Source organism: Callithrix jacchus, chromosome 5 (assembly GCF_049354715.1).
Source record: "Callithrix jacchus isolate 240 chromosome 5, calJac240_pri, whole genome shotgun sequence".
NCBI lineage: Eukaryota > Metazoa > Chordata > Mammalia > Primates > Cebidae > Callithrix > Callithrix jacchus.
In genome coordinates, this window is record NC_133506.1 from 138,016,947 (window position 1) to 138,152,932 (window position 135,986).

The following is a 135,986-nucleotide window of genomic DNA, read 5'->3' on the forward strand; positions in this document are numbered from 1 at the left end:
TGATCAATGCAACAATAAGAGATCTTAATACCCAGATACATAAGACCCATAACGAGATTTAGACTCAACGAGACAGAAAATTAATAAGGATATCCAGGACTTCAACTTAGATCCAGAACAAGTAAACTCAATAAATATTTATAGAGTTCTCCATTTTAAATACACAAAATATTGATCGGCCATTATTAATACCCATTTTTAGAATGAAGCAATATTCCTGTTCTCTCTCCCTCTTTTTCTTCCTCTTTCTTCCTCTCCTTCTCTTTTTTACTTTTCAACATCCTAGTTCCTCACCTCTACTTGATACATTCCTCTGAACACCTGATTCCTTGTGATTCTCCTGTCCCACTGAAACCTCCAATCCATTAAAAAATTACCTCAAAACGGATCAAAGACCTAAATGTAAGAGTTATAACTATAAAAGTCCTAGAAGAAAACATAAGGAAAAGTTTCACAATCCTGAATTTGGCAATGTATTCTAGGATGTAATACCAAAAGCACAGGCAATAACAGAAGAAAAAAAACGGATCACAGAGTGTTTGGAACAGAAGCAGCAAATCAGCCAACACAGTGAAGCCCTGGATCACTGACCCCAGGACGAGAGGCTGAGAGCAGTGACCACTGTGGGCTTGTCGAGACCTAAGCTTTGGGCAGAGCTGTGGCAGGGTTTTCCTCTCTGTTGGGTGACAAAGGCCTCCCTGTACTTGTACTGATTGTTTTTGATTGTGAAAATTTCTAAGGTGACTCCAAGTCTCCAAACAATAATAACGAGGCAGGGAGACAGGTGAGGGAGGTGTGGTCACGGAAAGGTGAGAGTTCCCAAGGCAATTTTCATGTTCAGATGGGGAACAGTGACATGGAATATCTGTAGTTGGTTGGAAATTTTCTTTTCTTTCTTTTTTGAGATGGAGTCTCGAGTGCAGTGGTGCAATCTTGGCTCACTGCAACCTCTGCCTCCTGGGTTCAAATGATTCTACTGTCTCAGCCTACGGAGTAGCTGGTATTGATTATAGACACACGCCACCATGCCCGGCTAATTTTGTATTTTTAGTTTCACCATATTGGCCAGGTTGGTCTTGAACTCCTGACCTCAGGTGACCCACCCATCTGGGCCTCGAAAAGTACTGGGATTACAGGCATGAGCCACCACACTCAGGTGGAAAATTTCAAATTAAGTGTCTTAAAAAGTTAGAAATCAACTGAGCACAGTAGTTCACACCTGTCATCCCAGCACTTTGGGAGGCCGAGGTAGGCAGATCATGAGGTCAGGAGTTTGAGACCAGCCTGGCCAATATGGTGAAACCCTGTCTCTACTAAAAATAGAAAAATTAGCCAGGCATGGTGGTGCGTGCCTGTAGTCCCAGCTACTTGGGAGCCTGAGGCAGAATTGCTTGAACCTGGGAGGCAGAGGATTGCAGTGAACCAGGATTGCACCACTGCACTCCAGCCTGGGCAACACATCAAGACTCTGTCTCAAAAAAAAAAATCACAAAAACAATATAAATACTATTTACAGCTTCCACATATCAAGGTGAAAACAGTGGAATATTGACATTTTTATCAATATAGCAGAAGAAAAGAAAAATGTAAATAAATAAGATGAAAAATCTGAGAATAAAAAAATAAGACGATAGAAATGAATCTAAATTTATACACCATCATAAAAACAAGAAATTATGAAAAATATGACCAAGTAGGGTCTAATTCACAAATGCATAGATGGGCCAATGCCAAATAATTTATCAATGTACTAACACATTCACAGATTAGAAAGGAAAAATCACATGATCATCTCAGCAGAGGTAGAAATAGTGTTTGATAAAAATCACCTTTTACTCATTTAAAAAAACTCTTTGAAAAAACCAAAACCTCTTATTAACAGAGAATAGAAAGAAATTTCCTTACCCTGACAAAGGTATCTACCCAATATCATGCTTCCTTGTGAAACTTCTGGGAGAATTTTCCTTCTTGAGAGTAAAAGATGGGGGCGCTTGTCATCACTCCAGCTACTCAACATTACATCCAGGGTTGAGCAGAGAAAACTAAATGAGGTGTACAAGATTTGGAAAGAAAAAGGCAAAATGTTGTAGTTGATCTTATCGTTTACACAGAAATCAGAAAGGTTTGGAAATCCTGAGGGGAGATTAAGGAGTTAAACCAGGTTTCTACAAGATCAGGACGTGGAGTTCTCTAAAGCAGGCCTAGGAGAAGTCATCCTAAACTGAAATGGCCACAGTCACAGCAGGCCCATGGCTGCCTGTCCTACAAGCACTCCTCTAGCTCTGAAACAAAACACAGGGGCAGTGCATGCTCTCCTCCTATGGAACATCCAGAAGCACTGGCTGGGAACAACATATGTTGAGGTCCTGTGGAGCTGAGCTGGGTGAAAAAGAGACTCCCAGGGAGCTGAAGGAGGAGGTGCTGCAGGCCTGCCAGTCCACAGAGCTCCCAGCAGACCCAAGAGTCACCTGCGTCAGGACCTCGAAGCCTCCTGTTAGGAGCCACAAGGTGGGTGGCGCCTGCAAGGCTGTGTCTGCACTCTGACCATCCAGACCTCAGTCCCCCTCGAGGGCTGCCCCTCAGAGCAGGCCACAGCAGGTGGACACAGAACTAGAAAGTTGCAGCCACAAGCCCAGGACATCTCTCCCCGAGGTGCAAAGAGGCCTGGAGCCAAATCTTCATGCTCAGAAGGAACCACCCTACTGATATCTTGACTTTAGACTTCTGGCCTGTAGAGCAAGGGAAGACATTTCTGTGGTCTGAGCCACCTAATTTGTGGTAATTTGTTCTCGAAGTGCTAGGAAACCTGTGCACCCAGGGGCCCTGCTTGGTTGTGTAAAATAAGGAGGCGTCTGGCTGTGCCTCTGTGTCTATTTTGGTAAACTGTGTTTTTCAAGGGATTCATGCTTTCATCTAAGTTTTAAGGTGTAAAGTTGTTAATGTCCTCTCATTGCACATCTGTGCAATCCACAGTGATACTCTATTTTATTCTTACGTTAGTAATTTGTTGTTTTCTCTAATTTTTCTTGCTAGAAAATTATTGAGTTTGTTAATCTTGTCAAAGAACCAACATTTGGCTTTGTTGATGTTTTATCTATAGTGTTTCTGTTTTATATCTATTCTTCATTATTTCATCTTTCTACTCTCTTTAAGCTTAATTTGTTCTATGTTCTTCTTTACTAACATAGGCATTTAAAACTACATATTCTCTGGCTGGGTGCGGTGGCTCACACCTGTAAATCCCAGCACTTTGGGAGGTTGAGGTGGGCAGATCACTTGAGGCCAGGAGTTCATGATCAGCCTGGCCTACACAGTGAGACCCCATCTCCACTAAAAATACAAAAATTAGCCTGGCATGGTGGTGGGCACCTGTAATCCCAGCTACTCGGGAGGCTGAGGCAAGAGAATTGCTTGAACCGGGGAGGTGGAGGCTATAGTGAGCAGAGATCACTCCATTGCCCTCCAGCCTGGATGACAGAGCAAGACTCCATCTCAAAAATAAATAAATAAATAGCAAGCTACACATTCTCTCTAGGCACTGTGTTAGCCACAGTCAACAAAAGCTGTATTTTAATCATTGTTTAGGTCAAAATATTTTAAATTTTCCATGTTTTTTCTTTGATTCATGGATTATATAGAAGAGCACTGCTGGATTTCCAAGCATTTGGTAGTTTGAGTTATTTTTAAATTGATTTCTAATTTTATTCTCTTGTGGCCAGAGAGTATATTATGAATGATGTTAATTCTTTGAAATGTGAATTCTTACGCAACAACAAAGAACTGTCCAAATGTGTAATTTCACTCACCCTTCTACACCTGGTGCTCTTATTGTCATGGATACTAGTCTATGTGTGTTATCACCACACGTCAGTGTGCTGTTCCTGCACACAGTCTTCATCTTTTCTATTTACAAACATAATTACCTTTCTGGTGCACTTCATTTTCCCATGCACTTCCGAATTTCTCTCTGGGGTCATTTTCTCTCAGCAGAAGGAAAGCTTGGAGAGCTCTTTTAGTATTTTTTGTGCTGCAACAAATGTTACTGCTTTGTCTGAAAATATCTTTATTTTACTATACATAAATTGTTGGTTAAAACTCCTTTCTTTTGGTGTTTTCAAGATGTCATTCTCTTCTGGTTTCCATGGTTTCTTTTTCTTTTTTTTTTTTTTTTTGAGATGGAGTCTTGCTTTGTCACTCAGGTTGGAGTACAGTGGCGTGATCTCAGCTCACTGCAACCTCTGTCTCTTAGGTTCAAGTGATCCTCCTGTCTCAGCCTCCCAAGTAGCTGGAATCACAGGTACCTGCCACCATGCCTGGATAATTTTTGTATTTTTATTAGAGACAGAATTTCACCAGGTTGGTCAGGCTGGTCTTGAACTCCTGACCTCAGATGATCTGCCCGCCTCAGCCTCCCATAGTGCTGGGATCATAGGCGTGTGCCACTGCGCCCAGCAGGGTTTCCATGGTTTTCTGAGAAGAATCTAGATATCTTTCCTATTGTTGTTCCCTGAATGTGTTATCTTTTTTTTTTTTTATCTCAGTAATTTTTTCAGTTTCTGTTTACCTTTGGTTTCTGGAATGCTTTACTATAATGTGCTTTAGCTGTTTGCTTTTAATTTTTTCCTGTTTGTGATTTACTAAGATTCTAAAGTCTGTAAGTTGACACTGCTCATCAGTTTTGAAAATTTCTCAGCCACTACCTTTTCACATATTGCTCCTGCCCCATTTTCCTCTGTCGTTCTGGGTACTCCAGTGACACATAGATCAGATCATTTGATGGTGTGGTTCCACATGCTTTTCTGTTTTTTCATTCTTTTCTCTTTCTGTGTCTAGATAATTTCTATTGACCGATTTTCAAGTTAACTGATTTTTTATTTTGCTGTGATTTATTTTCCTTTCTTTCCTTTTTTTTTTTTTTTTTTTTCCCCGAGACAGAGTCTTGCTCTGTCGCCAGGCTGTAATGCAGTGGCTCAATCTTGGCTCACTGCAACCTCCGCCTCCTGGGTTAAGTGATTCTCCTGCCTCAGCCTCCTGAGTAGCTGGGACTACAGGCATGCACCACCACGCCCAGCTAATTTTTGTATTTTTAGTAGCGGCGGGGTTTCACCATGTTGACCAGGATGGTCTCGATCTCTTGCCCTTGTGATCTGTCTACCTCAGCCTCCCAATGTGCTGGGATTACAGGAGTGTGTCATCACACCCGGCCTTTTGCCTTGATTTCTGAATTTTCGATACTGCACTTTTAAAGTTGTAAAATGTCCATTGACCCTTGTGAGAAACACATTTATCCGTCCAAATCCAATGAATGGACTCAGAGACCTGGAGAATAGAGAAAGTGAGACTTTTAATGACGGTCTTGCAAGATCAGGCATCTGATGGGCAGGAACATCCAGCACAGTTTCAGCAAGCAATTTATCCCGTGGTACGCAGGCCCCTCCACCTGTTCCACACAGGCTGAATACTATGGGGGCGGGGGGGGGGTCACACTCTTCCTGGACGGCGCCTATTGGTTGTTGAGCAAGGGCTTTTTCTTTAGCGTTGTCTTGCTGCATTTTGTTGCAGTCCACAGTGCATGGCAGTCCCAGTCAGCTCAGGGGCTCTTCAAGTATTTGATTTATGACCTAAGTAGCTGAGCAGGCTAGTAAGAACAGAAAAAACAAGCTACTTTGTAGGCTAGTACACTTTCATCTTAGACTACTTTGATTGGGTGAGGATTTTTCTCAGCTCACGGAGTGTGAACTGTCTTATTGTGTGACCCTCCACTCTGTCCATCGGAGACTCTGAGACCAAAGGGGGCTTTCCCTGCCGTCTCCAGCCCAGCCTCGTCTCCCCAGCACATGGTAAACGTTCCATGGAGGGGACTGGTGGGCATTTGGGGCTCCCCCAGATCCAGCTCATTGCAGAACCTCACGGCCATTCACACTTGGCTGCCTCCTCTCCCCCAACTGAACCCCTTCAGCTTCAGGGGCCAGGTTTATGGCCTCGGGCTGCAGATGAGACTGGGCGTAGTGGAGCGGGCGAGGCCTGCTCCTCGCTGGAGGCCCCTTAGACCCCCTGCGTTCACAGCTCTCCAGCATCCACTAGTCTACATTTTATTAATGTTCTGTGTCTTTTTCTTTCAGCGGCTCAGCATGAATGAGGCCCACATCCTACTTGCTAGCAGCAAGTGAAACCGAGTGGGGGCCTGGGGGTCAGCACCCAGCTCAGGAACTTGAGGGCAAGGCCGTGGGGTCCTTCTTCCCACCCCGCAGGACCCTGCAGTCTCCAGCGTCACTTCCGCGGATGTGGCCACCAGAGTCCCTGCCTGAGCCTGGAGAGTGTGCATGGGCTTCTAAGAGCATGAGGGAGACCTGAAGATGGGGGCGAAGATCCTCGAGGCCCCCAAGGAGCTCGTCCCGAACCCTTCTGGGTGGGTGACTCCATCCCTCCCCTACCTCTTTTCTAGGATCCTGTCGGGGGTTTAGGGGCGCTCCCGCCCCCAACCTGCGCACAGGCGGGTCCAGCGCTTGGTGGACGCAGAGAATCCCCGGCTCCGTGCCTTTAAAACACGGGCGTGGGGGCCGCAGGGGCGAAGGCTGGAGGCTGAGAACCGGAGAGGGGCTGCGGGGTCCGCCTCAGGGCAGCGGGGCTGGAGGTAGCGTCGCTCTGCAGACGCCAGACCCGCCCGGAACCCTCTGAGGGCGGCGCCCGCCGACCCCCCTGCGGCCCCGCGCGGGCAGCGCCGCCTCCCAGGGCCCCCAGCGCCGTCCTCCTTGAGCGTCCGCTGCCCTCTGGGGCCGCTGTGGCCCGGGGTTATTTTAATACCGGACGCTGGCGCGGGGCCGCGGCACATTCCCGGTTGGCGGCGGGCAGGTGGCGGCGGCGCGCAGGTGGCGGCGGCGCAGGGACCCTGCGCGGGGGGCGGCTTTGGTGGCGGGACCGGTGGACGGGCACCCCCGCCCCATGCGCTCTAGGAGCCGAGGCCGCGGCTGAGTCCCTGGCGCCCCTTCTGCTCCCCGATAGGGGAGCGCGCTTCGGAAAGTTCCCCGCGGCTCCTTTGCGAGAGGAGTTTGGAGCGGGGCTCAGCGGGCAGGTCTGGAGGCTCCGTGACCGGAGGCAGGTGGGTCCCCCGCGGGGAATGCGGGACGGAGGAGCGCCAGTGAAGCCTGTGCCCTTCGGGGCCCTCCGCAGGGCTGGCCGAGGGCTTCGGGGCCTGACCCCACCCTGGGGGCTGGTAGCCGGGTCCAGCGAGGCGGTGGAACTTTCGGCTTCTCGCCTTCCCTCCTGGCGACCCTGAAGCCCGGCATGGCGGTTACTACCCCCTGCCCATGACTCGGGCTCCCACGTGTCTGGGGAGCCCAGTGGTTCCTCGGCTTCTGCGCCGTCCCATGGGTGAGGGCTCTGGAAATGCCCTGGGTGGAGGCAGCAACAGGGTGAGGGTCCTCTGGACAGATGGAGCTGGGAGCTGTTGGGCTTGGTGGGAAAGGGCGGGCAGGGCACACTTCCAGGCCACCAGAAGGCCCCCAGCGCCCCGACTCATTGATGCCGCCCCATCCCAGCCAAGACTGCTCCCTGCGCGGCCATGAGTGTTCTGCCTAAATTCAACGTGGCTCATGGGATCAGGCAGGCTCCTGTGTCTGCTGCTTCTGCTCAGCACCGCCCTGTGAGTTTCATCTGGGCTGTTGACCCCAGCGGTGATTCCTTCTTCACTGGCTTGATGTCACAATTTTTTTGCCCCCTCTACTGGGGGCATTCGAGCTGTTTCCAGCTTCTTGGGAGTAAAGCTGCCCCAAACTTTGCACGCTTGTCTTTTTTTGGACATTGGCAGTCCTTTGTGTAGGGTACAAACCTAACAGTGGAATTGCCGGGTGAGAAGGTATAGACTCAGTCAACTCTGCACATATGTCAGCAGCTTTCCAAAGCCGGGGCACAGTCCACTTCCCAGCAACAGGGAACAGCGAGGCCAGCTCCTCTGCAGCCCCCACGCCTGCTGACAAGGATGTCTGCCTTTTCACAGGTTCATCCTTGTCAGCACTCAGGGGCTCCTGTGGCCGTGGTTGGCATTTCCCTGCTTGTTGGCCACGTCAGTGTCCTTTTATGCAGAGTCCCTGGGCAGGGTTTTGGTCTCTTTTTTCCAAATGGGCTGTTTGTCTTTTCCTTACTAATTTGCAGTTCTTCTCTATATTTTTGTTGCTAGCTCTTGGTCTGATATATGGTTCACCCTCCACCCCTTTTTTTAAAGATGAAGTCTCACTTTGTCTCCCAGGCTGGAGTGCAGTGGCACAATCTTGATCTTGGCTCACCACAGCCTCCGTCTCCCAGGTTCAAACAATTCTCCTGCCCCAGGCTTCTAAGTAGCTGGGATTACAGGCATGCACTACCATGTCTAGCTAATTTTTGTATTTTTAGTAAAGACAGAGGGGTTTCGGGATGTTGGCCAGGCTGGTCTCGAATTCCCGACCTCAGGTGATCCACTCGCCTTGGTCTCCCAAAGTGCTGGAATTATAGGTGTGAGCCACCATGCCCGGCCTCATATGTTTTCTGACGACCTCCTAGCCTGTGGCTTATAATTTGGCTTTCTTGGTAAAGTTACCAATTTTAATGAAACCCATTTGCTCAGTCATTTATTGCAAGTATTTTTTGTCCATTTTTAAAGAAATCTTTTCCTACCCAGGGTAATGCCAGTATTCCCGTTTTCTTCCAGAACTTTGACTGAATGATTGATTTAACCTTTCACACTTAGGCCTGCAATCCATCTTGAATTCATTTCCCTGTATGAGACATGGAGATGGCAGAGCCCTTCCATTCCTTACCTTACATGTTTTTCTATTTGAACTTTTAGAGTCAGCAGCTACAATCTGAAGAAAACATTTGTTAAAATGTACACGTGAAATAAGAGAAAGGACACAGGGGTAAGTGTTCCCCGCCTGTGCACAGACAAGAAAGTGAGGTCTGAGGGGTGCAGTGGGTAGGCAGAGCAGAGCCCAGGTGTTGCCCTCCTGTGTTCTGGTTTTCAGAAAGCCCAGTAGATCCCAGAGGCCATGGAACCTATAGTGAGGTGGGGGAGGGGGTCCTGCTGGGGCATGCATGGGAGTGGGGGTGGGGTCAACTTGTCTGGTGAGTCTTGAGTCCTACCCCAGAGCTGGTGGCTTTGAGTCCTCAGCAGTCGGAGAGCACCGGGGAGCACCTTCCCTCTGCAGCCCATGTGACTCTGTGGGAACGGGGCTGTCACAGTGGCCTCGTGGGAGTGGAAGTGGGTGACTGACTTGCATCTTTAACAGGCCTCTTTCCCCACAGGCCAAGCTGGTTGCCCACAGGTGCCCCCACCCTGTCTCAAGGAGTGGACACCCAGTCCTGAGCCCATCCTAAGGGGTCAGAGATGGCCCTGACCCCCCAGTCCCCGAGCAGTTTCCCTGGGCTGGCTGACACTGGCAGCTCTGTGCCTGAGCCGCCTGGTGGCTTCAATGCAACCCTCAACAGCTCCTGGGCCAGCCCCACGGAGCCCAGCTCCCTGGAGGACCTGGTGGCCACGAGCACCATTGGGGCGCTATTATCAGCCATAGGTGTGGTGGGCGTGGTGGGCAATGCCTACACGTTGGTGGTCACCTGCCGCTCCCTGCACGCTGTGGCCTCCATGTACATCTACGTGGTCAACCTGGCACTAGCCGACCTGCTCTATCTGCTCAGTATCCCCTTCATCGTGGCCACCTACGTCACCAAGGAGTGGCACTTTGGGGACGTGGGCTGCCGTGTGCTCTTCAGCCTGGACTTCCTTACCATGCACGCCAGCATCTTCACGCTGACCGTCATGAGCAGCGAGCGCTACGCCGCGGTGCTGCGGCCGCTGGACACAGTGCAGCGCTCCAAGGGCTATCGCAAGCTACTGGCGCTGGGCACCTGGCTGCTGGCGCTGCTGCTGACGCTGCCCGTGACGCTGGCCATGAGGCTGGTGCGCCGGGGCCCCAAGAGCCTGTGCCTGCCGGCCTGGGGCCCACGTGCCCACCGTGCCTACCTGACGCTGCTCTTCGCCACCAGCATCGCGGGGCCGGGGCTGCTCATCGGGCTGCTCTACGCGCGCCTGGCCCGCGCCTACCGACGCTCGCAGCGTGCCTCCTTCAAGCGGGCCCGGCGGCCGGGAGCGCGCGCGCTGCGGCTGGTGCTGAGCATCGTGCTGCTCTTCTGGGCCTGCTTCCTGCCCTTCTGGCTGTGGCAGCTGCTCGCCCAGTACCGCGAGGCCCCGCTGGCGCCGCGGACTGCGCGCATCGTCAACTACCTGACCACCTGCCTCACCTACGGCAACAGCTGCGCCAACCCCTTCCTCTACACACTGCTCACCAGGAACTACCGCGACCACCTGCGCGGCCGCCCGCGGGGCCCGGGGAGCGGGGGAGGCCGGGGGCCGGTTCCCTTCCTGCAGCCCCGAGCCCGCCTCCAGCGCGGTTCGGGCCGTTCCCTGTCCTCCTGCAGCCCGCAGCCCACCGAGAGCCTCGTGCTGGGCCCAGTGGCCCCAGCCAGGTCTGCACCCAAGGGTCCCAGGGCTTCTACATGAGCACCAGGAGGGGCGGCTGGAGTCCAGGCGGGTACGCGCCCCAAAGCCGGGGGCACTCCCAAGAGTCCCCCACTCCCAATTCAGGCTCCGCCCCACTGCCTCAGTCCCCCTGCAGAAATATCCCGCTGGCTTCTGCTCAGCACCCTCCCCTTAATGCCCGGAAGCACCCACCACCTCCCTGGGAATCTCCTGGAGGCTCCACCCAGTCCCGGCTTCTGGAGTTCATGGCTTCCTCACGGAGGGCAGCAGGCGCCAGTGCCAGTTATGTGGAGACCGTGGCTGCTGCCGGCCCCTACTCTCCTCTCAGCCAGTGGCCCTGCAGCTCCTGTCCCTGCCTGTGCGGCTCCATCCCTTGTGGCTTTGGCACGGGAACAATAAACCCTGACCTGGCATCCATGCCCTGCCTCAACGCAGGGATGCCACGTCTGAGGAGTGGGAGAATCTGCCGGCAGGATCTCTAGGACGACCTGCAGCTCATGGAGAAGCCTGCGGGTTTGGCTGGGGTGCAGGTGCACCTGCCTTTGAGGCCTGTGCAGGCAGCTGGTCTGGCACCTGATGTGAAGGGGGAAGGTGGCCAGGAGGGAGGCTCTGGCAGCATAGGCTGAAGGGTGGAGCAGGAAGGCACTGCTCAGAAAAGGCCTGAGGCTTCAGGTGCAAAAAGCAAGTGTCCAGCCAAGGCCGTTGGCCGGACCTGCAGGCCCCCAGCCTCCCACCCACATTGGGCTCAGGTCTTATCCGGAATGGAATCCAGACCCCCCCCCCTCCACAGCACCCTTGGCAGTCTCTGCCCCACTCACCCCTCACTGCCTCCTGGACAGACTCTTGCCCCTGCTCCCAGCTTGGCCAACCATCCTCTGTCTGGCAGCTGCTCCTCTCCAGCCCCCAACCAAGCCCTGGACCCTGCACAGCCTCTCCCAGCCTGGCCTCCCCTCCCCACCCCATGGCCATGCCCAGGCTCCCAGCCCCTTGGGGCTCCATCTGAACACTAGGGTGGGGTCATGCCCGCTTAGTCCCTCCAGTGCCCACCCCTCCGTGGGGTAAGCATAGCTCACAGGCTTTGGGAAGGAGTGTGCAGCTGCTGTCCCCAGGGCCTCCTGGAAGAGGTACTATGCCTACAGGTCTCCCCTGGAGTTAAGAGAGTGCTCTGGAACTAGATGCTGGTGACTGGGCAATGCTGTGATGAACCAGTGCCACAGAACTGTGCACTGAATGTGGTTAAAATGTGGCGACTTCTGCCATGAGTGTTTTACCTTAAAAACAAAAAGATCCCACTCCCAACCTTGCTCCTCTGTGAAAATCAAAATAGAGATTGATGTATGTCCCACTCCTGAATACATGTAAAATTTGTGCTAAAGTAGCTTCTTTGAAAATGGTTTATAACCTGTAGATTGTAATTATTTGGGAGATGGCTTACATGTAAAATCCCATCTATCTGTGCTAAAGTATCTTCTATGAAAATGGTTTATAACCTGTAGATTGTAATTATCCGGGAGATGGCTTACATGTAAAATCCCATCTTTGGGTTGTGTGATTTTTGCTTTCTCCAAATAAATCTGATTATTAAAGTTCAGGAAAAAAAAAAAAAACAAGAAACAGCAAGTTGCTGTTAAAATCACTCCAGGAGCAGGCAGCTCTGTGGACGGTGGGGCAGGGCTGGGGAAGCCTCTTCCAGAGGCTCCCAGGAGCCACCCCGGCCTCACGTCCTCACAGCCTCTCTGATGCAGAAGGAGAGCTTCAGGGATTGGAAGTGCTTTCTCTTTCACAACCAAAGCCTGATTCCTAAAGCTGCTGTCTTTGTAGAGAAGCAAAATCAAAAACATCAGACAGCCAGAGCTGGTTCCTGGCTTCGAAGTTCCAAGGGGCACGGTCCTTGCCTGACAGACAGACTCGGCTGCAGCCTGGACAGCGGGGCAGCAGGACATGGGGAGACCCCACGCTTCTCTGGAAGGCCCCCCATGTCTCCAGAGCCAAGAAGCTCCAACTCAGGAGGGGCCCTGCAGCCCCCACACTCCAAAGACCACCCCAGTGCCACCCTCCACCCTTCCATCTGGGTTTGGAGGAGAGGGCGGATGGCCCCCACGATGTGGGGCACCATTGCTGGAGTTGACCAGGCATGTGTCTACAACCACATGTATCCTCCACCATGGATGTCAGCACAGGGTGATGCAGACAGAGTTCCCCTGCAGAAAAGGATTGCATGTGCACACATGTGCATGTGAGTGTGGGCTGAGGGAAACTGCTGGATAAAAGAGAAAACAAAACAAGGGGCGAATGACTCAGGGACAGGAGAGGAATTTAAATGAAACAAAGTCACGGACTCTGAGAAACCAGAGCGGTGAGGCCTTCAGGAAGCCAGGAAAAGCCACCCTAAAACAAGGAGCAGGCTGAGGCCGGGAAGGGAGACCTGGAGACCTGGCCGCTAAAACAAAGCCCTCCCTAGAAGGCTGGCAGATGGAACTGCAGTCCCTCCGGGAGGAGCACCTGGTTCCAGGAGGGAGTCCCCCAGCCCTGACCCCCACTCTCCCTTGCAACGCCTCTTATTAGAGAAGTGAGAAAGACTCAGAGGCGGGCACACACAGCACAGTGTGCCCCAGAGCACAGCGGGACATTCTCTTCGGAGCCCACTTCTCCTGCCTGGGTGTGAATGAGGCAGCGGTGGGTGCCCCTGTACAGCCCCCAGACCTCCACCCCCTGTTCATCAACACGTCATCAAGTCACCATGTGCCATGCCCACGCATGACCCCTGCCGGCTAGCACCCAGCATCACAACTGCCTTCTATCCTGGGGGCCTCCATAAGCAATGACGTCAGTGACAAGTAGTTCTGTAAGCAACAGCACTGGCCCCCTCGGAACATCCATGCTCCCACACATCACTGCAGACTCACACCTACACCCACTCACACACCACTGCAGATTCACACCTACACCCACTCACACACCACTGCAGACTCACACCTACACCCACTCACTCACACCACTGCAGATTCACACCCACACCCATACACACCGCTGCAGATTCACACCTACACCCGCTCACACTCATACCACTGCAGATTCACACCTACACCTGCTCACACACCACTACAGACTCACACCCACTCACATACTACTGCAGATTCACACCTATACCTACCTGCTCACACACTGCTGCAGATTCACACCCACTCACACCACTGCAGACTCGCACCCACACCCACTCACACTCACACCACTGCACTCACACCCACTTACACACACACCACTGCAGACTCACACCCACTCATACTATTGCAGACTCACCGGCTCAGGCATGGACACCACCACGTGGACACGCCTGTGGCTCAGCCGGCCTCCCTGTGCCCACCCCCTGCCCCACAGCCCAGCACAGGGCAGCGGAGAGGCCGTCAGGGCCTGCGGGTGGTCTGTGGGGTCTTTACTCAGGAGCCCCAGTCCTAAGCTCCCGCGCACCTCACCTGGTCTGCTGACCGCCCTCCTGGCCCCGGCCGCCCTCCCCGCCCAGAGGCCAGGCTGGACCCTTGGGGGGAACCCGCCAGGCCCTCGGACACGCTGTGGCCCCGCAAGGCTATGGGGCTGCCGAGGGTCCTTTGGGTCCAGCCTGGCTGCGACAGCGTGAAAGAAAGTCCGAGGGGCAGCCCCGGCGAGAGGGACCCCGGGGTGCGGGCAGGGGCGGGCAGCGGCGGGCAGCAGCGAGCGCGCGGGGACAGGACCTGACGGCGACCGTGGCTTCAGCGCGTGGGGGCTGCGGTTCCGCGGTGACAGCGTTACAGAGGCGCAGCCGCCCCGCCACCCGGGCGGAGCCACCGTGGAAAGCCCATCAGCGGCTTGGAAGAGCCGCCGGCCTCGCCCAAGGGGCTGGCGCGGCGGGGGTGAGGCTGGAACCCCAAACCCACAGGGAGGCCCTGGCGGCAGGCCGCGTTTGCTCCTGAGGCTTCGCTGGCAGGACCAGGCCCCGCCCCACCCCGGAGCCACCTCTGTCACCCGGAGGTGCGCGGGGCCGAGGTTCGCCTGGTGCGCGCGGGACAGCCGGTCCCGGCCAAGCCTCCATCGCACGGGGTTCCGCCGGGCCTGGCAACCGCCTGCGCTCCCCGCGTTCCCGCTTCTGCGCATTTCACGGGCGTCTCGGCTCTGCCGGGAGCCTCTGGCCTCGGGCTGCAGGGGTGAGGCCTGTCCCGACCCGGGGACTCAGGGCAACGGTTGTTTTCCTTTCCCGCTCCTGGTGCTGCGAGGAATTTGGGGGTTCCTCACGCATTTGAAGAGCAGCTGCGGTGTGAAGGAGACGACGCAGGGGGCGGTCCCAGGACACGGGCGGGGCACCCCGTGAGGCGGAATGCGGGGAGCTGGGCCTGGACCCAGAGCCCAGGGGGCCACGGTGGAAGCAGCTCGGCTCCGACCTCCACACTAGTCAGCTCTGGGGCAGCCTCAAGCACCTCTGGGTGCCTGTGCCTGATCTGGGGCCACAAGCCGAGGGAGAGAACTGGAAAGACGTCCTGCAACTCATCTAGAAAAACGATTAAGGCAACAGAAAAGCAAAGGGACGAAGGCCCAGCCTCACAGCCGGGTGGGCGCACTCAGGAATGAGACCGAAACCAGAGGAGTCGGGCACCCGGAGACCAGGCTCAGTCCCGGAGAGAGGTCACTGAAGACAGCACCATAAAACCCAGATGGAATTTTATATGTAAGTGCCAGCTGTAAAATCACAACGAGTGAAGGGGAAATAGCAGTGAATATATTCTGAAATGAGAAGCAGGGGCCGGGCATCGGGGCTCACTCCTGCTTCTGTAATCCCAGTGCTTTGGGAGCCTGAGGTGGGTGGATCACCTGAGGTCAGGCGTTCCAGACCAGCCTGGCCAACATGGTGAAACCCCGTCTCTACCAAAAATACACAAATTAGCCAGGTGTGGTGGCCGGCGCCTGTAATCCCAGCTACTCCGGAGGCTGAGGCAGGAGAATCGCATGAACCCAGGAGGCGGAAATTGCAGTGAGGACAGATCACGCCTGGGCGTACACTCCAGCCTGGGCGACAGAGCCAGACTCCATCTCAAAACAGAAAAATAAAAGCGAAACAGAAAGTTTATTGAAAGTATGACCTGGCACCTAGAACCCTCAGGGACAGAGTGAGAAATGTGATTTCAGGAGTCAGAATTCCGAGGCAGAAAGGTCGTGGTTTCACACCAAAGCTGAAACCACGCCCTACAGAGCGCCCTGCTCTGCTGTGACTCTCCCCAGCAATTTCACTTCTAGGATTTTATCTGAAATTTAAAAATCAGACGTGGATCAAGATGTATGCACAAAGGTGCTCACTTGAGCATGACGTTATAAACCAAAGGCACCATGGAATCTTCCGCAGTTGCTAAACAGATAATGGTGTGAGCAGTGGAGGATTTTGTGTGTCTTCAAAGAACAGCAAAGCTCAGTTCTGAAGTGTCCTTTATGGGACAGATCCAAGGGGTGACGGCCAATGAGGGAAACTGTAAAGCGAAACCCAAACAAGAACATGTGTGTGGCAGTGTGGTGAGAGTGGTGTTTCGCGTGAGGCTATGTGTGACTGTGACTCTGTCATGTGTGCACACATGGGTGTGTAGGCGTGTGTGGACGCATGTGTGTGCGTGTATGCATCAAAGCTTGACAAGGACACTTTAAAACAGCAACAATGTTAGCCCTTGGTGGGAGATTTTAGGCAGTTTTTTTGGTCTGCTTTTTTACTTTTTTTTTTTTTTTGAGATGGAGTTTCGCTCTTGCTACCCAGGCTGGAGTGCAATGGCTCGATCTTGGCTCACCGCAACCTCCACCTCCTGAGTTCAAGCAATTCTCCTACCTCAGCCTCCGGAGTAGCTGGGACTACAGGCGCGCACCACCATGCCCAGCTAATTTTTGTATTTTTAGTAGAGATGGGGTTTCACCTTGTTGACCAGGATGGTCTCGATCTCTTGACCTCGTGATCCACCCGCCTTGGCCTCCCAAAGTACTGGGATTATAGGCGTGAGCCACCGCACCCGGCCTTTTTTACTTTTTTTACTTTCTTTTCCAGATTTCTCCTAAAGGGTATGTACACAGCTTTAAAATCAGGATTGTTACTAAATCCTTTTTTGGAGATGGAGTCTTGCTCTGTCACCCAGACTGGAGTGCAATGGTGCAATCTATCAGCTCACTGCAGCCTCTGCCTCCCAGGTTCTGGTGATCCTCCCATTTCAGCCTCCTAAGTAGCTGGAAGTACAGGCACATGCCACCACACCCAGCTAATTTTTGTGTTTTTTGTAGAGACAGGGTCTCCCTGTCTCCCTATGTTCCCCAGGCTGATCTCAAACTCCTGGCTCAAGTGATCCGCCCACCTCAGCTCTGCGTGTGCCCATGGCCCCAGCCATAGCCAGGCTCCTCTGGACCTTCTCTGCAATGTCCCTCCACCCCTGTAATGTCTTCCAGACCCTCCCTGCAATCCCAATATCCCCTACCCCCACAATGCTCCTGAATCCTTCCCACAGTGTCCCCTAGACCCTCCCTGCGATGTCCCTCCACCCCATGTAATGCCCTTTGGACCCTCCCCACAATCCCCGCAATGCCCCCCACCCCCTACAAGGCCCCTTGGACTGCTCCCCACAATGCTCCCAACCCCCCCCAATGCCGCCAACCCCCACAATGCCCCCAGACCCTCCCCACAAAGCCCCCACACCCCCCATAGGCCCCTCGGACCCTCTTCGCAAGGCCACATCCCTGCTGCAAGCCACTGGTTGGTGTTGCTGGTTCCAGAACGCAGCCTGCAGCCTGCGATCTTGGTCTCATGTGTCTGGACTCCAGTGGTTTGCAGCTTGCACCCTGCAGACAGCAGCACAGCTCCCTCCCTTTGCTGCTGGGGCCTGGCTGAGGGATCACTGTCCACAGGTGCAAGGGGCCACTGTTGGGTCCAGCTCTGGGTGGGCAGTCACTAAGGAAGTTGCTGTGAACGCTGCTGTGAACACTGCTGCCTCAATCTCTGCTTTCGTTTGCCCTGGGCAGAACCTAGGGGTGGAATCGCCCAGTAGGTAGAAGCTGTCTCTCTGTCTCCCTGTCTCCCTGTTCCTGAAAGCAGCCACGGCCTTGTCACTCACCAGCAAGCTCACCAGCAAGGGGCAGGCCCCCCTTTGCCCCCCTGCAGGCACCTGGAATTTACTGTAATTTGGATGAACTTGGGGAAGAAATTTCTTTTCATATAAGGCTACTGAAAATCCCTTTGTTAGTAACTGTGAGGAGATCGAAGGTTTTGTACATTTGTGTTTGGGCTATGGGCTTAATGACGGTGAAGAGGCCTTTGCTGTGTGGGGTGTGCAGCTCCCGTGGAAGGCCCTGGGGAGTGGAGCAGCCGGGATGGAGCCAGGCTGGGACTGGGTGCCCACCTGCGTGGAGAGGGGCTGGGCTCCAGCACTGGCACATACCAGTTGCCCCTCACCCACACCCCCAGCTGTTTCAGCCCAGAGCAAAAATGGCGAGGGAGAAGGTGTGCTGGGCAGGCCTCACCCGAGAACAAGGCAGGGGCGGCATGTGCCCAGGGGTGAAGGAACTCGTGAATGAACTGTGTCCTCGGCTGCGGCAGGACGGCGGGCAGTAGATGCCCAGTGACAGGTGATTGGTTTGCCGGTCGCCCTCACAGACTGCCCTGTGGCTGGTCTGCGTCCAGGCAGCTCTGGCGTGGCTGGAGTTTGGTTTCTGTTGCCCGCTGCCTGGCCTGGGCTGCTGCAGGGTGTGGGGGACACACCACATCCCCCAGACTGGCCCCCAGGCCAACAGGGCTTTTTCAGACAACCCAGGTTCCACCCTCCCGCCTTCCCAATAGTGAGCTGGAGGACAGTCTTCTGGGGTCCACATTGGGGAGGGTGCAGTGCACTGGCGTGTGGATCAGGGGTCTCCGGGCCCCAAGCTGCACTTCACATGAGTTATTTGCCAACAAAGAAGCGCTTGCCATCCAGAGCTGCTGAACACCCAGGCGTTCCAGGAACGGTGCTTCAGGAAGCAGGTCACACCTCCAGCCAGCAGGCCACTGTTTACCTGCCCAGGACCTCTCTGCTCTGGGAGGCTGTCCCACAGAAGGGACCTCAAGGCGGCCCACCACTGAGAGTGGCAGCAGTGACTGTGTGTGTGGGTGAGGCCATCCTGGCCAGGGAGGATGGCCGGAGCTGCCCGGCAAAGACCTGTGCTTTCCTGCTCTGAACCTGCACAGCGTCATGGGTGTGCTCCTGGCCAACTGGAGGGTCAGCCCCGGCAGGGCACATGTCCCCTTTCTGCCCCTCGGAAAGCACTCAGGGCATCCCACGCTGTCTGGCACTTCCCTCACCACTTGCAAGGGCAGGTTTTTCCATCTGAATTCCAGACAGATGACAGTCCTGGCCGGAAGCAAAGCTGCCGAGGCTGCTCCAGACTCCGGCTTTTCCCAGGCCAAGTGTCCAGCCCCATGCAGGGGTCAGGGAAGGCCAGTTCTCTTGGGACTGACCCAGGCCCCAGAGGAGTCATATGCCCAGAGCCACTGGGACAGGTGCACTGGCTGGCACTGGCCCAAGGCTAGGTAGCTCTGGCCTGTCACTTTTGCCTGCCTGGAGCCAAGGAGACCCAGGCTGGGAGGACCTCGTGGTGAGTGAGGTCAGAGCAGGACGCAGCCTCGGTGGTCAGCAGCCTGGAGACTCCAGTCCAAGCCCCGGCCCCCTCTGACCTCCCCGTGGGGCCCCTGCAGATCTCACTACCTGCTAGCCCTGGGATCTTCCCATCTCTTCTGGCCAGCCCAAGGGGACCTCCTGGCAAGGCCCTCCGCCCCCTGCTTCCCTGAAGCCCACAGCAACCCACAGGCCATGCAACCTGGGCTGGGCCGTCGTGTATGTTATGGCCCCAACAGCAGCACCCCGTGGCAGAGCCCACCACTGGGCTGCTTTCTGACTGAGTCCTCTCCTCTTTCACAGCTGAGGGACCTCGGCTCGAGGGACCACCCAGGCTGTGCCTGGGACCTAGTGCTGGAAATCACGGGAGTGAACACATGGAGATGCCTGGAACTTACAGGTCCTCACAAGACATTAGGCCAGATCCGTCCACCCAGGTGGCCTCCAGCACCCCTCAGTGTGACTGAAAACAAAGAATTGTCTCAGCCCAGAACCAGGAGTTGGCAGGAAACAGAGGCACCACCCCCTGCACTTTGGCCAGAGCTGGCCACCCTGAGCCAAAATTCCTCCAGGGGCTTGGAGCCAGGCGGGGGCTGGACCTGGGGCTGGATGAGGCGGGACTGACTCTGTCTTCAGGCTCTCCTGCCCCATTCCCCCTCCCCTTCCCCTGGCCTCTGGTGCCAGCCGTCTGCATGTCAGGCTGAGCAGCTGGGGGCCAGGAGCCTTCTCCTCCCTGGGAGGCCACTAAGAGGCAGTCCTGGGTGGGGGGGTCTGGATTTAGGGGTGGAGGGAGGGGCCCAAGGAGAGGTGGGAGCCAGCGTGCCCACCTCACCACAGGCAGGACTCCAGGGCCAAGTGCGTGAGCACAGGAAACAGCCTGGGCTGACAGTGAGGTGGGAACGCCAGCAAGTTCTGACCCGGGCAGAGGGGTCTAGGCTCCCCTCTGAGGTGTCACATGCCCCGAAGCCCTGAACACAGCATGGCCACCCCAGGGAGGGCCCAGCGCAGGGAGGCGGGGGTGCACACATCAGCTAAAATGAAGACACAGGGCAGGACTGGCCAGCAGGAAGCCCTGGGTGGGGGTCTCAGGGCTTAAGGGCATTCGGGGAAAGTGAGCCCGGCCTGGCCTCACAAGAGGCTATGGGGAAAGGAAAGCCCAGGCGGGGCCTCAGTCAGGGGCTTGAGCACCCGCCCTGGTCTCTGGCCACAGACCCTCCCCTGCCCTCTAGTCATGGCGTGCTGGCAGGGGGGTGGGGCAGGCCCCCGAAGGTGGGCTGCTCGGAGGGGCTGCTGGGACCCTGGGGTCCTCGAGGGGACGGCTGCTGCCTGGCATTGCCCCAAGCTCGCCCGGACCTGATCCCCACCCTGCACTGGGGCTAGGAGCAGACAGGAAGGGTAGAGTCACACAGAGAAGGGCCCAGACCACGCAAAGACCAGGAGGGAGTGCATGTCGGCGGGGTGTAGCCGGCTCCCGGGCTACTCAACAGGAGGAAGGTACAGCTATGTATGGTGAGTCAGGGGACAGCAAGGGGCCGGCGTCCCCATCAGGAGAGAAGGTGGAGGGAGCGGGGGCCACCATGCTCCAAACCAGGGCTGTGACCCAGGAGGGGCAAGCAGTGGCTGCCACGTGGGTCCTGGCAGTGACCCACACACCACACAGGGTCAGCTCCAAGCTGGCGGTGGTGAGGAGTCTTCTGGGATGAAGCTGACGAGGGGAGGGCCACACCCGTTTTCTTTGCTTTGAAAACGAGTCTACCATGCATAGAAAAGGGCGGCTTTCCTTGCTCACCCAGAAGCCTCACAGGCCCTGGTGAACACCCACATAGCACCACGGCCCTCCTGGCCCTGCGGAAAGCTGGAGCCTGCCTCAAGCCCTCCCTGCTCACTTCACTGCTGTGGCCTCTGTTTTCGTGGCTTCTTCCCCTTTGTGAGAACTCGGGGCATGTACGTGAACTTTTTGCAACTCAAGAAAGCCAGCCTTGGGGCCCTCCGTTCTCCCCAGACTTGACACCCAGGGACCTCATGTTTTGGCTTTGCTTTTGCAATGCACGGCTGTGTGTGCTCGGGCCTGGCTGGCTCTGGTGGCTGACGTGTCTTGGAGACCCTGTCCGCGCAGGCAGCAGGGACAGGACCACTGCCAGGTGGGAGCACAAATGGAAGCAGGAAACTGCTGAGCCCTCGAGCCCTCCCTTTCCTGACAACAGGACTCACACTCCTCAGATTCTTTATTTTAAAAGGAATAATTGTCTTTGACTTTAATGAGACACTTTTACTTAAAAATAGATCACTCATCAGAGGACACGCCTGAGACTCCAGATCCTCCCTGGAACCTTCTAGTAAAAGCAATGACCCCATGTGGCTCCTGCAACAATCTCATGTTGGGCCACACCTGGGACTTTCATCAGGTTCACAAGCACTTCTGGGGCGAAGACAGGGTGTGAGGATTCACTGCTGCAGCCACACATTTTCCCACTTTTTTATTTTTAAAAAATACCCAGACTTCAATGGTAATTTTTTTTTATTTTAAGAGTCAGGGTCTTGGTCTGTCTCCCAGGTTGGAGCGCAGTGGTGCAATCACAGCTCACTGCTGCATTGACCTCCTGAGCTCCAGCAGTCCTGCCTCAGCTCCAAGTAGCTGGGGTCACAGGAGCAGCTGCCACACCCAGCTAAATTTAAATTTCTTGTACAGAGAGTGTCTTGCTGTGTTGCACAGACTTGTCTCCAACTCCTGGCTCAAGTAATTGAGCCTTGGCCTCCCAAAGTGCTGGGATTACTGGAGTGAGCCACCACACCTGGCCATGTTTTCCCACTTTAGAAAAAGGAAATTCTTGCTTTTGCCCAAATGTATTAGTTTCTTTGTCCGAGTACCTCTGTGATTATCATGAATGGTATAAGTAGCAACGAATGAAAGTCAAACTAAAAATTTACTTATTTCAAAAGCACTTTAACCCATGACCAACCCAATACCCACTTTTTTTTTTTTTTTTTTTTTGAGATGGAGTTTCTCTCTTGTTACCCAGGCTGGAGTGCAATGGCGCGATCTCGGCTCACTGCAACCTCCACCTCCTGGGTTCAGGCAATTCTCCTGCCTCAGCCTCCTGAGTAGCTGGGATTACAGGCACATGCCACCATGCCCAGCTAATTTTTTGTATCTTTAGAAAATATGGGGTTTCACCATTTTGACCAGGATGATCTCGATCTCTTGACCTCGTGATCCACCCGCCTCAGCCTCCCAAAAGTGCTGGGATTACAGGCTTGAGCCACCGCGCCTGGCCAACACCCGCTTTCTTAAAACGCATTTATCCTTCAGATGTGGCAAGATGCCTGCGACCTTGTCATCTACTCCAGGGTGACAGATGGGATCAGGTTTACACACAGCATTCTCCACCGACCACAACCATGACCACAGCCGTGGACCCTCCGGAAAGTCAAGACTGGGAGCAACCCAAGGGTGGCCCAGGCCAGGGCGACTTCCCACCCCGAAGGGTGACCATTGGCCTGACCCAGAGAGCATCCATGAAGCAGCCGGCCCCGCAAGGACGTCCTTGTCCTCCAGCCAGAGCTGGGCCTCATCCTCCCAGATCCACAGAGTCCTTCAGAATTGTGCCTCACTCCAGTGTCCCAGGTAGGAGGCCATGGGAGGGGGTGGGGGCCTCAGGGTTCCTGCCCCACCTGCCCAGAGCCTGTAGCCCTGACTCAGGAGGGCCACCCCATACACCGGTGGAAGCTGTGGACCCAGGGAGCCCATCCCATGCCATCATCTACATGCGGCTTGTGGCCCCAACAGCCCTGAGCCGGTCTCTGGTGCAGGAGGGGCCCTGGGCAAACCGAGGTGCTGCCCCCAAGTCCCCAGTGCCCAGGGATCACCACTCTTCAGCTGGCCTCACCGCCACTTATTCCTAGGGCCCAGGAATGCTGTCCCTTTATCAACCCCCAAGGCCGCTCCCGGGCCTCAGGTGGGGCCTCCTCCAATCAGAGGCTCCGGTGCCAGGGACTCCTAACACGGATCTGTGACAGATGGGCCCAGGGAGGAGGGGCTGAGAGAGGAGGGGCTTGAGGAAGGAGGGGACAAGGAAAGAGAAGTCCAAGGAGGAGGAGCCAAAGGAGGAGGGGCCATGGAGGAGGGTTTGAGGGAAGAGGGGCCCAGGGCTTCCTCCAGGCAGCTGGGTCAGGGCATCCAGGAGAGCCTGGCTTGGACACCACTCAGGGTGAGCGACTGGCCCTCTCCCGGGAAGGTGCCCAAACCCCTGGACAGTCACTTAGGGGTGGCTATGGGCAGAAACTGGGCTTCTGTTCAGGGCTGGTCACCACGGCTGGTCTGTTCAGGGTTCCTCTGACCATCACTTTAATTTTATATTTTTAAGACGGAATGTTGCTCTGTCACCCAGGCTGGAGTGCACTGGCGTGATATCGGCTGACTGCAACCTATGCCTCCTGGGTTCAAGCGATTCTCCTGTCTCAAGCCTCCCGAGTAGCTGGGACTACAGGTGTGTGCCACCACAACTGGTTAACTTGTTTTTGTATTTTTAGTAGAGACGGGGTTTCGCCACGTTGGCCAGGCTTGTTGAACTCCTGACCTCATGTGGTCTGCCCGACTCGAACTCCCAAAGTGCTGGGATGACAGGCCTGAGTCACTGCGCCCGGCCTGACCATCACTTTAATGGCAGGGCAGAATCGGGGGAGCAGACCTAGCTTGGCTCGGCAGAAGGCCCACAGGAGCCAGCACAGCAACACCAAGAGTCTCCTCGGTGAGGGTGCTCTGGGCCTCGGGATGCTGACTGGTGACAGGGCCAGGCACAGCGTGGTGGGGCTGCACCACTGGGGGAACCGTGGGAACGGCAGATGTTCACCTCCACCCTGAGTCCAGCAGAACCCCACCCACCCCAAAGGACCTCACTGCCACCAGCAGAGTCACCAGTTGGACCCGTCTCCAAAGCTGCCGTGGTTCACTGATGCTGAGACCCCAAGCGGAAGCTGCTGGCCCCACATCTGTCCCCATTTGAACGACGGCTGATGCTTTAGCCAGTCTCTGATGGGCCAGAGTGGTTGCTGAACTTGGACGAGGCCTGGGTGGACGAGTCCTGTCTGTTCAGATGGGGACTTGTGCCCCGTCCTGCTGGGTCCCTTTCCTGAGGGAGGGGCTGCCCCCAGCCGAGGATCCCACATCTGCATCCAAAGCATACACACGATGCTGGAGAAGTAAAAAGCTGGTTCCCTCCATTTACTCACAGATGAAAAGATTAAAACATCAGCAAATCAAAATCAGAGAATTCTTAAGGCACTCTGTGCAACGGGAACACGGCTGGACATGGGGGTGGGTACACGTCTGGCGTGGCTGCCTCCACACGGGGCTGGGCAGGCCAGGCCCTCCTCAAGTCATCTCAGCCGGCTACGGGAACGCTGGGTCCTGGATGCCATGGTCAGGGTTGCAGCTAAAGGCGATGGTGATGGCATAGCGGGTGCCCCAGTAGACCTTCTCCACCCGGTGCAGGTTCTCAGACCCCGAGGTGAAGAAGGAGACTCGACCTGGGGGAGAAGAGAGAGAGGTGACCCCAGGGCCACACCCACAGCCAGGGCCTTCAGAGGGCCTGCGGTCCCTGAAAGAGCAACTGTGACCAATGAACACAACAAACTAGGCAGGCTGGGAAATCGCCCCCCTGGAACTGCTTCTGCAGGAGTAGGAGGAGCTGGGGAAACAAGCCAGCAGTGCTTGGGGGACCTGTGGCTGGGGAGGGGCCCCTGGGGCCAGCGGGGACTCTCTGTGGTGGGCAGGACAGAGGAAGGAGCTGCAAATGCAGCCAAGGCCACCACTGGCTCCAGGTGTCCCAGGCCATTTGACCTCTGGAGCTCTCACGAAGAACCCCAGGCCATTTGACCTCCGAGCTCTCACGGGTACCCCAGGCCATTTGACCTCGGAGCTCTCACGGGCACCCCAGGCCATTGTCTGACACTTTAGTATCTTGTTTCTAATCACAGGCTGAGAACAAAAACCAAGCCCTGGAGGTATTCTCACAAAGAATCAGGAAAAACAAGTCAATATAAAACATCCAACCGGCAAACACTTCCCCAGCTCCCTTCAAGGAGAGACAGAGATGAAGCCTGAACAGGCAGCTGCAGCAACCAGGGCCGGGAGCCTGGGAATTCCTGGAGCAGGGCCCCCAAATGCCTGTCTCAAGGGATTCCAGTTCACGTGCTGTAATGCTGAAGTGGCTCTGCCCACCCCACTGTGGAGTTTCTTCGGTAGGCGTTCACCGCTGGACTGGGAAACAAGGGCCATCGAGACTCAGAGGACACCACGCTCCCCCACTCGCCCTGACTCCAAATGTCCTGCGACAATTTTGTTCCCCTTCAAAGGTTACCGCTGGAAACTCAATCCCTGCTTTTCATATTTGTAAACTTGACTCCATCTTTGAAAGGGGAGAGAAGTACATCCCGGATGTGCAGGGCATTCTAGCTGGTCAAGAGAGAATTGTACTCTGCCTGGAAATAGCAGAGCAAAAGAAATCAGGCGGATGCAGTGGACCCTCTTAATGGAGGCTGGGAAGCACCCTGGAACACAGGCAAGGCAGCCCATCCTTCCTGGAACGGGGCGGGGGCACCTCCGAATATGAAGGAAGTGCCTGTTCCAGGATAATCCAGAGTTGCAGCACCTCACTCTGGGATGGCAAGGTCCATCATGATGGGCTCTGAAGCCAGCACCACAGAGCCCTCAGTGAGGAAGAAACCTGGTCACCAACACTGGGCTGGGGCATCATCTAATCTCAGGTTTCGAGTCCCTTTGAGAAGGGCCCAGCAGTGAGCGTCCCCCAGAGGGGAGGGAGGGGGACCCTGACCGCCAAGGTGACACACTCCAGGGAGGGAAAGGGATGGCACCTGCCAAGGTGACAGACACGTGCCAGGGGAGGGAAGGAGACCTTGACTGCCAAGGTGACATGCATCAGGGCCCGGAGGCGGGCTCTGGGCCAGCGGCAGCTCAGGGACCTGCCTCTGCCCCTGACAGTGACCTCAGACATGTGGCCCCGTAGACACCAGCCTCCTGACACACAGCAGGTGCTCCGTGAATGCAGCCTGGCTCCCAGGGACGCCCCCTGACACCCATGGTGCCTGCCGAGCCAGGACCCCACGCCCAGCCCCCGGCCCCCGGCCTCCTACCGGCTCTCGGCTCCACCGTCTTGTTGGCGCCCTCCTCCATGAACACGAACCGCCCTCCACCAAAGTCCTGCAGGTAGTCCGAGAGGTACAGCAGTGAGGTGTAGTCGAAGGAGCCGTAGGTCACCTGAGAGCAGAGCAGGGAGGAGGGGGTAGAACGGGCTCTCAGTACTCAGCCGGGACAATATCTTCTTCTCTCTTTTTTTTAATGGACAGGATCTCCAATTTTTTTATAGACAGTGTCACCCAGGGAGTGCAGTCAGCACTGTCATCGCTTACCGTAACCTTGAACTCCTGGCTTTAAACAATCCTCCTGCCTCCACATCCTTGTAGCTAGGACCACAGGTGCGCACCACTACACCCAGCTAAGGTTTTTTTTGTAGATAGGGTGTCAGTTCACCCACCTTGGCCCCAAGTGATCCTCCCACCTTGGCCGCCTGGGTGCTAGGATTACAGGCGTGAGCCACCGATGCTCTGTGCCTCTTACTTTCCAGAAAGTAAATTAACTACACGTGTCGGCCCCATTCATGAGGCCAGTTGTTCCTTCCCAACTTTAAAAACCCTCTGCCCAGTCTCCAGCCTTACGCATTCTTGACCAGGATTTCCCATAAGCTGAAATGTCCAAGCAGCTGTGTTCCAGCAAAGGCTGCGGACAGCAGGGGTGCACTCTAGGCTGGTCCCCTGGCTCCGGCCTCTCTGTCCACATGTGGGAACCAGAGGCTGCAGGCAGCAGGGGTGCACCCTGGGCTGGTCCCCCGGCTCCAGCCTCTCTGTCCACACGCAGGAACCAGAGGCAGGAGTGGGCGTGCTCTTGCTCCTTTCTTCAGATGTGGAGCAATCCTAAACTTTTTAAAACTTGTAATAAAATACAGAACCTGATGTACCAGCTTAACTGTTGCTTAACTGTTTTTAGGCACACGATTCAGTGACCAGCACATTCCCAAAGTTGTGTAGCCACCAGACCGTCCTCAGCAGAACATCCCATCCTCCCAGGCCAAGCTCCATCCCCAGGAAGCACTGACTCCCCAGGCCCCCCAGCCCCACCCTCTCCATTCCACTTTCTGTCTCTGTGAACCTGGCGACTCCAGGGGCCCCATGGACATGAGATCAGGCAGGATCTGTCCCTCCATGACTGGCTCACTTCACTCAGGGGTTGCAGCACTCAGCTTCTGTTCCAGAACCCAACCGGGACCGAATCTCAGGTGTGAAGGGTGCTGGAGGCCAAACCCTGAAGGTCAAGTGTACAGCCATTAGGAGACCACTGCAAAGGGGAGGGCGGGTCTCACCCAGCTCAGCTGTCTTGAGCACATCCAGAGTGTGGAGGGAAAGAGACACTCTGGGGAGGGAAAGGGCACAGGGCTGCACCGGCCCTGAACTGGGCACCCTCAGTACAGGCACTGAGCTGGGCACATCACACATGACAGAGCCTCGTGTGCAGCAGAGAGAGCCCAGGCTTGAAGGTGGACTCTGGGCCCTCTCCTGGGCAAGGTGGCCTCCTCTGAGTTCTCCCGGGAAGGAAAGCAGGATTATCCTGAGGCCTGGCCCCCAGTCCTACCCACCAGCATCCACCTTAGGTCTAATCCGCAGCAAGGAAGCCCAGTTTCAAGTGGTGCCCCCTAGGGAGGTAGGTCCAGCTCCCTCTCCCGCCACCTGCAGCTCCCTCCCCACCACCCCGGCCCCTGCCTGCCAGCGGGCCCTCAGCCCAGCTCCCTCCCCAGCTACCCCCACCTGCCAGGAGGCCATTTGGGCTCAGCTCCCATGGGCTTCACCTCCCCTTGGCCTCGTGGCTGCCCCCCGAGGCTCCCTGCTCAAAAGCTTCCCAAGCACAAGTCCTTGCCAGGCTCTGATTCTGGGGAGACCAGAGTAAGACAGACATCAAGTGAGCAAAGCCACGTGCAGACCACACTGCCTTCTGTAAAAAGGAACCCACACCATGTTTCATGATCTAACAGCCACTGGCTGCCTTATGTTATACAATGGGAGGAAAGAACAAATTTAGAACTGTTCTAAATGTGATTCTTTACAACTGACAGAATGTGGTATTTTATGCATTCCTTTTTATACACACAGAGACATTTAAGAAGGAACTCAAGATCTCATGACTGAGGTTACTTGTAGCTACGTGAGAGGGTTACCGGGGAAAGGTGGAAGATGGACTTTTTACTGTTTGCCTTTATATATATATATATATATATTTTTTTTTTTAACTTTTAAAGCTTGTAAGATGCATTACTTATTCAAATATTCACATTTTGATCCATTACTTACTCAAAATTAAATTTAAAATACACTGGCTGGAAGTCATAGCAAAATAACTCCCCACAGAACTGTGTTCGAAAATCACAGGTTTCTGAACAGTGCAAAGCGTCTCCTCAGTAGAAAAAACTAATCTTCAGACACTACTTTGGTTTCCTGATAAGCAGACAGAATTCAGTTGCAGGCCATGTAGGGAGCTGGGAGCAAGGGACGGGGCGAATCCACTGTCTGTGGCGGTGGAAGGCCAGTGAGTGCCACGCAGTCGTGAAAAGAGAAGTGGTTACAGGAAAGCGGTGGTGCCGGCTGCCTGCTGCCCACACTGCAGCGCCCACCTGAGGGTGAGAGATGAGGACTGAAAGCAATTCTAGGCCTTTAGATTCCTTCCTTGTTCTTGTTCCCTTGGGTTTACCATTTTAATGCCAAGCAGCAGAGTGCCAAGATGGCAGATGCTGACTGCAGATTACAACTGCGATCTCTCTCTCCCACTGATTACAACTGAAACTGCACAGGGTACACTTTGGGAGGCCCTGGCAGGCAGATCACTTGAGGTGAGGAGTTCGAGACCAGCCTGGCCAACATGGTGAAACTCTGTCTCTACTAAAAATAAAAAAATTAGCCACATATGGTGTCAGGTGCCTGTAATTCCAGCTACTCAGGAGGCTGAGGCTGGAGAAACACTTGAACTCAGGAGACAGAGATTGTGGTGAGCTGTGATCACACCACTGCACTCCAGTCTGGGCGACAAAGCAAGACTCCAGCCCAAAAAACAAAATAAAAATTGCACAGGGTGCCAGAGATGACCTGAAGACTCAGAAAAGCACACAGCGCAGCACAGCACAGCAGTTGCTTCCCGCAGCTCCTCCATTTCCCGAGGCTCCTCCTCCGGTTCCCGCGTCTCCTCCTATGACAGGAGGTCAGGCGCAGTGGGCGAACTGCACCGAGCAGGGGCAGCAAAACTGTGGAGAGAAACTCTCTCTGCTTTTTTCTTTTTTGTTTTACGACAGGATTTCACTCTGTCACCCAGGCTGGAGTGCAGTGGCACAACCTCACCTCAACTGCAGCCTCAAATTCCCTAGCTCAAGCAATCCTCTCACCATAGCCTCCCAAGTAGCTGAGAGAGACCACAGGAGCAGGCCACCATGCCCAACTAAAATTTTTTTTTTTTTTTTGGTAGAGATGGGGTTCTCACTATGTTAACCAGGCTGGTCTTGAACTCCTGGGCTCAAGCAATCCTCCGACCTCAACCTCCTAAAGTGCTGAGATTACAGGTGTGAGCTCCTGGCCGTCTGACTTTTCTAAATGAATTCCATAAAGCCTGTATTCTTTGGCATGAAAATGTGGCCGCTGATGTCTGTGATTGCAGCTGTTAGTTTTCGAAGCTATTATGGAGCTGGGGTGGGGGGTGGGGAGAAGTTAAGCCACTGTGAAGCTCATTGCTCTCAATGAGAACCAGGGGTTTTCTTGAATAAATGCTCCCTGAATAGCTGCAAGCCTTTGGCTAATTTCCAGAGTTCTGAGAAAGTCGATTCTGACCATTTTTGCCAGTTTTCCCGTTGCTTTTTATGGAAGGGAAAATTTTCAGAGGTTCTTACTCTACCACTTCACTGATGTCCCAGACAAAGACTTTAAAGTAGATATATAACCATGCTCTATGAAGCAAAGGTGAATAGGCTTGAAATGAACAGTTTAACACAGTAAAGCCATTTAACACAGCAGTTTAACACACACTGTAAGAAAGGAATCAAATGGAAATTTTAGAGCTGAAAAATATGCTGGATAGGCACAATAGCAGATTAGAGGGAAGAAGGGAAGAGGCTGAATTGAGGACAGACTAGTGAATTACACAACCTAAAGAACAGAAGGAAGAGAGCCTCAGGGACCTCTGGAACAACAGCAAAAGCTCTAATGTATGTGTCATCTATCTCCCAGAAGAATAAGAGAGAGAAATTGGTGCAGAAAAACATATTTGAGGAAATGATGGCACCAAAGTGTTTCCAAATTTGGTAAGGACAAATTGCATAAACGTCAGAGAAATCATTGTAAAGTTCTCAAAAAGTATTTAAAAACCAGCCAGACACGGTGGCTCATGCCTGTAATCCCAGCACTTTGGGAGGCTGAGGTGGGTGGATCACCTGAGGTCAGGAGTTCGAGACCAACCTGACCAACATGGAGAAACCCCATCCCTAGTAAAAAACACAAAATTAGCTGGGCGTTGTGGCGGATGCCTGTAATCCCAGCTACTCAGGAGGCTGAGGCAGGAGAACTGCTTGAACCCAGGAGGTGGAGGTTGCAGTGAGCCAAGATCACACCATTGCACTCCAGCCTGGGCAACAAGAGCGAAACTCCATCTCAAAAAACAAAAGAAAACAAAAACCAATACACAAGCCATACTCCATGAATGGCTCCAGCCTCCACGCATGGTGTGCACACCTGTAATCCCAGCTATTTGTGAGGCTGAGCCAGGAGGATTTCTCGAACCCAGGACTGTGAGGCTACAGCAAGCCATGATTGTGTCACTGCATTCTAGCCTGGGTGACAGGGCAAGACCCTGTCCCCAAACAAACAAAAACTCAGTACACAAAGAAACCTTGTTACAAAAACTACTCACCACAGAGGGAGTTTCCCTCCACAGCGGAGCCGTCTTCCACACTGTGTGGTATTAGGGGAATGGCTTAACTTCTCTGTGCCTCACTTTGCTCACGTATAAAATGAGGATGGCAGTGTACATACTTCATGAGGGCTGTTATGAAACTGAATTCACTAATAAAAGAAAAACAGTTACAACAGTGCCCAGGAACCTGACAGAGCTCGGTAAACACAGCATACACCGGTGATTTCAGGCTGTCAGGAGCTGTTCTTCTCTACCCTTTCTTCATGAACAGCTCCAGCCTCCATGCAGCTGCTTATCCCAGAAACCTGGGAGTCTCTCCTCCCACATCCCCCCTAGGGTTCACCCTGTGCTGTAACCTTTCCATTTCCCTCCAAACACGTGTCAGCACCATCCACTTTCTGCCCGCACAGTCTCCCATCGTTCCCAATGGTACCTCAGTGGGAGTCCTAACCCCAGGGACCTGGGACTGTGCCCTTATTTGCAAGCTGAGTCTTTGCAGATGTCATTTAAGTGAAAGATCATCTCAGATTATCCTGGATGTAGGGTGGGCCCTACACCCAATGCCTGGTGGCCTTCAAGAGAAAGAGAGGGAGATAAGACATGAGATGGAGGCAGGGGCTGGAGCAATGCACCATAGGCTGAAGGGTGCGGAGGACTGAGGCAGCCCCAGAGCCCGGGAGGGGCCTACGGCAGGTTCTTCTTCAGATCCTCCAGGAGGGGCCAGCCCTGCTGGCATCTTGATTTCAGACTTCCGACCTCCAGAGCTACAAGAGCACAAGCATGCGTGGTTTCAAGCTGCCCAGCGTGGGAACTGGTCCCAGCAGCCCTGGCACTGATGCGCAGCCCGATGTCCCTCTTCCAGCCTCCAGCGTCACATGTGATCCACTGTGAATGCCCAAAGCCCAAGCAGGTGTGGTGCCTTCATCAGCCAGTCACATCTGGGCTCACAAAGGGTCCTGTGTTCAGGCTTTCAGGAGAGGCTGATGGGGCCAAGGGCGGTCTTCACAATTTTTAAACTCTGTGAGGCCTTCTGGGCAAAGTGAGCCTGAGGCCCTGGTATGTGGTGGAAAATGGGGTTTCAAGTGTTGTGGGTGCCCCCTGATGTGCTGCTGAGCCGAGTCAAGCAACAGGTGTGGGGAGCCCCAGGCTCTGCCTCTTCCAGGCAGCCTTCTTTCCTGCCCCCTGCTACCTCCTCCCTAGCTCCCCCAAGAACCAGCCCTGCACACAGCCCCAGTTATCATGTCCCCGTCAAAGCAGGTGGTCCTGTTACCAAGAATGGGACCCACTCTCTCCTCCAGCCTCAGCTCCTACGTGCTGCCCCGGAGCTGAAGGACCAGCCCTCTCCTCCCTGGCTATTGACTTTAGAGAGGTGACCGAAGCTGCAGGCCCACCAGCCTGCTGGGTGAGTTCACCTCTTCACGAAAGACTGAGACAGCACAAGGCCATTAAGTTAGCTTCTTAGGAAAACGGAAATGGCTTCTAGCTGCAACCCTGCCGAGCCACGCCTTCGATGGAAGACTAGCCTCTGCCACACCTTCCAGAGCCCTGGAGTCAGGGACACGCCTCAAGGCTGCAGGATGCAGGCGGGGCCTTCGCTAGAATCCGCCATGTCTGAGAGGGTTACTTTTTCCACAAGTTAAACTACAGTAAAATGTGGCTTAACATGAAACTCCTCCCAAGGTTATATCTTCAACAAATGTCTCCAAAACAGCTGGCAATTTAAACAGTGTGCAGAGCAAAGCAAAGGGCACCCGTGCATCTGTGACCGCAGCAGGCCGTTTATGGCTCAGCATCGGCATATTCACAGGGTATTTTCTTCCAGTGCCTGCCTTTTCTCCACACAGCAAGCAGCTCAAGGCCGCACTCTCCATGTGAAAAAAAAGGAACCCAGGGCACAGAAGTGGACAGCCAGGGATCAGGGCAGCTCCATATCTGCATGCCTTCTGGCCCTTCCGTCCCACAGGCAGAAAGGCATCTGTCATCGCTGTGGGGGTAAAGCAGGTGAGGCCAGACATTGCGGAGGTGAACTGGAGGGAGCTGCACCTGGACCTCCTCGGCGGCCCAGTGGCCACTGCTATCGCAACGCTGGGAGCACACGGGCCAGGAGGAGAGGCACGATTCACGATTCTGCAGCTGAGAGCCTGGGGGACAGACTCCATCGCCATGGCGCCAGAATGTCCCCATAAAGAAACGGGAAGCTACGCCACTGTGAGGAGCGGCAGTGACAGGTGTGGGACGAGCTCAAGGGCCAGGCTTGTCTGAGCGTCAGACAGCCGGCCCCTCTGGGCCTGAGCACAGGAGCCTCGCAGTGGCCACCGTGCTTCCTACGACCCCTGAGGTCACAGCATGAAGGTCGTCTCTAAACACTGCTTCAGGTGAGGCCACATGAAGGGGCTGTTCTCAAAGTGACGTTTTAAGTTTGGCTTAAAACCCAGCAGAGGCTGCTGAAGAAGAGTTGGGCGCCTACAGCTTGCAAAGAAAGGTGGTGCCTCTGGGGTGCCGAAAGAACATGCAAGTCCCGGGTGCTGGGGACGCTGACCTGGGACACCAACCTGGGGACGGACTTGGGGACACCATCCCAGGTGCTGCAGATGCCAGCGTGGGTGCTGGGGACACCATCCCAGGTCTCCTGGCTCCAAGCATGACTCCAGGACATTGGGGCTGTCGGCACAGCCCCTCACAGCCAATTAGTTCTTTCTGCCTGAAGAACTTCTCTCTCTCCCCTCTCCCTGGAGCTCAGTGACTTAGCCAGCCTGCCTCTCAGCGTGGCTTGTCCTGAGCCACACTCTCTGCAGGAGGCAGGCGCCTGGCCTGCATGTCGGGAGATTCTGGACCCTCTCCTATGGGAGGGTTTCCTTCCCCAAGGACAAACCATCTTCAGGTCAGACACACCTGCCTGACCCCACATGTCACCTTTGCCCTACGTGTCACAGCACCTTGTTTTCCCTCTGCAGGTGACTATGACCATCTCAGACCAAGAGTCTCAGCCCCGGTCCCCTGAGGCAGCCATAGGTCCAGGCAGTTGCAACTGACGGTTGTTAAAGACCCTGGGGAAGACAGACGGGAGCCCAGTGCAGATCAGGTGGATGAATAAAGCCATGGGTCCCCCTTAATGCACAGAGAAAAACAGGCAACATCTCCTGCTTCCTGGAAGGCTGCTCAGAAGCACCCACACTCCAGCCCAAATCTGATCGGGTGCTATGCTGGCCACACAGGAGCCCTCGCCATGTTTGGCTGATTCACTTAAATTATCGAGCTCCTGAGTCTAGCAACCACATCCATGCTGCAGTTCAGATGGCACCGGGGGGCGGGGGTCGAGGGGAATGTTCTCATTGTAGAATGGAACATTCCACTGAATGGCACGTCCCAGGTGGAGGAGGTAGAGGTTCAGAGTCCAGAACACAGGAAGCCCCATGGAGCAGACAGCCACTATCTGCAACACATGGTTTCAACAGGGAGAAGAGGGCAGAGGGTCCCTGGCACCTATGAGCCCACTAACCTGACAAGCCAATGCCAAACAGACACAGACACGCCTGTGAACCCCAGGGAGATCTGAGCATGCAACAGAATACCTGTGGACAGTGAGGCCTTCCTGCTGATGCCTGGATGTGACCGTGGAGTATGTGTGTGTCATTTAGGGAAGGGGGTGCCTTTTATTTTAGAGGGGGATACTCAAGCTTCATGGAGGTGATAATATGATGTCCAGAAAGCCCATAGAACAGAGGGTGGAAGCAGGGCAGGTGGGAGTGGGTGAAACAGGACTGCAGTTGTGGCTAGACGAGGTGGCTCATGCCTGTAATCCCAACACTTTGGGAGACCAAGGTGGGCGGATCATCTGAGGTCAGGAGTTCCAGACCAGCCCGGCCAACATGGCGAAACCCCATCTCTACTAAAAATACAAAAATTAGCTGGGCGTGGTGATGCATGCCTATAATCCCAGCTACTCAGGAGCCTGAGGCTGGAGAATGGCTTGAACCCAGGAAGCAGAGGTTGCAGTGAGCCAAGATTACACCACTACACTCCAGCCTGGGTGACAGAAGGAGACTCTGTCTAAAAAAAAAAAAGACTGTGCTTGAAAAAAATGTAGTAACAAATGTCTCATGGCACAGAAAGCTGGCCATCCAACCGCTACTCCTTCCTCTGTCACAGCCGGCGTGGCAGGGCCGCAACACTCCTAATCTTCCCAGCCACAGGCTTCCGGGCTTTAACCTTGTATTTGAACTTCAGCTCCGGTGCTGTTGACAGTGCCACCCAACCACTTCCATCCAGGCTGACTACGAAGGGAACTCATGGCTTCTACATGAGGAAAATCAACCTTAAACAATGGCTATGATGCCATTCTGCGCATTAGCTGTGCTTTACTTTCATCTTCTAAAATCTTTTATTAAGGGCCAGGTGTGGTGGCTCACACCTATAATCCCAGCACTTTGAGAGGCCCGGGCCGGTGGATCCCTTGAGGTCAGGAGTTCGAGACCAGCCTGGCCAACATGGTGAAACCCTATCTAATAAAAATGCAAAAATTAGCTGGGTGTGGTGGCACATGCCTGTAATCCCAGTTACTTGGGAAGCTGAGGCAGGAGAATCCCTTGAACCGGGGAGGAAGAGGTTGTAGTGAGCCAAGATCGCGCCACCGTACTCCAGCCTGGGTGACAGAACAAGACTCTGTCTCAAAATAAAAAAAAAAAAAAGAAAGAAAGAAAGAAAAGATAAAGAAAGAAAATGGGTTGGGCAGTGGCTCTCACCTGTAATCCCAGCACCTTGGGCAACCAGAGCAGGAGGATTGCTTTAGCCCAGGAAGTCAAGACCAGCCTGGGCAGCATAGTGAGACCCTGTGTCTATAAAAAAATACAAAAATGAACCAGGCATCGGGGCATGCACCTGTGATCCCAGCTATAGTCTTAGTCCAGGCTGAGGCAACAGGATCTCTTGAGCCTGGGAGGTCAAAGTTGCAATGGGCCATGACTGCACACCTGCACTCCAGCCTGAGCAAAAGTGAAACCCTGTCTCAGAAAGAAAGGAAGGTAGAAAGCGGTAGAAGATAGCTCCCACAGACAACACAGAGACCTGGGCCAGGGAGAGCATGCGGGTCAGAGAGGAGGCCAGATGCTGGAAGAGGTCGAGCATAAACCTGTGAATGAATAACAGTGGGGCCACCACAGGACGTGTGGGGCAGGTCCCTCCACCTCTTGTCACCATCAAATGAGAAATTTTATCTCCCCAGCTCCGTCAGTGAGATTGAGGGTGTGCCCTGAAACCTCAGGGAGGAAGACATCTAACTGCTAACACCCACTGGGCATGGCGGCGCGTGCCTGTAATCCCAGCACTGTAGGAGGCTGAGGCAGGCAGATCACAAGGTCAGGAGTTTGAGACCAGCCTGGCTAACCTGGTGAAACCGTCTCTATTAAAAATACAAAAATTAGCCAGGCATGGTGCGGCCTGCCTGTAATTCCAGCTACCCGGGAGGTTGAGGCCAGAGAATCGCTTGAATCCAGGAAGCAGAGGTTCCAGTGAACTGAGATCGTGCCACTGCACTCCAGCCTGGGTGACAGAGCGACACTCTTTCTCAATCAGTCAATACATACATACTGACGCCGTCAACACAGCAGGCAGATGTTCTAACAGGCAGCCTGTGGTAGTCCCTGACCACGGAGAACGGGAACACATGGCCCTGCCAGGCACTCCCACAGGTAGCCGGTGCAAAGCAGCCTCACCCAGTCCGCGCGCAGGCTCACCCTGTCCACATGCGCGCTCACCCAGTCCGCGCACGCGCTCACCTTGTCCACGTGCGCGTGCCAGTACTCGTCGTGCGCCGTCCGCGCTTCTGTGCTGTTTATCCGGGAGAAGAAGGTGGGCTTGGTCAGATGCAGTGAGGCCGCGCTGATCCCAAAAGCCTCCGCGATGGTGAGCTGGACCTTCCTCCGCACATCCCTGCAGAGGACACAACAGCCGTCAGCGCAGCCACAGGTGGGAGGGGACGCCCGTGGGTCCCAACCTGTGGGTGCCAGGAAGAGGAGCTGGCCCGAGCAGGGCTCCGGACCTGCGTGGCGGGGACTCCCCAGCACACCAGGAACAGATACTGGCTCTGCCCGGGGAGTACGTGGCCCGCCGCCCACGAGCAGAGACCACAGCAGCGGGACTGGGAGGAGGGAGAAGGGCGCCTGTGGGACCCACGCTGGGGAGGCTGGTGTGGAGTCGGGACCCAGATGCCAGAGTCCCAGGGCGGGACTTGCAGGGCTGGGAGCCCAGCCTCCTATTCAGCAAGGAAGAGGCTGCTGTCCCCTGACTTGGGCCTGGACATGAGGAGGGGGAGCCGGAGTGGAGCCTGCTAAATGTGGATGGGGTCTCTGTACGGGGGGGCGGGGGGGGGGACAAGGGGACTCGCTCTCAGAAGACCCCATGTGTCAGACCAGAGAGGCTCTGAAATGGATGTCTGGGTGGGCACAGGCCCGAGGGGGGCACTTGTGTGTCCTGGGATGGTTGCGTGACGTTTGGCTCCTTTGTCCTTATCTCAATCTGGGCTCCTCCAGCAGATTTTTTTTTTGAGACGGAGTCTTACTCTGTCACCCAGGCTGGAGTACAATGACACAATCTTGGCTCACTGCAACCTCTGCCCCCAGGGTTCAAGCAATACTCCCGCCTCAGCCTCCCAAGTAGCTGTGATTACAGGTACCAGTCACCATGCCCAGCTAAATTTTATATTTTTAGTAGAGACGGGGTTTTACCATGTTGACCAAGCTTGTCTTGCACTCCTGACCTCAGGTGATCAGCCCGGTCTCCCAAAGTGCTGGGATTACAGGCATGAGCCACTACACTTGGCCTCATCCAGCAGAATTTTTAAAACTGGGCTGATTTTACACAGCAGAAAACAAGAGGTCCTGATCAGGATGTGGCCACATGACTCCAGATCAGTTTCACTAATCGGGGCATACCCTGGCCACGCTGGGCCTGCCCCGGTCTTTGCTCTGTGAAAACTCGCCTTTGTGGGGACTCCCCAGATGGGTCAGCTCCCCATACCCCTCAGCCCCAGGCCACCCCACCTGCAAACCTCCACCCGCCTCACTCCTCCTTACCGGTATAACTGGAAGTCCTCCTCTAAGAAGATGTTCTGTATTTTATCCCCAAAATATCTGTGGAAAAAAAAAAGGAGAATTCACAACACACTTCATTAATCTGTTGTTCATCTCCTTTCAATTCAGTCATTCCTTAAGCTAACCTGCAACTCCCTGAAAATCAACCGGTCCTCCAGACTCCATTTCTACAACGGTAACTACTATAAAGAAGGAGCCGGGGCCAGGCAGAGTGGCTCACGCCTGGGTGACAGAGCGATACTCCATCTCAGAAAATAATAGTAATAATAACAAAGAAGGAGCCGGCTGGGAGCAGGACTCGGGCTAAAGTGTCAGGCAGGGAGGGTCTCTTTGCTCCCCCGCCCCTCAGATTCTTGGTGGCTGCTCCTGGGAGCTTTCCACCTTTGCTGCCTCCTACACCCACCCCTTCTGTCCCTGGGCCCACAAAAAACACCAGATTCCCCTAAAGTTTCATGAACAAGCCTCTGGCCCACAGGCTGCAGAGAGCCCACACCTCCCAGCTCCTGTGTCCCAATAAACCACGAGGGACCTGGCCAGCATCACAGCCACTGAGGCCCTGAGGCTGCACCCAGACAGACCCTCCCTCTCGTTGTCCACATGTCGACAGCTAAGAGACATGGAGCCGCTCACTCAGCCTTCAGAGTCAGTACTGAGGTCATGCTGCAGCACTCACCTGTACAGATTCACAAAGTGCTTCCCGACAGACAGGGCCCCGGAGTGCAAGTCCAGAATGGACGCCTGGAAAAGACGTTGAGGAGTAAAGCGTGTGGCCACAGCAACAGCCATGGCTGTGTTAAAAGTCACTGATGGTAAATGTGAGTTACCAAGGTCCATCCTGCACACACTCCAGGATTTTATTTTATTTTTTTGTAAAAAGGATCTTACTTTGTTGCCCACGCTAGAGTACAGTGGCACAATCTCAGCTCACTGCAGCCTCCATATTCCACGCTCCAGGCCAAGCAATCCTCCCACCTTAGCCTCCCAAGTAACTGGAACTGAAGGCGCTCGCCACCACACTTGGCTAATTTTTCTATTTTTCATAGAGATGGGATCTCACTATATTACCCAGGCTGGTCTCAAACTCCTGGGCTCAAGTGATCCTCCCACCTTGGCCTCCCAAAGTACTGGGATTACAACCGTGAGCCACTAGGCCCAGCCTCAACCCAGGACTTCCTTAAAATCCTCCCAGACCAGCCAGGCGAGGTGGCTCAGGCCTGTAATCCCAGTACTTTGGGAGGCTGAGACGGGTGGATTGCTTGAGGCCAGAAGTACAAAATCAGCCTGACCAACATGGTGAACCCCCGTCTCTACTAAAAATACAAAATTAGCCAGGCGTGGTGGCGGGTGCCTGAATCTCAGCTACTCGGGAGGCTGAGGCAGGAGAATCTCTTGGACCTGGAAGGCAGAGGTTGCAGTGAGCCGAGATCACACCACTGCACTCCAGCCTGGGCCACACAGTGAGACTCCATCCCAAAAGAAAGAAAAAAGAAACACTTTGAAATTCTCAGAGTCTGTAAATTAATCTTCCTAGAATTTTCAAATATGCGGTCTACACAATGGTTATGACTCAAAACGATCACCAAATACACAGAGAGAAACAGATCTTCAGACAATTCCACACACCAAGGAAGAAAATAACCCTGAGAAAACCGAATGGGAATTCGTGCTAACATCAGCCTCGCTGGGGACTGACTCTCAGCCGCTGCCCATCAGGATGGCGCAGCCACAGTGGGCGGTGGCTCCGTGTTCCCTGCAGCTGCAGCAATACAAACTGGGGTTTTAAAACAACACAAGTTCAAAAAAGGAAAAAAAAAAAAACACAATAAAACCCAAGTTCATTCTCTCACAGCTCTGGAGGGCAGAGGTCTAAAATCGAGCTGTGGGCAGGGCCCTGCTCCCTCCCAGGGCTCTAGGGGAGGTCCTGCCTGCCACTTCCCATGGCCTTGGGCTCCCTCTGCTTCTGTCTTCAGAGGACCTTTTCCTCCTCCCTCTCAAATCTCCCCCTCCATCACTTCTGTCTCCTACAGGCACTTGCCATTGGATTTAGGACCCACCCTAAGTCCGGGGTGATCTCATCTTGAGAGCCTTAAATTAATTACATCCGCAAAGGTCCCTTCTCCAAATCAGATCATGTCCACGGGCTCCAGGTGGACACATTCTGCAAGGCCACCAGCCAACCTCCTGCAGCATCACACAGGGGATGGCAGCCCCGGAGGGCGTCCATGGAGGCATGAAAAGCATCACAGCGTCTCTGTCTCACGGAGGCTCTGCTGTTTCCCAGCAGCTCCGCGGGCTCTCCTGTGTCCAGTGCACACGCCGTCTCCTCACTGGGCTCCCTGCTTCTGATCCCCTCCATTCCCCTCATGTGACCTGGAGCCAGGCAGGCTATGATATGCCGTAAAGAGATGGCCACGCAGACCCAAGGACATGCTCTTCCCAATGAGAGGCTGCCGCGTGGGCTTCAGTCAGGCGCAGCTGCTGCAGTGGGTACTGAGAAACACTACAGCTGGCCCCACCTACATTTGGGGACACCAGGGGACCCTGCACATCTGTGCCCTGTCCCTCCAAGTGAGAGCAAAGTTAAAGTGTAAAAAAAAGGGGCAGGAACTACATTTAACTCACCCCTCCGTCAGAGCCTCCCAGAGAGAGCCCCTTCTCAGCTATGCTGTGGGGAGAAAATAATTCAGAATTTAGTTACTAGAATTGTCTATAATGTATTATTTAAGCAAAACATCAATCAGCACAGTTAATGCAATGTTAGTGTGTCCTGCTTGTTTAATGTTTAGGATGTAAACAAATGTTTAGACCAAAGGATTCAACTTTCAAAGCTCAGTGCCTAAGAGAGACAATACTGTCATCTCTGTCTGTCAATACCTGCCTCAGCTTAGAAACGGCTGGGCTTCAGTACTTTGGGAGGCCGAGGTGGTGGATCACCTGAGGTCAGGAGTTTGAGACTAGCCTGGCCAACATGGTGAAACCCCGTCTCTACTAAAAATACAAAAATTAGCTGGCATGGTGGTGGTGGGTGCCTGTAATCCCAGCTACTTGGGAGGCTGAGACAGGAGAATTGCTTGAACCTGAGGCAGAGGTTGAAGTGAGCCGAGATCGCACCACTGCACTCCAGCCTGAGTGACAGAGCAAGACTCCATCTCAAAAAATAATAATAAAAATGACTTTATCTCTCATCTTCAACATCGAGAGCAACCTGGACCAAGCTCAGGAGCCTGGGGAGCATCTGGGGGAGGACCTGCTGCTCCCCATCTCTCCAGGGACCTTGGGAAGGTGGAGGCAGCTTTGAGATTCACCAGCTCAGGAGATCGAGGCCCTGCCTATGGTGAGAGAAAGACACCCATGCGCCAGCTGTGCTGGATCTGAGAGGACCACCCTGAGCTGCCGCAGGTGCTGGGAGCCGCCCATGGACACCGAGCAGGGACGTGCCACTGCCTTAGTGAGACAGCAGTAGCCCCACAAGGCGCTGGGCAGCATCCTCAGGGCAGGCTCCCTGGGAGGAATCTCAGGGTGGGTAGTGGCCCACGGCTGCACACCATCTCAAAGAGCGGTTGGAAAACTGAAACTTCCTTTTAAGATCTCAATAAGGGAAAGTCCAGTGCTAGCTGCCTCTGAGTGGCGTCCTGTGCTGCCACAGGCCTCAGCCAGGTCGTCTGAAGGGCTGCCCCGAGGCAGTCTCAAGAAAGACACTGGGCAGTCATCAAGCAGTCTCCCGGAGGCTCCAAGGTAAGCACGGGGCACTCGGCAGCAGCCCCCGGAGGCAGTGCAACCCCTGCAGAGGAGCCCGGGGCTCCAGCACTCAGCTACAGCTCCATGGAGGGCCATGGCCTCCTCTCCTGAAATCGGAAAATCTGGGCATGGCCCTTGAAAGCACATAAGGAAATTCTTATGAAATTATAATAAAATATTTAAAGCCACTTTATTACTAATAATGCTCTGCTCCATCCCAGCCCCACGCCATGACTCTGCATGTTTGTTTAAATCCCACCGTGCTCAGGGACGGGCGGTTACCTGCGAATCCGCTCCGCTTCCTCCCTGGTGATGATGGCATCGGTGACGCCTCTGCCACACTTCCTAGGGGTGCAGCCTGGGAGGGGACAGCCTGGGTAAGAGGCAGTTTCCAAGGCCGCTGGCGCATACCCTTCCAGGGGATGGGGCGAGAGCCAGCTAATCCGCCTGGTCAAATGTGAATTTCAGACATGCAACCGCAGCTCTCTAGTGTACGTGCGCTTTGTGCAGCGCGTCTGGAGTTCACGTCTCACGGGGTGTCCTTGGCTTCCAGTGGCTACAACTGGAGACTTAATCCAGAAGCACCTATTGCTTCCCCAAACCCGGGAAAGCCCCAGAAGCTCCAGACACGGCCTCAACGGCATTCCTGAACCATTGCTGACTGCAGGTCCAGACACCCACAGACACCGTCAGAAAACTCTCCTGAGGCCACCAGAGTGAAGCTTGTGGGTCTAGTCCCAGGCCTTCATCAGGGCACAGCAAACTGCTCCCACAACCCCATCTCTCCCCATACCTTGGTGACCTGCAGAGGCTGAGTGAGGAGGAAGAAGCAGCTCAGATGGGGGTCAGGGTTGTCAGGGCAGGGGCAGGGTCGCTGTGGTAGGGGCAGGGTCATCAGGGCAGGGGCAACATGGACAGGAAAGGGTCAGTGTCATTGGGGTAGGAGCACGGTAGTCAGGGCAGGGTTAAGGTGTTCAGGGCAGGGGCAGGGTGGCCAGGGTAGGGGCAGGGTGGGCAGGGCAGGGGCAGGGTGGGCAGGTCAAGGGCAGGGGCAGGGTGGTCAGGGCAGGGGCAAGATGTTCAGAGCAGGGGCAGGGTGGTCAGGGCAGGGGCAGGATGGTCAGAGCAGGGGCAGGATAGGTCAGGGCAGGGGCAGGATGGTCAGGGCAGGGGCAGGGTGGACAGGGTAGGGTGTTCGGGGCAGGGGCAGGGTGGCTGAGGCACAGATGTGCAGAGTACAGTAGAGCATCAGAGAGGGGCCCAGCGACCCACCCCAGTGGTGGTTTGGTACCAAATGCAGCTGGCTTTGTGTGCTGGGTGGGCCAGAGGCCAGGCCTGACCAATGAGATGGCAGCCCATGAGCACCAGGACACAGGCCGACCGCGACTTCGAAATTTGCTTTTCTTCCCTCTCCCTGCATCCTGCCTGGAAAGCCAGTCCTGAGCCTGGGCATGGAGCCTCGCTCCTGGGGCATGGAAGTAAAAGCCTGATGCTCAGTGCTGAGCGCCAGCACCAGGGCTTGGACCCGAGAGTCACAAGGTGCCATGGTGACATTGGTTCCTTTCTCTGGGCCTTGTCCCAGGAGATAAACAAAGCTCCACTTGGCTGAATATCAGGGAAGGGGAATTGTAGTTACACGTGGCTAAATGATCTAATGGACACAGGTGTTTTATTTAAAAAACAAGTTAGTGAGACAGCAGTAACCCCACGTGGAGCTAGTTTTTTATTTTAAAAAAAAAAAAAAAAAAACACCATTTTTATAAGGTTTACCCCACGAAACATGAGGACTCAGGAAAGTGGAAAGCAAAAGGCAAACGCAACGAGAGCCACACGGGCCTGTGTGCGGCCTCTGTACCAGCAATGAGAATCGCTAGAGGGAAAAGAGGGTCACTCGTGGCACAGGAGCAACTTGGCAGGAAGGGGAAGGGGCGGCAGACAGCAGACACCACCACCCCACCACACACTGGCGCCAAAACAGACGCTGCCAGGTCCACACTCCATGGAGAATCTAACGCCTCCTTCCCTAACGGGTGGGTAAAGGAGACAGGAAGTGGTGACAAAAATTTGTGCACACAAGTATGGGTCAGGAGAAACACCCTCACACTTCGTCTGCTGCTGGGACGCATGTGCTTCCCAGACACAGGAGGAGCATGAGCAAAAACAGGCTACACATCAGCCCATGAAGAAAGTCTGAACCAATTGCAAAGAGTCTGCGTCACACAGGTTACGTTACCCAACTGCAATTCAAGCAGGTTAGAAGTCAGTGTTTTAAAGAAGGACCAAAAATCCCATGGATTTTGAAGTTTTTTAAATTTCCAAGTAATTCCTGAGTTAAAAAAACAATAGTAATAGAAATTAGAGGCCAGGCACAGTGGCTCATGCCTGGAATTCCAGCACTTTGGAGGCCGAGGCAGGCAGGCTACTTGAACCCAAGAGGAGTTCAAGACCAGCCTGGGCAACATGGGCAAAACCCCATCTCTACAAAGAATATAAAAGTCAGCCAGTGTGTGGACTATGCCTGTAGTCCCAGCTACTTGAGGGGCTGAGGCGGGGGTATCACTTTAGCCCAGGAGGACAGGGCTCTAGAGAGCCATGTTTGCCTCACTGCACTCCAGCCTGGGTGACTGAGCAAGACTCTGTCTCAAAAACAGACAAACAAACAAAAAAAAGAAATTAGGGAATACTTATAAAATGATAATGAAAACACCACAAATTAAGACACTGGGGGTTTGAAACTTCCAGTGAAGGTCAAGGTTGAGTAGCAGGAACCGGATTTAGCCTCCTGCTTGAAACAACTAAAAACTGGACAAAACACACAGAATCATGGTCCTAAAACAGCCTCAGCCTCGAGGACAGAGACCCCAAGAACGGGAAGTGAGTGAGTATAATTCACAGGATCCTGGGCTGAGCTGGTACCAGGAAAGGAAGCCACAGCAGTGACGGTGAGAGCTGTGATGGCCCCACGGGTCCCCCCTCAATCTGCAGCAGAACACTGAGCCTCAGAACATGCAAAGCACACGTGTGACAAGACCAGGGCTTGAGAAAAGAACCATAACAAGGATCAGGCTGGGCGCAGTGGCTCACTCTGTCCCTCCCTCCCAGAAAATACATTAAACCATTTGCTTTATTGTAAAATACATACAACACAGAATTTACCATTTTAGCCGAGATGTTCTGTTTTGTTCCGTTTTGTTTTTGAGACAGAGTCTCACTTTGTCGCCAGGCTGGAGTGCAGTGGCATGATCTGGGCTCACTACAACCTCCAACTCCGTGGTTCAAGCGATTCTCCTGCCTCAGCCTCCCAAGTAGCAGGGACTACAGGCATGCGCCACCACACCCAGGCAATTTTTGTATTTTTAGTAGAGATGGGATTTCACCATGTTGCCCAGGATGGTCTCGGTCTCCTGACCTGATCCGCCCGCCTTGGCCTCCCAAAGTGCTGGGATTACAGGTGTGAGCCACTGCACCTGGCCAACTGAGTTTTTTTTAAAGTGCAAGGTTTGGTGGCATCAGCCACAATCACATTGTGCAGCCATCACTAGCACCCCCTCCAGAACTTTTCCACCTCCCCCAGGTGAAATCCCAAACCCATTAAACATGGACTTCCCATCACCCCTCCCTCATTCCAACTTTTTTCTTTTTTGGGGTGGGACAGGATCGAGCTCTGTCCGAGGCTGGAGTGCAGTGGTGCACTTAGGTTCACTGCAGCCCCGACCTCCTGACCTCCCAGGCTCATGATTCTCCCACCTCAGCCTCCTGAGTTGGGCCTACAGGTACTCACCACCACACCTAGTTCATTTTTTATTTTTGTAGAGATGGGGGTCTCACTATGTTTTCCAGTCTGGTCTTGAACTCCTGGCCTCAAGCGATATCCTGCCTGGGCCTCCCAACGTCCTGGATTGAGGTTGAGCCACTGCTCCAGGTCATTCCAACTTTTTTTTTTTTTTTGAGACATAGTCTCACTTCCTCACCAAGCACCAGGCTGGAGTGCAGTGGCAATGATCTCAGCTCACTGCAACCTCTGCCTCCCAGGTTAAAGCAATTCTCCTGCCTCAGCCTCCCAAGTAGCTGGGATTACAGACGTGTGCCATGCCCAGCTAATTTTTTTATTTTAGTAGAGACGGGGTTTCATCATGTTGGCCAGGATGGTCTCGATCCCTTGACCTCGTGATCTGCCTGCCTTGGCCTCCCAAAGTGCTGGGATTACAGGCGTGAGCCACCGCACCTGGCCCCCAGCTGTTTTTAATGTCGATAAAGTATTAATGGTAGCAAGAAAAATTTCTCCTAGGTGCTAACATTCAAAAATAGTTTGGGAAAGCTGGGATGTTGGAGAGAGAACTTCTGCTAAGAAAGAGAGGGAACCCACACAACAGAAACACGTTTTTTCCTGACCCCTCGCGGTCCGTGCCTCCCGCGGCGTAGCTGGGATCACGTTCTCGTGCGTCACAATGGCGCCCCTTGGTGGAAGAACTTGGCAATCTTTTCTTGGTTCAAGTACAAAGCATTGAACTGAATTTTTAAGAAACCTGAATTCTCTCAAAAACCCAGCTGCGCATGCTGAATTTTTAAAACTAAGAATACATCCAGGTGGCATGGAATGTTCAGGAAAACCAAGCAGCCACAGGAGGCCTGCAGGCGGCGGGGTCTGCAGTGGCCGGGCCAGGCCGCCCAGCTCGGGGCTGTGCGCTCTCCAGGGTACTGACCCCAGCCGCGGCCCTAGCTGCTCCCACCTCTTGGCTCCCCCGGAACCAGTACCACCCGCATCTCAGGCCCAGGCAGAACGGGAGTGGGGAAAGGGAGCAGAGGAGGGCGGAAAGGCGGGTGGCCATTCCTTGTTATATTTTCCCTAACATTCGCCGACTCTACCACATTCTCCAGTCAAAAAACCTTTCTGATTTTGACCTTCTCATTCCCATCTTTCTAAGGCAAACCATCTCCTCAACTGGACAGCACAGCTTACTAATACACCAACCGTGGCTGGGCAGTGATGGGCAGGGCCAGAAACACCTGCACTCCCAGCCAAGTGTGGACTAGCCAGCCTGCAGGAGAGGAGAGGACACCTGCTACCCCAGGGTTACCACATCCAACCCAGTTTCCGCCCCTTATTTGCAGCCAGCAGCAGACATCCTTCAAGCACACTGAGTCTCATTTTAACGTGTTGTTTTCCTGAACTACCGCAGAGCCCGTGGCACTGTACCTTCAAACCTCCGGTGACTGTCATAGTCCTCAGAGCAGGGCACCTCGATGAATCTCCCCACCAGGACCTCACCACGGCGGGCCAGTACCTCTGCGACCCCATCGTCAGCCCCCAGGCTGCTCCAGAGCAGGAATGCGGTAAGCACAAGGCCGGCCCCCAGACCTGCGATCCTCAGCCACGACCTCTGCCACAGCCTCTGTGTCTCCCGCGGGGCTCGGTCCTTCTTGGTGCTGAGAAAAGAAAACATGCCACATCACCCAAACATGGAGCGAGGCCAGTGAAACACTCACATCCGATGATGACCAGCCTCAGGCTGTGCCCACATAATGTCTGTCAGGGATGCTGACCTTTCATGGAGATGGGCTTCTGCCAACCCAAAAGCCGCAGTTGCACTCACATCCCACTGGCCAGCCACACCAGGCAGGCTCCAGCAATGCAGGGGGTGGGAAGGGAAGTGTCTGCCCACACCAAGGCTCCCCAGGATCCGCCATACCCACCCCCAAAGAGGCACAGCAGGGCTGTGTGTGACCCCACCCCATCTGACAGGCAAGGCTAACTGAATTTACTCCTACCCTGCCCCAGCCAGGCCCAGGAGCACCTGTTTGGAAGGTTCTGTGGGAGTCTGTCTCCAACCACACTGCCTGTACCCACAAATGGCTGCTGCACACCCACACACATGCTCCCGGCACACATGTATGCACCTGTGTGCACACACGCAGGACTTGAACCAAGCCAGCCAGGAAGAGAATCCAAGCACACTAGGTGCAAATTTGCAAATTCACACACACACGATTTGTGAATAAGATGCTTTCTGTACAACCCAGGGCTGTGGAACTCAAACAGCTCACATTGACATTGCAAATGTCTGTGTGTCTATGTGGGTGTTAACTGGGGCAGCCGTGAGCTCCATTATCCAGGAAAGACTTTGGGGCTGTAGGCCTTGAAGGGCAGGCAGAACATGAGAAAAGAGATGACAGGGTCCTTTCACGGAGGTACACTCTGTTTCTTCAAGTCTGTGACCAACTTCTGAAAAGCAGGGAACCTACCTTTTATTTTCACACACCCCTCAACACTTCACAGCACTCAGTAAATGACACACAAATTCCGAATAAATGCCTGGTAGCAGCAGCACAGGCCATGCTGGGCAGATACAAGAGTATTTCCCATAGGAGTTACAGACAGTTTTGGGGTGCCCCGCTCACAAAGATCTCCCCTGAGAACGCCAGCCCACTCACAAAGATCTCCCCACCCCTGAGAACAGCCAACCCCTCCAGCCCACTTACAAAGACCTCCCCACCCCTGAGAGCACCAGCAATCCCTCCAGCCCACTCACAAAGACCTCCCCACCCCTGAAAACACCATCAACCCCTCCAGCCAACTCACAAAGATCTCCCTACCCCTGAAAACACCAGCAACCCCTCCAGCCCACTCACAAAGACCTCCCCACCCTTGAGAACAGCCAACTGCTCCAGCCCACCAAGCTTCTGCTGCTTAGACCAGCGTGGATGCCTGACTCCAGCCAGGCCCATCACCTCTCCTCCCCTGGAATTCCAAATCTGGCAGAGACTGCCAGGCTTCTTAGCAGCAGGCAGCTGGACCCCTGTGCAGACTGTGCTGTGGATGACATGTCCTCCCAGAGCTGGACAGGCAGAGACTCGGCCTGGCTGCTGAGACAGCAAGGGACAAGAAGTAGGGGCCTCAGAGGCCACGGTCCCAAGTGTCAAACCATAGCACCATGCAGAGGAGAGTCAGGGAAGGCTTCCTGATGGGTGTCACAAGAGTCTGGGGACACGAAGTAGAAGGCATCTGGGCAGAGGAGGAGATTGCTACCAAGGCGTAGAGGTGGAAAACAGCTCAGCATCGTGGGGAGTTAAAGGGAAGCGGGGCAGAAGATCTCAAAGGGGACCAGGTGTCCTAACAAAGGTTTTGGGATGCCTCCCCCAATCATCAAAGTGTATGCACCGTGACCCCACCTTCACCCACACTTCATCCCTGAAATGAGGGCTTCCTGCCTGGGGCCAGCACTGTCCACTCGGGAGGCACAAACGCTTCCCTCCTTTTCCTTTCAGTGGTCTCTAACTGCCTCCTGAGCCCAGGAGTTTGAGAAACACTGCAATAGAGACTCATGTGTTTTAGGCAGGAAAAACAAAAAGGCCAGGCATGGTCCTTTATAAAGGCCACTTTAGGTCGGGCTCAGTGGCTCACGCCTGTAATTCCAACACTCTGGGAGGACCAAAGCGAGTGGATCACCTGAGGTCAGGAGTTCAAAGCCAGCCTGACCAACCTGGTGACGTCCTGTCTCTACTAAATACAAAAAATAAAAAAAATTAGCCAGGTATGGTGGCACATGCCTGTAATCCCAGCTACTCAGTAGGCTGAGGCAGAAGAATCGCTTGAATCCGGAAGGCAGAGGTTGCAGTGAGCCAAGATTGTGCCATTGCACTCCAGCTCAGGTGACAAGAGTGAAACTCCATCTCAAAAAGTAAATAAATAAATAAAGGCCACTTTAATATGAAATGTTTCACAACAACAAAAGGATTTTTAAATGGTTTGCTTAGCAAAATGGGACAGGATGGGGTGCCCTGTGGTGCAGCTGCTCTAGCACAGGCTGGCAGTGTTGGGGACCTCCACTTAGGGGTGAACCCTACGGACCAGGGCCACTGAAGGAACGTTGTTTCCAGGTTGGAGCAGAGGTCAGCTCCCTAGAGCTCAGTTACCCATCAGGGCCACACTCACTCCCCTCCTGTAAAATAAGCTTCGTGTCTGTTCCAAGGAGCAGGTGTTGGGCCTGTCCCACCACTGAGAAGGGCTTTGGACACATGTACTTCCAAAACTTGAATAAAGGCTCATTTAAGGTATATTAGGGCAATATTTCTTTTTTTAACATACAGAGATTTATTTTTCTCTGAGGAAAACAGTAAATAGTGAATGAATTTGTTTCCCACTCAGACTTCGAAAAGACTTGTGTGTTTTGAAGTGTTATTCAAACTGAGACATTGGCCATTTGAGTGTGGGATTAACGCCAAGGGTGCATTTTCTACAGAGTGGGGCGTTGTTTTTCAGAGAATCACTAGAGCACATTCTGAGCAATATCCTATACCACATTTCAGGATGCTTTCTCTCAGGATAAATACAACATTCTATATTGGCCAGGTGCAGTGGCTCATACCTGTAATAGCAGCACCTTGGAAGGCTGAGGTGGAAGGATCACTTGAGCCCAGGAGGTGGAGGCTTCAGTGAACCATGATCATACCACTTACTCTAGCCTGGGTAAGACAGAGAGAGAAAGAGAGAGAGACCCTGTCTCAAAAAAAAGGCTATATTTATTCATTTATTTTTTAAACGGAGTCTTGCTCTAGCCCAGGCTGGAATACAGAGGCACAATATCAGTTAACTGCAACCTCCACCTCCTGGGTTCAAGCAATTCTCCTGCCTCAGCCTCCCAAGTAGCTGGGATTTCAGGCACCCGCCACCACGTTCAGTTAATTTTTGTGTTTTTAGTAGAGACGGGGTTTAACCATGTTGGACAAGCTGGTCTCACACTCCTGACCTCAAGTAATCTGTCCACCTCAGCCTCCCAAAATGCTGGAAGTACAGGAGAGAGCCACCACATCCAGCCTGAAAAGTCTATATTTCTATACTAATCATTCAGTGCTGATAAAATCTGTTACTCAGCATTTCAGAAAATGTACAACTTAACTGGAAAATTTTTAAATGTATTAATTAAATAACTTCTCTATGTATTTGAAGGAAATACATAGATGTATATTTATACTTGAAATGTTCTTTTGGAGAGATTTGTTTTTGGGAGAAGGCAGAATTATCTTATAAATCATCTCTAGGTCATTGATTTGTGTTAATACAATTATGGCTGCATGCTAGTCTGATGGTAGTGGGTCCCCAGAATTTATTAATCTTAGTGTCACCATCGTTGGTATACAACCCCCCCACTGCTAAATTTGACTGGCTTAAAAAAAAATTATAGCTATGGCCAGGTGTGGTGCTTCACGCCTGTAATCCCAGAACTTTGGGAGGTAAAGGCAGGCGAATCGCTTGAGGTCTGGAGTTTGAGACCAGCCTGGTCAACATGGTGAAACCCCATCTGTATGAAAAATACAAAAATTAGCCAGGTGTAGTGGCACGTGCCTGTAATCCTAGCTACTCGGAAGGCTGAGGCAGGAGAATCTCTTGAAACCAGGAGGTGGAGGTTGCCGTGAGCTGAGATTGTGTCACTGCACTCCAGCTTGGGCGACAGAGCGAGACTCCAGCTCAAAAAGGGGGGAGGAGGAGAAGAAGAAGAAAGAAGAAGAAGAAGAGGAGGAGGAGGAGGAAAATATTATAGCTGTGAACTAGCATGAGGCATTTAGGATCTTATCTAGCAGACTCCAAGAGCAGCTGAGATGAAAAGGGGATAAAAATCTCAAGAACAAACTATGATGCGTAAGAGTTGCTGTAGTCCAGCCTATCCAAACCTGAGGTGTCCTCCTGATATTCCTTAACTGATGGCTTCAATGTGCAACTCGTCAATAGAGGGGAATTGGGCACTCCCAGAAGAGCAAGATATTAATATTAAGCAAGCGAGAAACTATTCTGCACACTAGAGGATCCTTCACTAATACCTGCAAACCAATGATCACCTGTAACATTTTAAAATCCTAAAACTAAGTCATTCCTCCATGGAGGAATTCTGCGAACCTCTAGAATTCCATGGGAAAATCAGGCTTCGCGGTTTAAAAGGGCAGGCAGAGGCACACTCCCGGCGCAGGCGGACTTTCCAGGCTGCTGGGCGGGTTATTCCACGGGACAGCGACAGCCAAACGTCAGGTTCCCGGAGCAGCAGCATCTCAGCAGGCTGGGAGCGAATCCCCCGCCTCTTTCTCATCCCCCTCCGGGGTCAGTGGGCCTCTGCCGTCTGCCACAGCGGCCTCCGCCGACACCTGCCCTGCTTCCCGCGTGTGATGTGGTAGGCCCCGCCCTCCGCGGCAGACCACGCCCTTCCTGGCCCCACCCCGTCGGGCAAGGCCCCGCCCCGTTAGGCCCCGCCCCGCCAGGCCCGCCCCGCCCACGCCACGGCCCCGTCCGCCAATGCTGCGCGCGCCCTTCCCGTCCTCGCCGCTACCTGCTCCTGTTTCGGCGGTCGGCCCCTTCGTTGCCCTCGGGCGCCTTGGTTGCGGCCCTCCGCTGAGGCGCCATCGCGCCAGGCCGCCTCGGAACAGCGCCAGACGCGGGAACCGCCAGGCCCGGGGACTAACGCCGTAACAGGGAGCGCGAGGCGGGCGCGGCGCAGGGACGCGAGAGCGACGCGCTCGGCCATCGGACCCTGAGCTGGCGGCCAGGCCGGAGCAATCGGCGGCCGAGCGGGGCGGGGCTCGGAGCGGAGGCGGCGGTCACGTGGGCGAGGTGGCCGGACCTGGCTGCGCCCCCGGACCTCGCGGGACCGCAGCGGCGCAGGTGAGGTGCGGGTGCGGTGCTGGCTCTGCGCGCTCCGCCGGTCGGCTCCCGGCTGGAAGCGTTTCCCCCCCCGCATCTGCACCTGGAGAGGGACGGCCGGGCTCCGGAGCGGCGCCCCTCGGCGTGGCTGTCCCGCAGCGGCGTTGCGGGGCTGCCGGGAGAGGCTTGCACCGAGCCTGTGGGTGAAAACTGTGTCGTCTGTAAAAGCTGAAAGTGCTTGGTGTCCGTTAGCACCACCAGCCTGCCCTGCTGAGTTACAGAGATCCCTTAGGGTCAGGAGCCTGCGAACCGTTGCACAGAACCAAGGGTTGAATTACTGAACTGAGTCTGTCTCACGTACAAAGGTTTTCTTTCCTTTTCTCGCCCAGTCCTTTGTGCTTTCAAAATAGATAGGAAAAAACGAACAAACACATTTTACTTTTCCCCAGCTGCTTCCTGATTCCTTGGATGCCGATTTTATTTAATGTGATACTACAGTCAGCTCTGATGCACTTGGGGCTTTTAAAAGATTATCAGCTTACTTTAAACCCTAGGCAGTTTTCTCCAAGCTGGAGTCAGCTTTACAGTTTCTTCCTCCTTATAATCAAGCCGATCTGAGCTCTAGAAATACATACTAGCTTTAATGTTCTCTAAAATTAGGATAAATTTCCTGCAGAAGTGTCATATCGTGGGGCCTGATAAGATGTTTAGAGGCTTCTGCGGGACTGTTTTCACTATCATAGTACATCTAGTTTAACAAGGTTTTTAAAACAAAGTTGTTTTGCAGTTATTTGTGTTATTATAGGTCATAACCGTCTTATAAAAAAAACCAGTGCTGTTTTGTTTTAGCAGCAAATCACAAGTAGCAGAGGTCTCTATATTTGAACATGCAGGTAGACTTCTGGTTCATTTTCATGTTGGCAAAATGAGGTTCCTCCGAGTTAATGAATCAAAACGGGGGCTGGCTGCAGTGGCTCACGCCTGTAATCCCAGCACTTTGGGAGGCCAAGGCAGGTGGATCACGAGGTCAGTTGATCAAGATCATACTGGCCAATATGGTGAAACGCCGTCTCTCTTAAAAAAAAAAAAAATCTGATGGGTATGGTAGTGGGTGCATGTAATCCCAGCTACTCTAGAAGCTGAGGCAGAATAGCTTAAACCAGGGAGTCAGAGGTTGCAGTGAGATGGAGATTTCGCCACTGTACTCCAGCCTGGGGACAGAGCAAGACTCTCTCTCAAAACAAAACAATACAAAACAAAACAAAAACACTGGCTAGTATCAGAACTGAAACAAAATATAAAGGAAAGGACAAAGGGAGAAACTTCTGCCCCTGCTGATAACTCTGATTTTCTCCACTAGGAAGAAGTCCCCAAGGAGACTTTGCCATAGGAGTTCACAGAAAATATTGAAATGTCAGGTTCCACGCCATTTAAGATGAGATTAGTTCATTTAGACCTTAAAGGAGCGCCACCAAAGGTCTCGTACCTCTCAGAGGTAAGGACTTCCTTTTACCTTTGGAGCATCGGTTTTTGCCTTGGCTTCAGTCTTTAAAGTTTTGAACGGTGTTCTGTGGAAGTGGGTGCCTAGAATACAACCACAAGGTTCTTGGTAGAGGAAGATGGTGGCAGCAGCGTTGATTTTGAATTTCCCCCATAGCCTCTCACAAAAACAGAACAACCAGAATGGCAACAGGAAAATAAAGAAAACAAAAGAAACACAGCCTCTTTGTTATGGGTTGAAGTGTGTCCTTCCAAAAAGATGTGTTCAAGCCTTAACTGCTGGGACCTGTGAATGTGACTGTATTTGAAAGAGGATCTCTGTAGATGTCATCAAAATAAGATGAAGTTGTATTAGAATACGGTGACCCCTAATCCAGGGATTGGCATCCTAATGAGGAGAGGGAAATTCAGAGCCTGAGACGCTCAGAGGGAAGGCAGTGTGAAGACCCAGGAGGACACCCCACGGTGACAGCAGCTAAGGTGGTCATGACGCCACACAGATGCAGAGGACTGCTGGAGAGAAGCAAGGAAGGGTCCTCCCCTGCAGCCTTCCGGGAGAGCTGGGTCTGCCCCCACCTGGATTTTGGACTTAGGTCTCCCAGAACTGTGAGAGAATTAATTTCTGTTGTGTCAAGCCACCCAGTTTATGGTCATTTATTAGAGCCCCCACTGGAAAACTAAGATAGTCTTCAACAAAACTAGGCATTATCGTGTCCCCATGGATCCCAGACTACAAGTGGGTGGGGCCAAACCACAGACAGAATAACACCCACATGGGGTTAGCAGCCAAGCAGGAGGTAATAGAGGACAGATAAGGGGAGCTCCAACAGTGCCAAGACCAGAGGACCCAGAAAACTGCCTCAGAAGTAAAGCTCTCCCATAGTGAGAAACGGGGGCAGGTTTTACTGGCTCCAGGGTAGAAACTTAAAGGAGGGTGTGGGGAGGCCCAAGGCCATGAGGTGCTCAGAAATACCTAATGAAACTCTTCCATGGGAACAGAGCCCCCCACTAAGAACACCACAGGGAAAGAATCACATCGGACTGGGCAGGAACAGCCAAGGGAAAGGGGAATGCTCAGCTCCTGGACGAGGTGGAGGTCAGAAAACACAGCAGAAGCAGCTACACAGAGCCTGCAGTTTCTGATACTGCAGGGCAGTAGAAGAGGAGGGGCCTTGAGGCTGGCCTGTCACCATTGCAAACACAGGAGCCTGTTCTTAAAAATGAGCAACAGGCCAGGCATGGTAGCTCACGCCTGTAATCCCAGCTGGAGGCCAAGGCTGGCAGATCACTTGAGGTCAGGAGTTCATGACCAGCCTGGCTGATATGGAGAAACCCGTCTCTACTAAAAATACAAAAATGAGCCAGCACAGCAGCGCAGGTGCAGTGGCTCACGCCTGTAATCCCAACACTTTGGGAGGCCAAGGCGGGCAGATCACTTGAGGCCAGGAGTTTGAGACCAGCCTAGCCAACATGGTGAAACCCTGTGTCTAATAAAAATACAAAAATTAGCCGGGCATGGTGGCAGGTGCCTGTAATCCCAGCTACTCGGGAGGCTGAGGCACGAAAATTGCTTGAACCTGGGTGGCGGAGGTTGCAATGAGTTGAGATCGTGCCATGGCACTCCAGCCTGGGTGATAGAGTGAGACTCAGTCTCAAAAAAAAAAAAAAAAAAGGAGAGAGAGAGAGAGAAGGAAATAAAAAAGCCAAGAAATGTGGTAACTAGACAGAAGGAGGTTATAAAACATTGCCTGTGGAGCTCAGGAATGAATTATAAGGAAAAAAGCAATTTTTTTAATGAAAACTAAACTAGAAGCACAAAAGTGGATACCATGGAAAATGTAGTATTTGGAAATAGGTGACAGAAAAGAAGAAAGCAAACCTGAAGCAGTAAAAAGACATTCTGACAAATCGAATATAAGCTAAGAAGATTGAACCTACGCACAGCTGCAGTCTTGTTTCTGGTATCTGTTGCTGCGTGACAGATCACCCCAAACCTAAGACCCCCATTCATCACCCCTTGTGTTTCTGTGGGTTGGCTACATGGTTCTACTTTTCTTTTTGCTTTTTTTTTTTTTTGAGACAGAGTCTCACTCTGTCACCAAGGCTGGAGTGCAATGGCGCAATCTCGGCTCCCTGCAACCTCCACCCCCTGAGTTCAAGTGATTCTCCTGCCACAGCCTCCCCAGTAGCTGGGACTGTAGGCGCCTGCCACTATGTCCAGCGAATTTTTGTATTTTTAGTAGAGATGGGGTTTCACCATCTTGGCCAGGCTGGTCTTGAACTCCTGACCTCATGATCCACCCACCTCGGCCTCCCAAAGTGCTGGGATTGTAGGTGTGAGCCACCACGTGGTGCCGTGGTTCTGCTTTTGTGACCCAAGGCTCCCTCGTGATCACAGCCCCATGACATCTAGAAACATCTGATAGTCCACGTGGCCTTCCGTGTCCAGCAGTTTGTCCCGACTGTCAGCTGCGGCGCCTTGGTTCTCCGTGTATCATCCAGGAGGCCTAGCTTGCTCTTGTAGTCCCAGCTTCTCAGAGGCTGAGGCTGGAGGATCACTAGAGCCCAAGAGTTGGAGACTGCAGTGAGCCATGATCATGCCAGCACACTCCAGCCTGAGTGACAGAGTGAGACACGTGTGTTTAAAAAAAAAAAGAGGTCAGGCACAGTGGCTCACACCTGTAATCCCAGCATTTTGGGAGGCCAAGGCAGGCAGATCACCTGAGGTCAGGAGTTCAAGACCAGCATGGTGAAACCCCGTCTCTACTAAAAATACAAAAATTAGCTGGGTATGGTGGTGGGCACTTGTAATCCCAGCTACTTGGGAGGCTGAGGTAGAATTGCTTGAACCCGGGAGGTGGAGGTTGCAGTGAGCTGAGATCACACCATTGCACTCCAGCCTGGGTGACAGAGTAAGACTCTCTCAAAAAAGAAGGAAGTGGGGAGAACGAGGGGAAAGGGACCCCACAAGAACAGCCCAGGAACAAATGAATTCTGCACCCCTCTCTCATCTCCCCCAGGTGCTGACCCAACCCTTCAGAGCCCTGCTCCCTATCCCCCACCGGCTCCTTCTGCCCTGTCCCCCATGCCTTGGCAGTGCCCTTCAGCCTGGCTGCCCTGCCCCATCCCCCATGCCTTGGCAGTACCCTTCAGCCTGGCTACCCTGCCCCGTCCCCCGTGCCTTGGCGGTGCCCTTCAGCCTGGCTGCCCTGCCCCATCCCCCATGCCTTGGCAGTACCCTTCAGCCTGGCTACCCTGCCCCGTCCCCCGTGCCTTGGCGGTGCCCTTCAGCCTGGCTGCCCTGCCCCATCCCCCGTGCCTTGGCGGTGCCCTTCAGCCTGGCTGCCATGTCCAGTTCCCCGTGCATGAAGAGCTGCTTTGAGGTGGGTGTTGGCTGGCGGGAGCACTCTCTCCCCAGCTGAGCCACCAGTGCTAACCTGTTGAGCAGCAGCCCTGTTTTATAAAATATCTCCCCTCCTGTGCAAAATAGACAATCACTGGAACGGGGAGTTCATTTGGCATAGTGTAAAGCACACATTCCGGATTGAGGCTTATCGGGAAAAATAGGAATGTCAGCCCCCACAGTCTCCACAGGCTGAAAAGGAAAGCTTCTTCATGCTGTGGACATGTCACGTTGTGTTCCAGCGCTCACTTCTTCCCAACCTATCCCTGTTTACCCCCCAGATTTTTCCTCTGTTCCGTGCGCTGGGTGCAAACGGCCTCCTCATTGAGTATGAAGACATGTTTCCCTATGAGGGCCCTCTGAGGCTGCTGAGGGCCAAGTACGCCTACAGGTAACACCACCTCGAGGCAGGGACCAGGGAGGAGGGAAAGTGGGGAAGGGGGGTTCCCCAGGGCGGGAGGAGCAGCAACCTGGAGGTACGGGTGGAATAGTCCGGGACTAAACAGTGGTGGGTATGTTCCTTTTTTGTTTTTTTAAATTCATCTCTTCAATTGTAAAAATTAATTATGAAAACATTTCAAACATTCACTGGAGAGAATTTTGAAACATGTAAAGAGAAGGTAAGCATCAGCAGTGCCCCCACGGGGAAGAGCTGCAGTTCCTGTCTGTCCAGCCGGTGTTTCCTCTGCTAGAGAAGCTAGAGAAGGCATCTGGGCGGGGAGGCTGCTCATCAAGGCCACAGCCGAGCCTTGAGTGAGAGAAGTGATTAAAGGGGAGAAAATAAAAAGCAATAAAATCAGGAGTGGTGGAGATGGGAGGCCCCTGCTCAGCTTTAAAATCACAGGTCTCGGTGAAAATCAAAATATCCCAAACGATAAATGCACAACGGACATTAACTGGCCAATCCCAAAGGAAGACACAAAAATGGCCAAAAAGCTTATAAGAAAATGTAAAGGCCAGGCGCCGCGGTGGCTCAAGCCTGTAATCCCAGCACTTTGGGAGGCCAAGGTGAGCAGATCACTTGAGGTCAAGAGTTCGAGACCAGCCTGGCCAACATGGTGAAACCCCATCTTTACTGAAAATACAAAATTAGCCAGGTGTGGTAGTGCGCACCTAGAATAGTAGTCCCAGCTATTCTGCTCGGGAGACTGAGGCAAGAGGATCACTTGAACCAGGGAGGCGGAGGTTGCATTGAGCCAAGACCGTGCCACTGCACTCCAGCCTGGATGACAGAGTCTCAAAATAACAAAAGAAAATGTTAAACAGGCTGTGCACAGTGGCTCCTACATGTAATCCCAGCACTTTGGGAGGCCACGGCAGTAGGACCACTTGAAGCAAAAACTTGGAAACCAGCCTGGGCAACATAGGGAGATGCCTTATCTACAAAAAAAAACCATGGTTATGCCCACTGGTGGTCCCAGCTACTCAAGTGGCTGAGGTGGGGGATCCCTTAAGCCTCAAAGTTCAAGGCTGCTGTGAGCCATGATTGCGCCACACCCTCCAACCCAGATGACAGAGCAAGACCCTGTCTTAAATAAATAAACAATTTTTTTAAGACGCAGCCTCACTCTGTTGCCCAGGCTAGGGTGCAGTGGTGGAATCTCAGCATCTCAGCTCACTGTAACCTCCGCCTCCCAGTTCAAGTAGTTCTCCTTCTTCAGCCTCCCAAGTAGCTGGGATGGTGCCTGGCAATTTTTTTTTTTTTAAGAGATGGGTTTTACTATGTTGCCCAAGCTGGTCTCAAAGTCCTGAGCTCAAGCTATCTGCCTGCCTTGACCTCCCAAAGTACGGAGATCATAGGCATGAGCCACTGCACCAAGCCTAAATAAATAATTTTTTAAAAACAAAATCAGTTTAAGGGGAAAAAGTGGCTGGCCACAGTGGTTCACACCTATAATGCCAGCACTTTAGAATACCAAGGCAACAGGATCGCTTGAGCTCAGGAGTTCAAGACCAGCTGGTGCGACATGGTAAAACCCCATCTCTACATAAAATGCAAAAATCAGCCAGACATAATGGCATGGGCCTGTAGTCCAGGCTACTTGGAAGACTGAGGTAGGAAGATGGCTTGAGCCTGGTGTTAGGTTTTTGTTTTTGTTTTTTGAGATAGAGTTTTGCTCTTACCGCTCAGGCTGGAGTGCAATGGTGCTATCTTGGCTTACCACAGCTTCCGCCTCCCAGGTTCAAGTGATTCTCCTGCCTCAGCCTCCCAAGTAGCTGGGATTACGGGCATGTGCCAACACATCTGGCTAATTTTTGTATTTTTAGTAGAGACAGGGTTTCTCCATGTTGGTCAGGCTGGTCTTGAACTCCCAACCTCAGGTGATCCACCCGCCTCAGCCTCCTAAATACTGGGATTACAGGCGTGAGCCACAGCTCCCAGCCTGGTGTTAGGTTTTTTAAAGGGAAAGCGAGGGTTAAAGAAAGACACAGAACCTGCCAGGTGCAGTAGCTCACGCCTGTAATCCCAGCATTTTTGTAGGCTGAGGTAGGCGGATAACCTGAGGTCAGGAGTTCGAGGTCAGCATGGCCAACATGGTGAAACCCTGTCTCTACTACAAATACAAAAATTAGCCAGGCATAGTGGCAGGTGCCTGTAATCCCAGCTACTCAGGAGGCTGAGGCAGGAGAATTGCTTGAACTTGGGAGGCAGAGGTTGCAGTGAGCTGGGATGGCACCACTGCACTCCAGTCTGGGCAACAGAGCAATACTCTATCTCAAAAACAAAAACAAAACAAAGACAGAGAGAGAGCATCTCTACAGCAACACAGGTATATTGCAGACACCTACAGAAGTGGGGACCAGCTTAATACCGGAGCCCACCGCCACTTGCAGGCTGGGGTACTTGTAGGCCTGGGCGGGAGGGGTTTGGGTAGTGTGGCTTGCTGCCCAGGAAGATGTTGAGAAGATGCCCATGATGAGGCACTTGGGTCCTTGTTCCCACAGAATGTTATGTTCCTGGCAGTTTTTCCCAGCAGAATTGATAGGGATGTTCCTTCAGTTGGGCCTTTGTCCAGCAGAGTGTGACGAAGACATTCCTATGCCTTGTGATCAGGTAGTTGGGCAGGCAGTTTCTCACAGCCCGAACCCCTGTGGAATGTTTCACTTTGGCCGCGGTCTGAAATGGCAGGGGGCTTGCAAAATTGTGCAGTTTGGACTAACCCAAGAGCCAGAGGCTGCAAGGGCCGAGATTGTGCCACTGCACTCCAGCCTGGGCAATGGAGCCAGACCCCGTCTGAAAAAAAAAAGAAAATGTTAAACTCTCATAGTATTCAAATCAAAGAAACTAAGTCAACAATGCAATACCGTCCTGGCTACCAAACTGGCAAAGCTTTTTAAAACATTGTAAGACTCTGTGTTTATGAGACTGAGAAAAAGCAAACTACCTGCTGTTGAGTGTAAAGTAACAGGTGCTCCGGACACCCTTCTGCTCCATGTGTCAGAGTTCCGAAATGCCTGGACCCGGTGCACCCATGTGTGGTTAGACCAGAAGATGGGAACGGCGAGCCAGGGTGTTAGCCTGTGATGAGATGATCAGGGCTTAGCATTTTCTTCATACTCTTCTAGTATTTTTTTTTTACAATGAAGATGTTTTGTGTCTTTCAGTGTGAGAAAGTACCAGGGTGCCTTTGAAGCTTGAAAGAGGAATATTTAAAGACTTTATATAACTCATAAATTTATAGAACTGATTAGTCTAAGATGGTTCAAACACATACAAAAGCTAGAAATAGTTTTCTTTTTTTTAGATAAATTCATAAGTGACAACTCATGGAAAGCTTGTGAAAAACAAAGGTCGACACGGGGCAGCCAGCCCTTCCCAGGATGTGACCCTCCTGCAAAGGACATGTGCCGCAGGGACTGCTTCAAGTCAAGGGCTCTGGGGTGGACCTGCCCTCGGGCCAGCTGCTGACCCCGAGTCTGGAATGTGTGGCTCCTTGTGTAGCTCTGTGTGTGTGTGTGTGTGTGTGTGTGTGTGTGTGCGCGCACGCACGCATGTGAGAGAGACAGTCTTGCTCTGTCTCCCCGGCTAGAGTGCAGTGGTGCAATGTCAGCTCACTGCAATCTCTGCCTCCCAGATTCAAACAATTATCCTGCCTCAGCCTCCCAAGTACCTGGGGCTACAGGCACATGCTACCAGGCCCAGCTAATTTTAGTATTTTTAGTAGAGACGGTTTCACCATGTTGTTCAGGCTGGTCTCAAACTCGTGATCTCAAATGATCCACCCACCTTGGCCTCCCAAAGCACTAGGATTACAGGCGTGAGCCACCGTGCTGGCCTTGTGTAGTTTCTTGTAAAATGCCATGACTTCATTCTCTGGTCAAGGGTTGAAAAGCAAACTGGGCAAGGCACGGTGGCTCACACCTGTAATCCTAGCACTTTGGGCAGCCAAGGCAGGCAAATCATGAGGTCAAGAGATAGAGACTATCCTGGCTAACATGGCGAAACCCTGTCTCTATTAAGAATACAAAAATTAGCTGGATGTGGTGTTACATGCCTGTAGTCCCAGCTACTTGGGAGGCTGAGGCAGGAGAATCACTTGAACCCAGAAGGCCAAGGTTGCAGTGAGCCAAGATCACACCACTGCAGTCCACCCTGGCAACAGAGTGAGATTCTGTCTCAAAAAAAAAAAAAAAAGCAAACTGTTACTTGAGGATGTGCTAGAACATCATCTTCCCAAATTTTAGAGCAGGTGCCATTCCAGAAACCGGGGTATCTATCAAGCTTTGTGGGGTTAGGGCTTCACCGTTTCCCAGAGAGCCCCCCAGGGCCTTACGAGGAAGGGTTGGGGGAGTGTGGACATCGTGAGCTGCCCACACAACCCTCTCTCTGCATGAATTTTGTCTCTCCAGCCCCTCAGAAATCAAAGAGATCCTGCATCTGGCTGGACTCAATGAGCTGGAAGTGATTCCACTGGTGCAGACGTTTGGACACATGGAGGTGAGTGGCAGGAATGGAAGTTACCTGGTGGCAGGTGTGGGGTCCCAGGACTGCAGGCTGGGCCAGGCTTGTGCCCAGCAGAAGGCGCAGCAGGGCCCGTGGTTGGGGTGCAGACAGCGCAGCACAGCACAACACGGGGAGGCCTTTGCTCTAGGAAGCCCCTCCCTGCCTAACTCGGTCAGACCTGCAGGTTGGAGAGCTTCTCTGCCTGTGGAATGGAAGGGAAGAGCCAGAAAGAGGGTCCTGGAGGCTGGGGGGCGGTTTCCTTTTTAATCCGTATTCACCAGAATATTATTATGTGAGGTAAAACACAGTATTAAGGAAAGAAAAAGTGCTTTTCAGGCCGGGCACAGTGGCTCAGGCCCATAATTCTAACACTTTGGGAGGCTGAGGTGGGTGGATCACCTGAGGTCAGGAGTTTGAGACCAGCCTGGCCAACATGATGAAACCCCGTCTCTACTAAAAATACAAAAATTAGCCGGGCATGGTGGTGGGCACCTGTGGTCCCAGCTATTCGGGGGGCTGAGGCAGGAGAATTGCTTAAACCCGGGAGGTGGAGGCTACATGAGCCAAGATCGTGCCAGTGCCCTCCAGCCTGGGTGACAGAGCAAGAATCCATCTAAGAAAAGAAACATATATATATATGTTTATTTCATGTCTGCATTAAACAAATAGGAAGTGATGCAACATTAGACACCACATTGATTTAATGGCTCTTAGATTCCATTTATTTCTCTAACAGATATACCATTCTGGCTTGTATTTCCACACCATGGGAAAGAAGGTTGTTTTCACTCACAGCCATACACCGGTGTTCTGCACATGCCACCAGAGGTCCTTCCCACAGCACTGTCCTCCTGGCCTTTCTAGTCAATTCTCCACACCGCGCTTTGTTCTGGGACCTGGTGTGCACCCTTAGCCTCCTGCCGCCTCTCCACTAAAACATCTCTCCCAAGGCCTCGGGTGTCTTCCAGGTCACTAAGTCCAGAGATGGTTTTGGTCCTCTCCAGCTTGACCCCCTCGGTAGCTTCTGGCATCACCAGCACTCTCCTGAGCCCCACACTCTCTGGCTTCCCCTGCCTCTGACTGCACTGCCACGATATCCGTTTTCATTTGCCTCCCTGTAGCTGGCAGTCCCCCAGGCTCCTCTTGACCCCTGTCCCCACCTCCCCCTCTCTTTCTAGATGGTGCCATTTCTGCTCCTGCTTCCTCTTTCTCTTCCTGTCTGCACTTCATCGACTCCGGACCTCCTGGGTTACAGATTCCCATCCCCAGCTGCCTGCTGGTCACTTTTATTGAGGTGCCTACTCCAGCCTCTGGTGTGCAAACCAGAAGCAGACCAGCCACGGTCAGCACCTCTACCCGCCCGCGCCCCCACCCATGTCTGTCCTGCTGCTGCTGCTGCTTCTCCTCTGTGGTGCAGGCAGCACCCCTGTTTAAACCACCACCGCCTCACTGTGAAACTCTCCTCTAATGGGTCTCCTAGGGCCACTCTGTCTCCTGGCCCCTCTCCCCACCACAGCAAGTCACAGCACAGCTCTGACCACACACACATGCCATCTCCTTAAAAGACACTATTGTCAGGGCAGAAATGATCACCACAAACCAGGTGGCTTAAGGCAACAGAAATGTTCTCTCGGTACTGGAGACCAGACATCCAAAATCAGCATGTCAGAGGGTTGGTTTCTTACTGAGGAAGACCTTCCATGTGTAGATTTACCATTAGTATACCTTTTTTCTTTGTTTTTGAGATAGGGTCTCACTCTCTTGCCCAGACAGGAGTGCAGTGGGGCGATCTCAGCTCACTACAACCTCTGCCTCCCAAGTTCAAGTGCTTCTCCTGCCTTTGCCTCTCGAGTAGCTGGGACTACAGGTGCACTCCACCATGCCCGGTTACTTCTTTGTTTTGTTAGTAGAGATGGGGTTTCGAGATGTTGGCCAGGCTGGTCTCGAACTCCTGGCCTCAGGTCATCTGCCTGCCGCAGCCTCTCAAAGCTGGGATTATAGGTATGAGCCACGGTGCCTGGGCTCCTATACCCTCTTGGTATACTGGAAATAACAGCTCAGGTGTTTTGCCCTTTTTTTTCAACTTAAGTTTTTAAAGTTCTTTATATGTTCTAGATACAAGTCCTCTGATGTTACATAATTTGCAGGTAATTTCTCCCAGTGTGTAGCTTATGTGCTTCCGGTGTCATTTCTAAAACCTGTTTGTGATCACCGGCTCACAAAGATTTTTCCTGTATTTTCTTCTAAAGTTTTACTTGTGCGCATTTTTCATTTAGATCTATGATCCATTTTGAGCTGTTTTTTTTTTTTTATTCTTTCTCCAAAACTCTTGAACATCCACGTTTTTTGTCTTGAGACACAGTCTCACTGTCACCCAGGCTGGAGTGCTGTGGTACAACCACAGCTCACTGCAGCCTTGCAGTCTGGGCGCAAGCCTCCTGAGTAGCTGGGACCACAGGTGTGCACCACCACACCTGGCTAATTTGTTAAATTATTTGTGAAGATCAGGTCTCACTTTCTTGCCCAGACTGGCCTTGAACTCCTAGCCTCAAACAGTTCTCCTACCTCAACTTCTTGGAGTACTAGAATTATAGGCATGAGCCATTGCACCCGGCCCCATTTTGAGTTAATTTTTGTTGTTGTTTATTTTCCTTTTTATGGAGAATGGGGCATCTCACTGTGTTGCTGGGCTGATCTCAAACTTCTGTGCTCAAGTTCCCACCTTTGCCTCCCTGAGTGCTAAGTTTTGTTTGTATGTTTGTTTTTGAGACAGTCTCTTGCTCTGTCACCCAGGTTGGAGTGTAGTGGTTCAATCTGGGCTCACTGCAACCTCTGCCTTCTGAGTTCAAACAGTTCTCCTGCCTCAGCCTCCTGAGTAGCTGGGATTATGGCACCCGCCACCATATCCGGCTAATTTTTGTATTTTCAGTAGAAGTGGAGTTTTGCCATGCTGGCCAGGCTGGTCTCAAACTCCTGACCTCAAGTGATCCATCTGCCTCAGCCTCCCAGAGTGCTGAGATTACAGGCGTGAGTCACCATGCCCAGCTTCCTTTCATTCTTAGAACATATTCTTTAGTTTTCTTGAAATATTTGGTAAATTGTACATGTGGGCCCATTGAGAGTCAGTCTGTTAACTGGATTCTACTTTCGAGTTTATTTGCACATCTCAGAATTTTTGGTTGAGAGCTGAACATTTCAGTTAATTCATTATAGCAAAGCTGAATGTTTACCGTTTTCCCCAGTGGGTGCTGGCAGTGGTTTTGGCCTGCATTTAACCTGCAGGATGTGCCCCCGGCTGTGTGCTCACTGCTGGCTGTGCTGAGATGTTTTTCTTCTTTTCATGTTTTAGCCTGGCTTCCTAGGGTCACCCCTCCATCTTCATCGGTGGTGGTCAGCTGAGCGTTTGGGCAGAGGTTGTGCTCACATACTTTGAGCCCACAGCCTCCTCCCCTTGCCACGGGGCTGTGTGGGGGTGGGGTACACCCCAGGTTCTTGAAGTTCCCACCTGGCCCTGTCAGGTCCCCGTATGTGTGTGGCCCCCAGCAGCCAGGCCTGAGGAGAGCGTGCAGCACCGTCTGTCTTTGTTTCCAGGCAGTCTCCAGCCAGTCTCAGCTCTTCGCAGCAGGGACTGTGCCCGTCCTCTGGCAAGTAGGAGATGGTATTTTCTCCAGCTGATACTTTTACTGACAGTGCCCCCAAAAGGGGTAGGTTTTTACCCAGCCTCAAGTCAAGTCTACCCCTCTGGCAGCAAAGCTGTGGTTTCCACAGTGAGGGGGAAGGGGGCAGTGAGCAACCCTAGACCAAGGCCATAGAGAGTTCTCACCCAGAGTTACAGTGGTCTTTCACACACAAACACTCTCTTTTTTTTCTTTTCAGAGACAGGGTCTCGCTCTGTCGCCCAGGCTGGACTGCAGTGGTGCGGTCTCAGCTCACTGCAGCCTCAACTTCCTAGGCTCCAGTGATCTTCCTGCCTCAGCCTCCCAAGAAGCTGGGACCACAGACAGGTGCCACCACACCCGGACACTTTTGTTTTCCTTAAACTGATTTTGTTTTAAAAAATTTTATTTAGGCGGGACACAGTGGCTCACACCTGTAATCCAAACACTTTGGGAGGCCAAGGCGGTTGGATCACTTGAGGTCAGGAGTTCGAGACCATCCTGGCCAACATGGCAAATCCCCATCTCTACTAAAAAAAACAAATATTAGCCAGGCATGGTGGCACATCCCTGTAATCCCAGCTCCTTGGGAGGCTGAGGTGGGAGGATCACTTGAACCCAGGAGGCAGAGGTTGCAGTGAGCTGAGATCATGCCACTGCACTCCAACCTGGGCAACAGAACGAGACTCCATGGGGTTTCACCATGTTGCCCAGTCTGGTCTCAAACTCCTGAGTTCAAGCATTCCACCCACCTCTGCCTCCCAAGGTGCTGGGATTACAGGAGTGAGCCTCTGTACCTGGCCTAATTTTTTTTATTGTCCATAGATTTGAAACAGGAGCCCCAGGTGGGCAGAAGGAGCTCAGCCCAGCTCCTCCACCCCCAACACGAGCACCTCTGTGTCTCTGCAGTTTGTGCTGAAGCACGCAGCCTTCGCCCACCTACGGGAGGTGGGCCCCTTCCCCTGCACCCTGAACCCCCACGAGGCGGAGTCCCTGGCACTGGTGGGCGCCATGATCGACCAGGTTCTGGAGCTGCACCCAGGCGCCAAACGGCTGCACGTCGGGTGTGATGAGGTGGGTGCCACTGCCCCAGCTCTGTGCAGGCCACTCTCACTGTCATGGCTTGTCCTTTTAAATAGGAAAATCTTCCAGGCACCGAGGCCTAGAGACAGGCTTGTTCCCCTCAGGGAGCCCCGTCCAGTATCTTCTCCAGGTGGATAGGCGGTCTGCAGAGCCCAACGGAGGCACCCTCCTGTCAGACAAGAACACCCCAGGTGGCTGGGCTGACAGAGGCCTGTAGGTGATGGGCAGGTTCACGCCTCAGGATTGACAGTCAGTACTAGTCAGGGTGTGACTTGAGAGACACGCTTTGGTTGCTGAGAGGAAGTTAGTTCTGCATTTGGACCCTGAAGCGCTCTTTGGAAAAGGCGGTCCCCAGGGGGTGCCAGAGACATGCCCCCTCCAGGCAATGAGCCCCCACCCTCGCCCCTCCCTCCACTTACTGGACTCCGGCTCAGTCAGGACCTGGGCAGGACTCGGAGCTGACAGGGTGGGGTTAGTGCCAATGGAGCTGGGAGGTTCTGCAGGGCTGCAGCTCACAGGAATCTAACCTAAACCTTTTAGCCCCAGAAGTTTCCTTTTTTTGAAGGAAATCTGAATGCATAAAATATACAGAAACTTTATTGTTCTAACCATTTAAAAATATAGGCTCAGTTCAGGTGGCTCATGCTTGTAATCTGAGCACTTTGGGAGCCCGAGGTGCGTGGATCACCTGAGGTCAGGAGTTCGAGACCAGCCTGGCCAACATAGTGAAACCCCGTCCCTACTAAAAATACAAAAACTAGCTGGGCGTGGTGGTGGGCGCCTGTGATCCCAGCTACTCAGGAAGCTGAGGCAGGAGAATTGCTTGAACCTGGAGGCAGAGGTTGCAGTGAGCCAAGATTGTGCCATTGCACTCCAGCCTGGGCAACAGAGCAAGACCCTGTCTCCAAAATAAATAAGTAAGTATAAACGTTGGCACACGTTCATGGTGTGCATGATGATCCCAGGCGGAAGCCCCTCATCCAGCCCCAGCCCTGGTGACCACAGTTGGCTTCCTGTCTTGGCCGATCTGCCCATCCTGGGCTCACACAGTGAATGACCTGTGTTCCTCCGGGCTGTCAGCTGCTGGAATGTGGCTCTCTGTTGAGGATGAGCCATGTTCACAGTGAGGGGTGCTGCCCTGTGCCGGCCCGTCAAGGGGATGCACCCCTGTGGTCTCCGCTTTGGCGGCCGTGAGTAGAGCTGTTGTGAACATTCACAGGAAACCTTGAGTAGAAGTTCAGGGCCCAGTAAGGAAGACAGGAACATGCTGCGGGTGCCGAGTAAAGGCTCTGAGCCCTCCAAGCCCCTCCCTGGCCTCCTCCCCATAGGCATCGGCCCCCCTCTGTCAGGACACAGTGTGAATCCTGGACCCTCCCGGTGGTGCGCATGGCAGCTGAGGCCGTCCCGCTCCTTCCTTGCAGGTCTATTACCTCGGAGAGGGGGAAGCCTCGCGCCGGTGGCTGCAGCAGGAGCAGAACAACACAGGGAAGCTGTGCCTGTCACACATGTGGGCAGTGGCCAGCCACGTGCGGGCCCGGCGCCCTGGCGTGACACCCCTGGTGTGGGATGACATGCTGCGGGACCTGCCTGAGGACCAGCTCGCAGGTTGGCCAACGGGGCCAGGGGAGGGGGTGGACCACTGACCTGCCCAAGACCCGCGGCTTGAGAGAATGAAGGCAATGTAGGAAGTGGGCCCCAGAGTGAGCCCCAGCCCCACACAGACCTGCCACAACCACCCCCTGAATCCCCTCATGAAAACACCATGTCTGAGTCATTTCCCTAGAAGCCATGGAGGCTTGGGCAGGAGAGCACAGGCCTGCCCGGTGGCCCAGAGGGCTCAGGAGTGTCTGGCACTCGTGGCACCTTCTCCGAGGCCATCCTGCTGGGACTGGGGGCCAAGGTTCCCACTGGCCACTCCTCTAGCCCCTGGGCCCTGCTCACTCTGCCTGAGGCTTTGGGGTGAACTCCTGAGTGCCTTCCTGGGCCAAGAGATGGTGCTCAGATACCTGGCCCAGTTCTGTACAAAGCCCCGAGGTTCAGAGAGCCCCACAGCAAAGCTGGGGGCCAGGGTGTCCTAGGGTCATGCTGGCCTGGCAGCTGCCACATAGATGACTTAGAGCAATCTCCATTCAGCCGCGTGCTCCAGCTGTGCCTGCAGCTCCCGGCCTGGTGGAGCAGCAGCAGGAGTGCGGTTGTTGTAGTGGGCGCCAGCTCTGAAAGGCGCAGCGTGAGGTTGTGGCATTCATTGTCAAACCTGTCTTTAAAAGGCATCTGGTTCACACTTTCACACAAAACGAGAACAAGTGGGTCTGAGGGGCTGGGGGTGTGATCCAGGCATCTCACCAACCTCACGTTCACTATCTGCAGTGTCTGGGGTGCCGCAGCTGGTGGAGCCGGTGCTCTGGGACTACACGGCCGACCTGGATGTGCATGGCAAGGGTCAGTGCCAAGTTTTTGGGGGGTGGGGTGTTGTCGTGGTCACACGTCTGGGAAGGCTGCCCCTGACCCTGTGACCCTGCAATCCCAACTGTGCAGCCTGGGGCCTGACCAGCATGCATGGGTAGAGGCCGGGGACAGCCCCAGAAGACCAGAGCCCACAGTGCCCGGGACAGCACCCTGCCCCGGTGCTCACCTCCTGATCCACCAGTGTTTTCCTAGCAAGCAGGTGAACCAGGGGCCACATAAACCCCAGGCCCAGCCACATACATGCTGGAGTCTCCCCAGCTGGGAACCTGGCCTGGTTGTCACAGGTGGCTCCCACGTCGGGTCTGGGTGTAGCCGCGAGAGGAACATCTGGTGCTGTGTTGGATGCCTCCCCGGAAGCCACTCACCTGCTTCCTTTCTCACCCAGTCCTCCTCATGCAGAAGTACCAGCGGTGCAGCTTTCTGCGGCTGTGGGCAGCCAGTGCCTTCAAGGGTGCCACAGGGCCCAGCCAGGCCCTGCCCCCCGTGGAGCACCACCTCAGGAACCACGCGCAGTGGCTTCAGGTGGCGGGCAGCGGACCCACTGACTCACTGCAGGGCATCATCCTGACCGGCTGGCAGAGGTAAGCCCTGGCTATCTGTCCTCAGAGGGTGGAGGGCAGCTCTGGTGGCCGTCACCTCAGCCTGTCCAGCATCCGCAGAGGGCCTTCCCAGGTCTGTCAAAGGGAAAGTAGGCCAGGCCTCTGAGAAGAACTGCAGGAAACAGCCATTTGGGATTGCCCTGCACGCAGAGCGGCTGCTGAGGGACGCTGCTCACATGTTCAGGGTCAGGAGCACGTGGCCCCTGCCCCCCAGGCTGCCCCTGTGCATCACACCTAAGGCTGTGTGTTGTATGTGATGAGGCAGGAGAAAGGGTTTTGGCTCTTTCAGAATTTCATTCTGTTGCTGGAAATGCAGTCTCCTTTGAGACCCCACAGGAAGCTTCTTGGGTCTGGCACAGGAAAGAATTGAAGGCCGAGCGCAGTGAGGGGACATCACCGAAAGGTGCTCAGTGAGAGAGATGGGGCCCTCAGAAGGCCGGTGCAGCTGCACCCAAGTTTGTTTTCCGTTTTTCTCATATCGGGGTCTTGTCTACATAAACACTACGCCATGCTACCTGTGGGTGGACTGACAATGTGACAGAATTTATTACTCTGTGGGCCGGGCCAAGGGGCTCATGCCTGTAATCCCAGCAGTCTGGGAGGCCGAGGCAGGTGGATCATGAGGTCCGGAGTTCATGACCAGCCTGGCCAACATGGTGAAACCCGTCTCTACTAAAAATACAAAAATTAGCCAGGTGTGGTGGTATAGGCCTGTAATCCCAGCTACTCGGGAGGCTGAGGCAGGAGAATCGCTTGAACCCGGGAGGCAGAGGTCACACAACTGTACTCCAGCCTGGGTGACAGAGTGAGACTCTGTCTCAAAAAAAAAAAGAAAAGCAAAAAGAATGTATTACTCTATGGATTGAAAGAAAACTGACCCAGACATTTTAGTGTGTGAGCGTGTGGAAGCCTAAGTGTAGGGATCTAGAAGGCACATGCTGCCGTGGCTGTGGGGACGCCAGGACTGTCTGCTGTTGTAGGGGTTTCCCTGCAGGTACCTAAGCGCTTCCTCAGCTGTAAACATCTCGTGACTGTGGGTCCTGACTGGCAAGGATGGACCTTGTTAGTCCCAAGGAGCTGGACCTCAGTGGCGTCACCCTGGTGCTCCCAGGCCCCTGCTTCTGTGATGACACCATGTGGAAAGCAGAGCTGCAGATAAATCCCTGGCTGCTGGTCAAGTCCTGACCTCAGGTCCTGTCTCAAGTTGGAGGGTTCAGGGGGCAGGTCGCACAGGTGCCACGGGCTGGGCAAGCGGCTGGAGATGGGACCCTGATAGGGGCCCTGTGCCCTGACCCACAAAGCTCAGACTCAGAGGGACTCAAGAATTTCATGGTGGGGACTGCTTCTAGCTGGTTACCACTGTCCTGTTGGCATGCAGCTCCATTTGCATAGACCAGGACCCTCCATAGAGCAGGGTGGGGCTCCTCCTCTCCCGGAGTGGCGGCACGTCCTTCAGGGGAGCCTAGGGGCTGCAGCATCAGGCATCACCCAGCCTTCGCCTGTGCTCACACCTGAGGCAGCGTTTGTCACCCACCTCACTTATAGCTGAAGAAACTGAGGCACAGGCAGGTGGATGCACCCTACCCGGCAGTGGGAAGCCCCGACCTCCACCCTAGGCCAGGCCAAGGCCCCCAGCCCTCTCTGGGACAGACACTGCCCCTGACCTGCTGCCTGCCAGGCCTGACGTCTTGCCCTCCTTATGGGGCCTTGGGGAAAAGCCATCACCCTTGTCAGCCAGACAGGAGGTGGCTAAGGGAGAGGGTTGGGCAGGAGGAGCCCAGAGGCCCCAGGAAGGGGGTATCAAGGGCAGCCCCCAGGAGCAGAAGCCCTTTTCTCAGAAGCCAGAGGTGCTGCAGGGAGTGACAATGACCAGCCACCCCCCAAGGTCCCCATGGCTCCGGAAAGCATGGCAGCAACGAATCCCGACACTCTTCACTCATGGTTTCTAAAACAGCGTTGAAGTGAAAGCCCCACCGCACAGAGCCTGCCCTGGAAACCCTGGGCCCTGTGGGTGGAAGGGGTCAGGCTGCCCCAGGCGCTGCTGGAACAAGATCAGGGACGCCTGTGTCAGGCTGGGGGGCTGTGGAGCTGAGCACCCCTCTCAGGATGCCTGTGTCAGGCTGGGGGGCTGTGGAGCTGAGCACCCCTCTCATCAGGACACCTGTGTCAGGCTCGGGGGTGCTGTGGAGCTGAGCACCACTCATCAGGACGCCTGTGTCAGGGTGGGGGGCTGTGGAGCTGAGCACCCCTCTCATCAAAACACCTTTCAGGCTGGGGGCGGGCTGTGGAGCTGAGCACCCCCCTCATCAGGATACCTGTGTCAGGCTGGGGGGGTGTGGAGCTGAGCACCCCTCTCATCAGGACGCCTGTGTCAGGCTGGGGGTGGCTGTGGAGCTGAGCACCCCTCTCATGGACCCAGGTACGACCACTTCTCTGTGCTGTGTGAGCTGCTCCCTGCAGGAGTCCCGTCCCTGGCCGCCTGTCTGCAGTTGCTTCTATGGGGTACGTCTGGTCTGGCCACCCCAAGCCCTGCCGGCTCCTCCCAGAAAGACCTGAAGAACAGGAGACCAAGTGCCCAGTGCTCCAAACACCCTGCTGGACTGTGGTGGTTCTCACAGGGGGAGGGTGGTCTCACTACCCCAGCTCAGCCACCTGCCTGCCCTGAAGTCCACCCAGGCTGGGCCTGTGCCCAGTCTCCAAGCCTAAGCCCAAAGCAGACTGGAGAGTTCTGAAGGTACACCCCTCAGACACAGTGAACCCACAGAAATGCATGCAGAGGTCGGACATGGGGAGCAGCTGTATGCTGCAGAAACATCCTGAACACCTGGTTGAGCAGGTGTGGGCTCAGGCTTCCAGCCCTGGAAGGCCCTGGACCCAGCATTCACTTCCGGTCACCTGAGGGAACAACAGGACCCACAGGCAGGGGCAGGCACAGGGTGCTCCTCGGGGTTGCAGGGTATGGCGAGATGAGCCATGCGGGTGGAGGGGTCGCAGGGGGCTTGGCAAGATGAGCTGTGCAGCCACACAGGAAATTATGGCCACTGTGTGGTACCTGTGCACTGAGAGCGGGGCCCACAGGCTGGCAGCCCAGACGGGGGTGTGGCCAGTGAGAAGACACAGACGAGATCAGACTGACTTCTCAGCTGCTGACTCTGAACTACTTAGAATATGTAGAAAGGGCGGAAATGATAGAACAGACACACATGTGCCCACACTAAGGAGCTGTGTTAATATTGATGGTATTTGCAGTGTCCCTTGGCCATGGCCCCACCTCCCACCCCTGTGACTGGGGCACTGCCCTCCAGCTGCCAGCCTTTCACAGCAAGTATTTCCACAGACACTGGGAGGTTTGTCCACACTGGTGCCTGCAGGCCTCATAGGTTTGTTTCAGGTGCTCCAGGATATTCCATTGGTTGTATAAACCATAGGGGCAAACTGTGTGTGAGCCCTGGACACCTGCGGGTCAGGCTGCATCCAGCAGGAAGGGCCACTTGCTGTCTGGGTGGTGCTGCTGGCAACACAGTCTTCTATTCTCTCATTTTTTAAAATAAGGAACATATTTCACATTTAAAGAGAAGCAGCAGGCCCGTCTGCCCCAGGTCCCCTTGACCAGCACACTCGGGGCTGGGCCTGGCCAGTGGCTCTCCGTGCTGCCCGCCTGCTCCCCCGGCACCCAGGCCTGCAGATACCAGTGCCAGTGTCACCCCCTCTCCTCCAAAGACCCCCCCAACCGCCCTGCCTGTGGTTGATTTCAGGAGGATTTGATGAAGATGTTAAAGCAAAAATGGAGAACCTTCTTGGGATTTCCAGCCTGGAAATAACAGACCCTGTGAGGCAAGTACACCAAGGCCCTCCCCCTCCCCACCCTCCTCTCCCCTTCCACCTCCCTTGGGGACAGCTGTTCTCAGCAGTGCTCTCTGCAGGGAGGGGGCCAGCTCTTTCCCTGGCAGACACATCCTTGCCCTTGTCACACAAGTCAGCCTCCATCTGCGCAGCTCTGTGGACATGCTGCTGGAGGGCAATAGGTGAGCATGTGGGTAAGGTGTGGGTGATCAGGCAGGTGTGGGTGGGGAGCAGGTGCGGTAATCGGGCAGGTGTGGGTGGGGGGCATGTGCAGGTGAGCAGGCAGGCATGAGGCAGGTGTGGATGGGGGGGCAGGTGTTGAGGGGGCAGGTGTGGGTGACGGGGGGCAGCTGCAGTTGAGCAGGCAGGTGTAGGTAGGTGGGAGGCAGGTGCGGGTGAGCAGATAGGTGCAGGTGAAGGCAGGTGCACAAGCCCCCCCAACCCCCCACCCCAGCACAGGAGGAGGCAACCTCATCCTTACAAAGACTTTCTGGGGGATATACGACTTAGAAATGTCTATCCAATTCTTACACATTTTCTGAGGTATTACTATAAAGCCGCCCCATGGCTGCCTTGGTAGCACAGCACGACTGTGTGTGGATTTGCCCAGGTACGTAACCGGCTGGTTCAGCCCCTACCACCGCCAGCGGAAGCTCATCCACCCGGTCATGGTCCAGCACATCCAGCCCGCAGCGCTCAGGTGAGACCCTGCAGCCGTGGGTTTCCCAGTGACTGCTGCGCATCCCTTAGCTAGAGTGAAAGCGGAGGAGAGTGAGGGGCGGGCTTCTGGGCTCAGATGTGCAGCTGTCACTGACTTGTTCCTCCCAACACACGGATGAGATAGGGTCAGTAGCCCCATTTTACACAACGTAAACTGAGGCATGAGGCAGTACTAACCATGGGGTTGAGGGCAAGTCCCAAGTATGCATACTGTGTGCTCATGGCACCCTCACCCCTAGCCTCCTGGCACAGTGGAGCACCCTCGTGCAGGAGCTGGAGGCCGCCCTGCAGCTGGCTTTCTACCCTGACGCCGTGGAGGAGTGGCTGGAGGAGAACGTGCACCCCAGCCTGCAGCGGCTGCAAGCTCTGCTGCAGGACCTCAGCGAGGCGGCCGCCTTCCAGCCCCCACCCACCGGCCCTGGTGGGGATGCTGCTCAGGACCCCTGAGGGGAGAGCTTGTGCCTGTGCTGGGGAGGCTCTGTGCTGCCAACTGTCGGCCTGGGCAAAAGGCCCATGTAGGTATCATGCCCTCTGGCTCAGCAGTGTCTGGCCCACACGCAGTTCCTGCGGGCCCTGGGCAGCCCCATGGGGGAGAGACTAGAAAACACAGAAGGAAGCAGCACAGGGAGACCCACTCTGATCTGCACGTACGAACCAATTATGAAATAAAGAGTGGAAGCCACAGTTACACGTGAAGGGTTATTTAAGGCTGCCCCCAGCTTCCAGCTGCTTTCAGTCCCTCCTGCATCCAGGAACACACCACAGCCCTGGGGCTGGTGAGGAGGAAGGGCCAGGACAGCACCGTGTCAGGGAGCTGCCTGGCTGGGACGGCACTGTGTCAGGGACCTGGCGAGGGTGGCTCCCTCTTCCTCACCTAAAGCATCTTCCTACAGCCTGGAGTGAACAAGCCAGAATCCTCAGATGACTGCATTGTACACTTCACTTAAGGAAGAAAAAACATCTCAGGTTTAACCATATAAAAACCTAGTTTTGGGCTGGGCACAGTGGCTCATGCCTTTAATCCAAGCTCTTTGGGAGGCCAAGACGGACAGATCACCTAAGCTCAGGAGTTTGAGACCACCCTGGCCAACATGGTGAAACCCCGTCTCTACTGAAAATATAAAAATTAGCCAGGTGTGGTGGCAGGTGCCTATAATCCCAGCTACTCGAAAGCCTGAGGCAGGAGAATCACTTAGGTAGAGGTTGCAGTGAGCTGAGATCACACCATTGCACTCCAGACTGGGAGATAAGAGCGTTAACTCCATCTCAAAGAAAATCAAAACAAAAAAACTACGTAACTTTGGCATGTTCAGGGGAGCATGTGCCCCGCTAGGGGCTGGCAGCCACTTCTGAGGAGGGTCTCATCCCTTTCCTGTCTGCTCTCACTGAGGCAGCAGCCAGACCTGGGGCAAAGGCGTTCCTGCTCCTAACCAGCCACTCCTGGGGCTGCTGCCTAGGAGCTCACAGGGCTCAGGAGTCCCCAGCTCGGAGGCCATGGCACCAGGCCAGGCACACTGCAACCAGTAGGACCTCAGGAGACCAAGAGCACTGGTGGGCAGGATGGCTGGTGTTCAGCTCCTATGGGGGTCCAGCCCCCTCCCCCCACCAGGTCTTCCCAGGTTCAAGAGAGGCTGGAACTCAATTTCTGCAGAAAGTCTCCCAGTTTTGTTTTGTTTTTGTTTTTTTGTAAAGACTGGATCTTGCTGTGTTGTCCATGCTGGTCTTGAACTCTTGGCCTCCCAAAGCGCTGGGATTACTGGCATGAGCCACTGCACCCAGGCTGGAGCTCCCGGTTTTTAAACGCTGCACAATGTTAGAAGAGCTGACCTGTTTTCTGGCCTAGCAGCTTCTCCTGAGGCTGAGGTGAGGAGAAGAGAGACCCTTCTGTGTCGACAGCTGGGATAGAGCAGTCTGTGCACCAAGATCCTGGCATCAGCAAAATAGGCGGGTCCTTGGGAAGGGGCAGCTTCCACAGTATGGCTGAAGCATGCACAGCCGGGCAGGCCTGGGGGTTCGCCCTTGCTGGCCCTGGGGAAGCACCTGATCCCTGGGGTCATCCACCGAGGGAGGGGACACTGTGTCGGAGACATCGCACAGCACCAGCACCCACGGGAGCCCAGCCCAGCCTCTACTCATCTGAGGTCTCACTTTGGCCCACAGCAGGAGTCAAGGGCTGGCATGACCTCCAGCTGCAGGAAGGCAGGCCCAGGCCTCGCGATAGAGAAAGCCTGGGTGTCCTTTTTGTTTCAGAGGCCGAGGGTGGAGCTGTCCAGTCTGGGCCATGCAGCCCACTGTCTTTACACCCCGAACTGCCCAAGCCAAGGCCACTGTCTTGATTCCCGGAGGACTCGCTAACTTCTGAGCCCCCTTCCCACACCAACAGAGTCCCTGCCCAGCCCCTCAAAGAAGGTCCAGCTTGCTGTTTCACGCAGTGTGAAAGCAGCAGCAGGAGCAGGCAAGAAGCCGACTCAGCTGGAGGTGCCGAATGAGGCCAAGGCTGAGGGTTCTGTGGGTGGTGCTCAGGCACAGGCACACCGGGGCTGTCAGCTCTGGCTCCCAGGGTCGCCGGCCTCACTGTCACTGCTCTGAGACATCTCCATGGGGCTCTCAAGGCAGTGCAGCTCCAAGAAGCTGGTGATGAGCTTGGCAATGGCTTCCACGTCACTGGGCAAAGCCGGCAACAGGAGGAAGGTCAGGTCACCTCGGCACAGGGCGCCACAATACCCCACACCAGCCTCCCCCTCAGCCACCCTCCTCCAGCAGCCCCTGGGACTCCCAAACTGGACCCAGCACTTCCTGGCTTGGTCCCACCCCCCCAGCCAAAGTGGGGCTGCCCTGAGCCTGCACACACTTCCCAAGGGCCCCTCTGTGACCCATCCACAAACTTGTCTCCTCTCCCAGCTGCCCCAAAGCTCTGGGCAGTCAGGAACAGGAGTCCCCTCACATGGCGGAAGCTCTGGCCAGATCGAAGTCGCACAGCCTTACCTGCGGTGACCCATGACTGCGCTCTGGGTGAGGGGGTGGGAGAAGCCTGTCGCAAGCCGGAGCACCACCACGTAGCCCTTCCCAAAGTACCGGACCTTCTCCTCCTCCACGCTCACATCACGCACATCCTGCAGTAGGACCACCACTGCAGGGAGACAAACGGTCAGTGGTCAAGCCGTCCCCACCCACACACGCTGCCCGGCAGTCACACCAGGGCCACTGGCGCTATCAAGAGCAACAGACAGGCTTGGTTGGTAGCAAAAGTGTCTGCTGTTCACTGTCTGAGGCTGGGCCCAGAGGATTGCTGTGGCCCTGACAGCAGTACAGGGTCCTCTGGGTGGGAAGTGCAGGCTGGAAGTCTTCTGGGTCCACAGTACAGGCTGGCGGGCCAAGTGCACGGCCTGCTGGTTCTCCTGGGAGTGCCAACGGCAGGCGAGGGCAACATCTTTATGCTGCACTGTTCCTCCAGGTTTCCTCGAGGTTGGCTGCTGAACCAGGGCCACCCTGCAATTTCCTGTGGCCATTCAGGGAAGCCACCTCTCTGGGGACTGGGGTGGCCCCATCCTGCAGCCCCAATGGCTGTCAGAAAACAGCATAGCTGCCTCCCACAGCCCAGGCCAGGCCTGCAGCTCCTCTCCCCAAAGCTGTCGGTGACTTCGGGCCAATGCCCTGGCCAGGTCTTTGCAGGGATCCAGGAAGCAGCCTGTCAGTAGTGCAGCAGGGTGACATCAAACCCAAGACTGCCCAGCGACTCTGGTCGCCCGAATCCGTCCCACCCTCGGGCTGTGCATGGGTGGCCAGACCCTGAGGCCTCTCCACAGGAAACCTGTGCTGACCACAGCTGGGCTAGTGCACAGTTCGTGGTGGGGGTTCCTCAAACCACCCAGCCCCTTACTGCCAGTCCAGCAGAACCCACAGGAAAGCTAGAGGAGCCAAGGCTCTCCCTGCCCTGACCTGTGACCTGCCCTCAGGGGCCAAACTGCACCTGGGGACAAGTGGCTGCTGGGCCAGCAGGAGAGCATGGCTAAACAGGCCAACCGAGCGCAGGTGGGCCAAACCTATCCTCCCACCCTTCCCAGGGGCCAAACCTCTGAAGGATCCAGGAGACTCTAGACCCCGACAAGCAGGTAAAGGCATCCGTGGGACCCTGTGTCCAGCAGGCAGGACTCAACCCTGGTCACCAAGCAGGTGAGCTTGGACCCTCGGCGTTTCCAGGCCCCCCTAGGCCCTGTGAGTCACCCAGACACCCAGAGTGCCATGTCCCTGCACTCCCCTCAACTCACCCTGGTCATGGCCTGCTCTGAAGAGAGTCAGCAGCTTCTTATAGAGGCTGAACGTCTTCAAAACAACCTTCCCCGTGCTCTTGTCAAAGACAGCTTCCTGGAAACCGATACGCACTGACCACCAGGAACCTCCAGGAACAGGGCCCCTCCCAGTCAGAACCCAAACCCTTAAAGCCCCACGTGCTGCTGTGCCAGAGCCAGGCATCTGCAGCCAACCCAACTCCTGGTGGGAAATGTGGAGGAAAGAGGTGAGCAGGTCTTGTGGACACCTGCTTCACTCTGCAAGCAGAACAGACATGTAGGGAGGCAGCGGGATGAGCAAACGAGGGCACGGAGGTCAGAGGGCAGCAGCAGACCAGGCTGAAAGGACTCACGAGGGTCTCTGAGGCGGGAGGGTCGACCACGGGGAAAGCTGACATGCACCCCCTCATGGCAGCTTTGGGAAGAATGCACTTTGGGGAAGACAGTCTCATGGAGAGCTTCTAAGAGAAAAATGTCTTCGGGAGACCCCCTGACCAACTATGGCCCCAGGTGAGCCCAGGGCCCAGGTCCCGATGAACAGACACCTCTGAGCAAGGACCAATGCTTCAGGACAGGGAAGCACTAGGTCACCAGGCCTTTCCTCCTCCTCTCATTCCCACTGCAAGAACACCCAGGAGCTGAACGGCCCTGGACTCGTCCTGCACCTGAGCCAACCTTACCTCCCAGTCCTCCAAGTTCTGCACAGCCACGAACAGGCAGCCTGTGACATAGAAGAGCTTCCAGCCCAGGGAATCTGGAGACGGACATAGGGCGCCAGCCTGTGAGTCCCAGGAACTTGCCCACGGGAGGCCCCGCCCAGCACAGCCTCCCCCAGATGCTGGCCAGATGCAAGGCTTACAAGGATCCTCTGGGCAGCTTCCTGTGCTGCCGGCCCTGCCACTCAGGACCCATACGCAGCACACCCACCCAGCTGTGACCCCCAGAGTCCATGTGAGAGGCAGGTGGGGTGTGCAGGGCCTCTGCGCATCTGGGCAGGCCCAGGGATGGTGGCAGGGTGGGAAGTATCCCTCACCCCACACCTGGATCTTAGGCAAATACTCAAGAGCATCTTTCCAAGAATATTTTATGACCCAAAACACAGAAGACTTAAAAAGTGAAATGCAGGCTGGGGGCTGGGGGCTGGGCCGGGATGGGCGTGCCAGAACACCAGCACGTGGAGGACCATGGGGCCCACCAACGATCGAGGGGCAGAGGTGCCTCTCCTAAAGGCTGCCCCATGGACAGTCACAAATGACTTCTATTTCTATTTCCTTCTATTTTCCAAACAGATGAGAAAGTTATGGGGGGTGGGGGGTGCTTTACCTCCACTGTAGTAGGCAGCAGCCAGGCCAATCGATAAGATTCCTAAGAAGAGAAAGTGGCTCCCTGCCTATTGAGCCCCGTAAGCCCCGCCTCCTCCCTGCCTGTTGAGCCCCGTAAGCCCCACCTCCTCCCGACCTGTTGAGCCCCGTAAGCCCCGCCTCCTCCCTGCCTGATGAGCCCCGTAAGCCCCGCCTCCTCCCTGCCTGTTGAGCCCCGTAAGCCCCGCCTCCTCCCTGCCTGTTGAGCCCCGTAAGCCTCCGCCTCTTCCAGGAGCCACAGCCCAATAAGCAGGCCCTTCTCACTGTAGGAACAGCTGTGGTGGGGGGTTACAGACAGGAAGTTGGTTCAAAAAGGCAGTATAGGGGAGGCTGAGGCAGGAGAATTGCTTGAACCCAGGAGGTGGAGGTTGCAGTGAGCCAAGATCGCACCACTGCACTCTAGCCTGGGCGACAGAGTGAGACTCAGTCTCAAAACAAACAAAATCACACACACACACAAATGCAGTATAGTTGAGCATAATATCACACACTTGTAATCCCAGCTACCTAGGAGGCCAAGGCAGCAAGATCGCTTGAGCCCAAGAGTTTGAGACCAGCCTGGGCAACATAACTAGACACCATCACTAAAGAAAAAAACCAAACACAGCATACACTATTCACAGCATTCACTGGACACATCCACCATGGGAGGCTCCAGAGCTGACCCAGGTGTTATTCCAGCAGCACGTGGTGAGGTCTGAAGACTGTGCACAGAGTTACAACACAGTGTGCCATGAAAAACACACAGGAAGCCATGGCGTGTCACAGGAAAGGTGGATCCCAGAGACACAGCTGCTGAGCACAGCTAGCACCACGCCTCCCACCAACCCACCAACACAACTGCAGCTATCCCCTAGGGTACAGGACCCTACTGGTGGGTGGGGACGGAGGACAGGAGGCTAAATGGACTGTGAGTCCTGTGAAGGGGTCTGAGGACCAGGAAAGAGGAGAAATAGGAACCCACGATCACCCATCACATGGTTCAAAACAAGCGCAAAGGCAAATATGGTGACCTCGGAAAAGCTCATGGAGTATGAATGAAATACTCTGGGTATTAATGGTTAAAAGGGAACCAGACAGACATGCATTATCTATAAAACCAAGTGGATACAAAGAAACAAAATAGCTGTTAGATTTCAGGGTAACAGAAAAAAAAGAAGAAATACTTTGTTTCATTTTCATCCTTTTTGAAAGTTTTCTAGTTCTAGGGTTCTGGGGAGGGATGTGGAGAGCCTTACCAACCAGCAGGGACCAGGACCGGATGCCTGGAGCCCTCTTCAGATGGAGGCGGGCGCTGGTGCGTGTCTCCACTTGCATGTACATCCCGGGGACAGCGGCACCACTCTCTACAGGAGGAGGGGTCTGGGGACAGATATAGGCAGCTTTGCCCTTGGGCCTGCCCACAGGCAGGCACCCACGCCATCAGGCCCAAACCGGCGGCCAGGAGCAGGCCCCCCAACAAACCACCTGCAGCCCCAGACACCATCAGCCAGTGTGACCTGGTCTTTGCGGCTGGTCATACCACTGGATCCCCCACAGATCCCGTTTCCTGTGTAAGGAAAGCCCTCTTCCGTTCACAGTGACACCTACTGCACGGAGGCTGCTTCCCCCTCAGACTCACGAACGGCAGCTGCATCACTACCTGCCCCTGTCGTATCTGGAAACCTTAGGTCTTGAGTCCGCCTGCCCCCAGCAGCCTTCGAGCGTCTAGCACCTATCAGCACCCACTCTCCCCTGCGCTGGCCTCCACCAAGAAAGGGAACTGAAAGTCCTATCGTGGCTTCAGCCGTACTGGCATGGACCAAGAATATCAGCTCTCTCTCTGCCTTCCTCCACCTGCTGAAAGCTCAGAGGGTCCGAAAATGGCCAGAACCAATGAGTCACCGAAGGGGCGAATCCTCCACAGGGGAGTTCTGCGAGGGCTCCAACAGCCCTGCCAGCTTAACAGTACGCTCCAAACAAAGGCTCCAGGGACCCCGTTCTGGGGAGTTTCTCAGGGATTTCTCTGTAAAGTCGAATCAAATTTCTGACATTAAATAGGGGATTCAGTCCAGGCGCGGTGGTTCATGCGTGTAATCCCAGCACGATGCAGGCGGATCGCATGAGTCCAGGAGTTCAAGACCAGAGGAACGTGTGAAACTCCGTCTCCACAAAACAATATTTAAAAATTAGCCCGGTGTAGTGGTGCACGCCTGTGCTGCTAGCTATCAGGCTGAGCTGGATCACCTGAGCCCAGGAGGTGGAGGCTGCAGTGAGCCGAGATCCTGCCACTGAACTCCAACCTAGGTGGCAGAGTGAGAACCTGCCTGAAAAAAATACAAGTGGGTTCAAATCACACAAACCAATCCTAGGTGCTGGTTCGTGACTGGGCTCCCTCCCGGGCCTCAGTTACCGCATTGCTCCCCAGGCGCCCCCGCATTCCACACACAAATGCACACACACAAACACACACGCGCTGGCAGAGCCGCCCGCGCCGCTGGTCGCACCAGAGCGCTGGTTTCTTTGTCCGGGTTGAGGGCGCTCCCCTACGCCGGGCCAACCTACAGCGGGCACAGCGGGACACGCACGGCCGGCAGGCGGGTCCAGGACGCAGACCCCGCCCGGAGTGAACTCAAGGGCGCCGGGACACGCGGCACGGAGCGGGAGGGAAGCGCGGAGCCCGCCCAGCCCAGCCGCCTACCGAGATCACAGCGGTCCCCGGGCGACAGCAACAGGACGAGAACCGGCGGGAGGCGGGGCCGCGCGCACTTCCGGGATTGAGGGCGGGGCCTCGCGCACTTCCTGGATGGGGCGAAGCCGAGCGGACTTCCAGGATCCGGGCGAGACCCAAGTACTTCCGGGATCCGGGCGGAGCCTCCGGAAGAGGTGGGTGGTTCTACTTTTCTTGGAAAAAAAGAAATGTCGGGGAAACCGTATCTGAAAGCAAAGAACTTACCAAAAATTATGGGCGTCTTGTCAACATAGAAACGTAACCGAAGCGGTTCTCATTGCCAAAAAAGAAGATTTGAGTATAAGAACAGTAATTCCAATGAATTGAAAATCCTCAGGTGCTCCAGTATGTAATTCATAATAATGTATTTTTTAACTCTTTTCACTTTTGGAGGGTGCTGACAAACTCACCCCAGTTTGTGTCCTGGTTAATAAAAGGAAAGCATCTAGCATTTGTCCTGCCTTTATGAAATTTACAGCAGAGTAACCAAATACTGCACGGGAAGATTTTCTCATTATAGAAGTTTTCCCGCTAATAAATGAAGAAGAAACAGTAGGAAAAAAACATCACCCTGTGAATTATTGGACCTAGGCAATGTCATCAATGACTGCTAATTAACATCAGAAAAAGGTAAGTTAGATAACAGAAGTACACAACACCACCTATGAAGTAGTCTTGCCAGAAAAAATTTAACCCGAATTTGAACAAGCTTCTAGAGTGAATTACTGGAAATCTGGAAGACAAGAATGTACTAAAGGATTCTACAAGGATACACTCAGTAATTGCAGGTGTAAACCAAAAATAAAATTCTAACTTGCAACAATCTGACTAGACCCTGCCTATTGGCTAAGGGCATTTCAAAGTTATCCTGAAACATTGGATCAGGCAGTGATGGGAAAGGGGAGACTGACATACCTCGCTCCCTCCTCCCTGTTGGAATTCAGCCACACAGCTGACCAGCATTAACATTAAAACAGATCTTGAGGCTGCAAAGTAGATTCTGTAGCAATGACACCAAATTCCAGCCTGACTCCGGTACAGGATCACATGACAGATAACAGGCCTAAAAGAAATCTAAGTACTTTACCCCACATTACATTGATTTAATGTATTTTGAAATAGCCCTGCAAAGCTGTCCCTTGTGAGGAAAATCTACATTCTATTTTTTTTTTTAATTTTTTTTTTTTTTGAGACAGAGTTTCACTCTTGTTACCCAGGCTGGAATGCAATGGCGCGATCTCAGCTCACTGCAACCTCCGCCTCCTGGGTTCAGGCAATTCTCCTGCCTCAGCCTCCTGAGTAGCTGGGATTACAGGCACGCGCCACTGTGCCCAGCTAATTTTTAGTAGAGACGGGGTTTCACCATGTTGACCAGTATTTTTAGTAGAGATGGGGTTTCACCATGTTGACCAGGATGGTCTCGATCTCTTGACCTTGTGATCCACCTGCCTCGGCCTCCTAAAGTGCTGGGATTACAGGCTTGAGCCACTGCGCCCAGCCGAAAATCTACATTCTATAGAGAATTGCTGTTCCTTTCCAGGTTTTCTCCTGCTCCAGGAAGTAATTAACTCTGATAAGAAGCACAATCCAGCTGGGTGCAGTGGCTCACACCTGTAATCCCAGCACTTTGGGAGGCCAAAGTGGGCGGATCACAAGGTCAGGAGTTTGAGACCACTCTGGCCAATATGGTGAAACCCCATCTCTATTTAAAAAGAGAGAGAGAGAGATGGAGTCTCATTCTGTCACCAGGCTAGAGTGCAGTGGTGTGATCTCAGCTCACAACAACCTCTGCCTCCCAGGTTCAAGTGATTCTCCTGCCTCAGCCTCCCAAGTAGCTGGGATTACAGACACATGCTACCATACCCAGCTAATTTTTGTATTTTTAGTAGAGATGGGGTTTCACCATGTTGACCAGGATGGTCTTGAACTCCTGACATGATCTGCCTGCCTCAGCCTCCCAAAGTGCTGGGTTTACAGGCATGATCCACCAGGACTAGCCGTCTCTTCAAATATTTTACAGTTTGACTCTTTTTGTCAAAATGGGAACCCCTACAGGCAACTGATCTGATTTTTAAATAATATATACAAAGAACAACAACTTTAAGATCAGGAACTCAGCAATTTTTTTTTTTTTTTTTTTTTTTTTTTTACAAAATCCCACTGTTGACCAAGTTGGAGTGCAGCAGCACCATCTCGGCTCACTGCAACTCTGCCTCCCACGTTCAAGTGATTCTCCTGCCTCAGCCTCCTGAGTAGCTGGGAATATAGGCATGTGCCACCATGCCCAGCTAATTTTTTTATTTTTTGTAGAGACAGGGTTTTGCCATGTTGGCCAGGCAGGTCTCAAACTCCTGACTTCAGGTGATCAGCCCACCTAGGCCACCCAAAGTGCTGGGATTACAGATATGAGCCATCATGCCCAGCCTGAACTCTGCCACTTCTAAGTAGGCTTCACGTTATGTCAAAATCAAGTTGTTTTTCAACAAAAAGAGACTTTTCAATGTCTTCCATAAGTTCATAGAAAAAAAAAGAGAGACTTAAGAAACATATAAACCATTTGTACTACAGACAAATAGATCATACTAGACCTTATTTAGATCCTGATTTAAACAAACTGTAAAAAAAATTATGAGACAATGTGGAAAACTGGACATTGGATATTTGATTTAAAAATTAACTGATTTCAATTTGTTCCTTTAGCCATATTACAATTATGTTTTTATTTTATTTATTTTTATTATTTTATTTTAGAGATGGAGTTTCACTCTTGCTGTCCAGGCTCGAGTGCAATGGCGCAGTCTTGGCTCATTGTACCCCTGCCTCCCGGGTTCAAGCAATTCTCCTGCCATAGCCTCCCCAGTAGCTGGGATTACAGGCATGCATCACCACGCCCAGCTAATTTTTGCATTTTTGGTAGAGATGGGGTTTCACCATGTTGGCCAGGCTAGTCTCAAATTCCTGGCCTCAGGTGATCCACCCACCTCAGCCTCCCAAAGTGCTGGGATTACAGGTATGAGCCACTGTGTCTTGCCAGTTATATTTTTTAAACATTAACAAAAAAGATATACAAATGTCAACCTAAAATTATCCTTTTACTCAAGTTGAAGTTGAGGGGAGATGTTTTGAGAGATGCTGACATGAATTTGAGTAATCCAGAGGCTTAACACTTGCTGAATTTTATTGACGCATTTGTAAAAAGCTATAGAAACTGAATACTGTAAAGATGGAGTTTCACTTGTTGCTCAGGCTGGAGTTCAATGGTCTGACCTCGGCTCACTACAACCTCTGCCTCCCAGGTTCAAGCGATTCTCCTGCCTCAGCCTCCCAAGTAGCTGAGCTTACAGGCGCCCACCACCACACCAGGCTAATTTTCTATTTTTATTTATTTATTTATTTATTTTGAGACGGAGTTTCGCTGTTGTTACCCAGTCTGGAGTGCAATGGCACGATCTCGGCTCACCGCAACCCCTGCCTCCTGGGTTCAAGCAATTCTCCTGCCTCAGCCTCCTGAGTAGCTGGGACTACAGGTGCCCACCACCATGCCCAGCTAATTTTTGTATTTTTAGTAGAGACGGGGTTTCACCTTGTTGACCAGGATGGTCTCAATCTCTTGACCTCGTGATTCACCCGCCTCAGCCTCCCAAAGTGCTGGGATTATAGGCATGAGCCACTGCGCCCGGTCAATTTTCTATTTTTAAAAGAGACAGGGTTTCACCATGTCAATCAGGCTGATCTCAAACTCCTGACCTAAGGTGATCCCCCTGCCTCTGCCTCCCAAAGTGCTGGGATTACAGACATGAGCTACTGTGCCAAGCCAAAAATATTTTTAATAGAAAACAATTCGCAATACAGTAAGGTTAGGAGAAAAAGTAAAATTTAAAAACATTAAAAGATTCTAGTGGGTTTTCTAGAACTGGAATAGTCTTAAATATTTATTTGGACTTTGTGACCCCCAGAGGTAAAGGGGATGTTTGCTTCAACTTGTTTTTGCTTTTTTTTTTTTCTGAGACAGCGTTCTGTTCCATCACCCAGGTTGGAGTACAATGGTGCAATCTCAACTCACTGCAACCTCCGTCTCCCGGGTTCAAGTGATTCTACTTCCATAGCCTCCCAAGTAGCTGGGATTACAGGCATGTACCACCACATCTGGATTTTTTTGTATTTTTAGTAGGTACAGGGTTTCACCATGTTGTCCAGGCTGGTGTCAAACTCCTGACCTCAACTGATTCACCTGCTTTGGCCTTCCAAAGTGCTGGGATTACAGGTGTGAACCACGGTACCCAGCCTCAACTTGAAGTGTCAACTTGAAACTGCCTTTGCAAAGATTAAGACAGTGAGAGAGGGTGCGTGTAGTGGCTCACACCTGTAATCCCAGCACTTTGGGAGGCTGAGGTGGATCACTTGAGTCCAGGAATTCAAGAACAGCCTGGGCAACATGGGGAGACCCTGTATCTGCAAAAAAATTAAAACTTAGCCAGGATGGTGGTGCAAGACTGTAGTCCCAGCTACCTGGCAGGGCTGAGGCTGCAGTGAACTGTGATCATGCCACTGCATTCCAGCCGAGGTAATAGAGTAAGACCCTGTCTCAAAAAAAAAAAAAGATTCACAGTTAACCTCCATCATCCTTCTAACATCCCAGCTGTCCTTGGTTATTATGGGGCATAAGCCAAGCTAATTTTGGGAGGAATTTATAGTTTAACCCAAGGATGATAAATAGTCCCTTCCTAAAACTATGGCCTCCCTCTTCTGGGGCTGAAACTGCGTTTGTAAAGCTAATGAAAGGCCACAAGATTAGGATTGTGGGAGGGGCCTGCCCTCTGCTAAAATATCAGCATACTTTCTACAATCCATTACTGCTCAGGATTCACATGGCCAGAGATCACAAGATTTGCACCTTCCCCAATTGCACCTAAAGATAATATCAGTATTTGTAGAAACTAAGATTGGTTTTTTGAGATGTTTTTCAGTGAACCCACCCCAACCTGTGACTCAGGATTCAACTGGTTCCTGTGGCCCCACCCAGAGGCTGACTCAGTGCTTGAGGACCATTTTACACACCCTTGTGATTTCATCCCCAGCCAATCGGCAGCACTCATTCTCTAACCCCCTGCCCACCAAATTGTCCACAAAAACCCTAATCTGTGAGCCTTTGGAGAGACTGATTTGAGTAATAACTCTGTGCCCTGTGTGGCCAGTCAGGTGCCAGTTAAACTCTTTTGTTCCTGTCATGCTGCAGTCTCAATGAATTGACTTTGTGCAGCAGGCAGGAGGAACCTGATGGGCCGTGGCAACCTGAAGAATGATGAGATTCATAAACTTGGAAAGGAGAGCTTTATTTCTCTCCTTTAAACCCCTCTGTTTATTTAAACCACTCCAGGGTTTCAGCCTGGAGGGTGGCCATTCTGACAGGCAGGGAAGCTGCCTCTGGCCAGAAGCCAGAAATTGACACTTCCAGGGAGGGGTAAGGGAACAGGAATCTATGCTGAGTGGTGTGTAAACATACATATTTAGCAAGCTACAGAAGGAGTCATGAATATTTTTGAAAAGAGAAACATACACAAGCACAGCAAAGCTTCAGGCCCCTTCTTGAGGGGCAGGTAGTCTGGTTATAACCACTCCAGGGTCAGTGGTTTCTTATTAGTAAGGAATACTGGTCAGCTGTGTTGAAACTGCAAACCAAAGGCTGTTACCAGTGGTGGAGTCTTTGGAAAGGGCTAGTTTTCATTAAGCTCTTAGCAAAGAAAGCCTAATGGTAGTTATCTAAGGCTGGGGCATGACAACATCTGTTCTCCCATCTGTCATGGCTGAGAACTCTCAAGGTTACCCTGGGATCTCCTTAGCCAAGAGGGGCTCCCTGCAGTCAGTTGGGGTGCTTTGGATTTCATTTCATTTCTCAGAGGACAGGAAGACAGGCTCTAATATGGGGAATCCTGAGAACTGCTGGTGTCTGTTAAAAACACCTACAAGTTATTTTTCTTATGCCACACTCTTCCAGACATGTTCTTTCCATTTCTGATTTCGTAAAGTTCATAATTATCAGAAGAGTCCAATACTTCCATTATAGCCCTGTATCAGTGCTTTGCTTAGCTGAAATCATTTTCTTGGAGGAATAATTATTATTCTTTGTAAGGTGTAAGGGCCCAAATCAATGTACTTAGTAAAATTATCCACAGGAACGCACGTGAATGTCAAAAGGCCATCATTTAGCATCTCCCCTCGTGCTTCCGGGTCCATCACTCGTGGTTCCTCCCAGGCACGCCGCGCACGCGCGCTATCACCGCGCCGGGCCTACGTGACACGCCATGAAGCGGCCATGGCGACGGACGGGGGCTGTGCCCCCCAACCCCGCCCCGCCCTGTCCGGTCAGGAGCCGCGAGTAAGGCAAGTGTTAGACACAGGGCTGGCTGAGTGAGCTCGGCCGTGGCCTCCGCGAGCCCAGGGGTCTGCGGGCCCCGTGATCGCCGGACCACGCACACTGGAACGGCCTCGGCTTGGTCTCGGGACACTCCTCGCGTTCACCCACTACCTGGTGAACGCAGCTTAGCCGCCGCCGCAGGACCCGCGAGAAGCGGAAACCAGTGCAAGGACCCGGGCCGCGCGGCGCAGTGCGTGGATGAGGCTGCGCTCCGCCCCGCGCACTCCAATTGGCTCTGGGGCCTGGCCCGCCCCTTCCAGACACTATCATTGGCCTAGACGAACCCGGGGATTTGGGGGGGGGCACGCTGCCTCCTATTGGTCCAGGGGCGCGGCCTGTCCTCTCCCCGTGCTCTGATTGGCCGAGAGCTGCCGTTGGGGTGAGGACGCGCCGGGGGAGGACAACAAAGGGCCGCGGGCGGCTGGTAACGGTGTCCACCTCTCCCGGTGCTTTCCTCAGTCTGAGGCGCTCGGCCTGCCGCCCGCCGCCCGCCGCCCGCCGCCCGCCGCGCTCCAGATGAAGTGTGAGCACTGCACGCGCAAGGTGAGCGGCCGGGGAGGCTCGCGTCTGGTGCCTGTCCCGTGGGGCTCCGGGCGGCCGGGGTTGGCGGCCCGGGACGGCCACTGGCTCGCGCGGGGCTCTCCCAGGCGCCCCCGGCCTTGGCACCCCGGGCCCTCTCGGCGTGGAGGTGGCCGGCGCGGGGTCAGCTGCGTTCTTCAGGGTGGGCTCGGTTTTCTGGCGCGGAAACGAACGGAGGCCGAGCCTCGGGCCGCTCAGCACAGTCCGAGTGAACAGCGGTCGCGGCGGGAATTCATCGGAGCGTTTCGAGGGGTTTTTAGGCGTTTTCAAACCTGCCCCGCTGAGGGTCCCAGAGCGGCCGGGGCGGGGGCGGAAGCGGGTGGCGGCTGCTGACCGGCGCCTCCCGGCCGCGGCCAAGACCGCGCAGCGGACGCAGGGGGATTTTGTAGCCGTTGTGACCGAGACGGGCTCCTGGGGATGCCGCGCTGGGGCTTGCTCTTCTCTCCAGAACGCCGCGCGGGAGTCTCCCCAGCGCTACGCGCAGTGGTTCATCCCCCGTGGCGGCCGCGTCGCGTTCGCGCGTAGACCTGTGTCCAGGCAGGTTAACCTGTAGGGAAGGCTGGTGTTACCGCTGGTTTTTATTATCGCAAACAATAGAAGTGTGTGTCTGTCCTTAGTACCTGCGTTTTTGTTTCAGTAGAAAGGGTAAAAGGCCGGCGCGGTGGCTCCCCACTGTCATCCCAGCCCTTTGCGGGGCCGAGGCAGGCGGATCACCTGAAGTCAGGAGTTCGAGACCAGCCTGACCAACATAGTGAAACCTCGTCTCTACTAAAAATACAAAAAGCAGCCGGGCGTGGTGGTGCGCGCCTGTAATCCCAGCTACTCGGGAGGCTGAAGCAGGTGAATCGCTTGAACCCGGGAGGCGGAGGTTGCTGTGAGTCGAGATCTCGCCCCTGCAGTCCAGCCTGGATGAGAGTGAGACTCGGTCTCAAAATAAATAAACAAGAATTAAAACTAAAGAAAGGGTAAAAATACATGATGAGTAGGCCGGGCACGGTGACTCAAGCCTGTAATCCCAGCACTTTGGGAGGCCGAGGTGGGTGGATCACGAGGTCAAGATACTGAGACCATCCTGGTCAACATGCTGAAACCCCGTCTCTACTAAAAATAACAAAAAAATTAGCTGGGCATGGTGGCGCGTGCCTGTAATCCCAGCTACTCAGGAGGCTGAGGCAGGAGAATTGCCTGAACCCAGGAGGCGGAGGTTGCGGTGAGCCAAGATCGCGCCATTGCACTCCAGCCTGGGTAACAAGAGCCAAACTCCGTCTCAAAAAAACAAAGAAAAAGAAAGAAAGAAAAATAAATGATGAGCTTAATTGGTCAGACAGTGCACATTTTCTTTAATTCTTTTTTTTTTTTTTTGAGACAGTTTCCCTCTGTCATCCAGGCTGGAGTGCAGTAGCATGATCTTGGCTCACTGTAACCTCCACCTTCCTGGTTCAAGCGATTCTCTTGCCTCAGCCTCAGGAGTAGCTGGGAATACAAGCACATGCCACCACACCCGGCTAATTTTTTGTATTTTTAGTAGAGAGAAAGATTCACCATGTTAGCCAGGGTGGTTTCCATCTCCTGACCTGTTGATCCGCCCTCCTAGGCCTCCCAAAGCATTGGAATTATAGACGTGAGCCACCGCACCTGGCCAGAGTGTGCACTTTTTCTCAACAGAGACGAATTAAAAGTTCATTAATAATGTTTCTTTGCTTTTTTAAGGAATGTAGTAAGAAAACAAAAACTGATGACCAAGAGAATCTGTCAGCTGATGCACCGAGTTCAGCCCAGGAAAATGGAGAGGCAAGTAGATTTTTCAGTTTTGTGTCAGCCCAGGGTAACTTGTTCTTACTGTTTTTCTCTTTGGGGACTCACAACACCATGTACATCACTGCTTTAAAGAAGACTGAAGTATGGCTGGTGTGGTGGCTCATGCCTGTAATCCTAGCCCTTTCGGAGGCTGAGGTGGGTGGATCACTTGAGGTCAGGAATTCGAGACCAGTCTGGCCAACATGGTGAAACCCCATCTTTACTAAAAATACAAAAATGATCTGGGTATGGTGGTGCATGCCAGTAATCCCAGCTACTCAGGAGGCTGAGGCAGGAGAATTGTTTGAACCTGGGAGGCGGAGGTGGCAGTGAGCTGAGATCGCACCACCATACTTCAGCCTGGGCGACAGAGTGAGACTCTGTCTCAGAAAAAGAAAAAAAGACTGAAATAAAACTTTAAGAGACTAATAACTACATGTGTAAGACAGACGGTTGGTGGCACAAGGCCTGTCTTCTCAGAGCACACTATGCCAAAATACACTGCATTAGGAACAAAGAAAATGTGGTGTAACATTGAATTTCTTTTATTTTTTACCACCTTTTGAGACAGGGTCTCATTGTCACCCAGGCTGGAGTGCAGTGGCTCACTGTATGGCTCACTGCAGTCTCAACCTCCCAGGCTCATGTGATTCTCCTGCCTCAGCGTCCCTAGTAGTTGGGACTACAGGTATGCACCACCATGCCCAGCTAATTTTTTTTTATTTTTGGGCAGAGATGGAGTTCCACTGTGTTACCCAGGCTGATCTTGAACTGCTGGGCTCAAATGATCCTCCTGCCTCAGCCTCCTTAAGTGCTGGGATTATAGGCATGAGCTACTATACCCAGTCCCAGCTGATTTTTTTAAAATAGGAAACTGCATTTTATAAAATGGGTATTGAGATGGGTAATTAATAAAACAACTCAAATTTCATGATTCTGTAGTAGTCAATTTTTCTAATGGTTTCCTTTTTTTTTTTTTTTTTTTTTTTTTTTTTTGAGGTGGAGTCTTACTCTTGTTGCCCAGGCTGGAGTACAGTGGCATGATCTCACCTGACTACAACTTTCACCTCCCAGGTTAAAGCAGTTCTCCTGTGTCAGTCTCCCAAGTAGCTGGGATTACAGGCGCGAACCACCATGCCTGGGTAATTTTTTGTATTAATTAGCCTGACCAACATGGTGAAACCCTATCTCCACTAATTAATACAAAATTAGTAGAGATGGGGTTTCACCATGTTGGTCGGGCTGGTCTCAAACTCCTGACCTCAGGTGATTCACGCGCTTCAGCCTCCCAAAGTGCTGGGATTACAAGTGTTAGCCACTGCACCCAGCCTCTTTTCTATTCTAGCTCAGTTTTCATTTTTACATTCTCCTTAGCTAGTATTCATGGTTTCTCGTTATTGGATATGTACTCTGAGCCTGGCTCTCAAGAATGTGATTTTGCCGGGCATGGTGGCTCACGCCTATAATTCCAGCACTTTGGGTGGCTGAGGCGGGCGAATCACCTGAAATCAGGAGTTTGGGACCAGCCTGACCAACATAGATACACCCTGTCTTTATTAGAACTACAAAATTAGGCCGGGCACAGTGGCTCACACCTGTAATCCCAGCACTTTGGGAGGCCGAGGCAGGTGGATCACAAGGTCAGGAGTTTAAGACTAGCCTGGCCAAGATGGTAAAACCCTATCTCTACTAAAAATACAAAAAATTAGCCAGGCGTGGTGGCGAGCGCCTGCAATCCCAGCTACTTGAGAGGCTGAGGCAGAGAATTGCTTAAACCCAGGAGGCGGAGGTTGCAGTGAGCTGAGATTGCGCCACTCCAGCCTGGGCGACAGAGCAAGACTCTGTCTCAAGAAAAAAAAAAAAAAATTAGCCAGGCGTGGTGGCACATGCCTATAATCCCAGCTACTCGGGAGGCTGAGGCAGGAGAATTGCTTCAATCCAGTAGGTGGAGGTTGCGTTGAGCCAAGATCATGCCATTGCACTCCAGCCTGGGCAACAAGAATGAAACTCCGTCTCAAAAAAAATGTGATTTTACATGCAGTCTCATTTCATGCCCAGAAGCAGCGTTACACGGAAGTCCTGCCATTATCCCTGTTTTACTGAGTGAAGGGTATTGGGAGAGACTAAGTATTGGGAGAGACTAAGGTCACTCTACCCTTCAAAGAACTAGTACCAGTTTATTAATGGAGAGTTGGTAATATGACAGAAGCATATTTTCTCCTTAAATTTAGTAGTTTTGCTGTGTTTAATCTAACAGGTGTTCTTCTGGTTGCCCTGTGAGCTAGTGCTGTGCTGTGGGGGCTGTGGGGCTTAGGGAACAGCAGGGCTTGAGACAAGCACCCAAAGAGCTGGCCACAGGCAGAAGAGAGATAGGATGCCTTGGAGCCCTGGAGCCAGCTGGGGCCAGTGCGCCTGAGTGGCTGGACCCAGGGCCTCCCACACCTGCCCTTTGGTTGTGTCATCTTGGACAGATATCTAACCGCTGTGCGCTTCATATCCTTTTCAGAGGCATGGGGAGTAGGATTACTTCCCTCCCAGGACTGGTGGGGATGAGATAATGCATGTACACAGCCTGAGCGGGCGCCCTGCCCGATCAGTGGTAGACACAATTAGGGTGAGAGGGGTTGGGTTGGAGTTAATGGAGTGGACCCTAAAGGGTGGTCAGAATTCAGGGTGGGAATGTAGGGAAGGGCACTGGAACTCCAGGCAAGAGGAAGGTGTGGACAGACATGCTCTGGGGAGGAACAGTGGCTCCCCTTGGCCAGGTCATTGACAGTGCAGAGCTCTGGAGACTGTGTATGGGGATGATTCAGGTGTTTGTTTCAGAGCAGGTGATGGAGACAACTGACTTAAGCTGGGTGGAGTAGGGGAAGAATTGCAGGAAGCCACTTAGTGGCAGCTTTGAGAGTCTTGGTGAGGTGGTGGGCCTGGGCAAGTCTGCCACAGGGGTAGAGACAGGAGGAAATAGTGCAGGGAAGGGAGTGCAGTTTGAGCTCCACAGACAATGGGCCTTCTGTAGTGTGTGAGTCTGGGGTTGGGAGAGGAGAAAACATGGAAGTGCAGATGGCCGGGCTGCCCTGGGCAGAGTGAGGCCAGTGGGCCTGATAAAAGGGAGCAGGCTTCTGCAGAATGCACCAGTATGGAAGGCAGGAGGAGTAAGAAGAAAGAATGTGAGGAGTGAGGTGGGAATCAGACCTGGACCATGAAAACTTACCTGGAAGGACTGGGGTATACCCAGCATGTCTGGTGGCAAGGCAGGGAGGATGCACTGATGGGTGGGGGGTACAGTTTGGTCATGGGCACCTTGATGGGGATGGGCTGTGGAGGCAGAATTCGTGCAGCTACAGGCACCAGACTCTTGGAGTGGAGCAATTGCTTTGACCCACTTGGACCTTGTTAGAAGCACAAACTGTTGAGCCTCATGCGGAGCTCCTGAGTGTCCATCTGCATCAGAGTAAGATCTCAGGGTGAGTAGGCTTCACAGGGACATGGGGTCATGCGTAGGCAGGAGGCAAAGGTGACACCTGAGCTGCCATTCATAGTGTGCTATGGAAGGAAGGGGCACATCCACAGCTGTCTCCTATCAAAGTTTTAAAGAAAAACAAATGCATGGACTACCTGAGGAGTTTTTGTAATTTATTGGCATTACTCCAGTAAGCTTCAGAGTATCCATATGTGCATTCACCAGTTACTTGTGGAGCACTTTCTGTGTACAGTACCTTTTGGAGATGCAGGGGAACAAGAAAACAAGACAGTGTTCGAAGAACTCTCATGAGCTTACATGGTAGCAAGGAGGGACAGACAGCTGCTAGCAGTCAGCTGTATGAAAACAGATGGGTGGGGAGGGAAGAGAAGGGTGAGGGGGTGGCGCTGTCTTTGCTGAAGGCCCCCAGGGTTGGCCTGGGCTCTCATGGAGCGCTTCATACTGAGGGATGGCGAGAGCATGGGGCCAGTGGGTTGGACGTGTGCAGCCCAAGGGGGCTGTGATGGGACCCAGGCAGACGGGCCTCTGGCCATGCTCAGGCCCTCTGTGTGAGGGGCAGCTGTTTGAGCAGAGGTGTGGTTTATGTTTTAGCAGATGTCGCGGGGCACAGGGACCAGTCAGGAAGGAGAGGGTAGAGGGCATCAAAGAGTGACTCTGCATCCAGGTGAGGATGAGTATCTTGTTACGTGTCCAAGTGCAAACCCAGAGCCAGCACTGAGTTCTATAAATTCTGAGCCTCAAGGGAGAGGCCAGGGCTGTGGGCAGCCTCAGGGAGCTGTTGGACGGTAAGCTAGCGGAGTGGTCAGAGGCTGGATCACAGGCACCGAAGAGGAAGGGGTTTAGGAGGAGGGAAGGGCCAGTGGGGTCAGCTTCCAGAACACTGAAGTGTCATTTACTTCCTACCTCATGACAGTGCTAGGGCTGGGTTCCACCCTTGTCATCTGCATGGCTCCCTAGTATCATCATGAGCTGGGCCCTGTGCCCCTCCACCATCTTGAGTTGCTCAGGGGCAGAGACTGTCCTGCTTCCAGCCCCTTGATAACCAGTCCTGGCCCTTGGTATTGTCTCCAGTGTTTACCCTCTCTAAAGAAGCACATTCAAGAGCATTTGTTGAATAATCACACAAAAACGTCTTTTTTTCATAGAAGGGAGAATTCCACAAGTTGGCTGATGCCAAGATATTTTTGAGTGACTGCCTGGCATGTGACAGCTGTGTGACTGCAGAGGAAGGAGTCCAACTTTCCCAGCAAAATGCCAAGGACTTCTTCCGTGTTCTAAACCTTAATAAGGTAAGGCATTCAGGGCATTTGCTGATGCTTGGGAGCTGACCTGAGGAGGTCAAGATGAGGCCTTGCTTCCTGCACAGAAGCCTCTGTGGGGACATCGGATGTACATCTCAGCCTTTTCCCTGTGTTGCTAACGTCTCTCTTTGACCTTTTTCCAAACCTTTCCATCAATCAGTGTCATGCTCCCTCTTTTTTTTTTTTTTTTTTTCCTTTTTTTTTGAGACGGAGTTTTACTCTTGTTGCCCAGGCTGGAGTATAATGGTGCGATCTCCACTAACCGCAACCTCCGCCTCCTAGGTTCAAGTGATTCTCCTGCCTCAGACTCCTGAGTAGCTGGGATTACAGGCATAAGCCACCACGCCCAGCTAATTTTGTATTTTTGGTAGAGACGAGGTTTCTCCTTGTTGGTCAGGCTGGTCTTGAACTCCTGACCTCAGGTGATACACCCACCTTGGCCTCCCAAATATTGGGATTATAGGCTTGCTTGATCCACTGCACCCGGCCTTCATGCTCCCTTAACGATGCTCAGGCAGTGGCGAGGGGACCAGCACTACCCCTCAGGCTCCTGTGGCTTAAGTGGGGCCTCTGCCTGTTGAGGTCAGGTAACACAGGTGATGGAGATCATGCAAGCAGCACAGAGCTGGAGTTCATGCCGTTCTGCCTCTGCAGCATGTTTTTGGAGACAGGAGTTATGTTTTAATAGACCTATCAGCTTGAGACAAGGCAGAGACACTCCAAGGAAGTATGAATTCCCACAACTCCTTCCTAGCTCATCCCAACAGACCTCCTATACAGAACTAGAGGTACCTCTTGTCATTCCATGAGACAGGTTGTATTAGTCCATTCTCACACTGCTATGAAGAAGTACGTGGCACTGGGTAATTTATAAAGCAGAGAGATTTAATTGACTCCCAGTTCCACAGGCTCCACAGGAAACATGGTTGGGGAGGCCTCAGGAAACTTAACAATCATGGCAGAAGGGGAAGGGGAAGCATGCATATCTTCACGTGGCAGCAGGAGAGAGCAAGTGAAGGGGGAGGTACTGCACACTTGCAAACAACCAGATCTCATAAGGACTCCCTCGCTATCACGAGAAGAGCAAGGGGGAAATATGACCCAGTCACCTCCCGCCCGGCCTTCAGTTACACATGTAATTTGGATGGGGACGCAGAGCTAAACCATATCACAGGTGAAAAAGAAAGAACGAGACAAAAGCAGATGAGGCTGAAAAGCACATCTTGCTTTACATGCTGTCACCTCCCAGGAAGCATTAGCATCCTACTTTGCCCAGGGAGTATGGGCCCATTCACAGTAGGTAGTATGCTACAGCAAGGTGGGGGCCTTGAGAAACGCTGACTGGTGCAAGTGTCGTGGAAGAATGGACAGCCAAGTAGCCTTCTCAGCATCTACCACTCACCCTCATAGCATCTTCTGGACGAATCATCCAGCATCAGTTAGATTACAGTTTTTTTTTTTTTTTTGAGATGTAGTCTTACTCTGTCACCAGGCTGGAGTGCAATGGTACAATCTCGGCTCACTGTAACCTTCACCTCTGGATTCAAGCAATTCTCCTGCCTTAGCCTCCCAAGCAGCTGGGACTACGAGGCACGGCCTCCATGCCCAGCTAATTTTTGTATTTTTACTAGAGACAGGGTTTCACTTATATTGGCCAGGCTGGTCTCAATCTCTTGACCTCATGTAGATCACAATTTTTTCTTTTTTTTTTTAAATTTTTTAATTTTGTTTGTTTTTTGAGACGGAGTCTTGCTCTATTGCCAGGCTGGAGTGCAATGCTATGATCTTGGCTCACTGCAACCTCCACCTCCCAGGTTCAAATGATTCTTCTGCCTCAGACCCACAAGTAGCTGGGACTACAGGCATGTGCCACCATGCCCAGCTAATTTTTGTATTTTTAGTAAAGATGAGGTTTCACCATGTTGGCCAGCCTGGTCTCAATCTCTTGACCTCATGATCCACCTGTCTTGGCCTCCCAAAGTGCTGGGATTACAAGCGTGAGCCACCATGCCCAGCCTTATTTTTCTTTTTGTGACAGGGTCTCACCCAGGCTGGAGTGCAGTGACGCCATTTTGACTCAATGGGAGGGCTCAGGTGATCCTCTAGAGGCTCCTATAGCCTCCAGAGCAGCTGGGACTACAGATGTATGCCACCACAACTGCCTAATTTTTGTGTTGTTTGTAGAGAAGGGGTTTTGCCATGTTGCCCAGGCTGGTCTTGAACTCCTGTGCTCAAGCAATCCTGCCTCAGCCTCCCAAAGTGTTAGGATTACAGGCATGTAATCCTCATGACACTTGTAATCTTAGAATCACAATTACAGATAGAAGCATGTCCTTTGGGGGCCGGGCGCAGTGGCTCACGCCTATAATCCCAGCACTTTGGGAGGCCGAGGCGGGTGGATCACGAGGTCAAGAGATCGAGACCATCGTGGTCAACATAGTGAAACCCCATCTCGACTAAAAATACAAAAACTTAGCTGGGCATGGTGGTGCACGCCTGTAGTCCCAGCTACTTGGGAGGCTGAGGCGGGAGAATTGCTTGAACCCAGGAGGTGGAGGTTGCGGTGAACTGAGATTGAGCCATTGCACTCCAGCCTGGATAACAAGCAAAACTCCATCTCAAAAAAAAAAAAAAAAGAAATGTGTCCTTTGGGTTGTCGGCATTAGTCCTGTCTGAGTGTACTCTTAACTTACATGCAGTTGCATGGGAGCTCCATTAGCAAACAGCGGGCTGCCTGGTTAGGATGGTCTCAACCAGGAGATGCCCTCAGCCATCAGCCAGGTTAACCATGCACACCCATCCCCACCTGTTCACCCTTGGTCTTTCAGAGAACAGAATGGCTTCAGCCATTTTGTTATGTTGAACAGACTTACTCAATTATGATACAGCTTTGCAGACTACTAGAGACTTAATTCTGTGGTATCAACGGTTTTTGTCAAACACTCTTGAAAGTGTCTGTGTCACTTTGTACTCCTCTTAGTGATATGGGCAAATAGCTACGTGCAGCCATTCTGGTCACATTCAATATCAAATTCAGTTTTTTCCAATCCACCCACCTTGGCCTCCAAAGTGCTAGGATTATAGGCATTAGCTACCACGTCCGGCCAGATACATTCTTTTCTATTTGAAAAAGTCCAATTATTCCAGCATCTTCTGTTCTCTCCCCATTTACCTGAAATATCTCACCTCTCTATTACGTTGATAGATGTGCATCCAATTTTTTTCCTTTTTTTTGGCCTTCACCCTGTGTTGGCCAGGCTAGTCTTGAATTCCTGGCCTCAAATGATCCATCCACCTTGGCCTCCCGAAGTGCTGGGATTATAGGCATAAGCCGTGCACGTGTGTGTGTGTGTCTCCCTCCCTCCCTCTCTCCCTCTTATTACTTCCACCCCTTCTTCCTGCTGCATGTCTATTTCTTGACTTTTTTCTTCTCTTTTTGTTTTTTGTTTTTTGAGATGGATTCTCACACTGTCACCCAGGCTTGAATGCAGTGGGGCAATCTTGGCTCCCTGTAGCTTCCCCTTCACAGGTTCAAGCAAGTCTCCTACCTCAGTGTCCTGAGTAGCTAGAATTACAGGCACGCACCACCACATCCAGCTAGTTTTTGTATTTTTAGTAGACACGGTTTCTCCATGTTAGCCAGGCTTGTCTTGAGCTTCTGACCTCAGGCAATCCGCTCACCTCGGCCTCCCAAAGTGGCAGGATTATAGGTGTGAACCACTGCGCCTTGACTTTTTTTTTTTTTTAAGATGGAGTTTTGCGCTTGTTGCCCAGGCTGGAGTGTAATGGCACAATCTCGACTCACTGTAACCTCTGCCTTCCAGGTTCAAGCTGGGATTACAGGCGTGCGCTACCATGTCTGGCTAATTTTTTTGTATTTTTAGTAAAGACAGAGTTTCTTCATGTTGGTCAGGCTAGTCTTGAACGCTTGACATCAGGTGATCTACCTGCTTCGGCCTCCCAAAGTGCTGGGATTACAGGTGTGAGCGACTGTGCCCAGCCAACTCTTTTTATCTTAATCTGTCTTCTACTGTGCTGCCAATGTCTAGTTTTGGTTTAAGGACTTTTTTTTTTTTTGAGACGGAGTTTTGCTCTTTTTGCTTAGGCCAGAGTGCAATGGCGTGATCTTGGCTCACCACAGCTTCTTCCTCCTGGGTTCAAGTGATTCTCCTGCCTCGGCCTCCTGAGTAGCTGGGCTTACAGGCATGCACCACCACGCCCAGCTAATTTTTTGTATTTTTAGTAGAAACGAGGTTTCTCCATGTTGGTCAGGCCGGGCTCAAACTCCTGACCTCAGGTGATCTGCCTGTCTTGGCCTCCCAAAGTGCTGGGATTAGAGGCATGAGCCACTGACACCTGGTCCTATGCAGTATTTTTGTTTTTTTTTTTAGAACAGTTTGTATGAGGCTTACTCACAAAATGTCTTGGACCTGATGACTTTTTTTCTTTGAGACAGCGTCTCGCTCTGTCGCCCAGGCTGGAGTGCAGTGGCACAATCTCGGCTCACTGCAACCTCCACCTTACAGGTTCAAGTGATTTTTTTGCCTCAGCCTTTCTAGTTGGAATTGCAGGCACGTGCCAGGACACCTAGCTGATTTTTATATTTTTAGTAGAGATGGGGTTTCACCATGTTGGCCAGGCTGGTCTCTTAATTCCTGACCTCAGATGATCCACCCACCTTGGCCTCCCAAAATTCTGGGATTACAGGCATGAGCCACCTCATCTAGCCTAACATTGTTCTTAAAATTGACAGAGTCTCGGCCAGGAGCAGTGGCTCATGCCTATAATCCCAGAGGCCAAGGTGGGCCGATCACGAGGTCAGGAGATTGAGACCATCCTGGCAAACATAATGAAACTCCATCTCTACTCAAAATACAAAAAATTACCTGGGCATGGTGGCATGTGCCTGTAATCCCGCCTACTTGGGAGGCTGAGGCAGAAAAAACACTTGAACTGGGGAGGTGGAGGTTGCAGTGAGCCAAGATTGCACCACCGCATTCCAGCCTGGGTGATGGAACAAGACTCTGTCTCAAAAAAAAAAAATTGGCAAAGTCTCTTCGATCTGTAATTATCTCTTTTAAGACAGAGTATCCTCTGTCACCCAGGCTAGAGCACAGTAACTATTCCTAAGTGTGATTATAGTGCTCTGCAGTCTCAAACTCCTGGCCTCAAGCAATCCTCCTGCCTCAGCCTCCTGCATTGCTGGAACTGTAGGCATGCACCACCATATCCAGTTCATGTTTCATTTTCTAAATTCTGAATTTTAAAAAATTATTTACCAGAAGCCCAAACCTTACCATAATCCTGATTTTTTTTCTCCTTTTTCCTTAATATGTTTGCCAATGTTTATCTGGTTTATTAGTCTTTGCATAGACCATCTATTACATTGTTTGTTCTGAATTTCTCATTAAGATGTGTAACTTTTACCCCTTGCGTAATGAGCAGATATCTGACATTCTCTATTTCTTCTAGAAATGTGATACCTCAAAGCATAAAGTGCTGGTAGTGTCTGTGTGTCCTCAGTCTTTGCCTTATTTTGCTGCTAAATTCAACCTCAGTGTAACTGAGGCATCCAGAAGACTCTGTGGTTTCCTCAAAAGTCTTGGTGAGTCATCTTTTCATAAATTGGGAGTTTATAACTTGAGTTAATAAGCGCCCTTTTTAATCTCTAAAGTTCAGTTTTCAAAGGTGCAGGGTAGATAAGCAGCTTCCACAAGAGTCTCTTGGAAGGTAAAAAGACCTTGTCTCCTGCGTCAAACCCAGCCTCTGATCAATGGTAGATGAGTGTCACTTTTCTCCTTTGCTGTGCAGATGGGTGTTTTGTTACACAGTGGGAGCTGACCCCTGTGGGAGCCAAAAGTGACCACTTTCTGACAGCACAAACAGGGACACTGGGAGATCCCGCACTGCCCCAGCAACCTCCAAGTCACCCCTTACCCCAAGAGGGGGTGTATTTGATAAACAGTCACTTCTGAAATAATTAATGTCTGGTTTCCCAAGAAGCTCTCTGAAGAGCAGAGCAGAAAAGGAATGGGCTTGTGTTCTTACCTTGAGGAATGAAAGGTAGAAATTTAAGAATACAATCAAAGAACTCAGACCTTAATACTGCCTGAAATGTTGATGGATCATGCTTCTGTGTCTTTTGCTTTGGTCAAACTGGAATTTCTTCCCTCCATTTGCTCTTTAGTGGGGCCCTTACACCCTTAAGCATCCTCACAGCAGGATGGTCAATGTGCAAGTTCAGAAAAGGAAAACTTGAGTGAGTTGCCAAATGAGAGTTTTTATTTTTATTTTTTTTTTTTTTTGAGACAGAGTTTCGCTCTTGTTACCCAGGCTGGAGTGCAGTGGCTCGATCTTGGCTCACCGCAACATCCGCCTCCTGGGTTCAGGCAATTCTCCTGCCTCAGCCTCCTGGGCAGCTGGGATTACAGACACGCACCACCATGCCCAGCTAATTTTTTGTGTTTTTAGTAGAGACGGGTTTCACCATGTTGACCAGGATGGTCTCGATCTCTTGACCTCGTGATTCACCCGCCTCAGCCTCCCAAAGTGCTGGGATTACAGGCTTGAGCCACCGCGCCCGGCCAGTTTTTATTATTCTTTTTTTTTTTTTTTTTTTTTTTTTTTTCCTCAAAAGAGAAAAAAAAACAGGAGAGAGAAATAAAGATTTTGCTTTCTGTCACACATTCTTGTGCTTACTCTTTAAATCACTCTCTTCTGGGCAGATTTTTTTTTTTTTTTTTAAAGTATCTACAAGCTCACTTTTTTTTTTTTAGAGGGAAAAAGAGAGAAAGAAGGGGAAAAAAAGAAAAAGAGGGAAAAAGGAATATTACTTCATTCCTAAAATGGGTTTCAATAATGGCCGATCAATATTTTGAGTGTTTAAAGTGGTTAATGCATATTTTATGTGTTTAAAATGGAGACCTCTATTGTGTTTATTTGTTCTGGCTCTGAGTTCAAGTCCTGGATATCATTATCAATTTGTTGTCTCGTTGAATCTAAATCTCATTATGTGTCTTATGTATCTGGGTCTTAAGATCTCTTATTGTTACATTAATCCTTTTACCCTTGCATCCTTGTAGCTTTGAAATCTATTTTATTAAGTGTGAGAATTGCAACTCCTGCTTTTTATTTATTTATTTTTGCTCTCCATTTGGTTGGTGAGTTTTTTTCCATCCCCTTGTTTTGAGTCTTTGTATATCTTTAGATATATCGTTAGATTTTGTGGATAATGTATATTTTGTGTGTTTAAAATGGAGAGCTCTGTTGAGTTTATTTGTTCTGGATCTTAGTTCCAGTCCCAGATACCGTTATCAATTTTCTGTCTTGTTGAATCTAAATCTCATTATGGGTCTTATGTATCTGGGTGTTAAGATCTCTTATTATTACATTAATCCTTTTACCCTTGTATCCTTGTAGCTTTGAAATCTATTTTGTCAAATGTGAAAATTGCAACTCCTGCTTTTTATTTATTTATTTTTGCTCTCCATTTGGTTGGTACGTTTTTTTTTTCCAACCCTTTATTTTGAGTCTATGTATATCTTTGGATATACCGTTAGATTTTGTCTGTATCTTTTGATTGGGAGATTTGGTTGATTTAAATTTAGGGTTGCTGCCATTTGATATTAACTGGCTACAGTTTTTATTATTCTATAGCTGCTTTTAAAAATTGTAAATACTAGTCAGGTGTGGTGGCTTATGCCTGTAATCCCAGCACTTTGGAAGGCCAAGGTAGAAGATTGCCTGAGGCCAGGAACTTGACACCAGCCTGGACAACATAGCTGGAAATGTATAATATTTGCCCAGCCTCAAAATTTATAATATTTCTTGTAACTAGTTGCTTTTTCTCTCAGCTTTGTTACCTGGGGAGGGGGAGAAACAAATTTAAAATGGAAAAATCAGGCCAGGCATGGTGGCTTACACCTGTAATCCCAGTACCTTGGGAAGCTGACATGGGCGGATCACCTGGGATCAGGAGTTTTCAGACCAGCCTGGCCCAATGTGACAAAACCCCATCTCTACTAAAAATACAGAAATTAGCTGGGTGTGGTGGCAGGCACCTGTAATCCCAGCTACTCAGGAGGCTAAGGAAGGAGAATCACTTGATCCTGGGAGGCAGAGGTTGCAGTGAGTCGAGATCACGCCACTGCACTCTAGCCTAGGCAACAGAGCAAGACTCCATCTCAAAAAAGAAATTAAATTAAATTAAATTAAATTGAAAAAATCAAAAAGAAACAAAAAAAAACCCCGAAAAGAATAAAAAAGATAACTTGACTGTTTTTATGATTTATACCAGCTATAGAATTTAGTTATTTATTAGAATTATTGAAAGTACGTTTTGTTTTAGACTTATTTACTGATATTATGAAAAAGATAGCTACTTAAAAATTATGGCTGGGTGTGGTGGTGGCTCATTCCTGTAATCCCAGCATTTTGGGAGGCTGAGGTAGGTGGGTCACTTGAGGTCAGAAGTTTGAGACCAGCCTGACCAACATCGTGAAACCTCGTCTCTGCTAAAAAATATATATATATATATATATATATATATATACGTAATTAGCCAGGCAGGGTCACATACACCTGCAGTCCCAGCTACTTGGGAGGCTGAGGCAGGAGAATCGCTTGAAACCAGGAGGCAGAGGTTGCAGTGAGCCGAGATCATGCCATTGCACTCCAGCCTGGGCAACAAGAGCGAAACTCTGTCTCAGAAAAGAAAAAAAAATCAGTATAGGCCAGTTGCAGTGGCTCATGCCTGTAATCCCAGCACTTTGGGAGGCTGAGGTGGGCAGATCACTGAAGTCAGGAGTTCAAGACCAGCCTGGCCAACATGGTGAAACCTTGTCTCTACTAAGTAAAGTACAAAAATTAGTTGGGCATGGTGGTGCACATCTGCAGTCCCAGCTACTCTGGAGGCTGAGACACAAGAATCGCTCAAACCTGGGAAGCAGAGGTTGTAGTAAGCTGAGATTATGTCACTACACTCTAGCCTGGGTGACAGAGCAAGACTCTGTCTCAAAAAAAAAAAAAAAGTGTAAAAATTAAAACCATTATAAAGGTATGGTCAACCATTTTACTGTACATTTTACTTTTAAACATACCAAGAACCATCATAGACTGAAATTTAATTTGCCTGTGAATTAGAAGGGAATGCTGTGGGTACATTATAATATTCCACTAATTTATATATGGAGTACCGTGAGGTGTTTTAAAATATAGATGTATTGGGAGGCTGAGGCAGGTGGATCATGAGGTCAAGAGATCGAGACCATCCTGGTCAACATGGTGAAACCCTGTCTCTACTAAAAATACAAAAAATTTGCTGGGCACGGTGGTGCATGCCTGTAATCCCAGCTACTCAGGTGGCTGAGGCAGGAGAATTGCCTGAACCCAGGAGGCAGAGGTTGCAGTGAGCCGAGATTGCGCCATTGCACTCCAGCCTGGGTAACAAGAGCGAAACTTCGTCTCAAAAAAATATGTATATATAGATGTAGAAAGAGAAGAAACACAAGGGAGAACACACATATTTAATTGTGAAAAATCATACACACTCATCGTTTGCAAAATAAAAAGTAAGGCACACAGTATTGAACTTAGGCCATTTGGAATAGAAAAGAACCAAGACTGATTTTATTATCTTGGGAGAGATGCCTATAGAATCTGTGCTTTAAGTTTGTCTCTTAAACATGAGAAAGCAAGAATGAGGAAGTAGTGGGTGAATGCAGTGGTTCACACCTCAATTCCAGCACTCTGGGAGGTCAAGGTGGTTGGATCACTTGAGGCCTGGAGTTGAAGATCAGCCTGGCCAATGTGGTGAAACCCCATCTTTACTAAAAAATACAAAAATTGGCCGGGCATGATGGTAGGCACCTGTAATCCTGATTATTAGGGAGGCCGAGGTGCAGGATTACTTGAACCAGGGAGGCAGAGGCTGCAGTGAGCTGAGATTGTGGCATTCCACTGCAGCCTGGGTGACAGAGCAAGACTCTCTCAAAAAAGATCAACAACAAAAATAAGGAAGGCTAAAAGTAGATCTGATAGTACGTGATTTAAGCTGAATAAGTTCCTCTCTCCTGCAGGGGTGCACTATGTATTTGATACGACAATAGCCACGGATTTTAGCATCCTGGAGAGTCAAAAAGAATTCGTGCGTCGCTATCGCCAGCACAGTGAGGAGGAGCGCACCCTGCCCATGCTGACCTCTGCCTGTCCTGGTGAGCCCCTGCATCCCATTCTGTTGGCCTGCAGTGCTGTTTCACAAGAGTCTGCAGTCACTGGATGAGGTTGGAAGCAGACACACCCATCCCACCCAGGCTTGTAGACCAGGAGGGAAGAGCTTGACCTGATTCCTAGAGGGTATTTGATGTTTTGGGACAGCCAATTCATTTATTTTTTCATCAGAGGTGCCACACTGGAAAGGCCAGTTAATTAATTATTTTTTTTTTTTTTTGAGACAGAGTTTTGCTTTTGTTGCCCAGGCTGGAGTGCAGTGGCGCGATCTTGGCTCACTGCAACATCTGCCTCCCAGGTTCAAGCCGGGAGCCTGCCTCAGCCTCCCAAGTAGCTGGGATTATAGGCAGGTGCTACCACGCCCAGCCAATTTTTGTAGTTTTAGTAGAGATGAGGTTTCACCATGTTGGCCAAGATGGTCTTGATCTCTTGACCTCGTGATCTGCCCACTTCAGCCTCCCAAAGTGCCGGGATTACAGGCTGAGCCATTGTGACCAGCCTATTTATTTATGTTTAACATTGATTTATTTATTTAGAGACAGTTTTGCTCTTGTTGGCCAAGCTGGAGTGGTACAATCTCGGCTCACCACAACCTCTACTTCTAGGGTTCAAAAGATTCTCTTGTCTGAGCCTCCCAAGTAGTTGGAATTACAGGCACGCGCCACTGTGCCCAGCTAATTTTTATATTTTTAGTGGAGACGGGGCTTCACCATGTTGGCCAGGCTGGTCTTAAACTCTTGATCTTGGATGATCTGCCCGCCTCGGCCTCCCAAAGTGCTGGGGTTACATGCTTGAACCACCATGCCCAGCCCAGGTAGATCTCTTGAGCCCAGGAGTTTGAGACCAGCCTCGGCAACATGGTGAAACCCTGTCGCTATGGTTTGTTTTTTTCTGGAGACAGATTCTCATTTTGTTGCCCAGATTAGAGTGCAGTGGTGTGATCTTGGCTCATTGCAACCTCCACCTCCTGGGTTCAAGCAATTCTCATGCCTCAGCCTTCTGTAGCTGGGATCACAGGCTAGCACCACCATGCCTAGCTAATTGTTATATTTTTAGTAGAGATGGGGTTTTGCCATGTTGGCCTGGCTGGTCTTGAACTCTTGGCCTCGAGTGATCTGCCCACCTTGGCCTCCCAAAGTGCTGGGATTACAGACATGAGCCACTGTGCCCGTCCTCTAATTTTTAAAATAAAAATCTTTTAAAAGGAAAAGAAAAATAGGCCAGGCATGGTGGTTCACAGATGTAATCCCAACAATTTAGGAGTTTGACGTGGGAGGATTGCTTGAGCCTAGGAGTGTGTGACCAGCCTTGTCAACATAGTGAGACCTGTGTCTGCAAAAAACAAAAAGCCAGGGATGGTGGCATGTACCTATAATCCTAGCTACTACGAATCCTAGGCTAAGGTGAGTGAATCGTTTGAGCCAAGGAGTTCAAGGCTGCAGTGAACTGATTCTCCATTGTATTCTAGCCTGGGCAAAAGATTGAGGTACTGTCTCTTAAGAAAATCTATTTTCTCTTGAAAGTATGACATGTCTCAGATGTACAAATAATTATAGAACAGCACAGCAGACATTCATATATCCTTTGCCAGCTTAAAAAAAAATAGAGAATAAGAAAATTCTTTACATTGATACTCAGATACTCTCAGAGAGCACTGTTTAAACCACTCTAACTAGTTTTAGGATGCTTGAGTTATAGAAAAGATTCCTCACATGCTTTTCAATTCTGGAAAAATAGAGAGTTTGGGTTAAGAAATTTTCAAAGAAGTGTAAGGGAATAAGGAAGGGAATGGCTATCTTGGCAAACAACATTAATTAAAAATTATTCTAAACACAGCACAGGAGAGCTCTATCTAAGCTAGTCATAGGCTGTATAATTTTTAGGGTTTCGTTCATGTTTCAGTTCTCAATTTATGCTCCCCCCACTATGGTTTCAAATTTTTCTAGCGTTTCACATGTCAACGTTTAGTCATTAGGATTATGAGTTAATGAGACAGAACATTGACATTGTGGTTACTTCGAGTTTGGAGTTAACTTTCTAGCCATTTATAAAATAGAGGAAATGTACCATCTGTTCAGTGGGCTGCATTGGTTGGCTCGTTATCCGATCTGTGTCTTTTGCCAGCAACCCACAGCCTGCAGTGATCTCAGCTCCAGATGGGGATGGGAATGTTAGTGACGTCTTTCAGGTATATGGTTTGCCTTAGTGTAAGGTATATGGTTTGCCTTAGTGTAAGTGATTCACAGATTTTTCTATCAAAGGTTTAAGTATGACTCCAGATACAGCCTTTTGCTAGATTGTGAGTACTACATTCAGCTCTTCTTGCATTTTGGGTGTTTTTCCAGGTGTAAAGGGATAATTTCCACACCTGAGGGTTTGGGAGGCTGCCTGGGCCCTACATGACCTGGGAGTACCTGGTGTTTGTGTGCAGAGCCTGCCTCTGTGGCACCCTTGCTGGAGTGCTCTCCTTTTGGGACCCATCACATGATGCTACACACAACATGGCTTCACAACACCAACCACACTTGCTTAGTTCCGCCCCCAACCAAGGAAGAGGCCATGTAAAACTATGCAGAACTAAGGCCCATGCCCTTGGAGCAGTGGTTTCTAAATTATAAAAAATTTAAAAACTGGCCAGGCACGGTGGCTCATGCCAGTAATCCCAGCACTTTGGGAGGTCAAGGAGGGAGGATTACCTGAAGTCAGGAGTTCGAGACCAGCCTGGCCAATATGGCAAAACCCTGTCTCTACTAAAAATACAAAAATTAGCCGGATGTGGTGGCGCATATCTGTAGTCCCGGTTACTCAGGAGCCTGAGACAGGAGAATTGCTTGAACCCAGGAGGCAGAGGTTGCAGTGAGCCGAGATCATGTCACTATACTCCAGCCTGGGCGACAGAGCAAGACTCTGTCTCGAAAAATAAAAAAAATGTAGTCTTGCTCTGTCACCCAAGGTGGAGAGCAGTGATGTAATCATAACTCACTGCAGCCTCGAACTCCTGGGCTCAACGCCATCCTCCTGCCTCAGCCTCCCAAGTAGCTGGGACTACAGGTGTGCACCACCATGCCTAGCTGATTTTTTAATTTTGGTAGAGACAGAGTCTCACCATGTTGCCCAGACTGGTCTTGAATTCCTGCCCTCAAGTGATCTGCCTGCCTCCCAGGGATGCAGATGACAGGGATGAACCAACACGCCTGGCCTGGGGCATTTCTCTTAGTGGCTGCTTCTGTGTCTCTGTGGGTGTTTCCTGAGCAGGGCGTGTTTATAGGTGAGACTTTGTTAAATGGGATTATCATGTCTGACTGTGGGGCATGAGCTGCCTGTCACCCTCTGGGAGACCTTCCCCTCCAGGAGTGGAGTCTCCCCAGGTGTCTACTCCACCTCCGTTTGAGGGCAGGTAGCGTGGCTCTCATGTGCACAGGTGTGCCAGTGTCTGTGGGGTCAGGGCCTAGAATCAGTTGTCAGGTCAGGAGGTTCTGTGATGGTCTGATACACTCTGACTGGGCTGTGCCCCAGCAGGAAAGGAGCAGGCAGGGCTCCTGCAGTGGAATTGCTGCTGTGTGGTCAGCTGCAGTGGTGGCTGTGTTCACCCTGGAAACCACTGGAGCAGTGGGGCCCTCAGGGAATTGTTCAGATTGTGCAGGCATGTAGTGACATTACAGATTTTGCTATTTATCATGACTTGGGGAGTATAGATTTCTTATACTTTCAGATGTATGCAGTTGTTAGGCTGTGAATTTCTAGTCAGTGAGTGAAGTTAGGCAAGCGTGTGGCTGCTCTCTCCTGAGTGGTGACCACGTGTCCTGGCTGCAAGGACTCTGCAGCTCCGCAGCTGGCCAGGGGATTTCTCACGATGCAGCCTGGGTCACTGTTCCTGCTGCCCTTCAGTGCTTGTTTCCCTTCACCTTTTTGGAGGACCTGTTACTCCGACTCTTACCTCTATCCTGTCCATCTTGCAGGGACAGTCCCATTTCCCAGTAGCCTCCAGACCTGCAGGTTCCCTGACCCAAAACCTGTCCCATGCAGACAGGTTGTGGGTCCAGGACAAGCTCCTGATAAAGCCTGAGGAAGAGGCGTCCTGGTTTCACCTTGGGGCGATAGGGACTCAGGAGTAGAGCGTTCCTGGTGCGTTACAGGAAGACCAGAGGAAGCAGTATGGAGCTGAACATGGATCCCTTCTTTCCGCAGGCTGGGTCCGATACGCGGAGCGGGTGCTGGGTCGTCCCATCACTGCCCACCTCTGCACTGCCAAGTCCCCCCAGCAGATCATGGGCTCTTTGGTGAAGGATTATTTCGCCAGACAGCAGGTAAGCTGACCTCTGTCTGGAGGGCAGGAAGGGCAAGTGAGGGAGGACCATGGCACAGAGGCCCAGGAAGGGGAGGTTTCCCTATCTGTCCAGGATGGTCACAGCCCCCCTGGTGAGCACAAGTGAAGCTGTGGCTTCAGGAAGCGTCAGCAGTGCTATTTCTCACCAACGCCTATCTCTGTTCCTCCCTTCCTCCTCCTTATGATCTCTTTCTTTCTTAATCTTTTCTGTGGCATCTGGTGGTTCTCCTGGGCCCATTTGGGTGGAGTAGAAATGCTGCCCATCCTGCTGAGAATGAGGCCCTGGGCCTCCCCCAGAGATGCTGCTGCCTGCTTGCTGTTCAGACACCTCACCTAAGGAGGCCTGGAGTGGCCTGTGCCTGGAGACTAAGGGCCGCTGTCATTTAGAGAGCCAAACCTGGCCTCTGCCCTGGCCTTTCCCTCAGACCATAGACAACACATGACTTGTTAGCCACTTCAATAAGATTCTGGGGTGGCCGTGATCCTGTCTTCCACTTGATGGAGTGAGTCCTGGCCTGCGGCTCCTGGGTGTCCCCTGCCTCGGTCCATCGTCTTCTCCCTTCCCACAGCCCTCTGTGGCCCCCAGCTTCTCCAGAACTCCCTGATGTCTGCAAGGCCACCCTCTAAGGGACCCTCATCCTGTGGTTTATTCTCCAGCAGCTGGCACACCCCACACTGCTCTTCTCAGTCAGACTTTACACCCCTGCTCCAAGGAAACAGCCATGGTCAGGCACTGTGGTAACCAGAGTAGAGGGCAGCATCAGGATCTTTCAGACGTTTGAAGTCAGCCTAAAAAGGCATGCACAGTTGGCAGCCTTGTTATTTTAGCAATAGGCAGTGGTTTTTTTTCTACCCATAAAGTCACAATTTGGCAAATTATAAACATGATGTCAGAGTATATGTGTTCAGTTTAGGCAGGACTGAAAAATGAGCGATGGGACTTTATGCCTGCCCCTTGCCCTGCCCCCACCTGAAGGGATCCATGCATTTCTAGGTCTTTTACATGCTGCCAGCCTGTCCTCTCCCATGGCTAGAGCCCAGAGCTATGGGTCCTTCTATAGTTGCTGTGAGGGGCATCTGCAGAGACCCAGCCTCCAGCAGCCCCTCACCTGACCGCCTGGCAGGGCTGCAACCAGGGCCAGGTTTTCTCTTTTGCTCTGCCCCTGCCCTGAGTGGGGCCTTTCCACCCAGACCTCACCATGGGGTCACTTGGCAACTGCCGGCTCCTGGCTTTGCTACCAGTTAGGGCCCAGCCATAGGCACCTGCTCTGTGTGGCAAGGCCCTAGGAGAGGGGTAGCTTGGGTGGGCTGGAAAGTCAGCGGGTGAAGCAGCCAGTGCACATACACACCCAGGCTCCCGGCAGCGGCTCCACGGTGGGCCTCCTCGCCCCCAGCAGCAGCTCTACACTGGGCCTCCCCTTGAGTGTTTTGTCCCCATGTGTGCAGGTTCAGGAGGAAATGGGCTCAGCCATCCTGGTTCTCCACTGGCTGTGGGGCTTTGCAGATGGTTTGGGTGGGCCACACTTAGTCCCAAGGGAGGCAGCAAACAGACACGGATGGAGTGCTGGTGCTCAGAGTTGAAGAGGGGATGGGAGCCAGATGTGGCTGCGGTTACTTTGTCTGTACGGCCTGACCTCAGACTCACAACAGCCCCAGCCCCGAGAAAGTGCCTTATGCAGCCAGGCACGGTGGCTCACACCTGTAATCCTAGTATTTTGGGAGGCTGAGGCGGCCAGATTGCCTGAGCTCAGAAGTTCGAGGCCAGCCTGGCAACACAGTGAAACCCCATCTCTACTAAAGTACAAAAAATATGCTGGGCATGGCAGCATGCACCTGTAGTCCCAGTTACACGGGAGGCTGAGGCAGGAGAATCACTTGAACCCAGGAGATGGAGGTTGCAGTGAGCCAAGATCCCACAACTGTACTCCAGCCTAGGCAACAGAGTTAAGACTCTGTCTCAAACGAAAAAGGAAGTGCTGCATGCAGTGTCAGGGAGGGCAGCAGCAAGGGGTGGGGGGGTCTCCCATCCCTCTTGCTCTGGCACCAAACACAAGCTGCTGTCGTCACCTCTCCACCAACCCTGAACATGAGTGCCCCTTTCCCACAGAACCTGTCTCCAGAGAAGATTTTCCACATCATCGTGGCCCCTTGCTATGACAAGAAGCTGGAGGCTCTTCAGGAAGGCGCTCTCCCCGCTTTGCATGGCTCCCGGGGCACTGACTGCGTGTTAACATCAGGTGAGAGGTAGGGGGCAGTGCACCTGGGCGCTGGGGGCATCCCCAACTGGCCAGTGCACACCAGAGCCAGGCAGATCTGTGTCCCAGAGTCATCTCAGTACCTGACACTGTGGTCAGTTGTCTGAAGTTTACTGACAGCTGAGGGTCCTAGGGGCTTAACTGCATGAAGGTGAAGAGAATTGATCTAGCCTCCTGTCTTCTCCGTGCATCTTCCTCAAGATAAATCAGGTCTCTGAGAGAACCACTTGGGCAGTATGATGGCCCTAACTACATTACAGTCCACATAAGGTACTTATCTCTCGGTAGGAAAGTTGTCTACCACCATAGTAGGTCTCCTCACAAACCAGGTCTGCACTTACAACACAAGTGAAGTTTATCTCAGAGTAAAATGAAAAAGGCATGTTTGCTCCCGTGACATTGCCTTTAGCGCTGTATTGGCCTTGCCTTTCAGACATGAAGAGTCTGCAGTGAGTTCTGTGTGTGTTGTGATAGAAGTCATTCCGTGGAATTGTGCAGAACCCATTCAGAAGAATGTTGACATCAGTTAGTGGGGAAGCTTAAGACGTTGTTAAAATTCTGGTGGATCTGTTTTAATTGGTCTCTGAAAACAGGTCCCTGCAGGTATCTAAAGCAGTGGTAGGTTAGGCAGAGAGGTCAGCTGTCAGCTCTCAGGAACAACCTTTAAGGGTACCAATACCCCTCACAGGCCACAACTTGACATTCTAGCACATAGACACCTCTGGAAAGGTCCCCACCCCATAGGCACAGGCTCCCTGTGGAGTGACCTGGCAGGCATGTTGAAGGATGAGAAGCAGAAGGGCCGTCGACACTGCCATCCTTCACTCAAAGAGGAAGGTGCCAGCAGCCATCTGCTTAGGTTGACAAAAACGTGGCAGGCTGTCAGAAGAACCATGTCTAGCCATCTTGTTTCTGAGTGCAGATTTATAGTAAATTATGATGTTTTTAGTTTGTTTTGTTTTGTTTTGAGACAGAGTTTTGTTCCTGTCACCCAGGCTGGAGTGCAATGGTGTGATCTTGGCTCACTGCAACCTCTGCCTCCTGGGTTCAAGCGATTCTCTGCCTCAGCCTCCCGAATAGCTAGGATTACAGGCACGAGCCACCACGCCTGGCTAATTTTTTGTAATTTTAGTAGAAACAGAGTTTCACCATGTTGACCAGAATGGTCTCAATCTCTTGACCTCATGATCCACCCATCTCGGCCTCCCAAAGTGCTGGGATAACAGACATGAGCCTCCTTGCCCAGCCTATGCTGTTTTCTTACCTGTATTTCCAGCCATCTCACAGCATCTGATGTGATGCCAGAGCCATGGTTTTAGAGACTCAGTTTTTCTATTAAGGATTTTTTCAGGCATCCTCGTGTAAAAGGAAATACAGAAAGTGGTTCTCACTTTCAGTTGATCTCACTGCAGAATAAGCATACATCATAAAAACGTACCCAAGTGCAGTGGCTCAGGTCTCTAATTCCAGCTATTCAGGAGGCTATGGCTGGAGGATCACTTGAACCCAGGAGTTTGAGACCACCCTGGGCAACATAGTGAGATAGTGAGACCTCGTCTCTTTTTATTTTTTGAGACGGATCTCACTCTATCACCCAGGCTGGAGTGCAGTGGATCCATCTCAGCTCACTGTAACCTCTGCCTCCCAGGTTCAAGTGATTCTCCTTGCCTCAGCCTTCTGAGTAGCTGGGATTACAGGCGTGCACCACCACACCTGGCTAATTTTTGTATTTTTAGTTGAAAGAGGGTTTCGTCATATTGGCCAGACTGGAGACCTCGTCTCTTCAAAAAAAGAAAGAAAGGGCCGGGCATGGTGACTCAGACCTGTAATCCCAGCACTTGTACGACTGTGGTGGATGGATCACCTGAGGGACCAGGAGTTAGAGACCAGCCTGGCCCACATGGTAAAATTCCGTCTCTACTAAAAAATACAAAAATTAACCTGGCATGGTGGCATGTACCTATAATCCCAGCTACTTGGGAGGCTGAGGCAGGAGAATCACTTGAACCCAGAGGGCAGAGGTTACAGTGAGCCAAGATGGTGCCAGTGCACTCCAGCCTGGGTTGGGGAGTGAGACTCTGTCTCAAAAAAGAAAAATGGAACCAGTGTATATTTTGTGATCCTATGTCTGTGAGCTTGTTATACACAAAAGTTTTCTGTTTGTTTCATGCAAAATGGACCAAAAAAAGTTTTCCACATGGGAAAATCATGGAGAGATTGTTTACAGAAATCCAACAGTTCAAGGGCAGAAAGAGGAATGGAAAGAGGAATTAGAATTGAACTCTGCTTACATTGTATTAGTGTTTCACTTTATTGGCCTCACTTTGCCCTAAAGCTGGACTCCTGCTCTCTGTGATGGGTATTTCACAGGAGGGAGGGCATCCAAAGTCACTAATGTCAAATTCCCTGCAGAGGAAGAAAAGTTCCTGTGGCCACCTGTGTCTTTTCAGTGTCTCTACTTCGTTTGTCTATAGGTGAAATTGCTCAAATAATGGAGCAAGGTGACCTCTCAGTGAAAGATGCCACCATCGACACTCTGTAAGTAGGTTCTGAGGAGGGTCCTCTAGGAGGTGGGCCTCCTATGATCCCTGCCAGGCCCAGGGCTGCCCTGCTTTATGACGAGGCCATGTGAAGCATTGAGATGTCCCCCAGGCCCTGCCACAACCGTCAGCCACCCTCCTGACTATTGAATGAGATGCCATTCACCAGGGATGCCAGGAAGTTGGGAGGCTTGGTGGGCTTCTGTGGTGTAATTACTACCCTAAACCCTCGAGGAAGGAGGAGAAGCACAAACAGCTTTGTCCTCCCTGGGCCAGGGCTGTTATTGTGTGCACCAGCCCCGCTTCCTAAGTGCTGTCTGCCTCACATTCCATGTGGCCTGTGGGGCAGTGGGACAGCTCCCTCAGGCCCCTTTGCACCAAGAGTGGCAGGCTGGGTTCTTCTGGGGACGGTGACCTTGATACCCATTGAGGTCTGGGGCTCCTGCTGCACCCGAGACATGGGCAGAGAGTACCACAAAAGCAGAGGCGTGTGTCCTCACCAACACTCTGCATCCCAGGTGCTGCATTCATATCCTTTTGGGGGAAGGTAGGATTGCAGTTTACAGAATTTTTACAGAATTTAAGCATCTGTGGGGTCAGGCATGGTGGCTCATGCCTATAATCCCAGCAGTTTGGGAGGCTGAGGTAGGAGGATCACTTGTGTTGAGGAGGTCAAGGCTGCAGTGAGCTATGATCGTGCCACTGCACTCCAACCTGGGAGACAGAACAAGACCCTGTCTCAAAGAAAAGAAAAAGACTAAGCATCTGGAGCAATTGCAGGGGCCTGTGCAGGGGCCCGGCATGACCGAGAGTCCTCTGCCTTCCCTGAGCATCAGGCAGGCCCTTCCGAGGTCCCTCAAGATGCCAGAAATGGGACTTTCTCCAAAGTTTAAACATTTGTAGAGGATTTAGCTTCTTTGGTGGCACCCTTGGATTGTGATGCCCTTTGGAAATCTGGTTTCGCTCTTGCTGTGACTGTCTATCGGCATTCATGAAGGACTTGTCTTTTCTCTGCCTGGTGAGGTTTGGAGATTTGAAAGAGGACAAGGTGACGCGCCATGATGGAGCCAGCTCGGATGGGCACCTGGCACACATCTTCAGACATGCGGCCAAGGAGCTGTTCAACGAGGATGTGGAGGAGGTCACCTACCGAGCCCTCAGGTGTGGGGCAGCATCCACAGCCTGTCTGTGCCTGTGGTCAGCGCGTGTGCATGGTGTGCATGCATGGATTTGTGCATGGCAGTTTTATCTATAGAGTTTATACCTGTTAAAAGGCCTTTTTGCGGCCGGGCGCGGTGACTCACGCCTATAATCCCAGCACTTTGGGAGGCCGAGGCGGGTGGATCACAAGGTCAAGAGATCGAGACCATCTTGGTCAACAAGGTGAAACCCTGTCTCTACTAAAAATACAAAAATTAGTTGGGCATGGTGGTGCACGCCTGTAGTCCCAGCTACTTGGGAGGCTGAGGCAGGAGAATTGCTTGAACCCAGGAGGCGGAGGTTGCAGTTAGCCGAGATTGTGCCATTGCACTCCAGTCTCGGTAACAACAGCGAAACTCCGTCTCAAAAAAAAAAAAAGACCTTTTTTTTGTTTATTCAGACTTTTTATTTTGCTGACTTTCCAGACTTATATTAGAAATTGTTTGCTAAGTGACAGATAAAGGATTTGACGGATCAAAATTCTCTATGTTCATTTTGAAGAAACAAAGACTTCCAAGAGGTCACCCTTGAGAAGAACGGGGAGGTGGTCTTACGCTTTGCTGCGGCCTATGGCTTTCGAAACATCCAGAACATGATCCTAAAGCTGAAGAAGGGCAAGTTCCCATACCACTTTGTGGAGGTCCTTGCCTGTGCTGGAGGTGAGGCACCAAGAGTAGCACCTGGCTCTGTCCCCCACGGGTGCTCAAGCCACAGTGGCCCTGCAGCTGCCAAAGAGACAGTGCTCTTGGCCACCCAGAGCCTCTCAGCCCCAAGAGCTCTGTGGGGTGTGGATACTCCTATGGGGCTTGTGCTGGGACATTCTAGGCTCCATTGGTTTCACTCTATCCCTCACCCCATGTAGTATGTGGGCATTGTCTTGGGGACGTGCCCTCAGGAGGCCCCACATGGCACCAGGTGAGAGTCAGCACCACAAGGGGGCTCCAGGAGAAATGTCAGGTGCAGGTCAGCTGGAGGAGCGACTCCACTGATGGCAGATGAGTGGGACAAGGTGTGAAGCCACAGGATGGAAGGGGCCCCTGGGCAGATCACAAAGGGTGCAGTTGGAGACCCTGCCCTGGTGTCCTTTAACACAAAGGATCTCCTAGAAGAGGGGAGGCCCCAGCCAACACTAAGAAGAGGAGGGTGAGGGCAGACAGGCGAGCGCTGGCTCTGGGGGAGCATGTGCCCTTGGAGGCCTCACTGAGCATCCTAGGGGCACGGAAGTCAGTCCCATGGCTGGGCTGAGGAGCAACCAGAAGGTGATTGTGAAGCAGGGCCTCTGGGAGGGCCTCTGCGTGCAAGCGGGTGGGGCTGGGCCTGAGGAAGGAGAAGGTTTAAGCCAGCCCCCTGGGAAGGTAGAGGTTGGAGACCAACTACGGTGCCACCCTGGAACCCATGAGGAGTGAGGTTTAATCAGGGAAATTTGCTCTAGATTGTTTTAAATGAACTCTTAGGCTACTAAGAGTGATAGCATCTAACATGCTGGAGAGTAAGTAGCATTACTAGATAGGAGACCCATTTTTACTCAGGCCAATGCTGGGTGTGTGGGCTCATAGCTCACCTGCCTCTGGTGGAGCCCCAGCCAGGGCCCAGCACACTAACACACAGTCGTGCAGGCAGGAGTGGTTTAACTGCTTGTTCACAATTCCTGTGCTCCTGGTTTTGCCAAATTCGAAGAGAATTGAAAATCAAGATTTGCATACAAAGCCTTCTTCTAAAAGGTTGGCAACCTAGGCTTTAGGTAAAACCATTTTATGGATGACGTAAATGAGTGAGAATGAGAAGTACAGGGGGCTGCGAGTCTGGGACCATGTCCCTGACTGCCTTGGGGAAGACCTTGGCCCAGCCTCAGCCTTAGGCCATGCAATGTTCCATGTCCTCTTCATTCCTCTCCTGCTCCCAAACTGTCTTCCCTCTGAGGCAAACGCTTCCTTAAGACTATCCCAGCTGGGTGCAGTGGCTCATGCCAGCAGTCCCAGCTTGAAACAGGAGGATTGCTGCTTGAAGCCAGGAGTTCAAGATCAGCCTGGGCAACATAGCAAGACCTCCCCCCCCACCCCCAATCTCTACAAAAAATTTTAAAATTAGCCAGGTAAGATGGTATATGTCTGTAGTCTGAGCTGCTCAAGAGGACAAAGTAGAAAGATCACTTGAGCCCAGGATAAACTTACCTGTGTTTATCTTTCAGGATGCTTAAATGGCAGAGGCCAAGCCCAGACCCCAGAAGGACAGGCAGATAAGGCCCTGCTTCGGCAGATGGAAGGTATTTATGCTGACATCCCTGTGCGGCGCCCAGGGTCCAGTGCACACATGCAGGAGCTGTACCAGGAGTGGCTGGAGGGGATCAACTCCCCCAAGGCCCAGGAGGTGCTGCACACCACATACCAGAGCCAGGAGCATCGTGCACACAGCCTGGACATCAAGTGGTGAAGTCAGGCCAAGGCCTTCCAGCCGCTCTTGGGGCTGGGGCTGCTCTGAGGGAGGGGCTGCCCTGAGTGGAGTATTAAAGACACTTAAGTAAACCGTTCAATGGGTACTTTGGTTTCTCAGAGTTCCCTGCTACCCCATTTAGTGGAGGCCCCCCAGGCAGTTTCTTGTGGTGCTATCTTCATGGTAGGTGTGGGATTGGAACATGTTTTTTTTTTGTTTTTTGTTTTTGAGATGAAGTCTCGCTCTGTCACCCAGGCTGGAGTGCAGTGGTACAATGTTGGCTTACTGCAACCTCCACTTCCCAGATTCAAGGGATTCTCCTGCCTCAGCCTCCCGAGAAGCTGGGACAACAGGTGCACACTGCCACACCTGGCTAACTTTTGTGTTTTTAGTAAAGTCGGGGCTTCACTATGTTGATCAGGATTGTCTAGAACTCCTGACCTCCTGATGCACCTACCTTAGCCTCCCAAAGTGCTGGGATTACAGGCATGAGCCACTGTGCCCGGCAGATTGGAACATTTTAACATGAGAGGAGCACTTCCCCAGTATATCCCTTTATCTTAAGATTGTGAAAAAATACCAAAGAGTGAGAACGGAGACAGACTACTTTTAGGTTTAAAAAAAATACCAGAAAGTGTCCTGTGAAGACCTGAGACCCCCAGAGGTCCTAATGCACATGGCTCAGGGGTGATTTTATGTGGGAGTGAGGGTAGAGTGTGGGGTAGCTGTGCCTGTGGAATCCTGTGTCCCTGGGGTTGTTAGGGCAGGCAGTCCACAGCCCCAGATCCCTGCCCAGTTTGACTCTTGCTTTTACCCACTCATGTTTTCCTTGAAAATGTTTTTGCCAGAACATTAATAACTGTCAGCCTTTTGGAATCAGGAGACTCATACAAATCTGGATTTCCAGTTTTTCTTGAGAAAAACTTTAGGTTCTGACAACAGTAGGCCCCATTCTTCACAGCCAGTCACCACCCTCCTGTACCACACCCAGGGCCCTGGGAGCCCTGGCAACTCAGGCCCCAACTCAAACTTGTACATTTAGTCTTTGACTTGGACTTGCATCAAGGGATGGGAAAGGCCTGACTAGGGTGGCAGACAGCAGAGTGGAGAATCGAGAAGGTTGCCTGCATAAGCTGGGTGGGTGCAAGGGAGCCCTAGCTTCCTCTCAGCACCATCGTGGGGTGGGAGTCAGGGTAAAGGCTCCATCCAACCCTAGGTGTTGTGAGGCTACTCAGGTGGTCCAGCCTCCTGCAGAACACTTCCCTGTCACCCTTCTCTTCAGACAGATTTCTCACACACGGCCCTGGCCCATCCATTCATCATGAAGCCCTGTGTTCACGGTGATGGAACCCCCTCCATCCTGGCACTGCACTGCAGGCATGAGCTTGCCTTAAAAATAAAAGAGAGGCCAGGCACAGTGGCTGGTGCCTGTATACCCAGCACATTGGGAGGCCAAGGCAGGAGGATTGCTTGAGTCCAGGAGTTTGAGATTATCCTGAGCAACATGGTAAGACTTTATCTCTACAAAAAAAAATTTTTTTTTTTTTTTTTTTTTGAGACAGAGTCTCAGGTTGGAGTACAGTGGCACCATCTTGGCTCACTGCAACCTCTGCCTCCTGGGTTCAAGCTATTCTCCTGTATCACCCACCGGAATAGCTGGATTACAGACACACGCCACCACACTCAGCTAATTTTTGTATTTTTAGTAGAGATGGGGTTTCGCCATGTTGGCCAGGCTGGTCTTGAACTGCTGACCTCAGGCAATCAGCTCACCTTAGCCTTCTAAAGTGCTGGGATTACAGGCATGAGCCACTGAGACAGGCAAACATTGTTTTTAAAAAAAGGAGAAAGCAGTTTAACCACAAACAGTGAAAGAGCTGGCAGACACCTGAAAATTCACAGAACTGTGCAGCTGCATCCTAGGACTCCTCTTAGGAAAAGAAAAATGTCAACGTGGCTGGAGGTGTCCTGAAGGACCGGGTTTAGGTTAACTCTAGCAATGGCCTCCCCGACCCCCATGCTGCAAAGCCTCTGCACACTAGGTTGCCTTCATCTCACTCTGCGTGTTGTGCCTGTGCACCTGTCTTGGTGGGTACCTGGATATATTGTGTTCAGTTGTGTATTTGCTTTGCTTTCAATCTGTATGCAGTTGGGTTTCCATCCTCTAACTGATGCTGGAATAAACAGTTGCAGCCTGTCTGAGTGGATGGTTGAGTGAGCCACCTGCTGCCCTGGCAGGGCTGCATCTTGTGGTGCACTGCTATCCTCACCATGGCCATGCCAGGTGGCCTCGCCCTGTGCTTCCTGAGCTGCCTCCACCCGGTGTGGAGTCAGGAGAGTCCTCTCTCCCTTCAGGAAGATGCTCACCAGGCCTAGAACACCAGGAGTTGGCAGAGGGTCGCCCTTGTCCAGCTACAATGAAGAAGTCACCTCCCACAGTAACTGTTGGACAGGGTGCCACAGCTGGCCCCTGCAGGTTGTGTGGGAGGCCAGGCTGAGGGACTGGGCACCAACATGAGGTGCCAGGGGTCCCCATGAAACCTTGCTGGTAGGTTATAGCCACGGGGGCTGTGCGCTTTTTCTTCTGCACAGGAGAAAAGTGAAGAGATTTCCTTCATTATAATTGGAAGCATATGAGCGGTCAGGTCAAGGCACCTAGATGCAGTGCAAGGCAGCATGCTGGTGAGGTAGGCTGGTCCTGTTATGAGGAGGAAGTGGAGGAGACACACCCTGGCAGGCATCCCGCGCTGGCACCACTGTGTAGGAATGCAGCTGTGTGTGCTCTGGCACTGCGGTGTACTGCAGGGGACCCGAACACGTCTCATCTGATGAATGTGTGTTGCTGTCCCAGTGAATAGATCTGCTCTTGGGTGCCTGTGGTCTAACTGGCAGAGCCCCGATTTCTCAATCCATTTCCACCTGGCCTGAGAGCTTGTACTCACTGCAGCCAGTGTAGACTGTGTCCACATTGGTCCTTCCTTAGTGTTCCTAGTGCTGCATATGGGCTCTCCACTGTGCCCACCCGCTGGTTTCCTGCTTGTCTGGGATGTGGATCTAGGGTGAGCCCTTGGGTGTGCACTGCCTTCAAGGGTGTCCCGTGGCCTCATCTGCAGGCCCAGAGCTGAACAACTGAGGCATCTGGACGCTTGGCCTGCCACAGTCATGTGACCTTCACACTGAATCTAGGCCAGAGATGTCAGAGGGAACCGCGGCCCAGGCAGGGGCTGACTTGCCCAAAGCCACTTGGCCTCCAGGTGGGCCCCAATGTTTATGTTTCCACTTCAAACAGAGCATCTGTCTAAAGCAGATCAACCTTCACCTCATGGTTAGGAGCCCTTAGTCCACTGCTGCAGAGAATGAGGTGTCATGTCTGGGTATAGGCTGGCTCTACTTTCTGAGGATGAGTCTTGTGTTTTGAAATCAAGGAGAGCCGGTGCTAGTGCTGAACACTTCAAAGTTGAAATGTGAATTGTCCAACAGGCAAATGATTTTAAGTATTCAGCTCAGGAAGAAGAGGAGGCCTCACAGCTGCTGGCTGGAGTGCAGTTTGGCTGTTCGGAACTTTCCTGGGAGCAGTTGCCCTCACTGGTACCCAGTGCGCAGGACCCAGAGGATGTCTGTTCTGTATCCACACTGGTGTGAACAAGCTGCAGGCCAGGCGCAGTGGCTCACACCTGTAATCCCAGCACCTTGGGAGGCCGAGGCAGGCAGATCACAAGGTCAGGAGTTTGAGACCAGCCTGGCCAATATGGTGAAACCCTGGCTCTACTAGAAATACAAAAATCAGCCAGGCATGATGGCGTACACCTGCAGTCCCAGCTGCTCAGGAGGCTGAGGCAGAAGAATTGCTTGAACCCGGGAGATAGAGGTTGCAGTGAGCCGAGATCGTGCCAGCCTGGGCAACAGAGTGAGACTGTCTCAAATAAATAAATAAAAATACTTCTGCTATAGTTACTTTTCATAAGTGCCAGCTCTTTGTGGCAGATTAACCTTCTGCTCTGGGTAGCACAACTCCGTCAGCCCATTTTGCTGACTCTAGGCATCTCATCCTAACTGCCCAGCCACATGGAGGGCCTCAGGGAGTGCCGAACAGTGTAGGCCTGGCTGCATTTGCCGCCCAGTATCCTAGTTGGAATTGGGCGACCTTGTGTTGAACCAGGACACAGGACTGCTTTTGGATGCTATGGCGCAGGCTTTGGTGTTTGAGCAGCAGTGTGGCCTTCGTCTGAGGTGTGTGTTGGGTCTGCCTCTGACCAGCCGTGTGTCTTGGTAAGTTAGGTAATACTTCGACTCTTCTCCCTGCTGCCCCCTAAGCCTTCCTCTCACATGGACCTTGGCAGAATCCTGCTCCTCTATCTTCTACTTTAACCACCATCAGGGTGTCCTGCGATTTCACCATGCCCTCCTGCCCTGTTATGGAAAGACCATGTACCAGGTGCCACTCCTTGCCCACTCCAGGCCCAGAGCACAGTGTTTGCCACTGTCCTGGGCTCTGGTACCTGAGGATTCTGTCCCTTAGCCAGTCTGAAAATGGACAGCCAGGTGGCAGCACTGGCACTTTGGGATGTCAGTGCCATCCTCATGGGGACTGTGTGTCCATGGGATGCTGGGGCCTGGTGGTGGGGCATGCAGGGAGTGAGGACTGTGCCTGCATTTCTCTCCTGTGAGAGGGAGGTTCTCACCTCCAGCTTCTGATATCAACGGAGCGGGAAAGAAGTGGAGCCTCTGTGGCCAACCCAGAAGGCTACGACACCCCAGCCCTTTTTTTTTTTTTTTTTGAGACGGGGTCTTCTGTCACCCAGGCTAAAGTGTAGTGGTGCAATTTCAGCTCACTGCAGCTTCGACCTCCCAGGCTCAAGATACCCTCCCACCTCGGCCTCTCGAGTAGCAGGGACTATATGCACATGCCACCACGCCCGGCTAATTTTTGTGTTTTTTGTAGAGACAGGGTTTCACCATGTTGCCCAGGCTAGTCTCCAAATTCTGACTTCAAGCAACCCACCTGCCTTGGCCTCCCCAAGTGCTGGGATTACAGTTGTGAGCAACTGCGCCTGGCCCTGATCTTCTAACCAAAACTAGAGAGACAGAGTGAAAAAAAAAAAAAAAAAAAAAAAAAAAGGAACATTAAGAGGGAAAGAAAAGCCCACTCCCTCAGAAGAAGAAGGGGAGGGAGGATGGGGATCCAGCCAGACCTTTTGCAGATGCAATTCCTGAAAACACTTGCTGGGTTCTTAACCTGGAGGGTTCCCTGGTGAGTCGATTGATGGCAGGAGGTAGCTAGACAGGGAGAAGGGTACCAGCCTCTGCAGGCACCTTTGGCCACATGGAGGAGCAGAGCTAAGTGTGGCCAGTGAGGTTTCAAAGCCTCAAAAATGCTGCAGGCAAAGGATGCATGTCTGTGCCAGACCCTGTTCTCTAAGCCAGGAGCACTTGGCAAGCAGGTACAGATGAAGGACACACGGGAGAGGAAGACTTTGGACCACAAACCCCTCCCCTGCTTTCAGGAGCATTTTTGCCCAAACCAGGGAGTGCAGAGGACAATAAGCACCACTGTCACCCTTTTCAGGACCAAGCTGTGCTGCAAGGTAGGCTCACATCAAGATAGGCACTCAGATTGCTGCTGCTGTTGCCTGTCCTCTGCCGCTTGACACGAACAGGGATGTTATTGGGGCCTGGGGAGGAATTATGGAGAGGCCATTAGGCCACCCAGCCAGGCAGGAAAAGAGAGTCCATAGCAGAGGATGGTTTCCATCCATCGACCTCTGGGTTATGGGCCCAGCCCGCTTCCGCTGCGCCTCTGCTGACTGCAAAGAGGGGTGGGGGCCTGACTCAGATTATGACCACATGAGTCATCTCCCTTCAGGCAGCGACCCCTACTGGCCAAGAGGGGCCAACCGAGGACTGGCTGAGCAAGGCACATGCCCAGTTATAAGCAAAGATTCCTTCTCTCTTAACTTCTTACAGATACAACTCTGAATGCATGTTCTTCTCTACCGTTAAAATGTTGGTTGGGCACAGTGGCTCACACTGTAATACCAGCACTCTGGGAGGCTGAGGCAGGAGGATCGCTTGAGCTCAGATGTTTTGAGACCAGCCTGGGCAACACAAGGAGACCCCCGTCTATAAAACATTTAAAAAAAAAAAAAAAAACCCGCCAGGGATGCCAGCAAATGCCTGTAGTTCCAGCTACTCAGGAGGCTGAGGTGAGAGAGCGCTTGAGCCCAGAAAGCAGAGAGCAGAGACCATGCCACTGTGCTCCAGCCTAAGAGATAGAGCCAGACCCTGGTCTCAAAAAAAAAAAAAAAAAGCCGGGCGTGGTTGCTCACTCCTGTAATTTCAGTACTTTGGGAGGCCGAGGCAGGTGGATCGCAAGGTCAGGAGATCGAAACCAGCCTGGCCAACATGATGAAACCCCGTCTCTACTAAAAGCACAAAAAAATTAGTTGCGCATGTTGCAGTGAGCCAAGATCGCGCCACTGTATTCCACCCTGACAACAGAGCAAGACTCTGTCTCGGGGGGGGAAAAAAAATGAAACTCCTGGGATCCAATTGTTATTTATAAGTCGGGGACTGCAGCTAGTCTAATGAACTGTCTTTGTGAGCAGGGTTGATGAGAGCCAAGCAGTGAGGAGCCACAGTCAGCACCAAGGCCTGAGCCCTAAGAGCGGGGTCCTCCCTTCCCGGGAGCCCAGAGCCTGTGAAAGCTGGAGCTAATGGAGCAGGCCACCAAACAGGAGGCATGGTTCTCCTGAGAGGAGCCACTGATGCTCGGCCAGGCAGAGAAAGAGGTGAAGAATGCCCAAGACACACTCTCCTCCACCCTCCAATCTCCTTGCCAGCGTCTCCCACGGCTGCAGCCACTTAGCTCTCTTGCCCTCGGCCTTCCAGGCGGCCTTAGGTAAGAAGGGTAGAGATGGGTCTACAGTACACATCCCAAAGCACTGCAGGAGGCAGCCGTGAGCCTAGATGTATGGCCGCTAAAACGTTTTAGAGAGGAACCACACATCGCAATACTAGTGGGGTGGGGCAGGCCGCTCCTGGTGACAGGTGGCCTCACTCATCCTCCTCCTCTGGAAGCTCAGGAGCCAGGCTGGAACGGACCCTGAGGCTGGTACCTGGTCGGATCTTCGTCTCTGCAGGAACCCGCTGTCGCTGCCCCTGCACGACGCCCGCCCACGCGCCCACAGTGGCAGCATCCGGCGATGGACCCGTGCAGCTCGGAAACTGAGTTTCCTCTCAGCTCCTCGCCCTCCAGAGGCAGCTGGCCCCAAAGAGGGGCATCGGGTGTCCTCTCCATACAGGCTTGGATGCACCAACATCTTTCCCACGCTCCTGGCAGATGCGCCCACGGCTTCTAACTGGGATGGCCGAGCGCCAGCCGTGCACCGGAGGCGTTTACTCGACCAGAACCCTGGCGCGGAAGCCCGCGGGCGCTGCCGAGCTAAGAAGCAGCGGGATCGCCGGCGCAGCCTCAGACCCTCACCCACTTTCTCCCGGGTTTGCGGACAGAGCGGGTGCAGCTGAAGGCGGAGGCGAGGGCCCAGCTCCTGGACCGCTCTGGTCCCAGCCCGGGAGCCGCCGGCGGCCACATGGGAGGTCACAGGGGTGCGCAGTCCGAGCATGCGCACCAGGAGGCATGAGGCGTGGTCCACAGCGTGGAGGGGCGGGCAGCCTCCCACCCACCCGGACCCCGCGGCTTCCCTCCCTCCCTCCCACCCCGGACCCGGCCTTCCTCCCTCCCACCCGGACCCCGCGGCCTCCCTCCCTCTGCGCTCGGATCAGGCTGGGGAGCTGGGGCCGGGTCCTGCACACACGGAGGACTGTGCAGCCCGCGCCGCTCCTCAGGAAACCCCGTCAGGCGTGGGGTGTTGGAATGTACCGGCGGGGAAGGGGCGACACCCACACCCCGCGCGCTCGGGGAGCTCCCCAGTCCCGCCTGAAACGCGGTGCCCTGAAGTGCGGGCTGCAGGCTCTGGTAGGACCGTGAGGCTAACAATGCCCTTTTTATTAGGGGGCAAGTAGAAGAGCTTCTGTTCACTCTGTGTTCTCTCTGGTAATGCTCCAGACTCCTTGAGGTCCGCTGTCAGATCCGGCCCAACCTCTCCTGTGTAAGGCATTGCAAGTACCCGCGCAGGGACTGGCCCGGAATCCCTCGCGTCTTCCCCATGGTGGTTGTTGTTTATTTTGTTTTTGGTAGGCGGTTGTGGGGCGGGGATGGCGGGGGAGGTCTCACACTGTTGCCCACACTGGTGTCGAACTCCCGAGCTCAGTGGATCTTCCCGCCCCGGCCTCCTAAGCGCTGGGATTGCAAGTGTGAGCAACCCCGCCTGGCCCAGAGCTGCTTAATATCAGCGCTACATCGTTGTGGATTTCAGGAAAATGCAGGCTGACACTATGTTTACCATTCACTCTAATTCCCTAATTACACCACGTACATTCTGCTCCTTTTACCTGTCCTTCAAGAAGGGGCCTAGTGTGTTTTTATGTGATTTCTGTGTGACCCAAGTCAACAAAAGCTTCGTGTGCTCAGCGGAGCCTTTGTGATTTTTGAGAGTTCTCAAGAACTCATTGATGGGGCAGGACGCGGTGGCTTCACGCCTGTAATCCCAGCACTTTGGGAGGCCAAGGCAGGTGAATCACGAGGTCAGGAGATCGAGACCCTCCTGGTCAACAAGGTGAAACCCCATCTCTACTAAAAATACAAAAATTAGCTGGGCATGGTGGTGCGCGCCGGTAGTCCCAGCTACTCGGGAAGCTGAGGCAGGAGAATTGCTTGAACCCAGGAGGCGGAGGTTGCGGTGAGCCGAGATCGTGCCATCGCACTCCAGTCTGGGTAACAACAGCAAAACTCCGTCTCAAAAAAAAAAAAAAAAAAAGTTAGCTCAGCATGGTGGCGCACACCTGTAAGTCTAGCAACTTGGGAGGCTGAGGCAGGAGAATCGCTTCAACCGTGAGCTGAGATCACTCCATTGCACTCCAGCCTGGGCGACAGAGCAAGACTCTATCTCAAAAAAAAAATTAAAAGATGCTGACTTAGATGAGGCTGAATGTGGTTCCTACTCCAGAGGATGAGGCAGGAGGATCCCTTGAGCCCAGGCGCTCACGGCTTCAGGGAGCTGTGATTGATCACTGCACTCCAGCCTGGGGTGACAGAACAAGGCCCTGTCTCACAATTTAAAAAACGGGGGAGGGCTGTCATGGTGACTCACACCTGTAATCCCAGCACTTTGGGAGGCCAAGGTGGGTGGATCACCTGAAGTCAGGAGTTTGAAACCAGCCTGGCCAACATGGTGAAACCCTGTCTCTACTGAAAAATACAAAAATTAGGCCAGGTGGGGTGGCTCATGCCTGTAATCCCAGCACTCTGGGAGGCCGAGGCTGGCAGATCACCTGAGGTAAGGTGTTTGAGACCAGCCTGGCCCACAGAGTGAAACTGTGTTTCTACTAAAAATACAAAAATTAGCCTGGCATGGTGGCATGCACCTGTAATCCCAGCTATTTGGGAGACTGAGGCAGGAGAATTGCTTGAACCTGGGAGGTGGAGGTTGTGGTGAGCTAAGATCATGCCACTGCACTTTAGCCTGGGCAACATAATGAGACTTGGTCTCAACAAACAACAAAAATATTCATTGATGTGAGTGTCTGTCTGATGTAGGTAATGTCAGTCTGGTTAAGAAACCTATACAAACAACTAACATAGGCAATGTCTAGTCTTAGGAAAGATTAACCAACATCAGGTAGCAGTTTTTCTGTTTAAAAAAATACTTTAAAATACTTTTGGCCAGGAGTGGTGGCTCATGCCTGTAATCCTAGCACTTCAGGAGGCCCAGACAGGTGGATTGCCTGAGCTCGAGTCCAGCCTGGGCAACACAGCAAAACCCTGACTCTACTAAAATTCAGAAAATTAGCTGGGCATGGTGGCCTGTGCCTGTAGTCCTACCTACTCAGGAGGCTGAGGCAGGAGAATTGCTGGAACCCGGGTGGTGGAGGTTGCAGTGAGCAGAGATCACACCACTGCACTCCAGCCTGGGCGACAGAGCAAGACTGTCTCAAAATATAAGTAAAATAACAATACATCACACATACCAACTTCTGAGTGTGTGAAGGGTTCTGTCCCAAGAATACACAGCTCTTCAGCTATTTTTGCTGTGTTATTAGCAATTTCAATGTTTTTCTTCTGGAACTTCCAGAATTGGTCAGGACAACTGCATGTTTCAGATGTGCGAAGTCTTGATGTGACCTACACTCCAGGGCTAACGGTGGGTGCTGCCATGGGCATGTGCCTTGCCAGCACGGCCATTCCAAGAAATGGTTTAATCCAGCAAAATGTCCACTGCAGTAGCAGGGCCAGCTCCACAGACTGCCCTCCAGGAGAGAGCTCCCATTCTGACCAGCATTCGAGAGCAGGTTCTCTGCTCACAGTATGGGGGTCTGATGTTGGGAGGATGGTCCAGACTGGGTACTGGCAAGTATTTCAAAGCTTGATCTTCCCCAGCCTGTGTGCTTCTGTTGCCAGGGGGACAGGAACCCTGTGGGCCAACTTCTGGCCAGGTGAGCACCTGACATCTGGCCATAGCATAGCTGGGTGGAAGGGACTGCAGAGCCCAGCACACGCCTTCTCCAGTGCTGCCCCAGGAGGCAGGATGGACACTCCCCTACCTGGGGCCCTGAGGCCTGTGGCTGGGCCTCAGATCTTCCTGGCCAGCCTCATTGGCCAGGTGAACTCCAACTCCTGGGCCCCAGGGATCATCCCACCTCAGCCTCCTGAGTAGCTGGGACTACAGGCATGAGTTACCATGCCCATCCAAAAACAAACAAAAAAATTTTTTTTTGAGATGGAGTCTCTGTTGCCCAGGCTGGAGTGCGGCGGCAGAATCTTGGCTCACTGCAACCCCCGTCTCCTGGATTCAAGTGATTCTCCTGCCTCAGCCTCCCAAGCAGCTGGGATTACAGGTGCATGCCACCATCCCCAACTAATTTTTGTATTTTTAGTACAGACAGGGTTTCATCATGTTGGCCAGGCTGGTCTTGAATTCCTGACCTCATGATCCACCCACCTGGGCCTCCAAAGTGCTGGGATTACAGGCGTGAGCCACCATGCCTGGCCGGTTTGGCAGTTTCTTAACATTTGTCCAAGGAGCACTGGTGATTTTGGTGAAGAACAGGGTTTGGAGTGAAGACCTGGGCACTGGATGTGCACATGACTGGCACTGGTGATTTGGTGAAGAACAGGGTTCAGAGTGAAGACTTGGGCACTGGGTGTGCATGTGGCTGGCACTGGTGATTTGGTGAAGAACAGGGTTCAGAGTGAAGACTTGGGCACTGGGTGTGCATGTGGCTGGTACTGGTGATTTGGTGAAGAACAGGGTTCAGAGTGAAGACTTGGGCACTGGGTGTGCATGTGGCTGGTACTGGTGATTTGGTGAAGAACAGGGTTCAGAGTGAAGACTTGGGCACTGGGTGTGCACGTGACTGGCACTGGTGATTTGGTGAAGAACAGGGTTCAGAGTGAAGACTTGGGCACTGGGTGTGCACGTGGCTGGCACTGGTGATTTGGTGAAGAACAGGGTTCAGAGTGAAGACTTGGGCACTGGGTGTGCACGTGACTGGCACTGGTGATTTGGTGAAGAACAGGGTTCAGAGTGAAGACTTGGGCACTGGGTGTGCACGTGACTGGCACTGGTGATTTGGTGAAGAACAGGGTTCAGAGTGAAGACTTGGGCACTGGGTGTGCATGTGGCTGGCACTGGTGATTTGGTGAAGAACAGGGTTCAGAGTGAAGACTTGGGCACTGGGTGTGCACGTGGCTGGCACTGGTGATTTGGTGAAGAACAGGGTTCAGAGTGAAGACTTGGGCACTGGGTGTGCACGTGGCTGGCACTGGTGATTTGGTGAAGAACAGGGTTCAGAGTGAAGACTTGGGCACTGGGTGTGCACGTGACTGGCACTGGTGATTGGTGAAGAACAGGGTTCAGAGTGAAGACTTGGGCACTGGGTGTGCATGTGGCTGGCACTGGTGATTTGGTGAAGAACAGGGTTCAGAGTGAAGACTTGGGCACTGGGTGTGCACATGACTGGCACTGGTGATTTGGTGAAGAACAGGGTTCAGAGTGAAGACTTGGGCACTGGGTGTGCATGTGGCTGGCACTGGTGATTTGGTGAAGAACAGGGTTCAGAGTGAAGACTTGGGCACTGGGTGTGCATGTGGCTGGTACTGGTGATTTGGTGAAGAACAGGGTTTGGAGTGAAGACCTGGGCACTGGATGTGCACATGACTGGCACTGGTGATTTAGTGAAGAACAGGGTTGAGAGTGAAGACTTGGGCACTGGGTGTGCATGTGGCTGGCACTGGTGATTTTGGTGAAGAACAGCGTTTGGAGTGAAGACCTGGGCACTGGGTGTGCATGTGGCTGGCACTGGTGATTTTGGTAAAGAACAGCGTTTGGAGTGAAGACCTGGGCACTGGTGTTGCTGCTGGAGTGTCCTCGTTTCTTGGCATCTCAGGAGTCAGCTGGGAAACCTGTGTGTGCACTTGGCCCATGTCCAGGCATGTCTAGAAGTATTTTGGTTTTTGTTTTTCTTTTTTTTTTAGAGACAGGATCTCATTTTGTTACGCAGGCCAGGGTGCAGTGATGTGATCTCAGCTCACTCAAACTCCTGGGCTCGAATGATCCTGCCTCAGCCTCCCAAGTAGCTGAGACTACAGGCACGTGCCATCATGCCCAGCTAATTTAAAAACAAATTTTGCTTTGTCATCCAGGCTGGTCTCAAACCCTGGGTTGAAGGGATCCTCCCGCCTCGGCCTCTCAAGGTGCTGGGACTACAGGCCTGAGCACTACGTCCTGCCTCTTCTTGTTTTTATTTCCAGCATGAAGTAGCGTCTTCTGAGGTTACAGCTGTCAACAAATATGGGCTTGAAGTGAATTTAAACTGAATAAAGTTTTGTTTAAAGCTTATTTTGGATCGCTTCTATTAGCTAGGTCCCCAGACGTGTTAATTATTGGGTTGAATGCTGTTTACATTTTTACAACTCTGATTTTTACCATGGGAATTCTCTCCATGCCTCTTCTTCCTCCATAGGTGAGAAGCAGTTCTTCTCCTGCTCTTCCTCCATAGCTGACTGTGAGCAGGACTGCCTGTTTTCTCACCTGTTTCCCACCCTGGATCGATGAGCCTCTAGGGCATAGAGGGGTTTTCATTTTTTTTTTTTTTTTTTTTCTGAGTTGGAGTTTCACTCTTGTTACCCAGGCTGGAGTGCCGGCTCACCGTAACCTCCGCCTCCTGGGTTCAGGCAATTCTCCTGCCTCAGCCTCCTGAGTAGCTGGGATTACCGGCACGCGCCACTATGCCCAGCTAATTTTCTGTATTTTTAGTAGAGATGGGGTTTCACCATGTTGATCAGGATGGTCTCAATCTCTTGACCTCGTGATCCACCTGCCTCAGCCTCCCAAAGTGCTGGGATTATAGGCGTGAGCCACTGCGCCCGGCCTTATTTATTTAATTTATTTTTTTGAGACAGAGTCTCTCTCTGTTGCCAGATGCCAGGCTGGAGTGCAGTGGCACAATCTTGGATCACTGAAACCTCTGCCTCCCAGGTTCAAACGATTCTCCTGCCTCAGCCTTCTGAGTAGCTGGGACTACTGGCGTGTGCCACTGTGCCTGGCTAATTTTTGTATTTTTAGTAGAGATGGGCTTTCACCACGTTGGCCAAGATGGTCTTAATCTCTTGACCTCATGATCTTGCCCGTCTTGGCCTCCCGAAGTGCTGGGATTACAGGCATGAGCCACCACGCCTGGCCTCATTTTTAAAAAAGACTTATTTCTGGCCAGGTGCGGTGGCTCACAATGTAATCTCAGCACTTTGGGAGGCCAAGACAGATGGATCACAAGGTCAGGAGTTTGAGACCAGGTGAAAACCCATCTCTACTAAAAATACAAAAACTAGCCGGGCACAGTGGCCCACACCTGTAGTCCCAGTTACCTGGGAGGCGGAGGCAGGAGAATCACTTGAACCCAGGAGGCAGAGGATGATGGAGTGAGCCAAGATTGTGCCACTGCACTCCAGCCTGGGCAACAGAGTGAGACTCCATCTCAAAGAAAAAAAAGAGACATTTCTTTTTTTTTTTTTTTTTTTGAGAGAGAGACTCTCACTCTCAGGTTCAAGTGATTCTCCCATGTAGCTGGGATTACAGGTGCCCACCACCATACCCAACTAATTTTTGTATTTTTAGTAGAGACTGGGTTTCATCTTGTTGGCTAGGCTGGTCTCGAACTCCTGACCTCAGGTGATCTGCTTTGATCTCCCAAAGTGTTGGGATTACAAGCATGAGCCACTATACCTGGCCCATTTTTTTAAATCATAGCTTATATTTTATTTTATTTTATTTTCATTTTTTTGAGACAGAGTCTTGTTCTGTTGCCCAGGCTGGAGTGCAGTGGTGCAATCTCAGCTCACCACAACCTCCACCTTCCCGGTTCAACTGATTCTCCTGCCTCAGCCTCCTGAGTAGCTGGGACTGCAGGTGCACACCACCATGACCCGCTAATTTATTTTTAGTAGAAAGCAGTTTCACTAGTTGGCCAGGCTGTTCTCAAACCCCTGACCTCGTGACCTGCCTGCCTCAGCCTCCCAAAGAGCTTGGATTACAGGCGTGAACAGCTGTGCCTGGCCTATTTTATTGCTTGTTTTGTTTTTTAAGAGACAGAGTCTCACTCTGTTGCCCAGGCTAGCGTGCAGTGGTGCAATCATACCTCACTGTAGGCTTGAACTGGCCTCAGTGATCCTCCCACCTCATCCTCCCAAGTAGCCGGAACTACCAGCTGGCTCCACTGCACCTGACCTTCCTATGGGTTTAATCTGCATTTCCCCGATGACAAATGACACTGAACATTTTCTCATCTGTTTATGGCCTATTTATGTATATTCTCTTGTGAGGTAGCTTTTCATGTCTCTTGCCTATTTTTGAAAATTAGGTTTTCTTTTTATTAGGGAGTTACAGGGGTTTTAAAAAATTCTGATTGGATACTTTTGTCAGATACATGTATTGTGAATATTTTCTCAACATGTGGCTTATGTTTTCATGTTTTTTATTGTTTTGATGAGCAAAATGTATTTTAATCCTATAAAATTAATTTATCATTTTTTTCTTTTGTAGTTATCACTTTTTGGGTCTTAAGAAAATTTTTCCTACCCAAAAAGAACAAAGACAGTCTCCTATGTTTTATTTTTTTAATTAAAAAAAATTTTTTTTGGTTGGGCATGGTGGCTCATGCCTGTAATCCAAGCACTTTGGAGGCCAAGGCGGGCGGATCACCTGAGGTCGGGAGTTCAAGACTAGCCTGACCAACATTGTGAAACCCCATCTTAAAAAAAAAATTTTTTTTTTTACTTTTTTTTGAGACAGAGTCTCCCCGTCACCCAGCCTGGTGTGCAATGGTGTGATTTCGGCTCACTGCAACCTCCGCCTTCTGGGTTCAAACAGTTCTCCTGCCTCAGCCTCCCAAGTAGCTGGGATTACAGGCACTCACCATCAATCATGCCCGGCTAATTTTTGTATTTTTGTAGAGACGGGGTTTCACCATGTTGGTCAGGCTGGTCTTGAACTCCTCACCTCAGGTGATTCATCCACCTCAGCCTATCAAAGTGCTGGGATAGGCCGGGCGCGGTGGCTCACGCCTATAATCCCAGCACTTTGGGAGGCCAAGGCAGGTGGATCACGAGGTCAAGATATCGAGACCATCCTGGTCAACAAGGTGAAACCCTGTCTCTACTAAAAATACAAAAATTAGCTGGGCATGGTGGTGCGTGCCTATAGTCCCAGCTACTCGGGAGGCTGAGGCAGGACAATTGCTTGAACCCAGGAGGCAGAGGTTGCAGTGAGCCGAGATTGTGCCATTGCACTCCAGTCTGGGTAACCACAGTGAAACTCTGACTCAAAAAAAAAAAAAAAAAAAGTGCTGGGATCACAGGGGTGAGCCACCAAGCCCAGCCAAGAGTCTCCTATGTTTTAATTTTTGGGAGCATGATACTTTTAGCTTTTATATATAGCTCTATGATTCACCTCAATTTTATTTTATTTTAATTTATATTTATTTCTTTTTCTTCTTTTTTGATTTATAGAGATGGGCTTTCACCATCTTGGCTAGGCTGGTCTTGAACTTCTGACCTCATGATCCACCCGTCTTGGCCTCCCAAAGTGCTAGGATCATAAGCATGAGCCACTGTGCCTGGCCCTATGTTATTC

General features: G+C 52.3%; 6 protein-coding genes and 2 long non-coding RNA genes across 35 annotated transcripts; 5 read left to right on the forward strand and 3 right to left on the reverse strand.

Moving 5' to 3' along the window:
- The first annotated feature begins 6,273 nt into the window (after positions 1-6,273).
- UTS2R (urotensin 2 receptor) lies at positions 6,274-12,121 on the forward strand. Of its 2 annotated transcripts, none has more exons than XM_054256661.2 (3): positions 6,274-6,409; positions 8,822-8,891; positions 9,277-12,121. In XM_054256661.2, exon 3 carries the CDS (start codon positions 9,359-9,361, stop codon positions 10,526-10,528), a length of 1,170 nt encoding a protein of 389 aa, XP_054112636.1. In that variant the 5' UTR covers positions 6,274-6,409; positions 8,822-8,891; positions 9,277-9,358; the 3' UTR covers positions 10,529-12,121. The 2 variants fall into 2 exon arrangements, with proteins under 2 accessions (XP_054112636.1, XP_017828447.1); XM_017972958.4 differs by lacking the exon at positions 6,274-6,409 and adding an exon at positions 6,755-7,099.
- A 10,128-nt stretch (positions 12,122-22,249) lies between these two features.
- LOC144582740 (uncharacterized) lies at positions 22,250-27,180 on the forward strand. The gene is made up of 2 exons (XR_013536126.1): positions 22,250-22,768; positions 25,120-27,180. It is a non-coding gene; the product is annotated as an uncharacterized LOC144582740 (long non-coding RNA).
- Positions 24,336-52,497, reverse strand: OGFOD3 (2-oxoglutarate and iron dependent oxygenase domain containing 3). Of its 2 annotated transcripts, none has more exons than XR_013536103.1 (9): positions 52,302-52,497; positions 47,183-47,412; positions 42,268-42,343; positions 40,870-40,912; positions 38,921-38,985; positions 38,230-38,286; positions 31,157-37,087; positions 26,296-26,419; positions 24,336-24,669 (listed from the first exon to the last, which is right to left on the reverse strand). XR_013536103.1 is itself a non-coding variant. In XM_002748849.5 (9 exons), exons 1-9 carry the CDS (start codon positions 52,373-52,375, stop codon positions 24,533-24,535), a joined length of 960 nt encoding a protein of 319 aa, XP_002748895.1. In that variant the 5' UTR covers positions 52,376-52,497; the 3' UTR covers positions 24,336-24,532. The 2 variants fall into 2 exon arrangements, 1 of the variants encoding a protein (XP_002748895.1); XM_002748849.5 differs by having other exon boundaries at positions 36,934-37,087.
- On the forward strand, positions 52,232-75,511 carry HEXD (hexosaminidase D). Of its 3 annotated transcripts, none has more exons than XR_008481758.2 (13): positions 52,232-52,633; positions 53,973-54,107; positions 57,797-57,906; positions 62,367-62,454; positions 67,026-67,190; positions 68,621-68,804; positions 69,567-69,638; positions 70,051-70,246; positions 72,684-72,766; positions 74,020-74,102; positions 74,192-74,289; positions 74,651-74,807; positions 75,067-75,511. XR_008481758.2 is itself a non-coding variant. In XM_054256662.2 (13 exons), the coding sequence occupies exons 2-13, from the start codon at positions 54,024-54,026 to the stop codon at positions 75,272-75,274; spliced, it is 1,461 nt and encodes a 486-aa protein (XP_054112637.2). In that variant the 5' UTR covers positions 52,232-52,633; positions 53,973-54,023; the 3' UTR covers positions 75,275-75,511. The 3 variants fall into 3 exon arrangements, 2 of the variants coding, with proteins under 2 accessions (XP_054112637.2, XP_078231180.1); XM_054256662.2 differs by having other exon boundaries at positions 74,718-74,807; XM_078375054.1 differs by lacking the exon at positions 67,026-67,190 and having other exon boundaries at positions 74,718-74,807.
- Positions 60,272-61,035, reverse strand: LOC144582741 (uncharacterized). The gene is made up of 2 exons (XR_013536127.1): positions 60,902-61,035; positions 60,272-60,750 (listed from the first exon to the last, which is right to left on the reverse strand). It is a non-coding gene; the product is annotated as an uncharacterized LOC144582741 (long non-coding RNA).
- On the reverse strand, positions 67,779-83,229 carry CYBC1 (cytochrome b-245 chaperone 1). Of its 23 annotated transcripts, none has more exons than XR_013536118.1 (13): positions 83,158-83,229; positions 82,120-82,783; positions 81,716-81,839; positions 80,440-80,481; positions 79,797-79,870; positions 79,096-79,192; positions 77,813-77,957; positions 76,655-77,491; positions 73,317-74,857; positions 72,580-72,816; positions 69,547-70,339; positions 68,630-69,453; positions 67,779-68,399 (listed from the first exon to the last, which is right to left on the reverse strand). XR_013536118.1 is itself a non-coding variant. In XM_078375056.1 (8 exons), exons 3-8 carry the CDS (start codon positions 81,798-81,800, stop codon positions 77,371-77,373), a joined length of 564 nt encoding a protein of 187 aa, XP_078231182.1. In that variant the 5' UTR covers positions 81,801-81,839; positions 82,068-82,783; positions 83,158-83,229; the 3' UTR covers positions 75,513-77,370. The 23 variants fall into 23 exon arrangements, 2 of the variants coding, with proteins under 2 accessions (XP_078231182.1, XP_008996217.1); XR_013536122.1 differs by having other exon boundaries at positions 67,779-68,423; positions 68,630-69,457; positions 82,964-83,229; XR_013536107.1 differs by lacking the exon at positions 82,120-82,783.
- Positions 83,230-90,004: 6,775 nt separating this feature from the next.
- Positions 90,005-119,839, forward strand: NARF (nuclear prelamin A recognition factor). The gene is made up of 11 exons (XM_035302240.3): positions 90,005-90,145; positions 91,892-91,972; positions 96,608-96,751; positions 102,236-102,368; positions 106,840-106,974; positions 111,179-111,297; positions 113,425-113,554; positions 116,047-116,110; positions 117,136-117,273; positions 117,814-117,971; positions 119,501-119,839. Exons 1-11 carry the CDS (start codon positions 90,119-90,121, stop codon positions 119,740-119,742), a joined length of 1,371 nt encoding a protein of 456 aa, XP_035158131.1. The 5' UTR covers positions 90,005-90,118; the 3' UTR covers positions 119,743-119,839.
- A 6,508-nt stretch (positions 119,840-126,347) lies between these two features.
- LOC144582739 (uncharacterized) lies at positions 126,348-128,271 on the forward strand. 2 transcript variants are annotated; one of them, XR_013536104.1, is made up of 2 exons: positions 126,348-126,640; positions 126,820-128,271. XR_013536104.1 is itself a non-coding variant. In XM_078375055.1 (2 exons), exons 1-2 carry the CDS (start codon positions 126,507-126,509, stop codon positions 127,264-127,266), a joined length of 576 nt encoding a protein of 191 aa, XP_078231181.1. In that variant the 5' UTR covers positions 126,348-126,506; the 3' UTR covers positions 127,267-128,271. The 2 variants fall into 2 exon arrangements, 1 of the variants encoding a protein (XP_078231181.1); XM_078375055.1 differs by having other exon boundaries at positions 126,825-128,271.
- Positions 128,272-135,986: the final 7,715 nt, after the last annotated feature.

What these genes read in the sequence shown, in the direction of transcription:
- UTS2R (XM_054256661.2), top strand. Translation starts at nt 9,359, where the DNA reads ATGGCCCTGACCCCCCAGTCCCCGAGCAGTTTCCCTGGGCTGGCTGAC.
- OGFOD3 (XM_002748849.5), bottom strand. Translation starts at nt 52,375, where the DNA reads ATGGCGCCTCAGCGGAGGGCCGCAACCAAGGCGCCCGAGGGCAACGAA. An exon ending in CAGTCACCGGAGGTTTGAAG is followed by an intron (nt 42,344 to 47,182) that starts GTACAGTGCCAC and finishes GTCCCCTCCCAG; the next exon opens with GCTGCACCCCTAGGAAGTGT. An exon ending in GAAGCGGAGCGGATTCGCAG is followed by an intron (nt 40,913 to 42,267) that starts GTAACCGCCCGT and finishes TTCTCCCCACAG; the next exon opens with CATAGCTGAGAAGGGGCTCT.
- LOC144582739 (XM_078375055.1), top strand. Translation starts at nt 126,507, where the DNA reads ATGCTCGGCCAGGCAGAGAAAGAGGTGAAGAATGCCCAAGACACACTC. An exon ending in GGCCTTCCAGGCGGCCTTAG is followed by an intron (nt 126,641 to 126,824) that starts GTAAGAAGGGTA and finishes CTGGAAGCTCAG; the next exon opens with GAGCCAGGCTGGAACGGACC.
- HEXD (XM_054256662.2), top strand. Translation starts at nt 54,024, where the DNA reads ATGTCAGGTTCCACGCCATTTAAGATGAGATTAGTTCATTTAGACCTT. An exon ending in AGGGCCAAGTACGCCTACAG is followed by an intron (nt 57,907 to 62,366) that starts GTAACACCACCT and finishes TTGTCTCTCCAG; the next exon opens with CCCCTCAGAAATCAAAGAGA. An exon ending in ATGCTGCTGGAGGGCAATAG is followed by an intron (nt 74,290 to 74,717) that starts GTGAGCATGTGG and finishes GGATTTGCCCAG; the next exon opens with GTACGTAACCGGCTGGTTCA.
- CYBC1 (XM_008997969.6), bottom strand. Translation starts at nt 81,800, where the DNA reads ATGTACATGCAAGTGGAGACACGCACCAGCGCCCGCCTCCATCTGAAG. An exon ending in GTCCTGGTCCCTGCTGGTTG is followed by an intron (nt 80,482 to 81,715) that starts GTAAGGCTCTCC and finishes TTCTCTTCTTAG; the next exon opens with GAATCTTATCGATTGGCCTG. An exon ending in GCAGTCATGGGTCACCGCAG is followed by an intron (nt 77,492 to 77,812) that starts GTAAGGCTGTGC and finishes GGCTTTGCCCAG; the next exon opens with TGACGTGGAAGCCATTGCCA.
- NARF (XM_035302240.3), top strand. Translation starts at nt 90,119, where the DNA reads ATGAAGTGTGAGCACTGCACGCGCAAG. An exon ending in GTGTTCTAAACCTTAATAAG is followed by an intron (nt 96,752 to 102,235) that starts GTAAGGCATTCA and finishes TATTTCTTCTAG; the next exon opens with AAATGTGATACCTCAAAGCA. An exon ending in GCTGACCTCTGCCTGTCCTG is followed by an intron (nt 106,975 to 111,178) that starts GTGAGCCCCTGC and finishes TTCTTTCCGCAG; the next exon opens with GCTGGGTCCGATACGCGGAG.